Source organism: Callithrix jacchus, chromosome X (genome assembly GCF_049354715.1).
Source record: "Callithrix jacchus isolate 240 chromosome X, calJac240_pri, whole genome shotgun sequence".
Classification (NCBI taxonomy): domain Eukaryota; kingdom Metazoa; phylum Chordata; class Mammalia; order Primates; family Cebidae; genus Callithrix; species Callithrix jacchus.
Genome location: NC_133524.1, coordinates 97,083,869 through 97,228,047, shown reverse-complemented (window position 1 = coordinate 97,228,047; position 144,179 = coordinate 97,083,869). Strand labels below are relative to the sequence as shown.

Sequence of the window (144,179 nt, the reverse complement as noted above, 5' to 3'; positions counted from 1 at the left end):
AAATGTTAGGATTACAAGTATGAGCCACCGTGCCTGGCACTTTGGGAAATTGTTTAACTTGTGCTTTGTCCCCTTTATTTCCTATGGACCAATATCAAGAACTAGAGATTTGGTTAGAGTCAGTGTAAATTTTTAGACAAGGATAACTGACAGTGCTATGTACTTCCTACTGCATCACATTATGAGGTACATTAAGTCTGCATATCTTGTTTAGATTGATGCTAATGTTGACCAGTGGATTCAGGTGATGCCAGCCTATCCCCTCATTACAAAGATCTTTCTCAACTTTTTACCTACTAATCATTGTCTAGATCTATGATTTCATTAAGGAATTGCAAAATGGGTGATTTTTCTTTTTTTTTTTTTTTTGCCAATCAGTTTGAGCTAATGAGGTTGCTCAGGTTAGCCTTGAACTGATGACCTCGCCTTCGCGAGCGCCATGAGCTCCGGCGGGAGCCACTTTGGACCCCCAAAATGGGTGATTTTTCTAATGTTAACATTTCCTCTGCATTTATCACTTGTAATTCTTCTGTAAATAGGAACTTTTCCTCATCAGTTATTTGCTTACTCTGAGTCACAATGTATACAGAAAAGGCAGGGTAAATGTTTCATTTTTTTCTCTATATTAGTTTTGTGAGTAACAAATTGATTCCTTAGCAACATTCAATGGTGATAGACAAAGGTATGTTATCGTTAGCATCACTGTGAATGTGCTTCAATCCAATGCAGTCACTACTTTTGTTTAATAAATTTAATTTTAGAATAGGTTTAGATTTACATAAAAGTTGCAAAGATGACAGAGTCTCTAATATGCCCTTCACTCAGTTTCCCCTATTCTTAATGTCTTACATTACTAATATGTTTGTCACAACTAAGATATAGTTGTGACAATTATGTTATTAATAGTTATCATTAATAATTATTGTTATTAACTAAATTCCATAGCTTATTCACATTTCGCTAATCTTTTTTAAGTTACATTCTGTGCAGGATGTGCAGGTCTGTTGCATAGACGCATGCCATGGTGATTTGCTGCACCTGTCAACCCATCACCTAGGTATTAAGCCCAGCATGCATTAGCTATTTTTCCTGATGCACTCCCTCCTCCCACCCCCCCCATACCCACCTCCCCGACAGATCCCAGTGCATTTCACTATTTTTTATTTACCTAATACCCTTTTTCTGTCCCAGGATCCTATTCAAGATACCATATTACATTTAATTGTGATATGTCTTCTTATCCTTTTCTGGTCTGTGATTGTTTCTCAGACTTCCTTTTTTTTTAATGACCTAAACAGTTCTGAGGCGTACTGGTTTGGTATTTTGTAGACTGTCCCTCAAATAGGGTTTGTATAATATATTTTTTTCATGACTAGAATGGGGTTATGTCTTTTGGGAATGAAGACCACAGATATGAAGCGCCATTCTCATGACATTGTGTCAAGTCTACATGCTATCTATGTGAGTTATCACTGATGATGTTAACCTTTATCACAAGGCTAAGGAAGTGTTTGCCAGATTTCTTTGTTGTAAAGTTCTTTCCCCACTAATATGGTTTGGCTGTGTCCCCACCCAAATCTCATCTTGAACTGTAGTTCCCATAATCCCCATGTGTGGTGAGAGGGACCCAAGGGAGATCATTGAATCATGGGGGTGATTACCTCCATGCTATTCTCATGATAATGAGTGAGTTCTCAGGGGATCTGATTGTTTTATGAGGGCCTTTTCTCCCACTTCTCTATGCACTTCTCCTTGCTGCCACCATGTGAAGAAGGATGTGTTTGCTTCCACTTCTGCCACAATTCTAAGTTTCCTGACACCTCCCTAGTCCTGCAGAACTGTGAGTCAATTAAACCTCTTTCCTTATAAATTACTCAGTCTCAGATAAGTCCTTATAGCAGCATGAGAACAGACTAATATGCCCACCTTTCCACATTCTTGGCAAACAAAGCAGTAAGGGCAGCTCACACTCAACTCCTCAAGGGATGGGGAATTAAGTTCCACCTCCTTGAAGAGGCAGTATCTACATAAGTTATTTGGAATTCTTCTGTGTGGGAGATTAATGTGCTCTTCCCTGTTTGTTTGTTTATTCATTCATTTATTTATTTGTATCAATATGGGCTCATGGATATTTATTTTATACTTTGGGTTGTAAATACAAATTAACTAATTCATATTGCGTTATACAAATGATAGATTGGATTGACTGTATTGAATTATGCAACTGATGGTAGAGGTTTAGGTTCCCCACTCAGTTTTTGCTGGCATGATGGAGTTGGGCCGCACATTTTTTTCTGTGGTGTTTGGCTGGAATAGAGCAGTTATTGCCTAAAAGTTTTCCATCTTGCTAGAGTGCCCCTTTCCTGATCCATTGGCTAGAGAGAGCAGGAATTTGTTGGGGCTTTTTGTTTGTCCACACCCATTGGCATTTCTGGGTTGCCAACTCCTTTAGCTCCAAGTTTAGGATATTTGAGGCAAAAAGAAAACCCAAAAAGCCAACTGTCATGTAGTTCCTTGGGTACTGAGATCTCTACCCTGACTGCCTTCTTATCTTCACCATTCAGAGTCTTCTTATGTTTGTTGTGTCCAGAGTTTTTAGTTGTACTTAGTGGGAAGAACAGGGAACAGGACATCTACTCCGTTTACCCAGAAGCAGAATTCCAGCAATTGATTTTTATATATTGACCTTGTATCGTATGACCTCGTTGATGTCACTTACTAGTTCTTGGAGTTTTTTGCAGCTCCTTTGAGGTTGTCTACACACATTTATTTATTCTACTCCAATCTGTCTGCTTTAAACAAATTGTTATGAATCTTTATATATTCTAATAAGGTTGTCTACATAGATTTCTTTATTCTATTTCAATCTGTATGCTTTAAACAAATTTTTATGGATCTTTATATATTCTAATTCTTTAAATGCCAATCAGTGCAAATTTCTTCCCTTTCATTCATTTGTCCTTTTAACTTTGTCTATGAGGTTTTTACTCAATGACTAAAATGTTTCATTTTTTAAAAAGTAACAAACTTTATCTTTTCGAGCAGTTTCAGGTTCACAGCAAAATTATTTTGTAGTGGTATCTCACTGTTGTTTTAATTTGCAATTTCCTAATGACATGTGATGTTGAACATCTTTTCTTATGCTTATTTTTCATCTGTGTATCTTCTTTGATGAGGTATCAGTTTAGGTCTTTTGTTTGTTTATTAATTGGATTAGTTTTCTTTTCTTCTTTTTTTTTTTGAGACAGAGTCTGGCTTTGTTGCCCAGGCTAGAGTGCAGTGATATGCGATCTCAGCTCACTGCAACCTCCACCTCCTGGTTTCAAGCGATTCTCTTGTCTCAGAATTTTTGTATTTTTGGTAGAGATGGGGTATCACCATATTAGCCAGACTGGTCTTGAACTCCTGACCTCAGGTGATCCACCTACCTCAGCCTCCCAAAATGCTAGGATTACAGGTGTGAGCCACCTCACCCAACCAGGATTTGTTTGCTTATTGTGGAATTTTAGGAGCTTGTTGTATATTATAGATAACAGTCCTTTATCAGAAATGTATTTTGCAAATATTTTCTCCCAGTTCATGGATTGTCTTTTCATTCTTTTGGCATTGTCTTTTGTAGAATAGTTTCTTATTTTAACGAAGTTCAGCTTATCAATTATTCCATGGATCATGCCTATGCCTTTGCTGTTCTATCTAAAAGGTCATCATCATATCCAATGTCATCTAGATTTTCTCCTATGTTATCTTCTAGGAGTTTTATGATTTTGTGTTTTACATTTTGATCCATTTTGAGTTAATTTTTTAATGAAATTTTTTTGGATGTTCATTTTTTTTTTGGCATGCGTATGTCTGGTTATTCCAGTACTATTTGTTGAAAAGATCGTCTTTGCTCCATGGTATTGCATTTTCTCCTTTGCCAAACATCAATTGACTATTTACATGAGTCTATTTCTGGGCTGTCTCTACTGTCCCATTGATCTATTTGTCTACCCTTTCACCAATACCACACTGTCTTGATTACTGTAGTTTCACAGTAAGTCTTGAAATTGGGTAGTGTCAACCTCTTTGTCCTTCCTGTTCAATATCAAGTTGGCTATTCTGGGTCTTTTGCCTCCCCATAAATACTTTAGAATCAGTTTATCGATATCCATGAAATAATTTGCTGAAATTTTGATTGGGGTTGCATTCAAGCTATAGAAGAAGTTGGAAAGAACTGACAGCTTGACAATATGATTCTTCCTGTCCATGAACATGAAGTATTTCTTCATTGATTTAGTTCTTATTTGATTTATTTCATCCAAGTTTTGTAGTTTTCTTTATATAGAACTTGTACATATTTTGTTAAATTTATATTTAAGTATTTTATTTTTCGAGGTGCTAATGTAATATTGCACATGAAAAGATATGTAACATCATATGTCATTAAGGAATTGCAAATAAAAACTACTACACACCTGTTTGAATGCCTAAAATCCAAAACACTGATAATACCAAATGCTGGTGAGGGTGTAGAGCAACAGGAACTCTAATTCATTGAAGGTGGGAATAAAAATGGTACAGCCAGTTTGGAAAACAGTTTTGGTAGTTTCTTACAAAACTAAATATACTCTTACCATACAATCCAGCAATCATGCTCCTTGATAATGTGTTTTAAATTTCAAATTCCATTTGTTCATTGCTGGTATAGAGGAAAACAGTTGACTTTTGTATGTTAATCTTGTATCCTGCACCCCTGCTATAATTGTTTATTAGTTCCAGTTCCAGTAGGATTTTTTGTCAATTATTTAAAATTTTCTACATAGACAATTACGTTCACTACAAAGACACTTTTATTTCTTTCTTCCCAATCCATATGCATTTTATATGCTTTTCTTGCTTTATTGCATTAGTTAGGACCACCAATAAGTTAGAATGCAGTGCTGAAATGAAACATTCTTGCCTTTTGTTGTTGTTTGTTTTTTTGTTTTTTGTCTTGTTTCTGATCTTAGCAGAAAGCTCCAAGTTTCTCACCGTGAAGTATGATGTTAGTTGTAGGTTTTAATTTTTTTTAAATAGATATTCTTTATCAAGTTGAGGAAATTCTCCTCTTTTCCTAGTTTGTCAAGCATTTTTGTCATGAATGGATGTTAGATTTTGATTTTGTCAGTTTTTTTCTGTATCTATTAATAGGATCATATGGTTTCTATATAGTTTGTTAATATGATTAATTACATTAATTGATTTATAAATGATGGAACAGACTTTCATTCTTGGGATAAATCCCACTTGTTCTTGATATATTATCTTTTTTATATGTTGTTGGATTAAATTTGCTAATATTTTGTTAAGAGTTTTTGCATCTATGTTCATGAGAGGTATTGGTCTGTTTTTTTCTTGTAATGTTTTTGTCTGGTCTTGGTATTACGGTAATGCTGGCCTCACAAAATAAGTTAGGAATTGTTTCATTTTTTTCCACTTTCTGGGAAGGGTTAGAGGGAGTTGGTATCATTTTCCCCCAAATGTTTGGTAGAATTATTTTAATTATCAAAAGTATGGGCATAGAGTTGTTTCCTAAACTGGAACTTAGGTTATTGATTTTAGGTCTTTCCTCATTTCTAACATATGCATTTAATGCCATAATTTTACCCCATTCCACAAATTTTGAGATGTATTTTAATTTTCATTTAGTTCAAAATATGATTTAATTTCTAGACTTATTCTTTGACCTGTGAGTTATTTAGAACCGTATTGTTTAATTTCCAAATATCTGGGAACTTTTCAGCTATCTTTCTGTTACTGATTTTTAGCTTAATTTCTTTTTGGTCTGAGAATGCATTTGGTATGATTTTCTATTGTTTTAAATGTGTTGAGTGTATTTTGTCATCCAAAATGTGCTATCTTTTTTTTTCCCCCGATGGAGCTTCGCTCTTGGTATTGCCAAAGCTGTAATGCAATGGCACAGTCTTGGCTCACCGCAACCTCCACCTCCCGGGTTCAAACAATTCTACTGTTTCAGCCTCCCAAGTTACTGGGATTACAGCCATGTGCCACCACACCCAGCTAATTTTGTATTTTTAGTAGAGACAGGGTTTCACCATGTTGGTCAGGCAGGTCTTGAACTTCCATAATGTCAGATAATTGGAATTCTCCTTCACTTTTGAAGGATATTTTTCTCTGGATGTAGAATTCTAGGTTGGCAGTTATTTTCTTTCAACACTTTAAATAATTCAGTTCACCATTTTCTTGTTTATATGGTTTCTTTTTCCCCCTTGTTTTCTTTCTTTCTTTCTTTTTTTTATTTCAGCAGGTGTTTGGGGAACAGGTGGTATTTTCTTTACATGGTTTCTGATGTAATTCTTATTTCGTTTCTCTGTAGGTAAGGTGTTTTTTTATTTTCTCTACTGCCTGAAGATTTTCTCTTTGTTTTTAGTTTTCTACTGTTTGAATATGATATGCCTTGTATGTGGCTTTTTGGTATTTATCATCCTTGGTGGTCTCTGAGCTTCCTAGACCCATTGTATTACTTCTGTTTTTCCAGAAAAACAGAACCAATAAAAAAAATTATATATGGAAAAGGATTTAATATAAGGTATTAACTCATGTGATTATGTAGGCTGGCAAATTCCAACATCCACAGGGTCAGTAGGCAAGCTAGAGACCTGGGAGAGCCAATGGTTTAGTTCCAGCATGAGTCTGAAGGCCTGAGAACCAGAAGAACCAATAAATTCCTTCCAGTCTGAAGACCAACAGGCTTGAGGGACCCAGGAAGAGCCAGTGTTTCTCTTTGAATCCAAAGGCAGGAAAAGGCCAATACCCCAATACAAAGGCATTTAGGCAGGCAGAGAAATTCTCTTTTACTTGAGTGAGGGCCAGGCTTTTTGTTTCATTCAGGCTTTAAACTGATCAGATGTTGCATTAGGAAGGGCAGTCCACTTTACTCAGTCTATTTATTTAAAGCTTCATTTCATCCCCCTGAAAAAAGCCCTCCCAAGAACACCAGAATCATATTTGACCAAATATCTGGGCATCCCATGGCCCAGTCAAGTTGACACATGAAATTAACTGTCACACCTATGGAGTACATGATGGGCCAATGTCTCTGGGGTATGGCCTTTCATAAGTGTTTCTGTCTCTTTCAGGTGTTGAGCTTCCCCTCATTCCTTGTATTTCCTTCCCTGGCTGATACATTGCACATCTATGTCTTTGAAGCCCTCTACCCAGTAGTTTGAGACTTTTCTCTCTTTATCTTTCTCTGTCTCTTTCTTTTTCCTTAGGTGAGATATGAAGACTGGAGTGGGGCTGGAGTAGGGGGAGGAGTAGGAAGAGGGAGTTCTCTTCTCCTATCTGGTATGGAATTTCGCTGTTGCCCCCTTCCTGAGATTAAGGGAGAAGGGCCTGGGCAGTTTACTCAATGGTTTTCTCTTCACCTCCCCGTGCCAGTTCATAGTATGGAGTGAAGAGAAAGGGGATGAACTTTTTCTGAATTTACCCCAGTGTTCCCTGTAAGGGTCTGGTGGGGTTCCTAGAGAAAAAGCTTGCAGAATGTGGGAAATCCCTATGACTGTGACCTGCAGAAACTTCTTAATCCTGTGCTAGCTTAATCTTGACCCTAGCAATTCACCAAAATTTCTGGTCTTAATATTTTTTCCTGCTTATGGTAACTTGCTGATGGTTTCTGCTCCAGGCAAACAAATCTCAGGCCCTTTATCTCCCTGGGAGCACTAGTCTCTCTAGATTTCAAACTGGTGGTTTGCCCTAAGATCTGAGTTCTCTAATTGGTCCAAGAAAAGACATTGGTCTTGTTTTTCAGCTTTTTAATTTTTATTATTTTTTATTAAGGTAAAATGCACATAACAAAATTCATCATTTTAACCATTTTAAAATGTACAATTTAGTGGCTTTTAGTACACTAAAAATATTGTGCAACTATCACCTCTATCTTGTTCCAGAATACTTTTGCAAGGAAAGAAAACACCATATTCATTAAATACTCACTATCCATCTTCCTCTTCCACCAGCCAGTGGTAATCTGTAATATTCTCTCATTGAATTAGCCTAATATGGACACTTCACATAAATGGAATCATACAACATGTGACTTTTCGTACCTGACTTCTTTCACATAGCATGTTTTCAAGGCCCATCCATGTTGTAGCATGTATCAGTACTTCATTCTTTGTTATGGTTGAATAATATTACATTGTATGGATATAGTATAACATTGTGTTTATTCATCAGTTAGTGGACATAAGGGTTTTTTCACTATTTTGGCTACTATTGAAGCAGTGCCCTTGTCTGGGCTAAATAAATACTCGAAGTTTGTCATCTCACACTAAGGAAATCCAGTACACAGACACACAAGAAATGGGTTTAGGAGCAGCAGTTTAATAAGCAAAAGAAAGAGAAAGGAGAATAGCTCCCTCCTGTGAGACAGAAGGGCATCCCAGTGGGACATCCCAGTGGGACTTCTGGGCGGAGTTACAGGGTTTTATATACAGGCTTGAGGAGGCGGTGTCTGATTTACATAGGGCTCAAAGATTGGTTGCACCAGGTGTGACATTTACATAGCACGTCAAGAAGCTGCCCATTCTACCCTAATCTTTTTATTGTTCAAATGGGTTTTCTACTTGTCCAGCACCATGTTGTCTGCTCCCTACTACACACATGGTTGGCAAGGAGAAGGGAAGATGAAGCCACCACGTTGAGCATGCCTAGCCCCCAGGTAGCAATTTCCTATTGAAACAGCTGCCAGCATTCACCCGTGAAAACTTCCAACTTGCTTGTCTAGTCTACAGCTCGATTTTACAGGCTGCTTTTTGTTAGAAAAGAAATTATTTGGGGGCTGCTTTTTATTAAAAGGGAAACTTTACTGAGAACTTCCTTACCCTCACTATCTGCCTAAATAAATTTTCTTTAACTCCTGTATCACTATGAATAATGTTACTATGAACATTTATGTACAAGGTCTTGTGTGAATATTTCATTTCATTTTTCTTGGGTACGTACCTAGAAGTGGAATTGCAGGGTCATACGCCAAGTCTATATTTAGCTTTTGAGGAACTGCCAGACTGTTTTCCAAAGCAGCTGTATTACTTTACATTCTCACCAGCAATGTAAGAGGGTTTCATTTCTCCACATCCTCTGCTAACACTTTCTAATTTTATGACTTAAAAAATTATAAAAATCCTAGCTTGTGTGAAATGGTATCTCATTCTGATTTTGATTTGCATTTCCCTAATGCCTAATGATGTTGAGCATCTTTTCATGTGCTTTTTTGGCCATTTGTGTATCTTCTTAGGAAAATGTCTATTCAAGTCTTTTTTCCATTTTTAAAATCGAGCTCTTTGTCATTTTGTTGTTTAGTTGTAAGAGTTTTTTAAATATTCTGGATGCTAGAAGCTTATCAGATATATGATTTGCAAAGATTTTTTCTAATCCAGTAGGTTGTCTTTTGATTTTCTTTATTGTATTCTTTGAGGCATTAAAGTTTTTTATTTTGATGAAGTCCAATTTTTACATTGTTTTCTTTTTTTGCTTATGCTTTTGTTCACCAGGTCCAGGGTCATGAAAATTTACCCCTTCTAAGAGTTATTTCTTTTTTTTTTTTTTTGGGGTGGGGGGAGGAAGGCAGGAAGGAAGGGAATAAGGACGGTAGGGAGGAAGGAAGAGAGGAAGGAAGGAAGGGAGGGAGGAAGCGGGGAGGGAGGGAGGGAGGGAGGGAGGGAAGGGAAGAAAGGAAATCAAGCAATGAAAGATGCCGACCTGGATCTAGAGGTTTACAAGTTGATTTCTTTTTTTTTGAGAGAAGGAAAGAAAAAAAAATAAGTAAAGGAGAGGAAGAAAGAGGAAGAGAAAGAGGGAGAGTAAATGGAAATATTGCTTTATTTTGAAAAAAATTGGGTATTAATGATGGCCAATCAATGTTTCATTTAAACTAATGGGTAGGTGTGATGTGGTATTGACAAGAATGTATATTTTGTGTATTTGAAGTGGAGAGCTCTATAAATATTTATTAAGTTTACTTCTTTGGATCTGAGTTCGAGTCCTTGATATCCTTATTAATTTTCTGTCTCATTGAATCTAAGTCTCCTATCTGGGTGTTAGGATCGTTAGCTCTTGTTGTTGCATTGATCCTTTTACCACTATATCTTTGTTGCTTTAAAATCTATTTTATCCGATACAAGAATTGCAACTCCTGCTTTTTATTTATTTATTATTTATTTTTGCTCTCCATTTGGTTGGTAAATCTTTCTCCATCCCTTTGTTTTGAGTCTTTGTGTATCCTTGCATGTGAAACAGGTCTGGATGTAACATGCCGTTGGGTTTTGGCTGTGTCTTTTGATTGGGAATTCAGTCAATTTAAATTTAGGGTTACTGCCATTTGATGTTGACTGGCTGTTTTATCCATTCGTTGGTGTAAATTCTTCTTTATGTTGGTGCTCTTTACTTTTTGGTGTATTTTTAGAAAGGCTAATACTGGTTGTTTCTTTCTGTGTGTAATGCTTCTTTCAGAAGCTCTTGTAAAGCAGGCCTGGTGGTAATAAAATCCCTGAGTTCTTGCTTGTTCATAAAAGATTTTATTTTTCCTTCAGTTGTGAAGCTTAGTTTGGCTGGATATGAAATTCTGGGCTGAAGGTTCTGTTCTTTGAGGATGTTGAATATTGGCCCCCACTCTCTTCTGGCCTGTAGAGTTTCTGCCGAGAGATCTGCTGTAAGTCTGATAGGCTTGCCTTTGTGGGTAATCTGACCTTTCTCTCTGGCTGCCCTTAGTATCCTCTCCTTCGTTTCAACCCTGGTGAATCTAACGATTATGTGCCTTGGGGTTGCTCTTCTTGAGGAATATCTTTGTGGTGTTCTCTGTATTACCTGGGGTTGAATGTTGACCTGCTTTGCTAGTTTAGGAAAATTTTCCTGAATAATATCCTGAAGGGTATTTTCCAGCTTGGATTCATTCTCTCCGTCGCATTCAGGTACACCTATCAAACGTAAATTTGGTCTTTTCACATAGTCCCACATTTCTTGGAGACTTTGCTCATTCCTTTTTATCCTTTTTTCTCTAATCTTTTCTTCACGTTTTATTTCATTAAGTTGGACTTTGACCTCTGATATCCCTTCTTCTGCTTGAACAATTCGAGTGTTTAAACCTGTGCATACTTCTCGGAGTTCCTGTATTGTATTCTTCAGTTCCATTAATTCACTCATACTCCTCTCTAAGTTGTCTATTCTCAATAGGATTTCATCAAACCTTTTTTCAAAGTTCCTAGTTTCTTTACGTTGGGCTACAACATGTTCTTTTAACTCACCGAAGTTTGTTATTATCCATTCCTTGAAGAGTGATTCTGTCATCAGGAGGCGCTCGTTCTCCATCAAGCCTTGTTCCATTGTTGATGTGGAACTGTGATCATCTTTAGAGGGAGAGGCATTCTGATTTTGAGTATTCTCAGCTTTTTTACGCTGGTTTCTTCCCGTCATTGTAAATTTATCCTCCTGTCGTCTTTGAAATTACCAACTTTCAGATTAGGTCTCTTGAGTGGGCGTCCAGGTTGTTAGTTCCCAGGGCCAGAGCAGCGGCGTTAAAACTGATGGTGCTTTTCTGCCCAGGATTCTCCTGTCGGGCTTCCTTCTTGTGTCCGTAGTAGGCGACTCTGCCTTCCCGGGGCTCCAAACCTCGGTCAGAAGGGGAACCGGTCCTGTTTACTCTGCACCGAGCGCTGCCGCGTCGAGGTGCCGGCGGAACCGCTGTGCCGACCACGAGAGTCGCGCTGGCGACTCGTGTGTTTCCACCACTGGGGGATCTTCTGCTCCGTGAGCGACCAGACTTTGTCTGAAAGTGTGGCGTCCTCTAGTTCTCCACGCCTTCCCTGAGAGCTGCAATCCCGGGATGTTAGCGATCGGCCATCTTGGATCGTTTTTCTAAGAGTTATTTCTTAAGAGTTTTATGGTTTTAGCTTTCACATTTAGATCTTTGATTCATTTTGAGTTAATTTTTCTGTGTGGTATGAGAAAGGGTTCCAACTTCATTCTTTTGCATGTGGATGTGTAGTTGTTCTAGTAACATGTGTTGAGCAGACTATTTTTTACTCATTGAACAGTCTTGGCAACCTTGGCAAAAATCAATTGATCATGGCCTTGCTCTACAAAAATGCTAACGGGGGTCCATCAGGTTGAACTGCATGTTGCATAACATTGTGAAGGTACTAAATGTAGTGGAATTGTACACTTTAAAATTGATACTTTTGTGTTGTATAAATTTCACTTTAGTAAATAAATCATTTGACCATATATGGGTTTATTTCTGGACTCTCAATTCTATTCCAGTGATCTCCATGTCTACCCTTACACCAGTACCACACTGGTTTTATTACTCTAGCTTTGTAATGTGTAAGTCTTTTGGGTTTTTTCTTTTTCTTTTTTTTTTTTTGAGATGGAGTCTCTCTCTGCTGCCCAGGCTAGAGTGCAGTGGTGTGATCTCAGCTCACTGCAACCTCCATCTCCCGGGTTCAAATGATTCTTCTGCCTTAGCCTTCCAAGTAGCTGGGATTACAGGCATGTGCCACACCTGGCTAATTTTTGTGTTTTTAGTAGAAATGATGTTTCACCATATGGGCCAGCTTAGTCTCAAACTCCTGACCTCAGGTGGTCCACCCATCTTGGCCTCCCAAAGTTCTGGGATTACAGGCATAAGCCACCATGCCCGGCCAAATCCTTCAGTTTTATTTTTCTTCTCCAAGATTATTTTGTCTATTTAGAGTCTTTTTTTTTTTTTTTTTTTTTTTTTTTTTAAGATGGAGTTTTGCTCTTGTTACCCAGGCTAGAGTGCAATGGCGCGATCTCGACTCACCGCAACCTCCGCCTCCTGGGTTCAGGCAATTCTCCTGCCTCAGCCTCCTGAGTAGCTGGGATTACAGGCAGGCGCCACTGTGCCCAGCTATTTTTTTTTTTTTTTTTTTTTGTATTTTTAGTAGAGACGGGGTTTCACCATGTTGACCAGGATGGTCTCGATCTCTTGACCTCGTGATCCACCCGCCTCGGCCTCCCAAAGTGCTGGGATTACAGGCGTGAGCCACCGCGCCCAACTTATTTAGACTCTTTTGCAATTCCATTTAAAATTTGCAATCATCTTTTCCATTTCTGCAAAAATGATGGCTAAGATTTTGACAGGGATTGCATTGAATCTATATATCACTTTGAGTAGTATTGTCATCTTAAAACAATATTAAATCTTCCAATTAATAAACATGGGATGGCCGGGCGTGGTGGCTCACGCCTATAATCCCACCACTTTGGGAGGCCGAGACGGGTGGATCACGAGGTCAAGAGATCGAGACCATCCTGGTCAACAAGGTGAAACCCCAACTCTACTAAAGATACAAAAATTAGCTGGGCATGGTGGTGCGCGCCTGTAGTCCCAGCTACTCGGGAGGCTGAGGCAGGAGAATTGCTTGAACCCAGAAGGCGGAGGTTGCGGTGAGCCGAGATAGTGCCATTGCACTCCAGTCTGGGTAACAAGAGCAAAACTCCGTCTCAAAAAAATAAAATAAAATAAGCATGGGATATTTTTCAATTGATTTAGGTCTTCTTTAATTTCTTTCCACAATGTTTTGTAATTTGCATTGTACAAGTCTTGCCCTTCCTTGGTTTAATTTACTCCTATGTATTTATTATTTTTGATGCTATCAGAAATGAAACTGTTTTCTTTACTTTTAAATTGCTTCTAATGCATAGAAACACAACTGAATTTTTGTGCTGATCTTGTAACCTGTAACTATTTAATTTGTTTATTAGCTGTAATTATTTTTGTGGATTCTTTAGGAGTTTCCATATATAAGATCAAGTCATCTGTGAATAATTTTACTTTTGCTTTTCAAGTTGGATGGGCTTTCTCAATTTCTCTCTCTCTTTTTTGAGACAAGGTCTCACTCTGACACCCAGGCTAGAGTGCAGTGGCACAATCTCAGCTCACCGTATCCTCTGCCTCCCAGGCTCCAGGGATCCTCCTGCATTAGCCTCTTGAGTAGCTGGTACTAGAGGCATGAGCCACCATGCCCAGCTAATTTTTGTATTTTTAGTAGAGATGGGGTTTCACCATATTGGCCAGGCTGATCTGGAACTAACCTCAAGTGATCCGCCTGCCTTGGCCTCCCAAACTGCTGGGATTATAGGCAAGAGCCACCGTTCCTGGCCTGTTCTTAGTATTCTCTTAAGGCAGTTTATTTAAAATCTTTTGCTAGTAATTCCACTGCCTGTGCTTCCACGGGAGCAGTTTCATTCATTTCTTTATTCTTGTGTATGTATGGGCCATGCTTTCTTATTTCTTTGCATGCTTCATAATTTTTTTTCTTGCAAACTGGATATTTTGAGTATTAAAAGTTGGAACTCTGGAACTCAGATTCTTCTCTATGGCAGGATTTTGTTTCTGCTTGTTGTGGATTGTTGTTTGTTTGTTCAGTGACTTTTCTAAACTACTTGTTAAAGTCTGATTTCTTTGCTACATGTGACCATGAAGTCTGTGTTCCATTAGCCTAGTGGTCAGCAAGTGTTTTGATGAAGTTTTCTTCTTAGTTCCAGGAGCCAAAAAAAAAAAGAGAAAAAGAAGATAATGCTCTTCTAGGCCCTTGTTGATTGGCTCTTTTTTGGGGGGTAGTCCTTCAATGCTTTGCCAACATATTTGCAACAGTGCCTCAGGCTTCATGTCCTGCTTGTGTGGAGTCTGACGGTTAGCCACCAGTGAAAGCTTAAGGTTCTCTCCAACCTTTACAGAGCATGTGTTCAGCCCTGGGCATGTGCATGGCCTTCTCGCTTTTTTGGTTTAGGAGGAAGCTTTTGAAATCCCTTATTCCCCTAGATATCTCCTTTCCCAGCCTCCTCCTTCCTGTGCTTTTCAGTCTGTCTATTGCTTGTCCCAACTGCCATCTCTTGCCAAGGCTGCTGTGATCAGTACCTTTGACTTGAAATGCTTTTGGCAAATCCTCAAAGTAAGCTGCCCCGGACCTTGAAACATTTCAAGCCAGTTGAAAAAAAAAAGGCAAGCACTTGGACCCTTCCTTCAGGGAGCCACCAAACAGGTCAAAATACACATCCATAATTCTTTGAGAATAGGTCTGTGTTGTTTCCCCTAGCAAAAGCTACTTGCACCAAGAATGTAGGCTGCCATTTCATAGCTGCCACTGATCTGGGGAGTAAGGGATAGCAGACAGGCAATTTTAAATGCTAAAGTCTTCAGTTATTACAACGTAGCAGCTTCTTTCCTTATTAAGCTTTCCCGTCATTGGTGTAAATTTTTGACTAGATTCCAGAGTATTGTGAAAGTTGTTTCTGACAGTTGGACAGCTTATTAGTTACCTTTATGGAGGACAGAACCCTGGAACTATCTACACTGCCATTTTTAGTCACCTTGGCTTTTAATTTTTTGTAAGGATGACAATGCCATTCTTAACATGCCTGAGTGAAAACAAGATGTCCCTTCATTATTTTTATGCACAAATTGTCTTATCATTGGCCAGCAGAATCCCCTCCAAGTTGGTTCCTTGTTTTTTTGGCAGAATGCCAGTAATCTTTGATAGCTTCCTTACTTTCTGCTGCAAGATGTCCTGGGCTCATCTCATACATTTACTGACCCCGACCTGGATAGCAATTTCTCCAAAGGACTCTGTCTCCTTTCAGTGGGAAATGGTACTGAAAGACCAAAGCCTGGGTGCTAAAGGTATTTTTTGCTCTTGAGTTGTCATTGCTTCCAGGCTTTTCAGTGGAAAGAGCTAGGAGAAACATATATATATACACACACATATATTCATATATATGTTTTTATATATATATGTGGGGTTTTTTTGAGACTGAGTCTTTTTTTTTTTTTTTTTGAGTTGGAGTCTTGCTCTGTTGCCAGGTTGGAGTACAGTGGTGCGATCTCAGCTCACTGCACCTTCTATCTCCTAGGTTCAAGTGAGTCTTCTGCCTCAGCCTCCTGAGTAGCTGGGACTACAGGTGTGCGCCACAACACCCAGCTAATTTTTATATTTTTAGTAGAGATGGGGTTTCACCATGTTGGCCAGGATGGTCTCAATCTCTTGACCTCGTGATCCACCTGCCTTGGCCTCGCAAAGTGCTGGGATTACAAAGACAGTCTTGCTCTGTCACTGCCACCCAGGCTGCAGTGCAGTACTGTGATCTCAGCTCACTGCAACCTCCATCTCCTGGGTTCAAGTGATTCTCTTGCCTCAGCCTCCCGAGTAGCTGGGACTACAGGCACATGCCACTACACCTGGCTAATTTTTGTGTTTTTTGGTAGAAACAAGGTTTCACCATGTTGGGCAGGCTAGTCTCGAACTCCTGACCTCATGTGGTCCACCTGCCTCAGCCTCCCAAAGTGCTGGGATTACAGGAGTGAGCCACCATATTCAGCTGAAAAAGTTATTTTTAAACATGAAAAATATAATGAGTTTATAAAGCTATTTCCAATTCAAATTTAATGATACAGGGTTTTACCTAATTTTTAAAATCTTGTGCTTGTGTCTTTTATCTTTTACCCTGACAATCTTTGTTTCTAAGTATATTCACCTCATACTTATTTCTTAATTCTAAACGAACCGATAATAATTTTAACATAACACTACCAATATTACTATTAACATTAAGACCATAGAAAGCAGTTTAAGATTTCTTTGTGGTTCATTTTGTCCTTAGATCATATATCATTAAGGATGTATGGTCAAAATACTGTTGTAAGTAATTTAAAGGTATTCTATTTGTATGATTATGCCACCAACCTGATATACAGTGAAGTTTATTTGTTTCAGTTTTTTTTTAATTGTACTTTAGGTTCTAGGGTACATGTGCAGATCTTGCAGGATTGTTGCATAGGTACATTAGTTGATTTTAATTTTCCTTTTGAGTGATTATTATTTAAAAATTAAAAAAAAATTTTATATAGTGTGTCACTCCCAGGCTGGAGTGCAGTCGTGCAATCATGGCTCACTGCAGCCTCAAACTCCTGGGCTCAAGCAATTTTCCTGCCCTAGCCTCCCAGAATGCTGGGACTACAGGCATAAACCACTGTGCCTGGCCGATTAATTTTATTTTTAATTATGCTTCCAAAGATGAACCTAGATAACAAGATACATTCAGAGAAATTTAGCTTCCATTCCTACTACTTCATCCTGTTCCCTCTTTCCCCCAGTTTTGTAAGATTTTGGTTCATACTTTTAATGTTTCTTAGTTAAAAATGTAAGTAAGTATATGTATAACCACACATATATGTGTGTATTTCCCTTTTTGAACACAAAAGATGATACATGAAAAAAACTGTTCTTTACCTTTATTTTTTTCACTTCATATATCCAGAGATCATTCCATGTGAATATATGAAGATTATCTTCATTCTTTTTTATAACTGTGTATTACTCCATTATGTGGTTATATTGGGATTTTTTCAGTCTTTTAATATTATAAATAATGCCAGTAAATAGCACTGGGCATATGTCATTCTGTATTTTTTTTACAGTATGTCTTTGGAATAGATTCCAGGAAGTGAGATTGCTCTATGTATTGACAAGTTCCCCTCCATAGGGGCCATATCATTTTGCATTCCCAGCAGCAATGTGTGAGAGAATCCAGGCCTCTTTACATCTTTCCACAGAGCCAGTGTGGATCAAATTGGTAACTCTGAGTTTTATAGCCTGGGAGAGACTACACCTCCTCACCACTCATCCCACAGAAATATACCACGGTTCACATCCTATTATTTTCCCTATTACATACCTTGTGCTAAAAACAAATGGGTTGCCTAGCAGGAAGTAGCAACCCTTTCTGGCAAGCCTTGTCTTGTTATGAGCCACTTCTCAAGTTTGCCTGGCTGCCTGTGGCTGAGGAAGGTTCTGAAACATGTTAAACAGCCCTGACAGCCTGATTGCTAATGAGTCGACATTGTCAGCTGCCTACACTAAGTGATCTTGCCCATGAACCTGTGTCTGGAGGGTATACCCCAGTATATACAAGGCAGAATGGAACATCAAATGTGCATCTTTCTGCTTCATTAAAGTACTTGCTTTCTGTTCATTATTACCAACATTGAAATAGACCCAGTGGAAGCCCCACAAGACAAACCCGTCATTATTTTTTTGTTGTTGATCTTTCATTTGTGGTGGGGGCCTTCACTTCCACTCGCTACCTCTCCGTGTGTCTCCTTGGAGCTCTCGCCATCTTGTGGCAGGTCAGCAGGTTTGAGAACAGAGTTTTCGACTTATCCTAAGTGTGAAGAAAATCAAATCCAAACTCCTTACCATGCTATACTGTGTATGTGCAATATATACTGTTTATAATTTGCTTCAAAATACTTCAGTATCAGCTGTGTGATATGCCTTATTTTATTTATTCTAAAATGCATATCTTTTTCACTTTTAATCTCCTGTGAAATTAGGATGAATTTTCCCATTAATAATATGTCATAATTTAACTGACAGCAAATTTTCTTTCTGGGTGCAGAAAAGAATGATGAGTTTTACAACCTATGACATTTTGGATTCATGAATTAATTATTTAATGAAATATTGTATCTGTCTACAACATGATCTTTTGAAACACTGGCCTAGATTGGGGGCAGTGGAGGTAGGAAGAAGGGGTGGACTTAGTATCTACTTTGAAGTAGAGGAGAGGTAATGTTTATTCATACTGATAAACAATTTTTGCCTGGCGCTGTGGCTCACGCCTGTAATCCCAGCTCTTAGGGAGGCAGAGGCGGGAGGATAGCTTGAGCCCAGGAGTTCGAGACCTGCCTGGGCAATATAGTGAGACCCCATTCTCCACGAAAAGGGAAAAAACAAAAAGACAAAAAAAAAAAGCGTAACAATTTTTATAATTTATTGTTAATTAGTTTTAACCCACATTCTGGGGGTGGTTAGTTAATATTTGAATTCTTCTAATTAGGAATACATAGGAGTGATTAGTTAGCATTTGAAAGATCCTACTCAGGTGTTCACCTCCCAGAAGTAATTATACCCCAAGATGTTCACTTTTTCCTTTCTGAACCTGCACTAAGTCAGAAATTCTTATACCTTATTTTTGCCATGGTCCTCTTTGTCTAACTGGTGAACCCATTTCAGAGTCATGCTTTTAAAACCCAAAATAAAACACATAGGATTACAGTTAAAACCAATTGTGTAAGCGTGTAATTACAGCACTTTGGGAGGTTGAGGGGGCAGGATTGCTTGAGACTAGGAGTTTGAGACCAACCTAGGCAACATAGGAAGACCACCCCCAACCCTATCCCACTCCTCCCCGCTTTCTCTACACGATATTTTAAAATTAGCCAGTCGCGGTGCTGTGCACCTGTGGTCACAGCTACTTGGGAGGCTGAGGACTCCCTTGCCATCGTTTGAGCCCTGGTGGTGGAGGCTGCAATGAGCTATGGTTACATCACTGCAATTCAGCCTGGGCAACAGGCTGAAAAAAAAATACAAATGCATTCATATGCCGTTATCAACATATTAAAGATACAATTTATGACATTAACATGTACTTCTTCACACTCAGCTTTCTCAAGGTATGATTGACAAAATTATATATATTTTTGGTGTACAGGATGATGTTTTGATATCTGTATGTATTGTAAAATCACTAAGTCAAACTAATTTACATATAATTATCTCACATATTTAAAAAAATTATTTTAGATTCAGGTAGTACATGTGCATGTTTGTTACATGGGAATTAACTGTGTAATAGTGAGATTGGGCTTCTAGTATACATATCACCCACATATTGAACATTGTACCTAGTAGGTAATTTTTCACCCCTTCCTTCTCTCCCCGCTCCCTCCTTTGGAGTCCCCAGAGTCTGTTTTCCCCATGTTTATGTCCATGTGTGCCATTTGTTTAGCTTCCACTTATAAGTGAGAACATGTGATATTTGGTATTCTGCCGCTTGTTGGTTCACTTAGGATAATGGCCTTCAGCTGCATCCATATTGCTGCAAATGACATTATTTTGGTCTTTTTTTTTTTTTTTTTTGAGATGGAGTTTCGCTCTTGTTACCCAGGCTGGTATGCAATGGCGCGATCTCCGCTCACCGCAACCTCTGCCTCCTGGGTTCAGGCAATTCTCCTGCCTCGGCCTCCTGAGTAGCTGGGATTACAGGCACGTGCCACCATGCCCAGCTAATTTTTTGTATTTTTAATAGAGATGGGGTTTCACCACGTTGACTAGGATGGTCTCGATCTCTTGACTTCGTGATCCACCTGCCTCGGCCTCCCAAAGTGCTGGGATTACAGGCTTGAGCCACCGTGCCCGGCCCTTATTTTGGTCTTTTTTTGTGACCGCATAGTATTCCATGGTGTACCACATTTTCTTGGATAGATATATAGTAGTGGGATATCTAGATTGAATGGTAGTTCCCTTCTTAGTTCTTGGAAATATCTCCATATTGTTTTTTCTAGAGGTTATACTAATTTACATCCCCACCAACAGTGACATACTTATCATTTTTGTGTGGTGAGAACATTTAAGATCTACTCTGTTAGCAATTTTCAAGTATATAGTACATTATTATTTACTGTAGTCACCTTGCTATACAATAGATCTCCAGGACTGATTCATCCTCACTGAAACTTTGTGCACTTTAACCAACATCTTTCCATTTCTCCCACCCCAGTTCCTGGTAATCACCATTCTACTACTCTCTGCTTCTACTGATTCAAACTTTTAAGATTCCACACATAAGTGAGACCATGCAGTATTTGTCTTTCTGTGACTGGCTTATTTCACTTAGTGTAATATCCTTGGTGGCCATGTTGTCACAAATGAAAGGATTTCCTTCTTTTTTTTTTTTTTAAACCTGAATAGTGTTCTGTTGTGTGTGTATACTACATTTTCTTTATCCATTTATCCATTGGTGGACACTTAGTTGATTCCATATCTTGGTTAAGGTGAAGAATGCTGCAATGAATGTGAGAGTGCAGGTATGCCTTCAATGTATTGATTTCAATTGCTTTGGATATATACCTGGAATTAGGATTGCTAGATCTCATGGTAATTCTGTTTTTAATTTTTTGAGGAACAACTATACTGTTTTTCATAATGGCTATACTAATTTACATTCCCGCTAACAGTATGCAAGGGTTCCCTGTCTCTATACCCTCACCAACACTTGTTACCTTTCCTCTTTTTGAAAATACCCATCCTAACAAGTACGAGGTGATATCTCATTGTGGTTTTGATTTTCCTTTCCCTGATGTTTAGCGATGTTGGACATTATTTTTTTATATCCCTGTTGAACACTTGTCATCTTTTGAAAGTATTTATTCAGATCCTTTGCTCATTTTTGTTTTTTTACATTTATTTTTAATATTCATGGGTACATAGTAGGTGTGTATGTGTGTGTGTATATATATATATGTATATATATATTTGTGAGGCACATGAGATGTTTTGATACAAGCCTTCAAATGTGTAATAATCACATCATAGCAAATGGGGTATCCATCCCCTCAAGCATTAAACCTTTGTGTTACAAATAATCCAAATATACCCGTTTAGTTATTTTTAAATGTACAATTAAATTATTACTGACTATAGTCACCCTGTTGTGCTATCAAATACTAGGTATTATTCATTCATTCAAACTATTTTAATTATTTGTTTTCTTTCTAGTGAGTTGTTTGAGTTCCTTACATAGTTTGGATATTAACCCCTTATCAGATAAATGGTTTGCAAATATTTTCTCGCATTCTGTAGATTGTCTCTCTTTGTTTATTATTTCCTTTGCTGTGCAGAAGCATTTTAATTTAGTGCAATTCTATTTGTCTACTTTTGGTCATGCTTTTGGGGTCATAGCCAGAAATTTATTGTCTAGACCAATGTCAAGAAGCTTTTACATTATGTTTTCTTCTAGTAGTTTTGCAGTTTCGGGCCTTATGTTTAAGCCTTTAATCCATTTCAAGGTTTTTTTTTTTTTATTTTTTTTTTTAGTATAGTGTAAGATAGGGACCTAATTTCATTCTTCCACATGTGGATATCCAGTTTTCCCAACATCGTTAATTCTTTAAATTCTTTTCTTTTTTCTCCTTCCTTCCTTCCTTCCCTCCTTCCTTCCTTCCTTCTTTCCCTCCTTCCTTCCTTCCTTCTCTCTTTCTTTCTTTTATAAATACAGACAGGGTCTCACTATATTGTCAAGGCTGGTCTCAAACTTCTGGGCTCAAGTAATCCACCTTCCTCAGCCTCCCAAAGTGCTGGGATTACCGGCATGAGTCACCGCACCTGGCCCCCAACATTATTTATTGAAGAGACTGTCATTTCCCCATTGGTACCTTTGTTAAAGATCAATTGATCATAAATGTATAGATTTATTTCTGGGCTCTTATTCTCTTCCCTTAGTCTATATGTCTGTTTTTATGCCATTACCATGCTGTTTTGGTTACTATATCTCTATAGTATAATTTGAAGTCAGATAACGTAATTCCTCCAGTTTTGTTCTTTTTGCTCAGGATGGCTTTGGCTATTCTTTGCCTTTTGTGGTTCCATGTGTATGTTAGTATTTTTTTAAAATTATTTCTATGAAAAATGTCCTTGGAATTTTGATAGGAATTGCATTGGCTCTGTAGATCACCTTGGGTAGCATGGACATTTTAACAATATTGTATGTTCTTTTTTTTTGAGATAGAGTTTCGCTGTTGTTACCCAGACTGGAGTGCAATGGCACAATCTCGGCTCACCGCAACCTCCGCCTCCTGGGTTCAAGCAATTCTCCTGCCTCAGCCTCCCAAGTAGCTGGGACTACAGGCATGCACCACCATGCCCAGCTAATTTTTGTATTTTTAGTAGAGACGGGGTTTCACCTTGTTGACCAAGATGGTTTCGATCTCTTGACCTCATGATCCACCTGCCTCAGCCTCCCAAAGTGCTGGGATTATAGGTGTGAGCCACCGCGCCCGGCCAATAAATGTTGTTTTTAGCCATTACACATTGCAGAAATTTGTAACACAGCGATAAACAAGTACAATTTAAAAAAATAGTATCACTATTTTTTCTGTTCTGACCAGAAGATAAGTTGATCCTGTTACCATAATATTAGGCCATCTGCTTCATGTGGACTTTTTATGCAAAGAACTTGCTGGAGTTCCTAAAGATCAGAGAGCATGTATAGGTTGGTGCAAAAGTAATTGAGGTTTTGTGATTGCTTTTAATGGCAATGACACTTTACAAGGAGAGACCATATGACTGTTTTGGTCCCTTACTGATAATAATTATATGTGTCATAAAATTCAGTCTGACAATTACCTTCATTATAATATTTGACCCAGTAAGGAGGTTGTAGAAGAGGTGACCTATGGCCCTTGCCTACCTCTAATTTTCAGAGGCTTCCCAATTCTACGAAAAACAATGAGTTTAGTTCCATTTGCAAAGCCCTAGGTAATCTGACTTTTATCTACCTCTCTGAACTCACCTCTCCCCACCTACTCTCACTTCTCTCCAGAGATACTGGATTGCCATAGCAATGTATCACAAATTAAGTGGTTTAAATACCAGAAATGTGTTGCCTCATACTTCTGAAGGCAGGGTTTGTTTCTCATCAGGGTCTCACTCTGTCGCCCAGGCTGGAGTGCAGTGGTACAATCACAGCTCACTGCAGTCTTGACCTCCTGGGATCAGGTGATCCTCCCACCTCAGCCTCCCAGGTAGGTGGGACCACAGGCATATGTCACCACCCCTGGCTAATTTTTGTATTTTTTGTAGAGATGGGGTTTCACCATGTTGCCCAGGCTGATCCCAAACTCCTGGGCTTAAGATATTCACTCACATCAGACTCTCAAATTGCTGGAATTATAGGTATGAGCCACCACACCTGCCTGGGTTTGTTCTTTTAGGGGCTGTGAGGAAGAATCTGTTCCATGCCTGTCTCCTATCTTCTGGTGGTTTGATGGCTGTCTTTGGCATTCCTTGGCTTATAGAAGCATCACCCTGATCTCTGCTTTCATCTTTACATGGTGTTCTCCCCATGTGCATGTCTGCATTCAAACATTCCCCCTTTTTATAGCCAGACACAGTGCCTCACACCTTTAGTCATGGCTACTTGTAAGGCTGATGCAGGAAGATTGCTTGAACCTAGGAGTTCAAGGCCAGTCTGGATGATATAGGAAGACCCTGTCTCTAAAAAAATTTTTTTCAATAAATAAGTAAAAAACATTCCCCCTTTTTATAAGAACACAGTCATATTGGATTAGGAGCCTACCCTACTCCAGTATGATCTCATCCTAATTGCATATATGAGGTACCTATTTTCTTTCTTCCTTTTTTTTTGTTTTTTTCTGTGATGGAGTCTCAGTCTGTCACCCAGACTGGAGTGCAGTGGTGCAATCTTGGCACACTGTGGCCTCTGCCTCCCAGGTTCAAGCAATTCTCATTCTTCAGCCTCTCGAGTAGCTGGAACTACAGGCATGCCCCACCATGCCCAGCTAATTTTTGTATTTTTAGTAGAGATGGGGTTTCACCATTTTGGCCATGGCTGGTCTCGAACTCCTGACCTCACGTGATCAGCCCACCTCGGCCTCCCATAGTGTTAGGATTACAGGCATGAGCCACTGTGCCTAGCCAGTTCCCTGTTTTCAAATAAGGTCATATTCTAGGGCACTAGAGGTTATACCTTCAACATATGAATTTTTGGGAGGCACGATTCAACTCATAACTCTTGCTTTCTTCCTGTTCCTCTAGCATACTAAGCTGATTTTCATTTCAGGTCCTTTGTACATGGCAAGTCTTTCTGTCTAGAACCCTGAAGAAGCCTGGCTGTTCCCTTCTCAGCATACATATCTTATCTTCATATGCCATCTTCTCAAAAAGGCCTTCCCTGATCACTCTATTTAAAATAGCCTCTCTACCACACACACATCATCCCCTACTCCCTTTCCTGTTTCAGTGTTCTTCATAGCACTAGTTACTACCTGAAATATGTTTATTTTTTGTTGTTTTTATCTGTCTCTCCCGCCAGAATATAAGTTTCTTGAGGACAAGAAACTTGTTCATCTTACTTACTTCTGCATCATTAGCTCCCAACATAATGCCTGTTCAAAAGTAAATATATAATAAATGTTGAATGAACATTGAATGAATGAACACTCACTTTGTTCTCCAATTAAGTCTTAAAAAATCTGGTAGAATCAAGTTTCTACTGAGAAAATAGAGCTTATTTCAAACTCCTAAAGACATTCATTTTCCCGCTTTGAAATAAACTACACCTATCTAAGAGAACAATTATAAAACAGTAAAATAATGTTTCTCCTCTCTCCCATAGTTAACTTTTTTATCTCTTCTTGTACTTATTACTTAATGGTATCAAAAATTAGAGTGAAGAGAGGTGAGTTCCAAGATGGTGACACATTGTAAATCTTTACTCAAAGAATGTTCATCACCTGCTCTCTCTCCAGCTTGGCTAGCTCTTTTCAGGCTGGATAGGCACACATTAATGGGCCAGGCTGGACCACCTATTAGAGAGAAAAGGGTTATCGCTTCCATTAGATTAACTGGCTCAGAAAAGCTAAAGAAGTAAGCAGACTTTTTTTTTTTTTTTTTGAGATGGATCCTCACTCTGTCTCCCAGGCTGGAGTGCAGTGGTGTGATCTAAGCTCACTGCAACCTCCGCCTCCCAGGTGCAAGCAATTCTCCAGCCTCAGCCTCCCGAGTAGCTGGGACTACATACAGCTGCACAAGTGTGATATAGCTGGCCTAGAGTTAGAACCTGAACAATGCCATTTTATAAAAGACAAAACTGTTTTTAAAATAAGTTGTAAAGGCTGACTGCGGGGCTTGGCTTCTGTAAATAAGACTGCTAGTTTACTTTGCAGAATGCAAAGAGGTAAAGCTGCTTACCTTCTCTTATCAGTAACTGCCAGAGTTGCTAGCCTTTGCTTACCGGTAATAACCAAAATAAGCAGCCCAAGATAATTCCATCCTGGCTCCTGCAACCTGTAATAAGTAACTAAAATTTGTAACCTTACCCAGATAATGTATAAAGTAATGTTTATCTTGACTTCTGTAAACCACTTAAGTAACAATCAGAATGACAAAAGTCCCCTGGCCCTTGGAATGTCTGGAGCCTCCACCCCACCAATGTCTGAAGCCTTTCATCCCCATCCCCGCTCCTCACCCCCACTCCCAAGGTGGTTTTGCGGGTATAAAAAGGTCTTGTCACCCTTCTTTCTCTGCCACGGGTTGGAGAGATGTGAGTCCTCCATGGTCGCCAGCAATAAACCCTGCAATTTTGCATACTTTTTTCTTGGTGTTGACTTTCTATGCTTGGTCCGGTATAACACAAGCTTACTTTCTTTATTACAGGAAAAGCCTGAATTTACTTGGATAAACATCAAAGGTTCCTGTCAGAGTCCTCTTTTGATCGTTAAGAAGATACAAAAGCAAACAATTAACAAAGAATCCCCAAGAGATTTTGCTTAGATATCAGTTTGTCTGAGTAATTGCCAGAAGTCATACAAGAGCTGGGTGGCAGTCATACAAGAGCAGGAAGTCATTAGGTTCACCACCCTATTTGCGAACATGTGCAACTAATTTTTGTATTTTTAGTAGAGACAGGGTTTCATCATGTTAGCCAGGCTGGTCACCAACTTCTGACCTCAGGAGATCCACCTGCCTCGGCCTCCCAAAGTGCTGAAATTACAGGCATGAGCCACTGCACCTGGCCTAAGCTGACTTCCAACAGATTTCTAAATGTAAGAGCTTTAAGTCAGAGCAATGACTATGTTTTGTTCCTCAGAGGTTTTTTTAAAAAAGGATTGTCCACTTCGAGTTCTGACCTGCCTGCAAATAGGGTGGTGAACCTAATGACCTCCTGCTCTGGTGTGACTGCCACCCAGCTCTTGTATGACTTCTGGCAATTACTCATACAAGACTAAGTCATACAAGACTAAGACAAACTGATATCTAAATAAAATCTCTTGGGGATTTTTTGTTATTGTTTGCTTTTGTATCTTCTGAACGATCAAAAGAGGACTCTGACAGGAACCTTTGATGTTTATCCAAGTAAGTTCAGGCTTTTCCTGCAATAAAGAAAGTAAGCTTGTTTGTGGTTTGTGAAGATTTAAGCAAGAGAGGAGAGGAAAGTTGATTTTAAAAACACATTTAAAAACTTTCTTAAAAGACAAATCTTTAAATGAACAGAGGAAAGAATTTAATTGAACAATTTTCTGAGATCAGGTTCCAACTTTTTTCTATTTAATCTTTTTCTAAACCTGCTTAAGTCAGTAGTTTTTAAGCCCTTGTGGGTTGCAGACACCTTAGGGCGATGCATCTCAAATTTAATATGGGTATGAATCCACCTGGTGGTCCTACTAAAATGAAAATTCTGATTCATTAAGTCAGGGGAGGGCATTGTTGGATCGTTCAAATGGGTCTTCAAGCTTCCCCATTTAGGCACCCACTTTGGCCTCAGCCCACCTCCAAATGCCCTGTTTTTCAATGTCCACTGCTGCAGTAGCCCATTCTAACTACCTATTCTTGTCAGATGCCCCTGTTACAAATCTTTCTGATTTTACCTCACCTTCAAGTTTACCTCTCTTAGGTTCGTTTCTCTCTGGACCCTACCCTCTGTGAAAATATAATGAGTAACAGGTGATCATGGGTTGATGCGTTATTTCTCTTTCTCCATTGGACAGAAGATCAAGCCCACTCATCCCTCCCCCACCACAAGGTAACAATGGAATTTAACTATGGCTTTCAGGAACAAGGCTTTTCTCAAAGGAAAAATTCCAAATGGTAAAATTGTTCTGCCTTATAACACACTAATGAAAAGGCTATTTTTTTAGTGGGATGGAGAGGAGGAATAGAATTTCTAACTTCTCAGAAAAAAAAAATATACAACCTAGGTAACTGCCAGCCTGACCTGCTTACACTCTTTGCCTCTCATCTGCTCTGGTCTCATTGAAAGCAACATTATCTTATTTTAGAAATGGAACCATAAAACTGTCAGATGACCAGTTATTTTATGGTTATTTCCAAAGGAGTTGAAATTACAAAGCAAGAGAAGCAAACAATTTATCTTTTTCTTTTCTTTCTCTTTTCTTTTTTTCATGAGAGACCTGGATGACCCATGGTGAAGTGCTTCAAAGCAGCATTCAAAATCTTAACCATGAAAATCTTTTTCTTAACTGAGAAGAGGGCTCAGTCTTCAAAATTCAGATTGTCTTATCTTGTACTCTCTGGAAGGGAGGGCAAATACTTGCATTCTATTCTGGGAGAGCTCCCTTCCGCGAAGAATGTGATAAGTGCTCCTAATACAACAAAGGAAAAGGGTTTCTTGGTTTTTGTTTTTTAAAGCAGTTGCATTTCCTTATTTTAAAGGCCAATCATTAACATACTGCTTCACTTCCAACCAAAATAGTTCTAACTCATTTATCCACAGCACATTATGTTGATGGAGGGACTGTACATTGTCAGTCTTTAGCTCTGAATACTTGTGACTTTATCTTCTTTTTTTTTTGAGACAGAGTCTTACTTTGTGGCACAGGATGGAGTGCAGTGGTGTGATCTCCACTCACTGCAACCTCTGCCTCCAGGGCTCAAGCAATTCCCCTGCCTCAGCCTCCCAGGTAGCTGGGATTACAGGTGCCTTCCACTGTACCTGGCTAATTTTTTTGTATTTTTAGTAGAGATGGAGTTTCACCATGATGTCCAGGCTGGTCTCGAACTCCTGAGCTCAAATGACCAGCCCACCTTGGCCTCCCAAAGTGCTGGGATTATAGGCGTGAGCCACCGCGCCCGGCCAGGATGTGGACATCTTTAGGGGGCTATTATTCTGCCTTCCACACCACCACATGAAAAATGTTTATTGAACATCTACTGTGCATAGAGAGCTTTGTGCTTTGTCTTAAGGGACAATCTGGATAAGATAGGACTTGTTCAGAAAAGGGTAAATAACAATGGGAGGTTGCACAGGCTATGAGAGAGGTAAGATGAGGAACTCATGCTATGTCATGCTACAAAAATGTAGAAGACAGTGTGGTGTGATGACTGACGTGGTCAGAGAAGGCTTCCTGGAAGAAGCAGAACTTAATCAGTCTTAAACAAAAGGCAAGACTCGAATATTGTTTCTGAGCTGAATAACTCTCACATATACACTTACGATGGCAGACTTCCAAAGTAGCAGATGTAACATGAAAGTACTCACTGCATTCTAGTGATGTCTCCGTGACACTTACCAGCCTATTGTTATATCGGACGGAGCACAGAAAGTCAACACCAAGACAAAAGTATGCCAAATTGCAGGGTTTATTGCCAGCGACCATGGAGATCTCATGTCTCTCCAACCCGTGGCAGAGAAAGAAGGGTGACAAGACCTTTTTATACCCGCAAAACCACCTTGGGAGTGGGGGTGAGGAGCGGGGATGGGGATGAAAGGCTTCAGACATTTTGAGGGCTAGTGGATTCTGTAAATCACCTCCTGGGCCAAGACGAGGGTGAGGGGCTCTGGACATTCCAAGGGCCAGGGGACTTTTGTCATTCTGATTGTTACTTAAGTGGTTTACAGAAGTCAAGATAAACATTAGTTTATACATTATCTGGGCAGGTGTGGGGTCCACAGATTTTTTAGTTGCCTGGCGCCAGAATGGAATTATCTGGGGGTGCTTATTCTGGTTATTACCAGTAAACAAAGGCCAGCAATTCTGGCAGTTACAGATAAGAGAAGGTATGCAGCTTTACTTCTTTGCATTCTACAAAGTAAACTAGCAGTTTACAGAAGCCAAGGTTAGCAGTCATTGTGAGGAGAATGGAAACAGTTTTGTCATTTTATAAAATGGCATTGTACAGGTTCTAACTCTAGGCCAGCTATATCACACCTATAAATCACTGTTAAACGTACCAGCTCATTTGATGCACACCACAGCGCTGTGATGGAAGTAGTGAGAACAGGAAACTACATAAACCTTTCCATCATCCCCAGGCCCCTTTCCAGGCCTAGGGCCACCCCAGTGTTCTTTCTTCCTTGCGGCCATGAGGAAACTGCCTGTTTTCCCCTTTTGGTAATTATCTCCCCAAGCCTATCTGCAGAATGGGACACAAACTCTGCACCTTCTAAGTTTCTTGCTACTACTGAAGCCAAGCGCAAAGGCTCATTTAAAGTTTGCTAAACCCTGGAGAAAACAGGATAAACCCAACACACATAAGGCAGTAACAAAAGTTTCATAATCTTTTTTATTTTGAGACGGAGTTTCACTGTTGTTACCCAGACTGGAGTGCAATGGTCCGATCTCTGCTCACCGCAACCTCCGTCTTCTGGGTTCAAGCAATTCTCCTGCCTCAGCCTCCCGAGTAGCTGGGACTACAGGTGCGCACCACCATGCCCAGCTAATTTTTTGTATTTTTAGTAGAGACGGGGTTTCACATTGTTGACCAGGATGGTCTCGATCTCTTGACCTCATGATCCACCCACCTCGGCCTCCCAAAGTGCTGGGATTATAGGCGTGAGCCACTGCGCCCGGCCTAAGTTTCATAATCTGATAGTTTATATAATAATGGTCTCTGATTTATAGTTTCTGCTTCCCTTTTCAATGGCAAAAGAAAGTACCACTGAGTTTAGGTCCTCTGCTCATATTTTCTTAGGGCTCATCATCCTCATTATCATTTTCATTGTAGCAAGCAACTATGGAGATTTTTTTATATGTCAGGCAGTGTTCTCATTGCTTTCCATTTTTTAACTCATTTAATTCTTACAACAACCCATTTTATGGATAATGAGGCAGGCTTCAAACCTAGGTAGACTGGCTCTGGAATCTTGTTTCTAACCATTACACCACACTGCTCTACCATCTCTTCCGTACCACCACTTTGCCTTCTGCCTGACAATATAGGCTACAATTTGGACACTTTCTCCATGAGGGACCAGTATGCTACGTTACAGGTGAAGAAACTGAGGCTGAGCAAAATTAGACTTTTCCAAGGCAACATTAATAGTGAGTGGGGAGCTGGGGGTCAAATCCAGCTCCATCATACCATGTTGCCTTAAAGAGGTGCTACTTTAGTGAGGTCTGGTTCTGCTCCAACATAGTAAAAAGAATTGATTTCAAATAATTCCACATGTATCAGTCCATCTTATTATTATGGGATGTTTCATTTTTGGACACTGCAATCAAGACCAGGTTTTAATCTAAAGGCTCTAAGGTCTAAAAAGGAACTAATGTCCTCCCAACACCATCCCCTATGGAGTCAAATTAAAAGTAATTATAAACAATAAAATAAGTAAAACACACTACCATTTTCTCCCATAACTACTTAAATTTTTGTTTTTGAAATACCAACCATCAAATTCTTTTAAATTCTTAAAAGAATTTTTAAAACACTTTTTTCTTGTGTCCTAAGCACATGTTTAAACTGTTAAGTAATTCAACACTCTCTGTTACATATTAATTCCTGGAAGAGGAGTATAAAAGTTTTAACTATAAAGGCAAATTTGGGACAAATGAGGACAGACACAAGTGATCAGGAAGAAGACAGAACATGCAAGTCAGGGAAGGGCTCTGTGTTTACAATTTGCAAGAATCCGCCTACCATGGGTGGGATCAACTGTCTACAGGAAATTTTTCCAAAAGCTGCAGTCTATGGTGAGACTGTGAATAAGTTACTGATGACATTTAACTACTCCCTAGAGATCTCCAGGAAGCAACCTCAAATTTAATCAATGCCGCATAATCCATAAGCCTGGGAAATGCAAACATTAAGGTAAGTGAAACAATACAGGGTGGAGGGGACTGTTACAATGTCTAGAGCCAACAGAAAGAAAGCAATCCTTGGAGAATTTACAAAAAAAGGAAGGTTGATGGTGAGAAGTTTTATTTATTTATTTTAACTTATTTTTGTTTTACTTTAAGTTCTGGGATACATGTGCTGAATGTGCAGGTTTGTTACATAGGTATGCACGTGCCATGGTGGCTTGCTGCATCATCTAAGTTTTACACCCTGCATGCATTAGGTATTTGTCCTAATGCTCTCCCTCCCCTTGCCCTCCACCCCCTGACAGGCCCTGGGGGGTGCAATGGCCCCCCTCCCTGTGTCCATGTGTTCTCATTGTTCAACTCCCACTTATGAGTGAGGACATGTGGTGTTTGGTGTTCTGTTCCTTTGTTAGTTTGCTGAGAATGATGGTTTTCAGCTTCATCCATGTCTCTGTAAAGGACATGAACTCAATTCTTTTTATGGCTGCATAGTATTCTGTGGTATATACATGCCACATTTCTTGATCTGGGCTATCATTGATGGACATTTGGGTTGGCTCCAAGTCTTTGCTATTGTAAATAATGCTGCAATAAACATATGTGTGCTTGTGTCTTTATAGTAGAATGATTATTATCCTTTGGGTATATACCCAGTAAAGGGATTGCAGGATTACTGGGTCAAATGGTATTTCTGGTTCTAGATCCTTGAGGAATTGCCACACTGTCTTCCACAATGGTTGAACTAATTTACACTCCCACCAACAGTATAAAAGCGTTCCTATTTCTTCACATCCTCGCCAGCATCTGTTATTTCCAGACTTTTTAATGATTGCCACTGTAACTGGCGTGAGATGGTATCTCATTGTGGTTTTGATTTGTGTTTCTCTAATGACCAGTGATGATGAGCTTTTGTTCATGTTTGTTGGCTGAATAAATGTCTTGATGGTGAGAAGTTTTTAGTGTGTCCAGCATTGCCCAGGAGAGGGAGGTTTCAGATTTGGGGCATGAATATGTTAGTTGAATTTGCTGGTGTAATCTTATTTTGAAAAAGGCCTACTGAGCTTGCTGCTGCAGCTTAACAGTAAAATTCCATTAATACATCTGACTATCTTAGCTCAGATTCTGTGATCACCAACTTATCAACGGACTTCCTGGTACTCTGATACTGGGAACGGGGGTCTTACCTCACAGACACAAGATTCCAATCAGCATGGCATGTATAATTATTTAGGTAATACATAAATTGTCATCCAGATTATAGATCATTCTTTTATGAATCACAAGATCTCTTTTTTTCAAATTTACTTTTTTATTTTTATTTTTTAAAGACAGGGTTTCACCATGTTGGTCAGGCTAGTCTTGAACTCCTGACCTCAGGTGATCCGCCAGCCTTGGCCTCCAAAGTGCTTGGATTATAGGTGTGAGCCACCACACCCGGCCGAATCATAGGATCTCAATGTTGGAGTATACTTAAGGGACATTTAGTTAACCACCCGCATGCTGCTGGTATTCCCTTTGTAAAAAGCTGACAAGGGGTTGTCCATTTTTACTTGAGACTCTCAAGGAATAGGAAACTCATTACCTCTTCTCTGAACACCTGTGTTGGAAAATTCTGCTTTATATTGGACAAAAATAACATGTGATTTTATTTTTATTTTTTGATACAGTGTCTTGTTCTGTCACCCAGGCTGGATTGCAGTGGCGCGACCTTGGCTCATCTCAACCCCCGCCTCCTGGGTTAAAGAGATTCAAGTGTCTCAGCCTACTGAGTAGCTGGGACTAGAGGCATGCACCACCATGTCCAGCTAATTTTTGTATTTTTAGTAGAGATGGGGTCTTGCCATGTTGGCCAGGTTGGTTTCAAACTCCTGACCTCAGGCGATCTGCCCACCTTGGCCTCCCAAAGTGGTCGGATTACAGGTGTGAGCCACCATGCCTGACCAAAAGAGTGTTACTTTAGAGCCTCCATTCCTTGGTTGACTCCTTGGGTCACATACAAAACAATCTAAATTTTCTTTAAAAAAATGTAGATAAACTCATGTCCCTGATAAACCTTTTTCCAGGCCAAATTCCCTACACTCTTTAAATGCTCCTAATACAGGGTGCTTTCAAATCATTATATTGTCCTGGTCACCCGTCCATGGAGAGGCTTTAGTTTTTCTTTTACTTTTTCTTTTTCTTTTTTTAGTTTTTCTTTTAAGGTGTGGTCTTGGTCACGGGCAAGTGTTTTTGTAAAATTTACAAGTGTAAAATATTTCCTGGAGTGTTTCTTACCACTCCAACTTCCCTCTGTCACACTTCCGCTCAGGTCAAGCAATGCTGGAGTGGCCATGAGCACTTCTGGAATACAGCTAAGAGGTTGTTGTGTTGGTTGTATAGTTGGTTTGGATTTAGGAGAATATATATTATGTGATTCACTGACACTTCTATATCTAGTTAACTGATGGATAGCTGCCTTAGTGTAGAAATGGTTTCCAAGAAAACTCCCACCACCCACTATGCCAATTTCACTTGGCATTGTGATACTAAATTGCAAGTGTGTTCGGCACCTAATTAAAATGTTATTTTTATGGGTTTTGTGATGTTGAAGAAATTTTTTAGCTTTTAACAATGAATATAAAATGTGCTCTGCATTGAACTATACTCTTATAATGGGAACGGTTTATGGCCTATAAATTATACCTCAATAAATCTGTTAAAAATGTGCTATGATTTCTTTTGTATTTTAATAAATATTTGCTTTTGTGCCTAAAGTAAAATAGAAATATGTAGCAGGATATCTGAAACACCTACACAAAACATTCTATTTAAGGGTGAAATGGAAGAATCCCCTTTGAGATTGGGAATTATGCAAAGGGATCCCTATTACTACCTTTGTTCAACATTGTACTAGAAGTTCTAGTGAGTTCAGTAAGTGAAGAAAAAGAAATAAAAGTTATATAAGAATTAGAAAGAAGGCAGGATGCAGTGGCTCATGCCTGTAATTCCAGCACTTTGTGAGGCCAAGGCGGGTGGATCACTTAAGTTCAGGAGTTCAAGACCAGCCTGGCCAAGAAGGTGAAACCCCGTCTCTACTAAAAATACAAAAATTAGCTGGGCATGGGCAGGCGCCTGGAGTCCCAGCTGCTCAGGAGTCTGAGGCAGGAGAATAACGTGAACCTGGGAGGCAGAGGTTGCAGTGAGCCAAGATTACGCCATTGCACTCCAGCCTGGGCAACAACAGTGAAACTCTGTCTCAAAATAAATAAATAGAAACAAAACTGTGTTTAGAGCAAAAAATATGAACATGTTTATAGACAATCTAAGACAAAACTACAGAAATATTATTACAATTAATAAGTGAGTTTAGCAATGTTGCTGGGTATAAAAATCAGTAAGTAAAAACAAATTGTATCTTTAACAGCCATCATTAAAAATAAAAATAAAAATATATGATTTACAATCTCATGAAAACATATAAAGTTCTTAGAAGTAAATATAATAAAGGAGATGTCAGAATTTTATTATAAAATTTACATGAAAATGAAAAAGGCCAAGAATAAAAACAAAACGCAGAACCACCCCCAAACAAACAAAAAGCCAAGAATGGCACTTTGGAGGCCAAGGAGGGTGGATCACCTGAGGTCGGGAGTTCAAGACCAGCCTGACCAACCTGGTGAAACCCCGTCTTAATTAAAAAAAAAAAAAAAAAAAAAAAGCCAAGAATAGCCAAAGAAGAACAAGGTGGCAAAAGTTGTCTTACCAGATGTCAAGACTTAGTCATTAGGGCAGTAGCATGGAATAACTGAATGGAGAGCTCCAGAACAAAATGATGTGTATATAGACATTTCATATATAATATAACTGACATTTTAGATAATCAAAGAAAGTATATTTTTGAAACTAGTTTTCAAAAATGGCTGGGCCCAGTGACTGATTCCTGTAATCCCAGCACTTTGGGAGGCCTATGTGGGTGGATCACATGAGGCCAGGAGTTGAAGACCAGCCTGGCCAACATGGTGAAAACCCATCTCTACTAAAAATACAAAAATTAGCCAGGCACGATGGCGCATGGCTGTAGAATCGCTTGAACCTGGGAGAATCGCTTGAACCCGGGAGGCGAAGGTTTCAGTGAATGGAGATCATACCACTGTACTCCAGCCTGGGTGACAGAATGAGACCCTGTCTCAAAAAAAAAGTGCTTTTCAAAAGTGATGCGGGAGCAATTCGTTTTCCATATGGAATACTATGCAGCCATAAAAAACGATGAGTTTGTGTCCTTTGTAGGGACATGGTTGAATCTGGAAACCATCATTCTCAGCAAACTGACACAAGAACAGAAAACCAAACACCACATGTTCTCACTCATAGGTGGGTGTTGAACAATGAGAACACATGGATACAGGGAAAGGAGCGTTACACACTGGGGTCAGTGGGGGGGCTAAGGGAGGGACAGCAGGGGGAGGGGAGGCTGGGAGCGATAATGGAGAGAAATGCCAGTTGCAGGTGACGGGGGCTGGTGGAGAGGATGTTGGAAGCAAACCACCTGGCCAAGTGTGTACCTATGCAACAATCCTGCATGATCAGCACATGTACCCCAGAACCTAGAGTACAATAAAAAAATTATTCTTTAAGTTACATATATATGTTTTACATACTCTTCCATGTGTATTTCACTGTTTTAGAAAAGGAAAAAAAAAAAAATCAGTGCCCAGAGCTGAACATACAACTCTGGTTAATCTATCATACTAGAAGACAATTGTCTCCATTCTTTTGATGATTTCATTCTTTTGACGATTCATACTAGAAGACAATTGTCTCCATTCTTCTGCCTCTGTTTATTTTGAACCAAAGTGTACATTTATACTTGTTAAATTTTCTCTTATTCTATTTGGCCCTTCTTTTTACTTGTCCTTCCAGCCAGTCACGCTTTCCCCAAAGCCATCATCATATATATCAACCATGGATCATCCTCCAGGGGAACTGGTATACTAAAGTTTCTGAGCTAGCCAGACTGAGGTCCAAATGGCAGCTGACAGATGTAGCAACACTTTGGAAAGTCCATCTTGAAACAGCTTCCTTACCACACACGCTTCCCTCCCTACTTCTCCTGCAGTAATCTGTTTATAGGCCCAGACTAATTATCTTTTTTTTATGAGAGACTTTAGCAAATCTCTTATCTAGGAAGGCAGTGCTTCACATTAGGTCATGTTGATAAGATGATAAGAGAATATTTTCACCCAAGAAGATTGCTGTTTCCTGAAGGGGTAAAAACCCCACAGGGAAAACCCCAGTAGTTCTCGTAAGTAGGGCTGGTCTATCTAAGCTGGTAGCACAGTTCTGTTCAGAAAAGGAAAGCAGAATAAACTTATTCATTCCCGGGAGCTCTTGGGGTAGGTGTGCGTTTTTCACATCTTAAAGACTCAGACCCTAAGCTGGACAAAGGTCCCATTCCTGAAGGACCTCTCCAGAATCCGGATTGCTGAATCTTCCCTGCTGCCTTAGAGGGGCTCCAAACCACCTCTTGACAATGGGAAACTGGGTGGTTAACCACTGTTTTTCAGTTTTGTTTCTGGTAAGTGATTTTTGACTTCCTACTAATTAGGAAGGATTACAGAGACATCATGTTTGTTAATATTTGTTAATTTATTTGAAAGGGAAAGATTCCATGCCAATTATTGTGTTCATCAAGACCAGTTAGTTTAAAAATGCAACTCTAGGTCAGATGAGAGGACAGAGACAAATAATATGCAATTGTTCATATTGTCAAATCATGAGTATTTGGAATTTCAATCTGTTTTTATTTTCTGTCGTCTCTTTTTCTCTTCCATCTCACTTCTAACTAATACCATGAGTGCTGATTTCTCTGTATCTTTCCTATACTGCTCCCATCAAGATTTCATAAAATCACTGAATGTTTGAGATGAAAGTGATCTTAGAGATCATATGGCCCCGCACTACCCACTAGAAATATAGCAAACCACATAATAATGTAATTCCTGAATTTTCTTTTCCTTTTTTTCCCCTGTGGTATTTCAGGAATTCCTGAATTTTCTAATACCTCCACTGAAAAGGTAAAAAGAAACAGGTGAAGTTAATGTTTAGCAATATAATTCATTTAACCCAACATATCAACAAATCTTTTCAGTATGTATTCAATATTGAAAATATTAATAAGATAATTTCTATATTTTTATTTTTAGTGAGTCTTTGAAATCTGATGTGCATTTATACGCACAACACATCTCAGTGAGGACTAACCACATTTCAAGTGCTCAGAAGCCACATGTGGGTAGTGGCTGTGGCATTGCATAGTGCAGATGTAAACCAACTTATTGATTGTAGAAAGGAGAATAAGACCTAGATGTCATACAATGCATTGATTGAAGAAGCATCACTCAAACCCAGCTCCTCAATGACATTCAGACCAGAACCCTTCACCACCCTATGTATGTACAATCTCTTTCTCCTAACACTTGAACACTTCTCTCCACTATCATTCTTCCATTTCTGAGCCACAATTGAGCCTGAGGCTCCCTCTGTCCTTTCTCACTTTCCTAGATCTTCATTCATTACTCTCTTTTCTCCTGTTTAGCTTTTGGGTTCCATATGCAAAACAGGAGAAAAGAGAAGATGTGATTCTTCTTTTTTCTCCTGGTTCCCTGCCGCACCCCCCTCTCCACGTCCCCCCGCCAGGTGCTCCAGGAAAAATATGTGGAGTTTCCTTGGAGGAGTGTTTGTTTTACATTGAACAAGGATGCTTATTTTGTCAGGTTATCCCATGGATTGCTCAAAATGCTTTATATTGAGTTCCTTTTGCACTATAATGGAAATAACACTAGTTTAGGAGAAAGGGAACCTGGCAAGTACCTTGAATTCTGCTACTAACTGGGTGATCTTGTTCAAATTATTTATACTCTCCAGACTTCAGGTCTTGTGTGGGGGGGGGGTTGGGGGACTGGGCAGGGGAGGGGAGTAGGGGATTAATACAGTGACTAGATTAGATGCAAATATAAGGTGTTTCTAGCTCTAAAATATATGTGTACCTGCATTTTTTCCCCTGTCTTATTTTTTGCTGGGACAGTTTACCAGCCGTGATGGTGACTCACATTTAATTCTCTAGGTTTGAATTTTCATATCCCACCAATCCAGCTGGCAAGCTTAGACTTCTCATTATCTCTGACATATACTCCCATGCACTGACTTCTTAAATAAAAAACAAATTACTTAAAAATAATTTTATTCCTCCTTCTTCCCACGTCTTATAGTTTACCTTCTTTTTCGTTCACAGTGGAGGAAATCACAGCCAAGATGGGGAATGGAATTCCTTACTCCTAGATATCACTGTATTTCATCATTTGCCTTGCCTACAATTGATGATGGGCTGACAGAGTTATTTGCCTGTGTCTCTTTGTGATCCAGAAATATTTCTGCTCCCTCTAAATAAGCTTCTCTCTTCTGTCTTCCAGACTCTTGAGGTATCTGTGGCTGTTGACTTTCTTTTCTTTCAAAGGCGTTTCTGTGGAAGACACTCAGCTCTGGAAAAGGGTATTTGAGCAAAGGAGGCAGGAAGAAATTGATTGGTAAAGCCAGTTCAGTAGTGACACAACTCTGTAGCTGGCATTTATTGATCTCTTACTAAGCATCAAGCATTGCAATAATCACTTTACACGCATTATCTGATGTAAGCCTCATAGCATTACCATAAAGTAGGTCCTGTTATTATCCTCATTTTACAGGTGAAGAAACTGAGGTTTAGAAAAGTTAAATCACATGTCTGTCTAAGATTACGGAGCTATTAACTGGTAATGCTACAACTTGACTCCAGTATCACACTTTAAATTACTATGCTATAGTACTAAAGGTGTGTGAGTGGTCTAGATCTAGGGAATGTGAATAGGCCATGCCCTGGGCTAAAGGCTCTTTGCCTGTTGTGCTGAGATGGTTCTGACTCATCATGGGTGGAGGGATATATACTAGAGGCATCCCAGTGCCCTGGAGACCTGTCGAATTACAGACTAGCATCCCCAAACTTGGGCTAGAGACCAGTTGGTTGGTCCCCAAGGCAATGGGAAGTGAGTTCCAAATTTCACCTTTAGCCAATACAGAGATAGAACTTGGAAAAGGCAAAAGCAGTCTTAAGAGCTCAAATGACTCCAAAGGAACAATAGATTAATCTGAAAAAATACTCACAATCTGAAAACAAGAAAATGTGTGTCAGGGTGTGATTAAAAAGGCAGGCCCATCTGGAATTGTTTAGTTATTTTCAGAGGAGTGTTGTTATACATGCTAAATTTGTTCTTTGTTTCTTCAGATATCCATTTATTCACTTATTGCTATCTTTTAGGTGCAGCAGATTCAATGGTCTAGTCCAATAATTATTGGCAAATGTTTCTGTAAAAAACGAGATAGTACATATTTTAGGCTTTGCAAGCCATATGGTCTCTGTCCCAACTACTCTACTCCGTCATTGTATCACAAAAACAGCCATAAACAATACAGAAATGAGTAGGAGTGGCTAAGTTCCAATACCACTTTATTTATGGTCACTGAAATTTGAATTTCATATAACTTTCACATGCCACAAAATATTCTTCTTCTCTTCATTTTCTTAACCATTAGAAAATGTGAAAATATAAAATATAAAAACCATTCTGAACTTGCAGGCTGTTGCAAAACAGGTAATGGGCCACGGGCCTCAGTTTGCTGATTCTGCTCTGGTCGAATGCTTGTCTCAAAGTGCTAACTCACTCTGAAAGTCAGTTAGGTACTGGCAGGATTGTACTCATTTAAAATGAAAACAGGTAAACACAAAATAGCCAAAATGGCGACACTATTCCTATTCCTACTATTCCTATCCCTATCCCATGTTTACTCCTTCCCATACCCAAATTTCACTGTATTCTTTGCATGTTTTATTCTTCCTCTAGGCTGTTTGGTTGGGGCTGAATGTTTTCCTGTTTGTGGATGCTTTCCTGAAATATGAGAAGGCCGACAAGTACTACTACACAAGAAAAATCCTTGGGGTGAGTATCACTATGGTATGGATAAAATCTCTATTTTTTTCTTATCTCTGATTCCAGCTTCTTTGTGACCCAATGCCCTGATATCTTCCAGGGCTAAGGTTGCCAGAAAAAGTACAGAATGCCCAACTGACTTTGAGTTTCAGATAAATGACAAATTATTTTTTGATATAAGTATGTTGCAAATATTGCATGGAATACAGGTATACTAAAATATTGATTTAAAAAAATCTGAAGTTCACATTTAGCTTAGCATCCTGTATTTTTTTTATTTCCATTATTACATCGTAATATATAAGCATCCTGTATTTTTATTTAATAAATCTGATAACCCCATTTAAGGCACACTCCCAAGACCTAATAAAGGAAACGTTCAATAAAAAAAACTATTAGGCAGTGGTTTTCAAACTGGTTTCCAGAAACTCAGGTGTTCCTACAGGGCATGAGGAGAAGGCTAACTGGGTAGTGCTTTTTCTCCTGCTCGTTTCAACGAAAGCAGCCTGTATCTATCTAATGAACACCTGCTCACACTTTTAAGAAGAGTTTGCTTTTTTAAAAAGAAGGAAAGCAAAAAAGAAAAAACAAACACAAGATGAAAGCCACTGCTGTCATGGAAACATACCTCTCTATCAAATAGGAGGGATACTTAAGAGAGTTTCATGGGTGCTACAGAATTCAAAGCCTGCAGAAAGGAGGGCTCAGGTCAAGGTTGCAGAATGGACAAGCTTGGGGAAGTGGCAGATCGAAAACAGAAGAGGGCAGGAGGGAGTGGGTAGGGCACATGGGTGTGGAGGTGACTAGAAGGAAGCATGGAGTTGAGGACAGTTCTCTCACAGGGTGAGGAACCCTGACACTGTCTGGTTAGAAGAGCATATTTGACTACGACTTCTAGTCTATTATGCAATAACAGGTAGGAGATTTTAAATCACTTTCATCTTGACAGTCTTTTTTTTTTCAGTAGCTTTCAGTATCCTCCCAATATACATGTTTAAAGACAGCTTGTCCTTTAAAAAAATCTCTTTTTTCTCTCCGTTATCAAAGAATCCATGTTGAGATCACAACTAATTTGAATGTTCTGTTTGTGGTTTATTTCACCCTGCTGTTTTCCATTTTAAATGTTCATCCTTGATCCTTCTTTAGAAACTATAACTCCGAAGGAGGTATTAATTTGTTTTAAAAATAGCTTTTTACTAAGAGAATGATGCAACAAATGTGACTAGTTATTAACTGATTACTTCACGACCCAAATGTCAGCAGCAGAAAAATAAATTATGCTGATGTCCCGTGGACATTTCATTTTTTAAAAAATTATTTAAAAATTGTTTATATATGTAGGGGGTATAAGTGCAGATCTCTTTCTTTCCTTCTTTCCTTTCTTTCTTTCTTTCTCCCCTCCCTTCCTCCCCACTCCCTCCTTCTCCCCTCTCTTCCTCCCTCTCTCTCTCCCTCCCTTCCTCCCTCTCTTCCTTCCTTCCTCCTTCCTTCCTTCCTTCTTTCTTTTCATTCTCTTTCTTTTGAGACAAGGTCTTTCTCTGTTACCCAGGCTGGTGTGCAGTGGCATGATCATGGCTCACTGCAGCCTTGACTCTCCCAGGCTTAAGCCATCCTCCCACCTCAGTGTCCTGATTAGCTGGGATCACAGGTGTGCGCCACCAAGCCTGGCTAGTTAAAAATTTTTTGTTGTTGTTGAGATAGGGTCTCCCTGTGTTGCTTAGGCTGGTCTCAAAACTCCTGGGCTCAAGTGATATTCCCACCTCGGCCTCCCAAAGGCAGAGTATTACAGGTATGAGCACCATGCCCAGCCACAAGTGCAGGCTTCTTACATGCAGATATTGTGTAATGATGAAGTCTGGGTTTTTAGTGTACCTAGCACCTGAATAGTGAACATTGTACCCAATGGGTAATTTTTCAACCCTCACTCCCCGCTGCCCTCCTACTTTTGTAGTCTCTGATGTCCATTATTCCACTCTGTAGGACATTTTATTTTTTAAAGCCCTATTTTAAAAAATTAATTATCAATAATGCTGCTTTCAATGAGATCAAACCATATATTAGGTTGGTGCAAAAGTTATTGCAATTTTTGCTATTGACACTATTTGCAAAAACCGCAATTACTTTTGCACCAACCTAATAGAAGTGTATAACTAAAATGTGAAAATCACCCTCTCATCCCACTCCCCAGAGATACACACACACACACACACACACACACACACACACACTCTGACATATGTTCACAAATGTATCAGACACATAGGTTTTGTTTTTGAGGTGGGTACTGTAAGGGTTATTGCCGAGTTTAAAATGAGGAAACTGAGGCCAGTATAAGAAAATTACATGCCAATTTATTCAGCTCCCGGGTGAGGTTCTCTGGTCCGGGGAAAGGGGGCCAGAGAAGTCGCGCTGACTTCCTGGGGTGGAGGTGGGGGGTTATGGCTATGAGGAACGAGCAACAGCTGGGTGCTCTGATTGGTTCCAGGGGAGCGGGATTGGGACGGAGTGGGCCGCCATTGGTTGGCTGGTTGTTGGGCGGGTTTTCCGGTGAGAGTGCCGGCCAGGGTTGCACCAGCCGGAGTCTTCCAGGGGAGCCATGCGGCAGAGCTAGGTGCTGAGTACAGAGCCTGGTGCTGGGTGCAGAGGCAAGTGCTGAGTGCAGAGGTGGGTGTGTCCGGCCTCCAGGCGAGGCAGCTGGCCTTAAATTCTGACCCTTTTGATGATATAGGATGCCGCTTTTTTTCTGGCTACTTCCTGCTGAATAGGGGCAGAGTGAGGGAGAAGGGTCAGGGGTGAAGTAGCATCTGGTTTATGGCCACCCTGGAAATTTCTCTCATGTGGGCCTGTAAAAACCTGAGGAAAAAAGGGGCTAGCATTAACAGAAGACAAACTACGATGATGGGAGTGATAATAGGGGTTAGACAGGTTAGCATGGGGGATTGCCACCAGTTAAGAGGCGAGACTGATGCATTCTGCTTCTTGCCGAGGTCCTCTTGGAGGCGATAGAGAGCGTTAACATTTTCTTCTACAAGGCCTGTTTCATTGATTAATAACATCACTTTTCCTGAAGAAACAGACAGGTACCTCCCTTTTCTGCTGTCAGCAGATCAAGGGCCCGTCGGTTCTGGAGAGTTACCTGGGCCAGTGATGTGATTTGTCGCTGGAGGGAGGCCAGGGAGGTGGCTGATGCTTCGATAGCCACGCAAAGCTTGTCCTTTAGTTGAGCGGCTGAAGTGACACTGTAGCCTAGGGCGCCGCTACCCAGCCCGGCTGCCACCAGAGAGGATGCTAGAGAGAGACCAATGACCATTGGGAGGAAGACTGCTCGTCTGTCTCGGTGATTAGGGGAGGGTGGAAGGAGGGATAGAAGTTCGGCCTGTCCGTATACCTCCAACTGCGGGACCAAGGTGACAGGCACACAAGGGAAAGGGAAGGAGGCATTAATAACTTTAGTTAAGGTTCCATTACACCAGAAATATCCTCCTGGTGGCACGTAGCGGGAGGATTTTACCTTTACTGGGGTGTTACAGCTGGGACTGGAGCTGCTGGCTGTCTCATAGCAGAGGGAGAAATTTTGAGGCTATACTTGGAACAAGGGGATATCTGTTAAGATGGTGCCAGGTCCTGTAGGTGATTGTGACAGATTGAACCCAGACCTGAGGGGAACTGCAGCTAAGTGGGGGTTGCTGAGAGAGGCACATAAAAAGCAGTTGGTGATATTCATGGCTTTAGCTAATTTTTAACATGTTGGCTCCCTGCTGTACTAGAGTCAACCAAGAGAAAGGTTTAGAGGTGTTATCTGAGGGTTTGAATTGGTTAGTTAGGATGGCTTCATTTTGCAGGATTGTATGGCTTACAGAACTGAGCTGTTCTATTGTTTCAGAGATGATGCGGGTATAGGACCGAAATGTTAGCCATGTTCCCTGAGGGTGGCTCCAGGTATAATCTTCATAGACTTTACGGGACACTCCTGCATCCCAACGGCTGTGCCAGGAGTCGCAGATGTTGAGGGCTAAGGAACCATTGCTGAAGCGAGTGAGCATGTGGTTGGGATGGCTTGGAGGCTGTGGCTTGTGAATGACACAAAAGCTGTATGGGCACCCCCCATAGGTGGTGTTCCACCAATGACAGTAGTCCTTGGTTTGGTCATATAGAAAACACAGCCTGTGCCGAAAGTGAAACCCATGATCGCGACAGAGTACGACGCTTTTACCGTGTGGGATGAGGATGGAGACAGTAGACTGACATCTGCCTGTTTGGCAGTTTGCCTGTGCAAGATAGTGGGTCCTGGTGGTGGGGCCCTCAGTCCAGGATTCCTGGATGTAGAAGCGCCAAACATATGAGTTGGCCTCAAGAGGAGATATCAGAAGGACTATCAGGAGAAGGCTCTGAAAGGTTAGGGGGTGATGGGTCAGGGCCACGGGTGAGGCGGAGGCGAGGGGGCCCAGGGGTTCGGATTTCCACTGATCACTTTGGGGGGCCAGTTTGAGGTGGGACACATGGTACCACAGAGTGTGACCCAGGAGTTTGGCTGCTGTGGGGGTGGTTAGGATAACAATGTGGGGTCCTGAGAACACTGTCACCCAGTTGGAGAGGTGTCGCTGGGTGGGAGTCCTCTGGTCCTGGAACAACAGGGAGGGAGCAGTCTGTGTGTTTCCTTAACAGGTGGCGGAGGAGGGAGAGGAAGGGAAGTTAGGAAGCCAGTGGAGAGGGGTTTACAGGGAGGTTGTGAGAAACCAGGAAAGGCCGGCCGTACAGCAATTCGAAGGGGCTAAGGCCCGTTGGCCCCCATGGGGTGGCCTGGACCCCAGCCAGGGCAAGAGGTAGGAGTGGGCCAAGAGAGTTTTACCTCAATAGCAAGTTTGGCCAAATGGTCTTTGAGTCAGTATAGGTATTTGCTCGCTTTCCCTGTGCTAGTGTGAGAGCTTGGGTTAGGGCAATGAGCTCCGCCTTTTGTGACGTGGTTCCGTCAGGGAGGCGACGTGCCTCAAGGGTGGCTGAATCTGTGACTACCGCATAGGCTGCCTTTTGCCTCCCGTTGACTGTTATTAATGAACTTCCATCCACATAGAAAGTAAGGTCTGGGTTAGGCAGGAGAAGGTCGGATAGGCCTTCCTGAGGTTTGGCAAGTGCATCCATTAGTTCAGGGCAGGAGTGGGCTGGGAAAGTGGGGAGGGATGGAAGAGGAAGCAGGGTAGCCGAGTTGAGTGGGGAAATAGGGTGAAGGCTGACTGAGGGATTCTCAATGAAGAGCAGGTGGAACTCCTTTAGACGAGAGGGCCCTATATGAGCGAGGGATTTGTGGGAGAGGAGGTCACTAAGCCGGTGAGGAGAGAACACTGAGATGGGTTGGCCCAGGGTAAGTTTTAGGGATTCCTTGTAAGTTCTGTTGCTGCTCCCAGGGCCTGCAGGCAAGGCTGCCATCCCCTGACCATGGGGTCAAGTTGCTTCGATAAGGAGGCTACAGGGCGGAACACAGGACCCAGGGGTTGGGTTAGAACCCATACAGCAATGCCCTGTTTTTCATCAGTGAACAGATAAAAGGGGCGATTGAGGTCTGGCAGATGAAGTGGGGGTGTGGTGGACAGAGCAGTTAGGAGGGTTTTAAAAGCCCATCTTACAACCTCAGGATGGGAGAGAGGTCCTATGGGGGTGTCCTTAGCCGCCACATACAGAGGTTTAGCTAGAGAGGCAAAGTTAGGTATCCAGTGGCGGAAGAATCCTACAAATCCTAAAAAGGAGAGAATCTGGTCTGCAGTCTCCGGGGGCTGCAGTGAAAGAAATGCCTTCCAGCAATCAGTTGTTAGGCTTTTAGTTTTGGGGGTGAGGCAAATGCCCAAGTAGACCACCGAGGTGACTGATAACTGTGCTTTGGAGGGAGATACTCGGTATCCACGAGATCTGAGAAAGTTAAGGAGAGTGGCAGTATGCTGCTGGGATAGGGAGAGGGAGGGGCTACAAAGTAACAACAGGTCATCTACATACTGGAGGAGACTGGGTTGAAGGGGGCAGGAGCCAAGGTCAGCTGCCAAGGCTTGTCCAAAAATGTGAGGGCTGTCTCGGAACCCCTGAGGCAGGACCATCCAGGTATGCTGTTGTGACAGGTTGGTGTCAGGATCAGTTCTGGTGAAAGCAAAGAGAAAGTAGGATTCAGGGTGAAGGGGAATGGTAAAGAAGGCATCCTTGAGGTCAAGAACTGTAAAATGAGAGGTAATGGAGGGAATGTTTGATAATAGGGTGTATGGGGTGGGGACTACAGAGTGGAGGGTTACCACCGCCTGGTTAATAAGGTGCAGGTCCTGAACCAGGTGGTAGCCACCGGACGGCTTTCAGACCGGCAAGATAGGAGTGTTACAAGTGGAACTGGTGGGAATAAGTAGTTCCTGGGCTAGCAGGCGGGTGATGATAGGCTTCAGGCCTTGACGGTGGGCCTTCGAGATGGGGAACTGAGGACATGAAGGAAAGTGGGTAGGATTTTTGAGAAGTATCTTAACTGGGGGATGATGTTTGGCCACTACAGGCTTGGAGGTATCCCATACCAGGGGATTAACTATGTCAGGAGGGATAGGGGGTTGGGGTGAGGAGTTAAGACAGGGCGTGGTGTTGGTTAGGAGTGGCAGTAGGAGGTGGGCGGATGATGGGCTTGAGTGTGGGGGGCCAGTGAGTTGGAGAGTGGCCCCCACAGTCTGGAGAATGTCTTGTCCTAAAATGGGGACTGGGCATGAGGGTATAATTCAAAAAGAATGGGAAAAGGGATGTCACTCGAGGACATAGGCTAAAGGATGGGCTTGATAGGACAGGAAGGCTTTCCATCAATTCCCATGACTGAAACCTGGGAAGGTTATGCTAGGTCCTGAGTAGGAAGGCAATACAGAATAGGTAGCTTCCATGTCCACTAAGAAGGAAATGGACTTACCTGCTGCTTGCAGTGTTACCCTGGGCTCGGCAAGGGTGATGGGGGGTCTTTGAGTCTGGGCTGCATCAGTCGTCCAGAAGGCCGAGAAGTTCAAGTGATGGGATTGCTTCCTGTGAACTGGCCTGCCCTCCACATAAAGGTGCAGGGGGTGGGCCTGTAGTCTGGGACGGGCAATCACTGTGCCAATGTCCAAGCTGCTTGCAGTCCAGGCAGGGCTTGGTAGGTGGTCGGGGACATGGACACTGATGTGCCCGATGTCCCTCCTGACTGCACTTGAAACAGGGCCCCGGCGGAATGCCTCCGGAGTTCTTGACGGGTTTTGATGGACCCCCTCCACCAAGCCCCTGGTGGGCTGCTGGCCTCAGGGCTGCCACAAGAGCTTGGGTTTGGAGGCTTACCTTTTGCTGTAGATGGGCCTGGCGGGTGGCCTCAGCCTTTTCCTCTTGGCCATTAAAAACTTTAAATGCCATGTTTACCAGGTCTTGTATGGGAGTTTGGGGGCCCTCCTCAGCCTTTTTAAGTTTCTTTCTAATGTCAGCCGCTGACTGAGAGATGAAATGGGTGGCTAGGACTGTAGCCCCCAGTAAAGAGGCCGGGTCCAGCCGGGTAAAGGATCATAGCATTAGTTAATCGGTTGAGGAAGGTGGCAGGGTTTTCAGTAGAACCCTGAGTTATTTCCCTTAACTTATATTAATTAACTACCTTTTGGGCTGCGCTTTGCATGCCCACTAGGAGGCACTGTAGCATTTGGTCTCGGCGGTGGTGGCCATCTTGACCAGTTTGATAGTTCCAATTAGGGTTGGCCTTGGGGACCGCTGCCGCACCTACTGGCATTTGATTGTCTGTGAGATGTACCTGATCAGCGTGCGCCTGGGCCGCCGTAACAATGCGGTCACGCTCATATAGAGTGAGGGTAGAGGACAGAATTACATAGGTATCATGCCAGGTGAGGTCGTAAGCCTGGGTGAGGTAGCAGAATTCTTTGGTGTAAGCAGTAGGATTGGTGGAAAATGACCCTAGGCATTTTTCAATGGCTGATAGATCGGAGAGGGAGAAGGGAACATGTACGCAAACAACGCCTTCCTCTCCGGTGACCTCACAAAGGGGCCAAAGGAGAGAGGTTTCATCGTTAGCAGCACAGCGCAAGTGGGTATGAGCACTGACAGGAGAGGCTAGGTTGGGACTAGGAAGAGGAGGAGCTGGAGGGGGTTGAGGTTCTGCATATGGTAGAGGGTTTGTGGGTCGGGCGGGTGGAAAGGAGAGTTCTTCGGGTGGGTCAGGGTCAGAAAAGGAGGAGGATGGTGGAGGGGCTGAGGGCGGTGAGGGAGTTTATTTGGCCAGGAGCACCTGAGCGGTGGTGCAAGAGGAACAGAGGGTGGGGCGGGAGCGAAGATACCAGAAGGCCTGAATGTAGGGGACCTCCAACCATTTGCCATTTCTTTGACAGAAATTGTCTAAATCGGTTAGAATGCCAAGATGAAAGTTCCCTCCGGTGGCCACTTGGACTGGTTGTCCAGAGGATACTGGGGCCAGGCCACGGTGGAGAGGAAAAGCAGCCTTTTCTTTTTTATGGAGAGACCCAGCTTGGGTAAATTTTGGACTAGACATCCCAATGGCGACTTGGGGTCTAGGCAGGACTCCTGATTACCCATAGTCCACTCTCTGTCGCAGAGTAGTCAGGAGTGAGGAATGGCGTCCCGGACCTCAACACCTAAGTACTGGAGACTATGGGGAAGGACAGGAGTATAGGGACGTCTCCACAATATTTCTGTCTTCCGGGACAAGCGAGCAGGGGCACCAGGATGTCTCCGCGAGACCCACAGCTGGAGACAGAAAGGAGTCCCTGACACGGCTGCAATTACGGACAGGGTACCCCAAGTTTTGGAGCAAACAGAGGATGGGGTTATGGGCAATAGGAGTCTCACTGAGTGATGGCTGCAGACAATCGGAGGGGTGGCAGCTCCCTGGTTCAGCTTATGGTAAAGGAGTCAGTTTCCCCCAGGAGGGGTCTTGAACTCCTCCTGGGTTTTGGCACCATTTGTAAGGGTTATTGCTGAGTTTAAAATGAGGAAACTGAGGCCAGTATAAGAAAATTAAATGCCAATTTATTTAGCTCCCGGGAGAGGTTCTGTGGTCTGGGGAAAGGGGGTCAGAGAAGTCGTGCTGACTTCCTGGGGCAGGGGGAGGGCGGTTTTATGGCTATGAGGAACAAGCAACAGCTGGGTGCTCTGATTGGCTCCAGAGGAGCGGGATTGGGATGGGGCAGGCCGCCATTAGTTGGCAGGTTGTTGGGCAGGTTTTCCGGTGCGAGAGCCGGCCAGTATTGCGTTAGCCCGAGCCTTCCAGGGGAGCCATGCGGCAGAGCTAGGTGCTGAGTGCAGAGCCTGGTGCCGGGTGCAGAGGCAGGTGCTGAGTGCAGAGGTGAGTGTGTCCAGCCTCCCGGCAAGGCAACTGGCCTTACAGGTACGATTGTTTATTCACTTTTTAATTTTCATATAGTAAAATTTGCTGTTTTTTGGTATACAGTTCTATGAGTTTTGGTAAACACATATAATAGGACACACAGTTTTTTTGTTTTAAGCAAAAAAGGGATCACTTTGTAGATATTGGCTGGAAATTTCTTATGTTACCATATCTCAGATATCTTTCTTTTTCTTCTTTTTTTTTTTTTTTTTTGAGATGGAGTCTCACTCTCTTGCCCAGCCTGGAGTGCAGTGGTGTAATCTCAGCACACTGCAACCTCCGCCTCCTGGGATCAAGTGATTTTCCTGCCTCAGCCTCCTGCGTAGCTGGGATTACAGGTGCGTACCACAGGGCCTGGCTAATTTTTTGTATTTTTAGTAGAGACAGGGTTTCACCATGTTGGCCAGGCTGGTCTCAAATGCCTGACCTCAAGTGATCCATCTGCTTTGGTCTCCCAAAGTGTTGGGATTATAGGCATAAGACACTGTGCCCGGCCTCAGATATCTTTTCATGTGAGTACCTAACCAGTGGTATGCTGAAACCAGCTCATATCAGCTTGCAATGCCAGTTGTGTGCATCTCTTCCCAACTCTGCATTTAGTGGTGTTCAATGACATCAAGTTAGTATCTTGAAATCTGCCATGTTGGGAGTAGTTACATCATCAAAATTTGCGAATGCTGGAAATCAGGAATTTCCTCTCCCCTCAAAAATCAACAAGAGGGAAACTCCGTCTCAAAAAAAAAAAAAAAAAATTACTACCACTGCATCGCTGCATAGAGCTTTTATTCTTTTAAGAGAATAACAATTCAGGCCTGGCGCAGTTGTTCACGCCTATAATCCCAGCACTTTGGGAGGCCGAGGCAGGTGGATAACCTGAGGTCAGGAAGTTCGAGACCAGTCTGACCAACATGGAAAAACCCCATCTCTAGTAAAAATACAAAATTAGCCAGGCGTGGTGGCACATGCCTGTAATCCCAGCTGAGGCTGAGGCAGGAGAATTGCTTGATCCCGCAAGCTGGAGGTTGTGGTGAGCCGAGATCGCCATTGTACTCCAGCCTGGGCAACAAGAGCGAAACAACATCTCGAAAAATAAAAAGAAAAAAGAGAATAACAATTAATTGCATTGATGTACCATAATTTATTTAAACACTCCACAGGTTATTTCTTAAATTCATCCTCACCTTGGGAAAATACAGAGAGCAATTTGATTCCCTATGAAGTAGAGCAGATAAACAGCAGAGGAAGAAGTTTAAATCCACAGTCAATGATGCATTAATGACAGCAGGAGTTCAATTATAACACCAGTGAGTGTGGATCTAGAGAAATGAACATACATTGGTGTATTTAAATGTGCTGCAATGAGGAAAAAATGTTTTCTCTAAAAAGAGTCCATCCTATACAGATAGCCACCACAGAATATGGAACTGTGAAATTATAGTCCTGTATTTTCAATTCACTTGCCAATTTTAGCTTTAAGAAATCTCTGTGATTCAAATAAGCAAGTAGTGGGAACCAATGTGGATATGCAGGATCTCTGAGATGAGCAGAGGAAAGTTACTCAGAAATGGAACAGGCTGTCTGTACCAAAAAACAGTCGGAGCATGACTCAGCAGAGGGAGAAAACACAGGTCATGTGGAAAAGCCAGAAATGGAAAACAGTAGGGCAGCTTTTGTTCACCACAGTGCCTGACATTCTTAGCCATTGTGGATGCTAGACAGACCTTGTCCTGGCTTATTAAGTTAATGTCAGGCTGTCCTGGGTTTACGATGTAAGAAAAATCAATTTTATGCTTCATAGATAATTAGAAAAAGGCTAAGAAATGCTAACCTTAACCTATACCCCTCCTTTTAGAAAGTCTTTGACAGGCACACAGTGTAGGGCTGGCCAGTCAGCTGAAGTGCAAGAAAAATTGCCTGGTTGTTGCTGCCAGCTCCTCTGCTACTACATTGTCACACACCATAGCAGTCCCAAGTTCATGTAGTAGACTCAGGCCAGTTGTACGGAGTTGAGAAGTCAGATTTAGCTGCCATAGAGTTAAGCTGCCATGGGGTTAATATTCTGTCCAGCTTATACCTAGTAAGGCCTGTTTTTCTGGGCTAAATACTTCTTTGAAGCATTGACTCCTTGTCTCCTTTGCTAGCAGCTTCTACTGCTGGAGCAAGTTGTTCTTGATTTATGCTGCCTGGCCACACAAGGAAATCAGCTTAAAATTGTGCTTCTCTGAAGTTGTCCCTTCTCAAATATCTACCTGTTTAAAAATTTTACTCTAAGAGGTTTCCTAGTCTTGACTAACTTTGTTCAATTTTTAAAAACATCTTAAATAGAAGTGGTTAAAAATTGTAAGTGCTTTTATTATACAACTATTATATGCTTATAACTGCAATATTAGAAAATATAGAAAAGAATAAAATACCATCTGCGATTATACCTCTAAATATGAGCTTTACTTAAAATGCAAATAAAGGTATATATAATCCTTGGTGTCTCACGTCTGTAATCCCAGCACTTTGGGAGGCCAAGTCAGGTAGATCACTTGAGCTCAGGAGTTCCAGACCAGCCTAGGCAACATGGCAAAACCCTGTCTCTGCCAAAAATACAAAAATTCACTGGGTATGGTGGTACGTACCTGTAATACCAGCTACTCAGGAGGCTGAGGAGGGAGGATGGCTTGAGCCCAGGAAGCAGAGGATGCAGTGTGCCGAGATCTTCCCACTGCACTCCAGCCTGGGCAATAGAGCCAGATCCTTAAGACTCTTTCAAAAGTGACAAATAATAAAATTATAATTAAGAGTATTAAACAAAATGTTACATCCATAGAATGTATTTGCTAACATGTAATCATTAAATCCTATTCTCTTTCATGTTAATAAATGTAGTCAAACATTTCCTAACTACTGTAATGGGAATTTCTCAATTCAATATTAAATTCAGCATATCTTATGCATTTTGCAAATAGAGTCTGGCCTTATCATGCTAGCTACTGAGAGGGGAGGCAGCTGGAGCCCTGTTCATTTGCAGGCCTCGGATGAATGACTGGGTCAGTGGCTCACATGCTAGATGGTGAGATGAAGCAGCTGATGGTCTCTTTTTCTCTTCTACTCTAGTCAACATTGGCCTGTGCCCGAGCCTCTGCTCTCTGCTTGAATTTTAACAGCATGTTGATCCTGCTTCCCGTGTGTCGCAATCTGCTGTCCTTCCTGAGGGGCACCTGCTCAGTGAGTCCCCACCACTCCTAAGTCAACATTCACATTAGAGAAGGAGACCTGGACTCCTCAGTAGGACAGCCCAACATCATGCTCCTAGGAAGGGAAGCCAGAGGTCTCCTTTGGTAGCTAAGGGGGTGGGTAAGGGTGGGTGAGTATTGGCATGCTATGTGCAAGACGTGTTGGTTATGGGTTAATGAATTTAATAAAGCTGGCTGGAGACATCTGATCATGATCACTTTACATTTGTAGTTTTGCAGCCGCACACTGAGAAAGCAATTGGATCACAACCTCACCTTCCACAAGCTGGTGGCCTATATGATCTGCCTACATACAGGTAACTCAGGCAATCCCTGAATCCTCAGACTCCAGGGCATTCAGAATCTTGCTTCATTCATCCATCCATATGCACATTCAAAAAATATTTATTGAGCACTGGGTACTATTTGTTAGGCACTGTTCCTGGCCTATTTTCATGGAGCTTATGTTCTATTCTTTTGGGAACAGAGTAAGTATAAAAAAGATCTTGGATTGCTCTGCAATCAAGAGTTTATTGGGCACCTTCTTTGCACTCAGCATTCTGCTAAGCACTATAATGTAGGATTCTTCTAGTCTAGTGGGGCACACCTGCCATGATGTTGCTGAGATGCCTCTTAACATTTCTTTTCATCTTTCCATTTAGCTATTCACATCATTGCACACCTGTTTAACTTTGACTGCTATAGCAGAAGCCGACAGGCCACAGATGGCTCCCTTGCCTCCATTCTCTCTGGCCTATCTCATGATGAGAAAAAGGGGGGTTCTTGGCTAAATCCCATCCAGTCCCCAAACATGGTGAGTTGACTTACTAGCAAAGCACCTGAGATATGATCATAAGCAGGCAGTGCACAGGTGGACATTGTGCCAGGCTGACATTTTTCCTTTCACAGACAGTGGAGTATGTGACATTCACCAGCATTGCTGGTCTCACCGGAGTGATCATGACAATAGCCTTGATTCTCATGGTAACTTCAGCTACTGAGTTCATCCGAAGGAGTTATTTTGAGGTTTTCTGGTATACTCACCACCTTTTTATCTTCTATATCCTTGCCTTAGGGATTCACGGCATTGGGTAAGATCTTCAAAGCCTCATTCTCATGCCCCAGCCCCCGACCTTGCATACTTCTTTGTTCCAAACCATGCTTCTTTGTCTATTTTAGTGGAATTGTCCGGGGTCAAACAGAGAAGAGCATGAATGAGAGTCATCCTTGCAAGTGTGCAGAGTCTTTTGAGATGTGGGATGATCATGACTCCCACTGTAGGCGCCCTGAGTTTGAAGGGCACCCTGCTGAGGTAAGAGCCCTATGGGCAAGGATAGACTCTTGGTAGGAGCTGTTACTGTTATTATTACTTTTATTGTTGTTTTCATCATTATTATTAGCTCAGTCCTGTGCTGGGTCTTATGAAGGCTATCCATGGGGTTCCTACCTTTAAGAAACTTCCAGCATCATTGGCAACAGGCAATTAGAAGGGGATCTTGAAGAGAAAAAACTAATAATTCTTGAATGTTGTGAGACCTGCTGCAAAGGTAATAATGATAACACACATTGTTAATTGTGTTTATCATCTTCCAGCCTTGCTGCATAATATGGATTATTTAATTTATATATAGCAATAACCTATGAGATATGTACTTCTTTTTTGCTTAAATTTTGAAACAGAAGGACAGGATTCCAAGAGATTAAGAAAACTGACAAGCTATTACAGTAAGTAAGTAGTGGAGCTTAAATACAAGCCCAGGCCTTTTGGATTCCGCTCAGCTGTGATATTCCAGTCAAATTCTAGGAAGAGATAAAGCATTCTTGAAGTGGGCTTTCTTTGGTGTTCTAAGAATATGCTTGGAAATTTTTGTTAGATACTGGGCGATTATGAAACTGGGTTCTAGGGAACTCAAGGTGTGCCCCAGGGCAATTATTGTGGGTGTTATGATTTACCTTTGCTTGCTTACAAAATAGGTTATATTCAGGAGTAAATGGAAGGGGAGGCTGATTTGTAGTGCCTCAAAGTGCTCTGAGAATGTTTAAGGTCTTTAAATCAGATTCAGGATTAAAAGCAATAGCTTAGTCCTCATCTGGAACAGGAAATATATATAAAACAAAAAGCCTTCTAAAGTTGGCATTTTAATTCATCAAGAAAATGATAGATTGGTAATTTTTGATACAATAAGATCATCATCTGGGAAAAAAGCTGTATCTTCATTTCATGCCTTGCACTCAACTATGGATCAAGGATACATGGAGCAGCAATTTAAGTGTAAAATAAACCCATAAAAACACCTTAAGAGGCCAGGTGCGGTGGCTCAAGCCTGTAATCCCAGCACTTTGGGAGGCCGAGGCAGGTGGATCATGAGGTCAAGAGATCGAGACAATCCTGGTCAACATGGTGAAACCCCATCTCTACTAAAGATACAAAAAATTAGCTGGGCATGGTGGCGCATGCCTGTAATCCCAGCTACTCGGGAGGCTGAGGCAGGAGAATTGCCTAAACCCAGGAGGCAGAGGTTGCGGTGAGCTGAGATCGCGCCACTGCACTCTAGCCTGGGTAACACGAGCGAAACTCTGTATCAAAAAAAAAAAACAAAAAAAAAAACACCTTAAGACCACATGGGAGATTTTTTCCTAATACTGAAGTTGGGGAACATGTTTATAAATAAGATAAACCACCCTGAAGCCATAAAAGAAGAGCTAATTTTGCATGGCACAAGAAATCCCTGTTAGGCTGGGCACAGTGGCTCATACCTGTAATCCCAGCAATTTGAGAGGCTGAGGTGGGTGGATTGCTTGAGCCCAGGGGTTTGAGACCAGCCTGGGCAACATGGCAAAACCCTCATCTCTACAAAAAATGCAAAAATTACTACATGGTGGCATGCACCTGTAGTCCCAGATACTCAGGAGGGTGAGGTGAAAGGATTACTTGAGCCTGGGGGGTTGAGGCTACAGTGAGCTATAATCATGCCACTGCTCTGCAACCTGGGTGATGGTGAGATCCTGTCTCAAAACAAACTAACAAAAATCTCCATTATAAATAAAGACAGACTGCAAATTACCAAGTAGGAAAAGTATTTACAACTCACAGGCCATGGACTAATTTTTTAATATATAAATAACTCCTAGAGGCCGGGCGCGGTGGCTCAAGCCTGTAATCCCAGCACTTTGGGAGGCCGAGGCGGGTGGATCACGAGGTCAAGAGATCGAGATCATCCTGGTCAACATGGTGAAACGCTGTCTCTACTAAAGATACAAAAAATTAGCTGGGCATGGTGGCGCGTGCCTGTAATCCCAGCTACTCAGGAGGCTGAGGCAGGAGAATTGCCTGAACCCAGGAGGCGGAGGTTGCGGTGAGCCGAGATCACGCCATTGCACTCCAGCCTGGGTAACAAGAGCGAAACTCTGTCTCAAAAAATAAATAAAAGTAAATAAATAAATAACTCATAGAAATCAATAAAAAAAGTCTAACAACATGATAAAAGGAGATGTAGAAGATGTGAACAGAATGATCTCAGAAATGGAGATATATCTTGATGTTAAATATATGAAATGATGCTTAATTTTATAATGGAAACAATGCCAAATAAAACGACGAGAATCTGTTAACCTAACAGATTAGCAAAGATTTAAAAACCTGCTAATGTATGGTATTGGCAAGAGTATAGAGAAATGCTCTTATGCATTGCTGGTTAGATGTAAACCTATACAACTGCTTGTAGAGAGTGATTTGGCAGTAGCAATTAAGCTTTAAAACTTGACTTCCAATTTATTCCACAAATACACTTGTATATATGTTAAATTACATGCCTTAGGTTATTCATTACAGCAGTGTTTAATAGAAATAAAGTTTGGAAACAAGTGTCCATCAATGGGACACTAGTTACATTTTGTGACTTTTATGCAATGGAATAGTCTACAATGAGGAAAATGAAAGAGACAGAACCATAGACACTAATAGGGACCAGTCCCTAAGATGTTAAATGTAAAAAGCAGGGCAGTGTGTATGGTCCCCTACCGTTTACATTGAAAAGATCACTTAAATGGATGTTCTCCAGAAGAATTCACAAAATAATAATATTGCTTCTGGGGATCTGGAGGGGCCAGAGGATTTGCTTTTTACTGTATATCCTGTTGTACTTTCAGATTTTGTACCATACACATGTATTACCTATTTAGAAAGTAATTTTATAATAAGATAGATAGACTGCTAGCTACACAAATAAAGAATAGATCACTGGCTATACTAATAAAGAAGAAAAAAGAGAAGATCTAAATACACACAATCAGAAATGACAAATATGATATTGCCACTGACCCCACAGAAATAAATACATTTAAAAAAACCCTCAGAGACTACTATGAACACCTCTAGGCAAATAAACTTAAAAAAAAAAAATAGGGGAAATGGATAAATTCCTGGACACATACAACGTCCCGAGACAAGACAACGAAGAAATTTAATCCCTGAGCAGACCAATATTGAGTTTCACAACTGAATCAGTATAAAAAGCCTAAAACTAAAAAAAGGCCCTGGACCAGATAGGTTCACAGCCAATTTATTCCAGATGTATAAACCTGGTACGATTCCTACTGAAACTATTGCAAAAAATTGAAAAGGGGGGTCTCTTCCCTAACTCATTCTATGAGGCCAGCATCATCCTGATACCAAAATGTGGCAGAGATACCACAAAAAAAGAAAACTTCAGTCCAATATCCTTGATGATCATCGATGAAAAAATCCTCAACAAAATACTGTCAAATGGAATCCAGCAGCATATCAAAAAGCTAATCCACCACGACCAAGTAGGCTTTATCCCTGGGATGCAAGTAGGGTTCAACATATGCAAGTCAATAAATGTGATTCATCACATAAAGAGAACTAAAGACAAAAACTGTATGATCATCTCAGTAGATGTACAAAAGGCTTTCCATAAAATTCAACATTCCTTCATATGAAAAACTCTTAGCAAACCAGGCATTGCAGGAATATATTTCAAAATAGTAAGAGTCATCTATGGGCAAACCCACAGCCAACGTTATACTGAATGGGCGAAAGCTGGATGCATTCCCCTTGAAAACTGGAAAAAGACAAGGTTTCACTCTGTTACCACTCCTATTCAACATAGTGCTAGAAGTTTTGGCCAGAGCAATCAGGCAGGTGAAAGAAATAAAAGGCATCCGAATAGGAAGACAAAAAGTCAAACTATCTCTGTTGGCAGACAATATGATTCTATACCTAGAAAACCCCAAAGTCTATGTCCAAAAGCTCCTAGATCTGATAAACAGTTTCAGCAAAGTTTCAGGATACAAAATCAATATACAAAAATCAGTAGCATCGCTATACCCCAAGAATACCCATGCTGAGAGCCAAATCAAGAATGCAATCCCATTCACAATAGTCAAAAAAAGAATTAAATACCTAGGAATACAGCAAACCAGGAAGGTGAGAGATCTCTACAATGAGAGCTACAAAACACTGCTTAAAGAAATTAGAGATGACACAAACAAATGGAAAAACATTCCACACTAATGAATAGGAAGAATCAATATTATTAAAATGGGCATACTGCCCAAAGCAATTTACAGATTCAATACTATTAGTACCAAACTACCAATGACATTCTTCACATAATTAGAAAAAAATATTTAAAAATTCACATTGAACCAAAAAAAAAAAAAGAGCCCAAATAGCCAAGGCAATCCTAAGCAAAAAGAACAAAGCTGGAGACATCATATTACCCAATTTCAAACTATACTACAAGGCTACAGCAACCAAAACAGCATGGTACTGGTATAAAAACAGACACACAGACCTATGGAACAGAATAGAGAGCCCAGAAATAATGTTACATACCCATGACCATCTGATCTTTAACAAAGTCAACAAAAGTAAGCAATGGGGAAAGGACTCCCTATTCAATAGATGGTGCTGAGATAACCAGCTAGCCACATGAAGAAGGTTGAAACTGGACTCCTTCCTTACACCATATACAAAAAACCAACTCAAAATGGATTAAAGACTGTAAAACGTAAACCCCAAACTATAAAAACCCTGGAATACAACATAGGCAATACCATTCAGGACATAGGCCCTGGCAAAGATTTCATGATGAAGATGCCAAAAGCAAATGCAACAAAAATGAAAATTGATTAATGGGATCTAATTAAACTAAAGTGCTTCTGCACAGCAAAAGCAACTACCAACAGAGTAAACAACCTACAGAATGGGAGAAAATGTTTACAAACTACACATCTGACAAAGGTCTAATATCTAGCATCTATAAGGAACCTAAACAAATTAACAAACTAAAACCAAACGATCCCATAACAAAGTGGGTAAAGTCTCCAAAAAAAGTGGGCAAAAGTCATAAAGAAACAGCTTTCAAAAGAAGACACACACAGCCAACAAACATGAAAAAATGTTCAATGTCACCATCATTAGAGACATGCAAATCCAAACCACAATGAGACACCACCTCACACCAGTCAGAATGACTATTGTTAAAAAGTCAAAAAATAACAGATGCTGGTGAGGTTGCAGGGAAAATGGAATGCTTATATAGTGCTAGTGGAAATGTAAATTGTTTCAGCCATTGTGGAAAGCAGTGTGATAATTCCTCAAAGAACTGAAAACAGATTACCATTTGACCCAGCAATCCCATTACTGAGTATATACCCAAAGGAATATAATCATTCTATGACAAAGACACGTGCACTTGTGTGTTTGTTGCAGCACTATTCACAATTGCAAAGACATGGAGTCCACCTAAATGCTCATCATTGGTAGACTGGATAAAGAAAATGTGAAACATATACACCATGGAATACAATGCAGTCATAAAAAAGAACGAGATCACGTCCTTTGCAGCAAAATAGATGGAGCCAGAGGCCATTATCCTAAGCAAACTAATGTAGAAACAGAAAACCAAATACCACTTGTTCTCATTTATAAGTGAGAGCTAAACATTGAGTATATGTGGACACAAAGAAGGAAATAACACACACCAGGGCCTACTTGAGAGTAGAGAAAGGGAGGAGTGAGAGGATCAAAAAACTATCTAATGGGTACTATGCTTATTACCTGGGTGATGAAATAATCTGTTCACCAAACCCCCATGACATGTAATTTACCTCTATAACAAACCTGCGCATGTACCTCTGAACCTAAAACAGAAGTTAAAAAAAAAAAGTAATTTTGTGCGAGGCACAGTGTCTCATGCCTGTAGTCTCAGCACTTTGGGAGGATGAGGCAGGAGGACTGCTTGAGTCTAATAGTTCAAGACCAATCTGGGCAACATAGGAAGACCTTGTCTCTACAGAATAGTAAAAAGTTAGCTGGGCATGGTGGTGCATGCCTGTGGTTCCAGCTATTTGGGAGGCTGAGATGGGAGGATCATTTGAGCCCAGGAGGTTGAGGCTGCAGTGAGCTGTGATGGCACCATTGCACTCCAGCCTGGTTGACAGAAAAAGACCCTGTCTCAAAAAAAAAAAAAAGTAATTTTGAAAGGACTTACCTGGAATATGTTAATAGCACATTTCATTGCTAAAGTCAGAGGAAATTGTAAGATCATAACCAGGGACCTGTATTAGGATAGGGAGCTATTTAAGGCTGATTAGCAAAGCTTTCTAGCTAAGATGGTTAATACCTTGTCTTACCTGGCATATCAGCTTCTGTCTTTTTCTCATCTATAACCTGAGTTAAGTTATATTTGGCCTATTTGGTATCCTTAAAATTTAGGGTTTGCTTTGGTTGGTCATGTAATAATCTAAGAGAGAGAACACCTGTTTTGCCACCTGAATGTATTGCTTTGATTCTTCCATAAACATATATTTATTTATTTGAGACAGTCTTGCTCTGTCACCCAGGCTGGAGTGCAGTAGTGTAATCTGTGCTCAACACAACCTACACCTCCTGGATTCCAGTGATTCTCCTGCCTCAGCCTCCAGAGTAGCTGGGATTATAGGCACGCACCACCACGCCCAGCTAATTTTTTGTAGAGATGGGGTTTCACCGTGTTGGCCAGGCTGGTCTTGAACTCGTGACCTCGTGATCCACCCACCTTGGCCTCCCAAAGTGCTGGGATTACAGGCATGAGCCATCACGCCTGGCCCCATAAACATTTAAAAAATACTCTCTCCATATTCACCCCATTTAAAAATTAGAAAAATAATACACATTTATTGTAGAAAGTTTGGAATATACAAAAATATTTTAGAAGTAAATAAAAAATTTCATAGAGTTCTACCACCTAGAGGAAATGATATTTTTCCTTGATTGATATCATGGATGTTTTCCTCTGTTGTCAAATATTCTTTTTTTTTTTTTTTTTGAGACGGAGTTTCACTCCTGTTACCCAGGCTGGAGTGCAATGGCGCGATCTCGGCTCACCGCAACCTCCGCCCCCTGGGTTCAGGCAATTCTCCTGCCTCAGCCTCCCGAGTAGCTGGGATTACAGGCACGCGCTACCGTGCCCAGCTAATTTTTTGTAATTTTTAGTAGAGACGGGGTTTCACCATGTTGACCAGGATGGTCTCGATCTGTTGACCTCGTGATCCACCCGCCTCGGCCTCCCAAAGTGCTGGGATTATAGGCTTGAGCCACCGCGCCCGGCTCAAATATTCTTTTGAAACATTTTTTTTTTTTGGCAGAATCTCACTCTGCTACCCATGCTGGAGTGCAGTGGCATGATCTTGGCTCACTACAACCTCCGCCTCCCAGGTTCAAGTGATTCTCCTGCCTCATCTTCCTGAGTAGCTGCGACTACAGGCATGCGCCACGACACCCAGCTAATTTTTGGATTTTTAGTAGAGACAGGGTTTTGCCATGTTGGCCAGACTGGTCTCCAACTCCTGACCTCAGGTGATCTGGCTGCCTCAGCCTCCCAAAATGCTAGGATTACAGGCGTGAGCCACCCCGCCCAGCCTTGAAACATTTGTTTTAAAATAGTTGGCCAGGCATGGTGGTTCATGCCTGTAATTCCAGCACTTTGGGAGGCTGAGACAGGTGGTTCACTTGAGGCCAGCAGTTCCAGACCGGCCTGGCCAGCAAGGTGAAACCCCATCTCTACTGAAAATAGAAAAATTAGTTGGGTGTGGTGGTGCATGCCTGTAGATTTAGCTCTTTGGGAGGCTGAGGCAGGAGAATTGCCTGAACCCAGGAGGCGGATTTTGCAGTGAGCCGAGATTACATTACTGCATGGAGTGAGACACGTCTCAAAACAAAAACAAAAAACCTGTATGATATACACCATTTTAATCATGTTTTAAAGTAAACATTGTGGCCATTACTTTACTCATGTATAATACTTTTTCACACCTTAATTATTTATCTTCATTTCCTAGAAGTGAAGTTCCAGAGTTAAAGAGAAGGAATGCATTTGTGGGTATTGAGATGTACTGCTAAATTGCTCTCTGGGAAGATGTTGCCAATTTGCATTTTCACCCATGTGAAATGCATGTTCAATTTTCGTGTTCAATTTGCATGCCCATGTGAACATGCCCATTTCTCTGAATCCCAGTTAATGCTGGACATTATTACTTAAAATTGTTTTTCAATTTGAGAGACTAAAATGCTATCTTGTTTTAATATTTATTACTCTGACTACTTCTGAAGCCAATTTTTTTTCACATTGTTATTACCCGTTTCTTAAATATGTTTTTCCCCAGATTCAGCTGGGGAATTTTTTTTTTTCAAATAAGAAATAGCACTGAATTGCATAATGTTCACTCTGTTTCACTTGTCCCATCTCTGCCTTTTCCTTCCCTAGAGATGCTCAAGGAAGTTATTTGCCTGCACCAACTTAAGAAACCTCACTTCACACAGTCCCAAGGTTATCACACTTGAGCAACTGTGCAAGAAAGGACACGGTGTAGTATTGCTAGGAAGTACATTTTTAGTAGCTCCTGTGCATGTAGAAGCAAACTGCTGCTTTGCAAAGATCTCAGGGATAGAAAGGCTGCTTAAAAAAAAAATTGTTCTTTGAGACAGAGTCTCACTCTGTCACCCAGACTGGGGAACAGTGGCATGACCTTGACTCACTGCAACCTGCTGGGTTCAAGTGATTCTCCTTCCTCAGTCTCCTGAGTAGCCGGGACTACAGGCGCCCACCACCACGCCCAGATAATTTTTGTATTTTTAGTAGAGATGGTGTTTCAACATATTGGCCAGGCTGGTCTTGAACTCCTGATCTCAAGTGATCCAGCTGCCTCTGCCTCCCAAACTGCTGGGATTACAGGTATGAGCCACCATACCTGGCCGAAAAGCTGCATTTAAAAAAAATGTAGACAAGGTAAAAAAATATTACTAGATTAAATGTTTAAGCACTTGAGAAAGGAGGTGAAGGATACGAACTGAGTTTTACGTACCCAATAGCATCAGCTTTCCCTTTTTTTGTGTGTGTTTTTTTTTTTTATTATTATGATCTGTTTCTATTTTCACATCTACTTTCTCTGTTGGTGTTTTAGATTGGACAAGTTGTCCTTGAAGATGGTCTTAGATTTTTAAATTAAATCTTATTTTATTTTATTTTTTTTGCAGACAGTCTTGCTCTTTTGCCCAGGCTGGAGTGCAGTGGTGTGATCTCAGTTCACTGCAACTTCTACTGCCTCCTGGGTTCAAGCGATTCTTATGCCTCAGCCTCCCATGTAGCTGGAATTACAGGCACGCACCACCATGCCCAGCTAAGTTTTTGTATTTTTAGTATTTTGCTATGTTGCCCTGGCTGGGTCTCCAAGAGATCAGGCAATCTGCCCGCCTCAGCCTCCTAACGTGCTAGGATGAGCCACTGTGCCGGGCCTTAAAATTAAATTTTATATGTAATTTGAGAACATGTGTATTTACCATGTGTCCTATTTCTGTGCTTTTCTCTTGCTTCTTGGTCAGACTTGTAAATTTTCAGGAAATGATCTGTTTTATGAATAACAGATTAACAAACAAAACCATTGTCGTTTATTTTTTCTATTTCCATCTTCCAGATTTGGTGAAATTAGTGGCTTAAAAATGATACACATTGGAGAACTAAGTAAATATTGAATGAAGGATGAACTGCTACACAAATAAATCCTAAACAAGAAATTAAAATGTAATCTCATTATTTACCCTGTCTCTGCAGTCTTGGAAGTGGATCCTTGCACCGGTCATTCTTTATATCTGTGAAAGAATCCTCCGGTTTTATCGCTCCCAGCAGAAGGTTGTGATTACCAAGGTAAAGAATATGCGCCTTCCAGGCCGGCACGGTGGCTCATGCCTGTCATCCCAGCACTTTGGGAGGCCGAGGCGGGTGAATCACGAGGTCAAGAGATTAAAACCATCCTGACCAACATGGCACAAACCCGTCTCTACTAAAGATGCAAACATTAGCTGGGCGTGGTGGCACGCGCCTGTAGTCCCAGCTACTCAGGAGGCTGAGGCAGGAGAATCGCTTGAACCTGGGAGGCAGAGGTTGCAGTGAACCGAGATCACGCCATTGCACTCCAGCCTGGCAACAGAGCGAGACTCTGTCTCAAAAAAAAAAAAAAAAAAAAAAAAAAAAGAGTATGCACTTTCCTCTTGCTGTGATAAGAGTTTTTTTCTATTAGACTATAGAACTAAATTTTTATGTTGTCATCCTGAAGGGGATAAAGAGGAACTTGGAGGCCGGGCCTGCTGGGTGGTAATTCCAGCACTTTGGGAGGCCGAGGAGGGCAGATCTCCTGAGGTCAGGAGTTCAAGACCAGCCTGGCCAACATGGTGAAACCCTGTCTCTACTAAAAATACGGAAAATATTAGCTGGGCGTGGTGGCACCCACCTGTAATTCCAGCTACTTGGGAGGCTGAGGCAGGAGAATGGCTTAAATCTGGGAGGTGGAGGAAGTTGCAGTGAATTGAGATTGTGCCACTGTACTCCAGCCTGGGGGTGACAGAGAGAGACTCTCTCAAAAAAAAAAAAAAAAAAAAAGAACTTGGGTTTGACATACCTTAGTTCTTCCAGTGCAGTACAGAACTGGGAAAGACAGGTTTCGCAGAAATCATCAGGATAAGTCTATGTCAGGGGTTGCAAACGGGCAGCCTGGGCCAGATCTAGTCAGATACATTTTGTTTGGTGTACACAATGTTTGTTTTAAAGTTGAATTGGTTGCCAGCATTGAAAAATCTGGATGGAAGCTTCTGTTTGAGTTTTTAAAAGCAATTTCTTGCTTCTTTTGAAGAATCAGAAAACCTGATAACACTGCCATGGTTCCATTTGCAACCATTGTCTGGAGCTAAGTAGCTGCAGCCCTCTTTAGTGAGGACTTGTGTTTGTAGTTCACCATCGTCACCAGCCCTCCAGCTTCACTCATTTGCTTTATCTGTCTGGCCCTGTTGCCATTAGAGTTTGCCTTCTTTGGTCTATGTGCTTAATTCACAGGTTGTCATGCACCCATCCAAAGTTTTAGAATTGCAGATGAACAAGCGTGGCTTCAGCATGGAAGTGGGACAGTATATCTTTATTAATTGCCCCTCAATCTCTCTCTTGGAATGGCATCCTTTTACATTGACCTCTGCTCCAGAGGAAGATTTCTTCTCCATTCATATCCGAGTAGCAGGGGACTGGACAGAAAATCTCATAAGGGCTTTTGAACAACAATATTCAACAATTCCCAGGTAGGTCCTTGATACAAGGAGAGTCTCAGACCAGGATGCAGACCAGCAGAAAAGAGAAAGCAATTCTTTGTTGAACCTTAAGTTTAGTACAATAGACTAAGATTAAAATAAATAGGCAGAAGCCAGTCATGGGAACAACTATATCTCTGGGAAGATGTTTGAGGTTGGAGGTGGAGGGGAGTCTTCAGTTGCCCGTTGTCGTCTATATTCTGCCAGGATTGAAGTGGATGGTCCCTTTGGCACAGCCAGTGAGGATGTTTTCCAGTATGAAGTGGCTGTGCTGGTTGGAGCAGGAATTGGGGTCACCCCCTTTGCTTCTATCTTGAAATCCATCTGGTACAAATTCCAGTGTGCAGACCACAACCTCAAAACAAAAAAGGTATAATCCTGTATATCACTTTTCACCTGATCTGGGTCTGACAAGTCTATTGCCTTTCTGGGCTTAGCTCTTTACAATTGATAGGGGAGCAAACTCTCCCTGGAGTTATGAGAATAAGTGATCACTTATCTTGGCCAGGACATCCACTTCTACAGATTTATCATAAGAGCAGGGTGTTCTTTTCAATTTGCAGTTTAAAATCACCCTGACCCAAAGATGTTGAAAGGCTCTTTCATAAGGAAAATTGTCAGAACTCTGAACATTCCTGCTCCCTAAAGTTGGCTGCTTTGTAAACGTGATATTTAAGGTCAGTTAGTAAGGCTATGCTCTCTCTTGCTGATTTCAGATCTATTTCTACTGGATCTGCAGGGAGACAGGTGCCTTTTCCTGGTTTAACGACCTGTTGACTTCCCTGGAACAGGAGATGGAAGAATTAGGCAAAGTGGATTTTCTAAACTACCGTCTCTTCCTCACTGGATGGGACAGCAATATTGTGAGTTTAAATAACACACCAATTCCGCTGCTAAACATAAGATGAATATCAGACAAAGTGCATATGGATTAGAAATTATTTCTTATGATTTCCTACCTGCTCTTGCACTCACACCCAAGTTTGAAGGTGGAGGAAAGAAGAGGCAGCTATCAGGACTTGGTTTTTCTAACTTTTATTCCTCTGAATCCAGGTTGGTCATGCAGCATTAAACTTTGACAAGGCCACTGACATTCTGACAGGTCTGAAACAGAAAACCTCCTTTGGGAGACCAATGTGGGACAATGAGTTTTCTAAAATAGCTACCTCCCACCCCAAGTAAGTATATTTTCCTCTAGTAAATTGAGTTTGCGGAGTTAGGGATTAGGAAAGGTATTACAGAATGTTGAACACTCTTAGGAAAAGATCTCTGGGGCAGAAACTCTTTGTGCCATTCTTAGATTCTCAGTGAAGACTATGGAAATTTCATCTGGGGTTTTAGAAAGATCGGGTCATGATCTTGTAATTGAGGAAAAGAGGTTTTTTGCCCCAGGAAACTCCATTCAAACAGTGAGGCAAATGGACCCATTTCTGATGTAAACTACCAAACAAACTAGAGAACTGGAGCAATTCAAATGCATTTTTGCCGGGAGGGGACTCAATAATCTTTACTTAAAGTAACAAGGGTATTATCTAGTTTACCAGCCACCTGAGCTCAATCTTTCTAGAGGGTTTTGAGACATATTAGAGCACAAAAAACCCTGGTGCTATGAAATCAGCCATTCCAATGGGAAGGAGATTAAGCCGAGATTTCCACAACAAGTAGGCAGGTGATGATCAATTTAGTGCTACAAACATTCTTGGTTACCTTTTTTTTTGAGATGGAGTTTCGCTCTTGTTGCCCAGGCTGGAGTGCAATGGTGCAACTCCGCCCCCTGGGTTCAAGCGATTCTCCTCCCTCAGCCTCCCAAGTAGCTGGGATCCACCCGCCTCAGCCTCCAAAAGTGCTGGGATTACAGGCATGAGCCACCGAGCTCAGCCTTGGTTACCTTTTATAAGCTCAGCTCTCACGATTCTAGAAGCTTTGGAGGTTGAAAGAGAAATAGGATATGGTTTGAATAAGAGATGCACATAGTCCACCTCAAGGCATATTAATGCATTCTGTGAAACGGGTTCATGGATGCTAGAGGGAAGAACAGGCTATGGCCACATGGGGTGATTAGGAAAGGCTTCAGGAAAGCATTGGCCAGAGCCCTTACTGACTTGATTCAGATGATCCTGGGTCCTCATGCTGTTTCTTTCTTTATTTTGAGACATAGTCTTGCTTTGTTGCCCGGGCTGGAGTGCAATGGTGTGATCTTGGCTCACTGTAACCTCTGCCTCCTGGATTCAAGCAATTCTGCTGCCTTACCCTCCTGAGTAGCTGGGAGTACGGGCACTTGCCACCATGCCCAGCTAATTTTTTGTATTTTTAGTAGAGAATGGTTTTCGCCCTGTTGACCAGGCTGGTCTTGAACTCCTGACCTCAGGTGATCCATCCACCTCGGCCTCCCAGAGTGCTGGGATTACAGGCATGAGCCACTGTGCCTGGCCCTCATGCTGGTTCTGACACTTTCTATTTCTGAGACCTTGAGCTTCTGAACCGTCTGATCTTGATTCTTCTTCATCTGTAAGACAAGGGTCATATTAGTGAATGCCTGCTCTACTCACTTGCAGGGTTGTTGTGATGATTAAGTGAGACAATATATTAAAAAAATGCTTTGTAAATTGTAAAGCAGCATATAAGCATAAGAGATGCTAATTATTGTGTTGACTGTAACTGAAGTTGTGAGAGAGTGTGAGATTCTCAGGGACAGAGAGAAGGAGAGAGAGACTAGCAAAGGATAGAGCACTACAGAATGCTGTCTAGGTTATATGGGAAGAGAAAAAGACAAACCAGGGAAGAAATAGGAGTACACAGAGAAGTGGTGTCATGGAAACCAAGGGAGCAAATGTTAGAGAAGTGTAGTCAATAGTGTTGGGAGAGTAGCAGGGTCAGGAAATGTTCCTTTAGCTTAAGGGTATTTATAGACAGAACAGGGGCCAGTACACAGAATAAAATAGACAAAAGGGGAGACGACTAAGATGGCCATAATCAAAAGATGGACAATAGTGTTAACAAGGAAGTGGAGAAGTTGGAATCCTACTATATTGCTTGTAGCAATGTGAAATGGTACCACACTTGGAGAAAACCCTTTGGCAGTTCCTAAAGTGTTAAACATAATTTCCATATGACCCAGCAATTCCACTCCTTGTTATACACCCAAGAGAAATGAAAATATATGTCTACACAAAACTTGTACATGATGTATACAGCAGCATTATTCCTAATAACCCCAAAGTGAAAACAACCCAAGTGTCCATCAAAAGATGAATGGATAAAGCAAATGTAGTACATTCACCTACTGGAATACTATTCAGCTATAAAAAGAAAGTCCTGATACATGCTACAGCATGGATTAACCTTGACGACATCATGCTGAAAGACACCAGAAACCAAAGGCCATGTATTTTATGATTCCACTTGTGAAACATTCAGAATAGGCATACCTACAGAGTCAGAAAGTAGATTAGTGATCGTCTTGGGTAGGACAGGGTAGTTGGGAGGAAATGAGGACTGCTAATATAGATGGGGCTTCTTTTGGGGATGATGAAAATGTTCTGGAATTAGATAGCGGTGATAGTTGCATAACTTTGTGGCTATACTAAAAAGCACAAATTGTATACTTCAAATGGGTGAATGTTATGATATAAAAACTATACCATAATTAGATTTTTAAAAAAGAGAGAGAGAGAAAGGTATGAGAGAAGGGAGAAGAGCACCCTCTTCTCCAGATCCAGAGCATTGTTGGAAAGATTAACCATGGCAAGAAAGAACACTACCTCTCCAGAAGAATTTTTGAGGTGGGGATAAGCTCACAGTGGATGGCTTTAACGGGAGCTAAAACATATGTATTCACCACGTGCCAGGTATTTTTCTAATTTCTTTACATGTTCTCATTTAATCCTTAAAACAACCCTATGTGGTGAGTACTATTTTTATCCCCATTTTACAGGTGGGAAAGCTGAAAGACAGAGAGGCTAAGAAAATTCCCCTTGTCAGGCACCATGGCTCATGCCTGCAATCCCAGCAATTTGGGAGGCCAAGGCGGGTGGACCACTTGAGGTCAAGAGTTTGAGACCAGCCTGGCCAGCATGGTGAAACCCCGTCTCTACTACAAATACAAAAATTAGCTGGGCGTGGTAGTGCTCGCCTATAGTCCCAGCTACTTGGGAGGCTGAGGCAGGAAAACCACTTGAACCAGGAAGGAGTAGGTTGCAGTGAGCCGAGATCATGCCACTGCACTCCAGCCTGGGTGACAGAGTGAGACTCCATCTCAAAAAAAAAAAAAAGAAAAAAGAAAAAAAAGAAATTTGGCCAAATTCCCACAGATGGGATAAATGTCAGAGCTGAGATTTGAACCCAGACAAACTGGCTCCATAGTCTGGCCCTTAGCCACTGTACTGTCCTATGTCTCTTATCTGTGTTCTCAATAAAACAGAGTAGGCTGAGTGCTGAGAGTGATAAGGGCTTAGAGCATATTTGGGATTTGTGCGCAGAGAAGGTTAAAAAATTACCATGAAGAATGTGGGAGTTAACAACCAAATTTTTATTCAAGGTTTTTCAAAGTAGTAGAGGCCTAACAGAGGCAGTTTCTCCATTCTATCATTGTTGCATTCTAGTCCTTACTATTGTTCTGTTCCTACAGGTCTGTAGTGGGAGTTTTCTTATGTGGCCCTCAGACTTTGGCAAAGAGCCTGCGCAAATGCTGTCACCGATATTCCAGTCTAGATCCTAGGAAGGTTCAATTCTACTTCAACAAAGAAAATTTTTGAATTATAGGTATAAGGATGGTAATCTGCATTGTCTCTCCTTTGTATCTTCAATAACTTACTTGATCTGGTCAGGTTTGAGCAGTCACTTTAAGAATGTGCCTCTCAAGCCTTGACTCCCTGGCATTCTTTTTTTTTGACTGCATTCAACTTTGTTACTTAAGCTTCAGCAAGTTAGAAACTTCTGAAGTTCTTAAAGCCCATGGATCGATCCTTTCTTGGGAAAATAGCTGTACTTCTGGACAGCCATGACTGTAGCAAGGCTCGATAGCAGAGCTTTGGTGGTTGAGAGTTATACAATCAATCCCAGGCAATTCTATCAATTCCAAATGTTACTACCTCCTGAATTTTGGTTTGTAATCCCTTGCCCCTCCCACCCTCACAGAAGATTTCTAAGTTGGGTGACTTTTTAAATAAAAATTTATTGAATAATTAATGATAAAACATAACAATAAACATAAATAATAAAATTACCAAGAACCCCTTCCCCATATAACACCAACAGTGTACATTTTTACTGTTACTTTCGATATGGTATTATCCAGTGTGAACAGCAATTTATTCTTATTTTTGCTTGTCAAAAAATAAAGGATTTTCTTCTTTGCTTGATGAATGAGTCTTTTGTTACTTCTTTTTGGGTTCTCCATTTGGAAAAGAAAATCTAGAAAGTATGCTATTGTAATTGAAACTGTATTATAATTGCAAGTCAGTTACATTATCATCTTGTATTATTCTGTTAAAAGCAATTGTGAAAACTTGACCCTCCATGTTAGGATGACTTTTTAGTCAAGAGGAGCTCTTTATCACTGTTTTTATTAAGGGAGTTTATTAATGTCTACTTCAAAAAAATAACAATTTATAACTTTAATAGATTTTTGTGGACTCCTACCTATTCACTAAGGAATCATTCAGCTATGACATAATCAAAATGCCTTCTTTCTCTATCAGAATGCCTTTTATTTCTCCCATCTACTCAACCTTGGCCTACAAGGACCACACTGGCTCTGGGATGTTAGTAGTCACAGTGAATCACTAGGAGAGAAGCTCAGGGCTCTTAAAGAGAGAAACCTCACACTTCATTGTGCCCAGACAATTCAACTCATTATATAGATTTATAAGAATGGTTCCACTGAATTAGCATTATATAATCTATTTTTTCTACCATTAAGTGACCAAGAATGAACAAATGGTTGTTTCTAATATTTTAGGAACCTCTGTTGCTTGAGGGATAAAACGTTTTTTTTGTCACTAGTCTGAGCACAATAAAGGTAAGTCATGAACTCATGGTAGCTGATTGTGTTTCATCTATTACAACAGTAAAAAAATACTGATGGGTGTTTATGTAGGGAGGAATACCTCTGCTGTTGCCAATTTGTTCGCCCAGATTTCAGCTATTTAATTCAGGTTTACTAAGGCATTCAGAAAATGATAATTTTCCAAATGATAATTTCATCTTCAATGACCTTGATTTGGAATCTTAGTGTTCCTTGAAACTTACAAGTTCCTAACGAGAAAGGTGTCACTCTTGGCCTCCATGTCTAAATATATTGACACACTCACTTCAAGATACAACTATTACCAAAATCAACATTCTAGGTCTTGAATATTTATGGAAGTAGGCATAAATCCTATGCATAACCAACATCCAAGTTGAACTGGGGATGAACAGGATACACAGGAAGCTCCTCACCTTTTATGAGCAAGTTTTTCTTGCGATGTTGTAATATGAAATACCTTAATCAGCAAATTGCTTATGTTTATATATGAGTAGAAAATCCCTCAATTTCATTGTCACTCATAAAGTTGATTATCTTTGCATTCTTTTGCTTGACATGTAAGCAATATGCTATTACATTCTCTAAGCCTATGCCAGGCTTTTAATTCACCTGACCATGATCCTAATCCAGGGGATAGGATTCCAAGAATATAAATTGGCTTAAAAGTAGTTCCAGTAGAACTTTACTGATTATTAAGGCAACTCTTAACCTCTTGAGGTTGGCCTGATGGAGAGAAACCATGTTCCTCCTTAATGCCACTATGAGAGAGAGTGTATGAGTGAGAGAAAGAGTGAGGGGGGAGAGAGAGGAGAGAGAGAGAGAAAGAGAGAGAGAGAGAGAGAGAGAGAATGAGTATTAGGCAAGAAGACCCATAGATTAGAGCGAATGGCACTAATTATGTTCATACCTATCTGCAAGGAAGCAAGCAGGAGCAGACCTAATGGGCAATCTGACTGTGCTCTACATTTGGTCCACTTAAAATAACTGAGAGGAATGTAAAAGTTTTAGGATTTTCTATATTTTAAGTTCCCAGAGTAAATTTAGTTACCGGGTAGGGCTGCCTAGGGATTGCCTGGAAGATAAGATGAAATGTATTTTGTTCATTGGATTTGTTTTTATTTCATCTTGAACATGTGAAAACTCAGTGGCTTTTTAAACTTTCAAAGTTGACCGCCTAGACTGATAAGTTTAAGAACACACAAGTAAATGTCCACAGTCTATGTTGCTGACACACTCAAACCAGTGCTAAAACAATTTTTGTCTTAACTGTGAATTATACACGTTCAGACCTGCTATTGAAACAAATGCATTTTGATATTTGGATTTTTCTAAACTAAACACATGGTTGTGCTAGGCTCTGTGTTCTATTAGCCTTCTGACCATTTTATAGCTCTAAGCACGTGCTATTTTCTCCCCAAAGACTCAGAAGACCTAGAAAGTTTTCAGAGGGCAAAGCCTTATAATAATTCTTACTGGAAGCAAACTAAACAAAAACCAAGTTCCAGAAAACATTGCTTCTGAGAAACTCTCAAAAATCATCAAGAAGAATAAATGGTTAACTTAAAGTAAAAACAAAACTATGGCAATATGTTAAAGTACAATACTGCAGTAAGGGGAGAAAACACATCTAAGGTTTCACCCTTAGTGTTCAGCTTTTTAAAAGCAAAAAGGTCATGTATATCAATTTGAAGTGTACTAAAATTGTGTTTAAAGTTTATTTCAAGTCACAGAAAATATACAAACTAAGACAATAAAATCAATTGCTTTTGTTCTGAGAGAAGGTGATGGGAGTCCTCCACCTGGCACTGATTTGAGTTATTCAAGGGTTAGGATGCACGTCATCTTTTTCAATATTTCAACATAATTATAGAATTAGCTTCCAGATTTCTTGCCAGGTATTTTTGAAAACCTGTAGGAAAAAGTTAGGAGAAACCCATTAGAAGTGAAGAACGAGCTCTCTTCAGGAAAAACATCAGGAAAAATATAAAAAGGCTAGGGGAGGGAGGACAGGCATACAATCAAATCACCACATTTCCAAGGTGTCTGTCTCCTGAGTCCTGCCTCCTCAAAGCAATCATCCCTTGCAGCAGGGTTTCTCAAACTCAGCACTACTGACATTTTGGGCTGGAGCACTAGCTGCTACTGGGAAGTTGGTGACAGGGACCATCCTGTGCATTATGGGATGTTTCAGTGGCCTCTACCCACTGAATGCCAGTAGCATGCCATACTCCTTAAAATTGTGATGACCAAAAATGTCTCGGGACATTGCCAAATGTCCCCTAGGGAACAAAACTGCCCCTGTTTGAGAACTATTCATCTCTAATGATAATAGTATAGAAGCCTGTCAGTGATGGCAGACATGAATCACAACTAGCTAGGGATAGGATGGAGGGAAAGCCAACACATCAGCCATAGTACGCACAAACACCAGTAGACACACAGTAAAATCTTGCCCCCATAAAAGTGCATAAAACCACACATACATACATACATACAAACTATGGTAGGTTTTTTAAAATGGTGAAAACTGAGCTTGTAGTCAAGTTAACAGTAATGTACCAATGTCAATTTCTTGGTTTTGTACTATGCTGGGTAAAGGGTACATGAGACTCCTTGTACTATTTTTCCAACTTTCCTTTAGTCTATAATTATTTAAAAATAAAAGGTAAAAAAAAAATAGACAAAAACCTTGCCCTGTGGTTAATATGCAAAGCCTTAAATTAAACATCTTATAAGCAAGAATATATATATAATGAAAGAGCTTTCAGAAACATTTCTACCTCCACTATCCAGAAACAGTAAACAGTAATTTTCTCATGTTGTAGGAAATGCCTTCTCTCGCATAAGTAAATTAGTAAGAGAAATATTTTTTATCTATTCCTCTGAATATAATAGATAGTCTATACTTTTACCAAAAAGAGTAGAATATGTGGGGTTTGTGGAATAAAACATTAAGGTACCAAAAGTCTACAGAGCCCTCCATCTATGATAGCTTCTCATTAATTCACTTAAAATCTAAATACAGATATGATGCATAGTTGTAGTTTCAAGATATTACAAATATGGATTAAAATGATTTATTAAGAGTGGTAATTATTAATAGTATGAGTTCACTATTACATAACATAAGGATAGGAATTATAATATTAATGGAGTAAAAAGTAGAAATTTAAATTGTGATGTCCTACCTGATAGTGGGACAATGTTAATTTTAAACTGCTTTTAAAAAAAAGAATTGTTATATGTAAGCAAGTTGTCACATGATTATTTATGAGGCAGGTTACTTGGATCCTTTTTGAGACAGGGTCTCACTCCGTTACTCAGGCTGGAGTGCAGTGGCATTACCATGGCTCACTACAGGCTTGACCTCCTGGACTTGAGCAATCCTCCCAGCTAAGCCTCACAAGTAGCTGAAACTATAGGTGCATCTCACCATGCCTGGCTAATTTTCCAAAAAATTTTGTAAAGATGGAGTCTCACTATGTTGCTTAGGCTGGTCTTGAACTCCTGGGCTCAAGCAATCCTTACACCTAGGCCTGCCAAAGCTGAGATTACAGGGATAAGCCACTGTGCCCAGTCCCTAAAGTCTTTCTGCCTAAATAATGAGCAAGAAAAATAAGGGTATAGCAATCTCCAAAATACATAGAAAGTGATGGTGATGGTGACATTTACTACCTTAAATTATACGCTGTAATAGTTTAACATCAAAATATTCACTATAAAACACAGGAAACTTTGTACATTTTATTGAAATGCTTTGTATGTTTTCCATTTTGACAGGACAGTTTGGAATACGATAATACAACTGACTGTAGAAGGATATACACCAAATTATATTCAGAGGTTTTGTCTGGGGAATGATATTGAGGAAACAGGGCTTTTTATCTTTCATTTTCTACATTTCTATATATCATTACTTTTGTTAAACTGATCATACATTACCTTTGTCATTAGGAAAGACTGTAAGCAATTCAACAACTGTACAAATATTCTATAGCCTTACTCTATCCCTATAGGAGCTGACCTACTGAAGAGTAAAGAAGACTCTAGCTAAGTGGTTTGAGGGCCTGTGAGAGAACAATCTTGTTGGTTAAAGTTAAAAGTATATACCCAGAATAGACAAGGAGCTAGTCCTACTCAGATGGGATTAAGTTTGCTCACCTGTCAAGGTGCTCCAGTGGATTTCTGTATTTGTTCCTTTAAAATCAGGATACTCTGCCTTTGCTCAGGAGGCAACATGGCAATCTGGTCTGCAGTCAGTTGTAGAACCTGCATAATCAAAGCAGCCTGTGCAGAGGAAAAAAAAGGTAGTGAGTTTTAATGATGACAACTTAAAAAACAAAACAAAAAACCCACCACTAGCTTCTGTCCAAAAAGCTACTGTAGTGGGATATAAAACAAAATGGAAAAAGGAAGAACATTTCATACAGAAAACAAACAACAGACCAAAAAAAAAAAAAAAAAAAGGCTGGTGAGAAAAAGTACAAAAAAAAAAGAACAAGTATAAATTAAAACACCTAAGGTTAGATGATTTAAAACAGACAACTTCATGAACTCAAAGCTCCTGGAGACTAAGGTGGTATCTTTGAACCCTGGAAACCCTTCAGGTTTTAATCCTATTTTAAAAGTCTCTCTTTTTCACAAATTTTAGCCTTTCCATCAGACATAAGTTCCCCAGAATGGTCAAATATAAAAACAGAAATATATAATCATGGGGAATCTACTATCGTTTTTAGGGATAAAGTAGAAAGGGAAGGAAAAAGGGTGTGGGTTTTCTGGTCTAAGTGGCCTGAAGAAAAACCAGCTCTTGGCAGATGAGTCTGAAATATAAAATAAGCTGCCATTTACATCCATTTAAGAACTTTACATCCATTAGAAAGTTTAGGACCAGACTCACAAATTTTTAGGTGACAAGATCATAAAAGAGTTCTAAGTTAGAATAAACATCACCTCCAAAGGGACTTTGAAGACCCAGGATCACCACATGGTAACTGTGAAAAGAGGAATCAAAAAGGCTAGAATTGTGCATAAGGAGGCAGTCAGACAGTGTTGCTTACCTTCTCATGATCTTGTGGAGTGACTTGGTTCTGCCCAGGACTAAAGCCACCAGGCTGGCTTCCACCCTGTATACTCGCTCCTTGCATGCCTGTTCCCTGCATGACTGGGACCTATGTGCACAAAGAGAAAAGAGAGATTTTTGGCATTTTTAATGTATAGGTAACCTGAATTCAGTAATAATGTGAAAACTTATGATCTCTATACAGATATGAGTAAAGAAAGTAAATCAATGACTCTGAAGTTCATTTCTACTGTTAGCAATAGCAGAAGGCAGGGTTTAGCCAGAGATCAACTAGCAAGTTCGATATATTTGCTTACAACAGCTCCAGCAACATCAACAAATATCACACAGCACAACTGGATACCACTGAATTAATAAAAATTCAGCCAAATAAGCACAGGGAAAACTGACAGCACCCTGGAAACTAGTGCTCACTGGAAACACGAATGAAAGCAGAGTCTAGAGAAAATATATGCTGGTCTACTGGGGAAGAGTTACATTCACAGGGCCACCCGCTACCCTAGTTCAATCAGACACAGGTAGTTTGTCCCAAAGGGCCCTATCCCCTAAGTGAGGCAGAGTTGTTCATAATGTCAGAGAAGCAGAAAGGCAATGGGAAGGATTCCAGTAAAAGACTGCTATTAGCCCAACATTTGCTGTTTATAGCTTTCCATAGAGAACATATGGCAAGATGCTCTCTGCAAAATGCAGACCAAGAAATATGACTGACTCAAGTGAAAGAACAAAGTACAGTAATATCATCCTTATTGGTATTTAAGATCTTCAATGAGTTTGACCCTTTGCAAGACTACCAGAACCCAAGGAAAAGATCTCTTGAGTACCAAGTGTAACTGTTAGAATGTCCCTATATAAGCATTATGTTCACACTCAGGCATTCACCCAGGGCTTAGGTACTCTCTTAATAAACACATTATTGTTAACAAACTTGTTACCTGCTTACCCAGCAGATTAGAAGCAGCAAAACATAAAAGAAATATGGATAAACAACTGTTAGCAGCAGATACCACTTCAGCAATATGAAGAGCCAGGTGACAGCCTGACAGTGAAGGAGACCAGAAACCAAACAGGAGATAACTATGTTTTATATTACAGCATAGAATAATGAATCTATTTAATGACGACCTTGAGTAGTCAAAAGTGATTAAACTATTTTTTTGTATCTTGTTTAAGAAGAAAGGAAATATCAAAAACATCTTATAATTTTTCATTAAAGTTAGAAAACTTGGTAGAATAGTTCCAGTATCTGGAACATTCACTTACATGCATTAACTCATTTCCCAAAGACACTGGATAGATGAAACACGAGTACAGATTTGTACAGACTGCTAGAATACTATCACTATTCTGTTTCTTATCAATACGGAATCCAGAAACAAGTTTCCAGAGACCAGTCTGAACATTAACAAGCTATTATGGATCTGAAACACCTATGGGTATAATCATTTTAAAAAACTTTTTTATTTCCATAGGTTATTGGGGAACAGGTGGTGTTTGGTTACATGAGTTTATAGCAGCACAATTTGCAATTGAGTATAATCTTTTTGAAGCTTTAATTTAAGGTATTGTAATTGTGATCTAACCACTCAATAATGGCCATTTTAAATTTCTAGGTATGCTTGTTTTAGGCAGATAAGTACCAGCAAGAGCGACCATACATCTTGGTTTCCCTAAGACACTCCCAGTTTCTCCTTTTCCCTCCAAGTAAAGTAACAGCACTTTCTTTCATGTTCTTCTTTAGATGATAAATTATATAATCATCTGAGTAATAATAAGCCTTTTGCCCACAAGTTTCTAACTAGGTGGACTAGAGTTAATTTTAAAATCTAATTTAAAAGTATGAATTAAGGACATGTTGTTAAGGAAAAAAAAAGGTACAGAACAGTGAAACGGGAAAAATAAAGAATATGTATTTGCATTTTCTGCAAAGCGACATTAAAAATATAATAAAAGTGATTATCTACAGGAGCTAGCGGGCCACAGGGGACACAGGCATAGGAGAGGAAGCAAGGTTAAGATGTGGTCTCACTATGTTTTGTAGGCTGGCCTCCAACTCTTGGGCTCTACTGATCCTCTTGCCTCAGCCTCCAGAGTAGCTGGGACTACAGGATTCTACCCTGGCTTTTTTTTTTTTTTTTTTTTTAAGATGGGAGTCTAATATGTTGCCCAGGCTGGAGTGCAGAGGCTAGTCACAGATGCGAACAGAAAGCACTACAGCCTCAAGCTCCTGGGCTCAAATGATCTTCCTGCCCCAGCCTCCAGAGTGCTGGGACTACAGGTACGTGCCACCACATTTGGCTTGAAGTTAAGTTCTTTATATATCTTTTATAGATGAACAAATGTATATATTTATAAGTTAATATATTAATTTAAACTTTTTTTCAAGGTTTGAAGATAAAATTTGTATTTCCTCTTGCCTCAGATCTAATTGGCTTTATGGGATTTACTAATGAAAATGATATAAACCTAGTATTAGGGTAATAAATTCAAGCACTAGCAGAGAGAAAGGAGCAAAATATTATCCAGAAATGTTCTTCCAACCCTCACTTGCAATGTCTTTCACCACAGAACTACTGGTAAAATTACATAAGTGCATTTTGTAGTTATTTGTTTGTTATCTGTCTCCCTAACTAGACTGTAAGCCCACCGGGAAAGGAGCTTTGTTCTGTTCACACTGCAATATCCCCAGTACCTAGATCTATGTTTGGTACATAGTGGGTGTTCAATAAATATTTGCTGAATGACAGAATGAATGCATACAAAACATTTCTGTTACCATTTCTGTACCGACCATGGCGGGTACAATAAGAATCAAGGCTCATGAACACTTCCAACACAATAGAGAACAGTTTTATCCTACACATACCAAAAAAACCTTTATTTGTATTTCATATTAAAGAGGAGGGGGCAGACACATAGCCACACATATACACACATACAAATGTGCAGATAACAGGACAGAGTAGTAGAGTGGAAAAAGTAGCAGGTTCCATTCCCTGCTCTGCCACTTTTTAGTTATGTGAATTTGGTCAAGTCACCTGAATTCTTGAACCTTAATTTCCAAACCTATAAACTGAGGGAATTAGACGATTGATATGTTCCATTCCAGCTCTACCATTATCTTTCTCTCTCTCATACACACACACATGGGGAGGAAGACACATAAACAAATAGAAGAGAGAAGCACACAGAGGAAGGGGAAAAAAGGAACGTAGAGCAGCTAGAGGGAAATGAAGGTACCAGCGTACAAAAACTCAGGGAAGAAACACACATACCACCTCTCCACAACCAAGTGGAGATGAAGAGGGAGGCGATAACAATCACAGACCAGCATATACACACAGGCAGAGAGAGCCAAATAAAAGACAGGAGACAAGACTTCAATTTCACACCTTTTAAGGTGATCATTAATAAATTGACTTTCATATTCCACTGTTGACTTAGGCTATGTGATGACAGTAAATTAACACAGGTCTCTGTAAACCTAAGATTATCTAAATGGCCACTAACAGCTCTTCATATAATCTAACCCAGTGATTCCCAGTCAGGGTTCACATTAGAATCATTTGGGGGAAGTTTTTCAAACTATCCGTGCTCAGAGCCTACTGATAAGAGATTCTGAGTTATACCTGGGATGAGATCTGGGCAAGCATATTTTGAAAAAAACTATGTACATCATGTTGGTTTGTACCCCTAATGAAGACTACTTTCTAACCCCTAAATTTTCAGGGGCTCTTCTCTGAATGAATAGCTACTTATTGTGGGATAAAGTTTTTTTTTTTTTTTGAACTACAATCCTGATAGCCAGAAAATCACCACTGTAAAGGACAGAGAAGCTACAGGGAGATCCGAGTCTTCCCTCTATTACAAGCTGAGAAACAGCCCAAGTCAGAAGGCAGTAATAATCAGGCTCAATAATCAATTTCTGAATAGATCAAGATTTCACTTGGATGCCAGAAGTCAGTGTTACACATACCTGTCTGGATCCCTGGGGGACAACTGCCCCCATGTTAATTGGACTGGGACCCTGCATTCCACTAGGTATAGGTCCTCTAGGGCCAGGCACTGGGCCTCTGGTATCCATGCCTCTGGCCTCCATCCCTCGGACTTCCATCGCACGGGCCTCCATCGCTCGGGCCTCCATCGCACGAGCTTCCATTGCACGGGCCTCCATTGCACGGGCCTCCAATCCTCTGGCATCTAACCCTCTTGCCTCCATGGCTCGGGCTTCCATCCCTCGTGCATCTATTCCTCGGGGATCCCTTCCACCTAAAAGAAAATTATAAGAAAACCATTGTGTAGCTACTTGCATGTACTGCAAGAATGATGATTAATCCAAGAAAGATAGAAATCTAGTCACATTTGCCCCCTCAGCTATTAATATATGAGACTATTATCTCCTCCCAAATTTCTCAGATTTGTGGATAAATCTTAAAGATGCTTGCAAACCTACTGCTCCAGTATTCTTTATCCCAGATTAGAGTGTAAGACAGCAGGGTTCATTATCACATTTGCAATGTGGTCTCTGCTTACCTCTGCCATCCAAGGGTGGACCCCTCTGATCTAACATGGGTCCTCTTGGTTCTGCCATTAGAGGTCTGGGCTCAGGTAATGGCCCTGCCCTCAGCTCATGTGGGGGTGGTCCTCGGCTCTCATGGCCAGGAACATGGTGCATGGGTGGACCCTGATGAGGTGGTCCCAAGTAACCTCTGGAGAGGGAGAAAAAGTTATATTTTAAAATAGAACAAGAAAAACAACAAAGTATCAACCAGAAGATCAGTAAGAAAACATCTAACAAAGAACTGATGTAAACAGTCTATGAATACTAACAAGAAATAACACCAAATAGATGGAAGAAAAGCTACAGAGATATAAATCCACATATTCTAGATTTCATATTTGGCTCATAATTAGGGAGGAATCAATGAATATTCCTTATATGTACGAGTTTGCAGTACAATGCATAAGAATATGAGCTCTTGGCCGGGCGCGGTGGCTCACGCCTGTAATCCCAGCACTTTGGGCGGCCGAGGCGGGTGGATCACGCGGTCAAGAGATCGAGAGCATCCTGGTCAACATGGTGAAACCCCGTCTCTACTAAAAATACAAAAAATTAGCTGGGCATGGTGGCGCGTGCCTGTAATCCCAGCTACTCGGGAGGCTGAGGCGGGAGAATTGCCTGAACCCAGGAGGCCGAGGTTGCGGTGAGCCGAGATCGCGCCATTGCACTCCAGCCTGGGTAACAAGAGCGAAACTCCGTCTCGGAAAAAAAAAAAAAAGAATATGAGCTTTGGATTCAGACGGTATGTGTTCAAATCTCGGTTCTATCACTTATTAGCTGTGTAATATTGGACATATTTAACTTTTCCACACATCAGTTTCATCTATAAAATGGTACTTATAATGGTATCCATCTCAAAGGGTCTTGATGATTTAATAAGACAGTAAGTAAAGTACTCAGAGCAGAGTCAGAGGCATGATTCCCAATTAATGTCAATTATTATTATTGCTATTATATTTATTTATTTAAAGTTTCACTCTTGTCTCCCGGGCTGGAGTGCAGTGGCATGATCTCAGCTTACTGCAACCTCCGCCTATTCAAGTGATTCTCCTGCCTCAGCCTCCTGAGTAGCTGGAATTACAGGAGTGCACCACCACACCTGGCTAATTTTTCTATTTTTAGTAGAGACGGGATTTTGCCACGTTGACCAGGCAGGTCTCAAACTCCTGACCTCAGGTGATCCACCCGCCTTGGCCTCCCAAAGTACTGGGATTACAGGCACGAGCCACCACACTCAGCCTATTACTGCTATTATTAATATTTCCACTACTACAAATTTCCCTGTTCAAGTATTTATACTAAAATCTCCAATTTCTGAAAATACAGTAGCTCGAAATGACATACTCAACTACACAGTTCTGCGTTAGGAGAAGTGCAGCCTTGGACAGTGGCCACGGATATTTACCTATCTTCTGAAGTACACAAACAGGTACAACTGGTACATAAAGACTGTTCTCAGGGAAGGAGGGACAATTGATTTCTTCAACTGTTTCCTTCTATGTTAGTGCTTACCTAGGCTCTACCTCTCCAGTTACAGAAAGTAAAGTGCCTCCCCGTGGATCATTCGGAGCATCTCCTAACAAGCCTCGAGGGGTTGGGACGTTGGCAGGCAAGGATCCCCGCTGCATAGCTGCTCTGGGGTCTTGCATCGGCACTGACAGGGAAACAAACAGGGAGTTACTGCTGTGAAAGACACATAAGAAAACAAGAAATGACTCTATATACCACTGACAACATAATTCAGACACCTTAGAGTGGGTGAAACCTCACCACAGCAGAATCCTCTTGCAGCTCAAGAACAGAAGCAGGGTGTAGGCAGAATCTGTGCCATGTCAGAGGTATGGATGGAATTATATAAAGAGCCAACTGGGGAGCAACCTGCCAAGGACTAGCACTGCAACCTGAAGAAACTTATGCTCCTGGTTTTCCTCCTAATCAATCTTAGTTCAAGGACCAGAGTCACAAAAGAGAGGTAGAGTCTTGGCATATGTGAACACTGCCATGGCTCTGCAAGAACCCGCTGTCTCCTTACAGACTGCTATTCCATCCAGGCCTCCTGACACCAGTAGGGAGGGAGTACAGCCTCGGACAGATGCCCATATCATCCATGTTCTCTGCCCTGTGTGAAGAGGTCAATCTTAGGCTTGTGGCCTCAATAGAAAAAAAATTAAAAAACAAAAACCCAAAAACACTACCCTTTTGGGTTCTGAACGCGAGGATGACTGCCAAGCAGCTCTTTTCCTCTCAGCGTCCCACCCTGAACACCACAAGCAAAAGGAAACCCACAGATACAATGGGTACCTTGAACTCGCTCAATTGATGCAGGCCCGGCGGGTCCCACGGGCGAGTGCTGTAGGGTTCCTAGGTAAGCAGTAAGTTCAAAAGGAGAAAGAACAGACACTTAAAATAGCTTGCACACACATGCAGAAACACATACACACAGAGACTCAGATTTACATATATAAGTTAAAAAGCCAAGAGTTCATTGGCTTGCTCGAGGCTATAAAATCTCCTTAAACTACACTAGCTCCTGTAGGTCTCTGAAACAGTTCCATTTTGACCAGATAGCTTCTGAAAGTGAATCCCATTGGGCACTGGTTTGATCTAGGCAGGAATAAGCAGACATTTCCATTTTCCCCTCTGCTACTATGTTTTCCCTTAGGTCTCCTTATGATAGCATTAGAGGAAAAAAAAATATATAAAAACGACAGTTTTGAATCTTCTAGTTATGCAAAGAACATAGTTTCAGAAGACAAACATGAAAGACACTACACTATATCTGGAAGGCAAGATTCATTCTGAAGTGGCCGTAAGTGAAGTACAGTAATTCTATTTTTGTTATATTTTAAAGCACAAAAATTTCTGCTGTCACAAAAGTATCAGATGGGGAAATGCCATGAACGAACTTTACATGATGAAAGAGAGTATCACTCCACAAGAAATACTGTCACAGCAAGACTTTGATAATAAACATCATGACAACAGCAAAAACTAATGAGATGACATGAGCACCAACACTAAACAAACATGGTGAGGCAGCAAGAAGTATCTTTGGAAACATCTTTGTCTCCTTTCACCATTACAAATGTGCAAAAGCAGCATGGATTCCAGGAAAAGTAAGACAAACTAGGCACACGTGAAAAGACTCTTGCTTCTTCTGCTGGGTACTAAAGGAAACTATAAAAGGAAACTCATCTTACTTTGTCTCTTCATGAAGACATCCTGGAAATACCCTCAAAACATGAGTCATTTCCCTTTGTAAATTTCTGACAGAAAGGTGAAGAGTACTGTAACAGGAAGGAAGATGTCTTGTGCAAGTATGCATTAAACAGCTAAAACCTGACGGATTGAGTGATGGGCCTATGACGGATAGAAGTATGACTGAAACCCTAATACCTTCTCATTACTGCAAAAACTCTGGAGAACATACATGATCTACTGACAGTGGTGGGGTGGGGATAGGGGGGCATACAATAGCACAAAAGCATGGGATGCTTAGAGAAAATAGGAGATATTTGGCCAGGGAGTTTGTCCTGCTGTCAGACATCTAAAAGAAAAAATTCTGTCACTTCAGCAACCAACCCCACTGTACAAACCACAGGTTTGTATATTTGTGTGTGTGTGTGTGTATTTTTTTGACACAGGGTCTTGCTCTGTCACCCAGGCTAGAGAGCAGGGGTATGATTATGGCTCACTGCAGCCTCAACCTGTTGGTTTCAATTGATCCTTCCACTTCAGCCTCCCAAGTAGCTGGGACCACAAGTACACACCACCATTGCCCATCTAGTTTTTGTATTCTTTATAGAGATGGGGTTTTGCCATCTTGCCCAGGCTGGTCTCAAACCTCTGAGCTCAAGCGATCCACCCACCTTGGCCTCCCAAAGTGCTGGGATTACAGGTATGAGCCACTGTGCCTGGCCAATATTTTGCTTTTTAAATGGGTTCCACTTATAGGCCATATGCTACAGAGGAAAAAACCTTAAGCTTTTCTATGCTTGTCCAAAGCAGTCTTTCCTATCATCTTATTCCCCAGGAAAAAGAGTAGAAGACACTGAATAACATATTTGGAAGTTAACAGAGGCAGTGTGGAGTGACAGAAAGAGGAGAGATTTTGGACTCAAAGACTTCTGAATCTTAGCTCTGCCACTTAGGAGTTGAAAGAGAGAATAAGAGCATCAAATCCAGTCCAATTACTCATATATTACTATTTACTTACCCTGTCCCCTTGAGTAAGTAACTTATTCTGAGCTTCCAATTCTTTGCCTGTAAAACTAAGGTGCTGCCACCGAACCCACAAGATTATTTATGAAAATTAAAGTGCTTGGCATACAATATGCACTCAGTTCCTTCTCTTTTCTCACCATCTCTCCTCCTAACGTTGTTTCCAACTGAACTACTACACTTTCTTGTCCTTCAAATTCCAGTAACATGAAGAAATAATGTGGAGATTTTGGAGCGGCAGCTATTGTTGTAGATAGCAGTACAGCCACAGCACAACAGATGTTTATAAAGTAGGCTTTTAAATCTAGTCTTCTACATACTCAGCCACACAGTTACATGCTCATTATTAAAATTCCTTACTCAGTCAACAGATAACCATACAGGGAGAGAGAACATGTCAGTGGAGTTATTAGACTATCAGGAAACAAAGGATCCACTTGCTTCATTATCAATTCTTGTAGAGCTGGGTTCTGAATCACCAGGTGGAAAGTCTAGACCAGCACTGTCCAAGAGATCTTTTTACAATGATAGAAATGTTCTGTATCTGCAATGTCCTGTGTGGTATCCACTGGTCACATGTGGCCATTGAGTACTTGGAATGTGGCTATTGTGACTGAGGAACTAAGTTTTAAATATTACTTAATTTTAGTTAACCTAATATTGAAATAGCCATGGGTGGTTAGTGGCTGCTGTATTAGACACTTGGATGTGGAACACTTCCAAGACCAATTCATATTAGTCAGATATTAATATTTATTTACCTTGTCCCCGTTCCATGGACACTGGTCCAGTTCCTGGCATTCCAACCTGAGTCTGCATTCCTCCTAGAAGAAAAAGAGCAGACAAGAAAAAACACCAATCAGAACAGTGGCTGAGTTTACAAATTTCTTCATTCTGTTCCACAAGCAGAAACCTACAAAGGAAGATATTCAACAATGCAATGAGATAGAAGATGGGGTGTGTTAGTATATTTACAATGTATATTATGTTTCAGTGACAGAATAGTGAGTTCAAGAAGAATAATTAATCCCATTGGTTACCAAACTCTTGGCAGGAAGCTCCTCTATAATACAGGAAAACAATGTCACTTACCCATGGACCTCCTCTCATGAGAGGCAGTACCGTTTCTAGAATATTTTGTAATTCTGCGGGTATACTGTTTTGGTTGTGACAAGATTTGTGGGGCCATGGCTAGTTTTGAATGAGAAAGTGCCAGGGATACTAGATGTTCTGCAATGTATAAGTTCCACAAAATCAAGAATTACCCTGTATCCTGAACTTTCAAATGTCTCATGAACATTCACACAAATGAAAACTAACTTACAGTCTTCTGAACTTGGAACCTAAGTCTGTTGTATTTGTAAACACAAAGGTTCCTTGTACTGTTTATTTATATACACACACACTAAATTTTCCAGAAATGCAATTACTGAGTAATTATGAGTACTGCAGTTTAATAACTTTAACATGAGATTTTACCATTTCAGAAAATCACATAGCTGATGTCGAAGTCCTTGTGGTATTTGAGTTGCCAAAACAATATGCCTGTAATCTGTTCTGCATTTCCAGTTTTTACATTCATGAAGTAGGTATAAACATCTGACTATTACATTTGTTTCCTGGTGTAGTGGTGCCTAATCACTTGCTTATTAAATTTTTGTATTACAAATTAATGTCCTTTTACTTCTTTATAATTAGGACATCATACTGATTTTTTGAAATCATGTTACATAGGTTATATCCTTTGTGCATTTCATTTTGGCAGTCATTGCAAAATATCTGTTATGAAAGGGGGTCACTATGTCTAACGAGGCTGAGAACCACCAGTCTAACGAGCTGGGGAATGATAACTGCTATACAAGGAATAATCATGCACTACAAGTCCTTGTCTGGTCCTTTCCATAGAGCCGCAATTCTCTTTTCCTCAAAGGAGCAATATATGGTGTGAGTGGGGAGAAAAGACAAGCTGATCTATTGTTTGTTCATTAATACTTCCCTCAAATAGCAAGTACATGTCACATTCCCCTATTTCATTTAATATGCCAACTACCAAAGAGCTATGAATTAAGAAGCCAAAGTACTGAGTGCTAGCCCTAACCTTACTACTAAGTAATTTTAATTCCGAATAAATGATTTGATAAAATCAATACATTCCCAGGCTTCCTCATCTGTAAAGAAAATGAGTTGTCTGAACTAGCAGCCTCAGCACCATCAGGGAATTTGTTAGAATTACAAATTCTCGGGGCCCCACCTTAACCTACTGAATTAGAGTCTGGGGGTGGGGACCAGCAGTCTTTGTTTTATAAGCCCTTCAGGTGATTCTAACACATACCAAAGTTTGAGAACCACTAGTCGAACTGTCTCATGAACATTCATGCAAATGAAAGCTAGGTCTAAATTATTTCAAAGCTCTCTTCTAGACTTAACATTCTATTCACTCTATTTAGACCAATCACCGAAACAATACAAAAATTAAGGATTCAAGGAAAGAAATGGCCGAAGGCATTGCGGGCATACTTTCTAATATTATACATTATCACATAATGGCATTTTTATTTATATGAGCTAGATTCTCAGAGTGGAATTCTCCGGTCAAAATGTATACAAATTTTTAATGTTAGATTACTTTCTTAAAAGGCTGAAAAACTCCACATTTCCACCAGCCATATATGAGTATCATTTTTTTCTACCAACATTAAGTGTCATCTCTCTTTGAAACCTTTTCTAGTCTGATAGATTTAAGTAAAGTCTCACTGTTAGGGCCGGGCGCGGTGGCTCAAGCCTGTAATCCCAGCACTTTGGGAGGCCGAGGCGGGTGGATCACGAGGTCAAGAGATCGAGACCATCCTGGTCAAAATGGTGAAACCCCGTCTCTACTAAAAATACAAAAAATGAGCTGGGCATGGTGGCGCATGCCTGTAATCCCAGCTACTTGGGAGGCTGAGGTAGGAGAATTGCCTGAACCCAGGAGGCGGAGGTTGCGGTGAGCCGAGATCGCGCCATTGCACTCCAGCCTGGGTAACAAGAGCGAAACTCTGTCTCGGAAAAAAAAAAAAAAAAAAAGTCTCACTGTTATTTAATTTGTAACCCAGACTGTAAATGCCTTTGTTTTGTTGGCAATTTGGATGTATTCTTCTATGAAGTGCCTACTCATTTTTCTTTGCCCATTTTTCTACTAGGTTCTTTCTTTCCTCTATTTTCTTCACTGTCAGAGCATTTCCCGCACCCCCCAGAAACGAGGTCTCACTATGTTGCCCAGGCTGGTCTCTAACTCCTGGGCTTAAGTGATCCTCCTGCCTCAACCACCCAAAGTGCTTGGATTACAGGCATGAGCCACTGTGCTCAGCCTCAAAGAGCATTTTAACTAAAAAATCTTAGTGAGATTTTAAGTTTTAATAACTTCCTAAGTATAAATGCTATAAACTCACAAAAATATCACTTGAAATTTTAATTATTTGAATTTCTTTTATGCTTACTTTCAACTTTTATTAATTCCCTCTTCTTGGTATCCTCTGGCTTACTGTCTTTTTAAAATTCTTTACAACTAGTACTTAGTTCCTTTATTTTTTAATATAGGTATTTAAGGATATTCATTTTCCTTTAAGCACTGCCTTCACTGTTTCCCATACTTTTTCTGTATGAAATATACATGCATTTTGTCCTTTATACATTTCTTTTTATTTCCTCTTTAATTCAAGGATTAGAGTATGTTCCTTAATTTCACAAGTAAAGTTTTTTTTTTCAGTTGGCTTTTAATTATTTATTTCTAATCTTTCTGGCTTATAAACAAAGAATATGCTCTGTAAAATCTTCCTATCTTTGAATTTGTTAATTTTATGGCTAAGTACTGTAAATTTTTTTTTAAACTGTTCCTTGGTTAGTGAAGGTGGGGAGTACATTCTCTAGTCAAAAGATATAAGGCTCCCTCTATATATTAAGTGAAGTTTATTAATCCTATTATTTAATTCCTCAGTGTTCTTACTTGTTTGTCCATTAGCAAAATGCTAATTGAAGTGATAATCTAGAAACTACAAAATTAACCGGGTGTGGTGGTGCGTGCCTGTAATCCCAGCTACTCGGGAGGTCGAGGCAGGAGAACTGCTTGAACCCGGGAGGCGGAGGTTGCGGTGAGCAGAGATCACGCCACTGCACTCCAGCCTGGGCAACAAGAGTGAAACTCCATCTCAAAAAAAAAAAAAGAAAGAAAGAAAGATAATTCAAATCTAAGTGTAACTCTATTATAAAGTAGATACACAAAAATCCTGAGTAATCTAACCTACCCTAGAACAGATCAATTAATAAGAAGCAAGTTTGTTGCATTAAAAACTTTAAATATTGATAATACATTATGGGTTTATACAGATGTTTCATATGGGAAATCATTATTTCACTCAATCTTCTTAGTTACAATTGTTGAACAAGGAACAAGTATATGAGCAATACTCTTATTAATTGCCTATCTATACACTTTCAATAAATGTATATAGCTTTTAAATTTCTTTTTTTCCTTTTGTTGTTTGGTCTAATTATGTTTGTTAAAATACAATTTTATGTCAGTTTAACATGATATAACACATGGGACCTTGTATTTTTTTGTCTGTTTTCTTCATGAGCTTTTGAACTTAATCTAATAGTTCATTCATATTTAGCAGAATAACAACATTAGTTTTTATTCCTTCCATCTTACTCTACACTTATTATTACTTATTTTACATTGTCCCTTCCTTTTTTCCTTTTCTCTATTTTTGCTGGCTTGATTTAGTTTCCACTCATTCCATTTTCCCACTTGTTAACTTGGAAGTTTTACTATGTTATTCCGCTTTATTGTCCCTCTCCCTCTTCTTATAATTAGACATATAGGATTTAACATAAGAACTCTATTTCCTCCACCTAGGATATATGCTTTCTAGCTGTGTATTAATTTTACTTAAGGATCCCATTATCATAGTTGGCTGTACTGAAACAGTGGCTATGACAAAACTTTAGCAAGTACTGAAATGGTGAAGACTAAATGAAACTTACCTCCAGGAGCTAAGGAACCAGGGCCAGGTCCTGTGACAGATGCTGGTAATTGCCCTGGTGCTGGAACTCCACCCTGTATAGAAGCTTGCATCAGAGGAGGTGCGCCATTGACATGCATTCCACCCTGACCAAGAAAAAAAACAGAGTATGTACATGCCTCTGTGGATACGCAATATACTAAGTCTATGACCTTAAAAGTCCTCTTCAAATGAACAGCCCCGAATAGTCTACCAAACATCCTTTTTGTATAGCATGTCTTACGCAGCATTAGATTTGTCACACACTTTGAACTCCACAGAAGCAAGTTGCAATACACATCATGAACCTGGTTATATGGAACACGGTTAAGATGGAACATATTCTTAATGTAGAGATTGACAAGTCTTATCTGTGTGGCAAGACAGCACATAGCACCTATTGTTAACTTCATGATTGGGGTCTGGCAATAACAGTTTAAAAAAAAAAATGCCCTAAAGCCAAGAAAGAAAAAAGGAGACTAGGACTCTTAAAAAGAAAAATACTGCTGGTAGTCCACATTTTTAAAATTAATTTTTAAAAAAATTTAACCAATGTTTTCTCATTCCTGTCCTTAGATATAATTCTGGTTTTGGGGGAATGTAAATTTTTTTTAATGCTACATTAAAACTCTTTGAGAGAAAGAGAATGTCATCTTTTCATCTGTGCATTCCCCAAAAAACTGAGTAGTCCCTTGAAATAGAAAGAGCTCAATAAATAAAGAATAAAAGCCACGTTATATTAAAAAAATTGCATACACGTTTAAGGAACACAAAACTCTACAAAAGAAACGGAAGAGCTGTATAGGAAGGTAGTTAAGAGAAAACTGGCTATGAGGTCAGATAATACCAGGCTCAGAACTAGATTTGCCACTTATAATTGTGCTAAGTTTTGGACCAGCTAACCTCTCTGGGCCTTGGTTTTTTTTTTCTATCTCTGAAAATGTATTTATTTATTTATTTAGAGCAGGGGTTGGCAAACTATGGCTCATGGGCCCAATCAGGCTCACCGCCTGATTTTATAAATAAACTTGTATTGCAACACAACCACACACACACTTGTTTACATATTGCCTATGGCTAATTTCATATTACCATGGCAGAGTAGCTGTGGCAGATCCTGTGGCCTGCAAAGCCAAAAATATTTACCATCTGATCTACGGAAAAATGTTTGCTGACCCCTGCCCTGTATCTCTGCCAATCTGAGAGATGAAAAATGGTAGCTTATTGTAGTTTCTATTTACATTATCTTATTTTTTAACATTATGCATATTAATGATAATTTATTACATTATCTTGAGGTTTAATACATTTTCATATATTTACATTTCTGCTTTTGTGAACTATTTATGTCCATTTCCCATTTTTCTACTGGGTTATTGGTAATTTTCTTACTAATTTATAGGAGGCCTTTTAAAGTTTAGTATGAAAAATTACAGATATACAAATCATATAGAAAATAGCCACCCAGCTTAGGAAATAAATAATAAAATAAATCAATCTCCTGTATGGTCTTCCCCAACTGCATCCTGTGCTCTCTTCTCCTTAGCTGACCACTAAGACTCTTTTTAATGTTTTAAAATTTTATATGAATCATTACATACTCAATATATTCTTTTGCAACTCACTCAACATATTTTGGGGATTTATGCAGATACATATATCCTACATTTCGGGAATATGTCCACATTCACTTAGTTTCACATCCGTATGGTATTGTTTTGGAGTTATTTGTGTTGATGTCATGTATCCTAGTTCATCTTAACTACTGTATGGAATTTTGTTTTTCAAAGTCATTCATGTTGATACGTGTAGTTTAGTTAATTGTTGTAGAGTATTTCACTGGATGAATGTACCACACATTCTCTCCATTCTTCCATTGATGTACATTTAGGACATTTCCAATTTTTCACTACAATATGGCAATAAACATTCCTGTGCATGACTATGGGCTCTTTATTAGTCTGTTGTCCTCACGTGTGTGGCAAACACTTTTTCCCAATTTGTCATGTCTTTGATATTTATTTCTTTTTCTTTACATGGAAATTTTTTAGTTTTCAAATGTATCAATTTGTTGTGACTTTAGGGTTTTGTATCACGCTTTGAAAGCAAGCTTTACTTTTTTCATTGGTAAGAATGGAGATAATAAGAGTGCCAACCTCATATAGTTGCTTTGAGGATTAAATGAGATAATGCGTATGGAATAACGAAGTGCCAACCACAGTGCCAGGCATGCACATACACACAAAGTTAGCTTATAAGAAAAGGGCATACAGGAAGGATCTCTTTGTTTTACAAACTTGGAATCGAATCTATATTCATTCAGATGCCATGTGCTCTGCAACCTGGAAATTGCTTTTATGCCTGGAAATTGAAATTATCATCTCTGGTTCCTGACCATTCTTCTTTCAATATATTCTCCTAAAAAGAAAATGATATTCTAAGACTGATAAAATAAATGTTAAGGGATAAAGCCCTACCAAAGACTGGGCCTGAGGGGCCTGAGGATTCTGCTGGTTCATTGACACATTGGATCCTGAGCCAGGCCCAGCACCATGGACTGGCTGAGGGTTGCCTGCAATCAGCGTTGGGATATTTGTCTGGCGATGTAGAATTTTCTAAAAAGTGAAAAGACAAACCTATGAGCTATCTGTTTAACAAAGCAATCAGGTAGTTCCTATCCCACTCAAGGTTTACCCTACCATTTCCATAAAAGAACCAGAAGCACTCACCAGGGCAATTTCCGGATCCACAATTCTCATCACTACCTGTGCTTGCAGCAAAGCGTAAGCCAGTTGAGGGTTCTGAAGCAACATGTTCCGTGCCTCCTGGGGACTATTCTGGACACAGAGCTAAGAAGATAAGCAGATTCAGGTTTAATACTTATGACTTAGAAACTGATAGTGATTTAAAGCCATTCCCCTCTGAGAAATGTAATATTCAAGAGGCTCTTTATCAACAGTTTTTGCATGGCACACACACAAAAAAAACAATCCTTGGTCATGGCAGGCAAGAGAAGAAAGAGGCATTTCAAATACTGTGATACGGTCATTTAGGAAAAAGGCCAAATTTTAATATCTTCAATCTGATATCTATGGGCCACAAAACCCGGCTAGATTGTTTGGATAGCTGTGTCTCTGTACAAAAATAGAAAGCTCTTTGTACAAAATGTAAAATACATTGTGTACATATAGGATATTGAAGGTGCAAGAAATGGTCTACAGACAATTTCTATTTGAGCTCAGGGAACTAATTCAATTAACTCCTTGAAAACCTGATGTGATTTGCTTTATTCATAACCTAATGCCTCCTCCCACCTTCATTTGTTTCATCAGCTCAAACATCTGCTCTGGTGGAAGGCTGGCAACTGCTTTGCTAATGGACTCAGGGGCATCCTCAGGACTGATGGTCTCTCCATAAGGTGACTCAATGACAGGGGCACCAGTGCCAAGGCCTAATCAAGAAGAAAGTACAAGAAAGTTAGGGATGCAAAACAAAAAGCTAAATCATTTCAAGTATCTAATTTTCCGGGCTGCTGTAAGAACCAGCTGATAATTTTAGATTCTCCAGAGCTGAGAAATAAATGATTTGAAAGCCTCTTGTTTCTGGGGAGGAAAGTGAGAGTGTATTTTCTGTTCTCAGAGGAAAGCTGGGGATCATGATCACATGGATGGATAATGTTAACCTAAGTTAGAGAACTGGGCACACTGACTTCTTTGGACAAGTCATTACAGAAACAAAAGGTTAAAACAGAAAAACATGCTAATTTCAAAAATTCCTGGAAACAGTGACAGAAAAAACTAATGCCATAGTTAGTACTACTAATGGTTTAATAAATTTGAATTCATCTTTAACTGGAAATCAACTGCTTAGCAACAGAAAAATTTGTTTTCTTTTTTTCTGTGACAGTCTTGCTCTGTCGCCCAGGCTGGAGCAACTGAATTATTTCTAATATCGACTTTACCTGTTTCTTAAAGATATACTTATTAGCAAGACTCCAGCATGCTTGGGTGTGCAGTGACCCTATGCATTCCTACAGTGCTTGCCAGAGCAGTTTTGAAATGCTTTGAGGCCTTGCCCTGTTCTATCCAGAGCAAGGATATAGAAATTTCAGAGAATTACTTCAAAAAAAAATTTATAAAAAAAGTTTTAAAAGATATATGTAATACTTGCCTAACTCAGGCACAACACGTCAGTCAAGTAATAAACAAGCTATGTGGCTAACCATTTCAGCATATTCTAAAATGTATCAGAAATGGAAAATCTTCATTGTTACATCTTTACTAACTCATACTACATACAAGTTGGATTTGTACTTACTCTTCAGCTCTTCTTTGTTCTTTTCACTGGCAGCATTATCTACTCGAAGTGCTCTCCCACTGAATTCTCGCCCATTCAGGTTCCGCATGGCACTAAGTGCTGTCTCTTGGTCTTGGTATTCACAGAAGCCATAACCCTTTGGCTTTCCTGTCTCTCTATCATATACCAATCTGGAGAGCAGAACCAAGTATCAGGAACAAATGTTACACACATTTGTTACAGGGTTCCTGCTAACACTGCCGTGCTTTAATTGGGCCCACTGTAACATAAATAACCTTATAGCTCTGACTGCCTCACAGAAATATTTTAAGATACATTTTTAATGAAAAACACATTTTAGATAACAGTAAATGTCAATTGTATTGCATATACATTATATCTCAATAAAGCTGTTCCAAGAACACAATGTATGTGAAAAGTCATCAGTAAAGAAAACCTGCCATTATTACCACTAGCCAAATTGGTGGTGATTTTTAAGAAGCTCCCACCATGAAGTAAAAAGGGATCTCACCTGAAACTAACAACAGGTCCAACCTCAGAAAAGATGTCCTTCAACTGCTCTTCAGTAGCTTCATAAGGAATGTTCCCCACTAAGGAAGGAAATAAGTAACAATAAATTCTGGGTTTATAACCTAGATGTTTAGTGAGAAAGTAAACAGATTATCTGTCTACTTATATCATCAAATAGGTAACAACTGGCTCAAAATAATGTTCTCCAATTCCAATTCCATTGTATTTCTTCAGACCTCTTTACAAAGGAAATACACCACTGAGACTAAATACAAAATGTGTAGATACTCCTAAATGTTAGTTGTCAGACTGATCTGACAAGCGTTAGATTTTCCTTAACTTTGGTGAAAATAAATACTTAGGCACTGGTATTTACCTAAAGTCTGCAAGTCTCATCAGTGACTACAAAATATAACAATGTTATTTAATATAATTTTTAAAACAGGTTCATATGTATTTCCACATATACAACATTTAAGGGAGAATGACCATGAATGCAGTGGAGGATGTTTAAAAATTATTCTAAATCACTTTGTTATATCCCTTTCAAAAGGTTCTTTAAAACAATCACATTAAAAAAATAAATAAATAACAACTTATTTCAGCCAAAAAGATAACTCAGAATAGTTTCAATTCTTTTTAAAATTCCTCTGAGGAGGTCTTAATAGTTCATTCATTCATTCACTTACAATTCATCTAAGGACACCAGGTGGCCGCTACCACTACTGGTGAACTAAAATGTTACAGATACAAAGCAAAGCATGAAAGTACTTAGGAGAGGGCAGGAAGTGAACAGTAGGATCTATAGCCTGGGCATATAGTCTGTATTCTGGGACAGAAGGAGAGAAGTAGTACGGGACAGTGAGGAGCCGTTGCCATGCACCTTCTCTTCTAGAGAATAATTAAAGCTCATGAAAGGAGAAACGCACAGAAGCTGAACGCTAGTCTAACTTCCCCAGTGATACTGCGGAAAGGCTACGAGACCTCGGCAGAATGGGAACATCTCTTTGCTCACGAGTCCACCAGGTTGGACGCCCTACAGGATAGGCAGGGAGAACTGCATGTCCGAACCATCATCGGCTACTGTAGCGATTCGTGAGATGAGAAGTGCAGAGGGGCGTCCCTCCCCGTTGCTTGGCTGCAACGAATTCCTCTCACCGAACACAGAACGTAGAGAACGATCCACCGCTGGGTCTCTCACAGTCAAACCCGCCATAGCTCTCTTGAGTCGGCTTCCGGGGCATCAAAGGACACTTCCGTACGGAGCAGAAGCTCAGCGCTGACCACGCTTCCGTACGGGGCGTGAGCCGGAAGTGCCTGGCCGTAACGGACTCAGAGCCGGTCCCCTAACGACATTCTATTAGCGGCTGGCGCGTGTTGCGTCCACCGGAGGACTAAACCCCCACCCCTGAGATAACTTCGTTTCGAGCCAAATTCAGCTGAGTCCAGGCTAATTTGAAGGCTTTCAGCCTGCAGACCTCCTTGTTATTTTCTCTTAGGTTGCTGCAAGTACTCGTCAACCACAATAAAGATGGCAACAGCGGCTTTACCATGGTAACAGGGAAGTCCTTTGCTGACCGCTGCGGCGCTTGCATTTTAGGCCCGCCCTATCAGGGGAGGGAAATGCTTGAGCCCGTCCCAGAAGCGTGCATATTATTTGCTAAAGCTGTGCCGGTATGGAGTGAGATGAGGAAAGGGCATGCCAACCGAGAGAAACATAGCTGAAGAAATGGGAGAAGTACAGACCTTTGTTCTCGGGTAGCCCGTGGGCTCCATGTGGTTCGTGGTGGGGCGGTGGGGCGGTGCGGCGGGGGATTCTGGCAGGTAGAGTATTGGAAACAGAACAGAAAACATCATTGATCTGCCTTTCCACACTTTGGTGCCCGCGCTCCTGGGATATGGCATGCAGGACAGGTCGTTGTATCAACCCGAAAAGGCAGACCCTGCCGAGGTTGGAGTAAAGCCAGAGGTCACCTAAGGAAGACAGGGTTAGTGGAGGGGCAACGGAAGGAGCCAAGAGCGCCACCTTTTAGGGACTTGTCCGAAAAAGGAAGACAGTAAAATAACCACGGAATTGGAGGCAGGGACGTTTTTATTAATTCCACATGTATTAAAAGTATACGAAATAGGATAAATAGAAAAAAACTAAGAAGTGCTACTTTACACCATGGAGCATATCACTTCAAGAAGTAAGTCTGGTAAGGATGGAAAGTTTCAGGAGAGTATCCCCATTTCTATGACTGTGGAGTCCCACTTGCAATCATTGTGTGACCAAGAGGATACATTGTATAATGGAATAGTCCAAAACGAGATGTCCAGCTCTGTAGAAGGCACAGTTTCAAAGAGTTTTGGTGTGAGTCATTGTTCCATTGTGGTGAACTTTTGCTAAATGCATGTATGGTCGAGTATATTTCTAACCCAGTGTTTCGCAAACTTACATGAACAAAAGATTCACCTGGGGTCTTTAAGTAACAGTATAGATTCCTGGGGCTCCACCCAGTCCTATGGAGTGGGACTCCAGGGAAAGAACTTGGGAATCGTTATTTTTAAACACGTGCCGCTGGTGATACTTAGTGTTAGGTAATTTGAGTAACATTGTAGTTATTGAGGTAATTTTATGGCAACATTAAGACACCCACGCTTGCTTTCTTTTCTTTTTTTTTTTTTGAGACAGAGTCTTGTTTCATCGCCAGGCGCCAGGCTGGGGTGCAGTGGCGTGATCTTGGCTCACTGCAACCTCCGCCTCCCTGGTTCAAGCAATTCTCCTGCCTCAGCCTCCCGAGTAGCTGGCACTACAGGCGCGCACCACCAGGACCCGCTAATTTTTGTTTTTGTTTTTTTTTTGTTTTTTAGTAGAGACGGGGTTTCACCATGCTGGCCAGGATGGTCTCTATCTCTTGACCTCATGATTGCCCGCCTCAGCCTCCCAAAGTGTTGGGATTACAGGCGTGAGCCACCGCGCCCGGCGGCACCCATGCTTTCTTATGAAATTTCCCTTAGAGTAGTTCTCAACCCTTACGGACAAGCATGTTTGGAAATGTACAGGGGCATTTTCAGTTGTTGCAATGACTACTACTAGGGGAAGAGGAGCCAGAGATGATAAATGGATTGCCATGTCCAGGTCAGTTCTGCACAATGAACCCCTCCCCCCATTGAATGCCAGTAATGTCTCTCCCCTTGAGAAATACTTAATATCAGCCATATTAGACCAAATGGACCCTGGATCTGAAGGCTATGTTGCACTGCCAGCCTTGCATAAATAATTTGTTCTTTAGCCTTCTTACAACTGTGTAGCTGATACCAATGAGTTAGTAATAATAAAAGCTAACATTTATTAAGCACTTGCTCTGTCCTCATTGTATTAGTTTTCTATTGCTGTGTAACAAATTTCCACAAACTTAGTGGCTTACAACACTCATTTATTAGCTCACAGTTCTGTAGGTCAGAAGTTTGCGTGGACACGAGTGAGTTCTTTGCTTAGGCTCTCACAAGGCTGAAATCAAGGTATTGGGCTCTTATCCCAAACTCATTTTCTTCTTCTTTTTTTTTTTTATTATGCTTTTTAAGTTCTGTACATGTGCAGATCATGCAGGTTTGTTACATAGGTATACATGTGCCATGGTGGTTTGCTACATCCATCCCCTTGTCATCTCATTAGGTATTTCTCCTAATGTTATCCAGGCTCATTTTTCTTGTTGGCAGAATTTGGTACTTTGTGGTTGTAGGACCGAGGTCCTTGTTTCTTTGCTGGCTGTTGGGAGGAGGGCTGTAGCTCTTAGCTCCTAGGGGCTTCTTTTTGGTCTTTACATGTGGGTTTCCACATCTCAGAGCCAGTGATGGCACTTTGAAGCCTTCTTTTGCTTTGAATCTCTGCCTTCCTCTCTTTTGACCAGCTGGGGAGAACTCTGCTTTTAAAGGGCTCTTGTGCTTAGGCAAGGCCCATTAGATAATTTCCCTGTATTAAAGTCAACTGTGCTATGTAACAACCTAATCATGAGAGTAAAATCCATTATAATCATAGTCTTAGGAATTATGTAGGACAAATACATCAAAGGGTCAAGGAATCTTGGAGCCAGGCAACTCTACCCATTTTATTGATAAACATGTCTAAAGAACTTTCAGTAACTTTCCTTAGGTCCCACAACAAGTGGATAAGGCATGGTTTGAGCCAAGGTTGCTCTGGCTCCACAGACTGCTTAATTGTTAGGTCTCCTGCCTCAATATAACTGAGGAAATATGGATGGCTCAGCATATTTTGTCACTGTTTTTGGGAAAGAGTATAGAATATGTGACCTGGTATTGGTGGGTCCGTGGCTCATAACAATGAGCTACTCAAGAAAAGGGTGGGGGACTTAGCCAGGGCATTTTCTGCTATCATCAGCCATCTGTGGAAAATATACTATTGGTTCTATGACTTCAGCAACCAACTTCACTCTACTGGTTATAAAAGAGGAGGTATGTGCAAGGGATGTATCCTAGGTGCTTGCTTTTTTGTCTTTAGATTTCACTTATAGTCTCTGTCCTAGTGACTCTTACCTTGTTGCCTGTCTCTGAGAGTCTTTCCCTTCATTGAGACACTACCTGAGTGACAGCATTTCTTTTGCCTCCAGTTAATAGCAAAATGAAGATAGAAGGTGGGATGTTTCATGCTGTTGTTGGTGTTATGACTGAGCCTCAGCTAACAATATAAGTATGGTATGAAAAGGTAGGGGGAACACAAGCAAAGAATTATTTCTACAGAAAACGGGACTAAATTTAAAGTATAAATGTTATTTGGGACTTTGAATGGAAGAGAAAGGGTACCTAGTGGAGAATCAAAGAATTTGCGAGACCATAGTCATGATTTGTGGAGCACTGGCAGAAGACTTTGTAGAAAAGTCCTGAGTTCTTATCCAGTCTTGTTGATGACACTAAGAATCTTGAGTGAGGTAAACATAAGTGAAACAAGTATTCAAGACTGTGAGGGCACAGAGACTTGGGTTCTTTATTCCAGTCATAGAAGGTTAAATTTCTAAGACTGGGGTAGATACTACCTCATGTTTGATCCATGTTTAAATCTCTTCAAAGAGTCATGGAATAAAATCCCTCATTGGTGTCACAGGGGTTATCTGGAAAGGCAGCAACTTCTAGATAGTCGTCATTGCATGAAAACGGTGTCAGATGAGACCGATAGTATTACCTGTGTGGAGAAATCTTCAATGAGCAGTGCCTGCAAGAGCTAAGGAAACTTGTATCTAGAGAGCACCTGAATGCTGACACAGATCCTGATCAATATCAGGATGAAGATATCAGCTGGTCTGCTTTCTAGAAAGAAATGTCATTCTTAAGTTCTGCACTGCTGCATTATCAGTCTGGTTCTACAGAATGTCTCTACTTTCTGGGAATATTTGAGGGTTCAGCCCTGAGACTACAGAGAGTTGTCTAGTCCATCAAAGCTGGTCATGTTTTAGCATTTTCATTCTTTATTTCTTAACTAATTAATTTTATTCTCAGTGCATACTGTGTATATTTATTTTATTCCTTTCCCAGAATCCCATTCCTTCAAAGAAGGTTCAGAGTTGTTCACCTGTTCAAAGGATGTGTTGTGAGATATGTCGTTTGGTAGAAGGCCAGGGCATTCAACTGAATTGGAGGAAGATTTGCCCTATCCTGGCCATGGCATGGTAACCTTTTATTACTGAATGAGGACTGCTTCCAAGCCAATCATTGGGAAAAACTGGGTAAGAGGAGGAAGTCTTTTGAGTTTTTGTTTTGTTTAAGAATTAGAACGATAGGATATTGTTGGCTCGTACATGGCATCCAGGGTTTAGCAAAATGAAGATGGATATTCACTAGATAGCACTCAGACTCATATAGTATGCTGTTGGGTAAGTGTGGCTGGGTCAAGCATGTGGATAATGGTGTCAGACTGGGGACAATGGAGTGTTAATGACTAAGAAGAGATAACATTTGTGAAGGGCTGTATAGATTACAAGGCTTTTCTACCTGGATCTCATGTGATTCTCACAAAACCCATTAGATTGTTTTCATATGTTACCTTTTTTTAGTAGTAAAATGTATATAACTTAAAATATACCATTTTAGCCATTTTTAAGTGTACAGTTCAGGGTCATTAAGTATATTCATATTGTTGTGCGCCAGTCTCCACCATCCATCTCCAGAAATTTTTTATTTTCCCAAAATGAAACTCTATACCCATTAAATGCTAACTGCCCATCCCCTCCTCCCAGCCCATAGCAACCACTGTTCTACTTTCTGTCTCTATGAATTTGACTATTTTGGGTACTTCATATAAGTAGAATCATACAATATTTGTCCTTCTGTGGTTGGCTTATTTCACTTAGCATAATGTCTTTAAGGTTCATCTATGTTGTAGCATGCATCAGAATTTCTTTACTTTTTAAGACTGAATATTTTATTTAAGACTGAATATACACACACATCACATCACATTTTGTTTATTCATCTGTTAATGGACACTTGGGTTGCTTTCACCTTTTTTGACTATTGTGAATGACACTGCTATGAACGTGGGTATACAAGTATCTCTTTGAGTCCCTGCTTTCGATTTTGTTTGTGCCCAGAGTGGAATTGCTGGATCACATGCTGTGGTGATTAGTTTTAAGTGTCAACTTGATTGAATTAAGGAATAACTAGAGAACAGGTGAAGCATTATTTTTTGGTGTTTCTGTGAGTGTGTTTCCAGAGGATATTGGCATGTGAGTGTGAGTGGACTAAGTAGGGAAGATTTGCCCCTCATTGTGGGCAGGCACCATCTAATCAGCTGGGAGCCAGAATTGAACAAAAACAGAGGAAAGGTCTTTCTCTCTCCTGCAGCTGGGATATACTCTTCTCCTGCCCTTGGACATCAGCACTCCAGGCTCTTTAGCCTTTGGACTCCAGCAGCCCCCTAGGTTCTCATGTCTTCAGACTTGAATGAGGCCATGCTACTGGCATTCCAAGGTCTCCACTTTGCAGACAGCCTGTTGTGGGACTTATCAGCTTCCATAATCACATGAGCCAATTCCCCTAATAAATCCCCTCTTGTCTCTGTCTCTCTATATATAGCCTATTGGTTCTGTCTCTGTGGAGAACCCTGACTAATATACATGGTAATTCTATATTTGATTTGTTGAGAAACTGTCATATTCTTTTTGACAGTGGTCACTCCATTTTACGTTCTACATCAATGCATAAGAGTTCCAATTTCTCCACATTCTTGCCAACATTTTTATAATAGCCATCCTAAGGGGTGTGAAATGGTATTTCATTGTAGTTTTGATTTGTATTTCTCTAATGGTTAATGATGTTGAACATCTTTTCATAATGTTTACTGGTCATTTGTATAAATTATTTGAAGAAATGTCTGTTCAAGTCCTTTGCCCATTTTTAAATCAGATTGGTTTTTTGTTGTTGCTGTTGTTGTTGAGCCATAGCAGTTCTTTATATATTCTGGATATTAATCCCTTATCACATATATGATTTGCAAATATTTTCTCCCATTCTCTGGGTTGCTTTTTTACTCTGTTGATAGTATCCTTTGATATACAAAAGTTTTAAATTTTGATGGAGTTGAACTCATATATTTTTAAACTGTTGCCTGTATTTTTAGTATCAGATGCAAGAAATCTTTGCTAAATCTCACTATGAAATTATTCCCCCTTTGTTTTCTTCTAAGAATTTTATAGTTTTAGCTCTTACATTTAGGTCTTTGATCTAATTTGAGTTAATTTTTGTATGGGGCAAGATGAGGGTCCAACTTCATTTTTTTGCATGTGGACATACATACAGTTTTCCCAGCACCATTAGTTGAAAGACTTTTTGTCTCCATTGGATGGTCTTGGCAGCCTTGTTGAAAATCATTTGACCATATATGTGTGAGAGTTTATTTCTGGGCTCTTTATTACTCCATTAGTCTATATGTCTGTCTTTATGCCACATTGTTTTGATTACTGTAGCTTATAGTAAGTCTTGAAATCAGAAAGTGAGAGACCGCCAAGTTTTTTTTTTTTTTAATTGTTTTGGCTCTTTGCAGTTCCTTGAATTTCCATATGAATTTTAGGGTCGATTTTTCTATTTCTGCAAAAACATAGTTGGGATTTTATTTAATAATAGGTATTGCATTGAATGTGTAGACCACTTTGGGTAGTTTGACACCTTAACAATTTTAAGTCTTCCAACCCATTAATATGGGATGTATTTCCATCTATTTGAGTCTTCTTTAGTTCCTCAGCAACATTTTGTAGTTTTCTGTGTATAAATCTTTCACCTCTTTGGTTAAGTTTATTTCTAAGAATACTATTCTTTTCAATGCTACTATAAATGGAATTGTTTTCTTTTCTTTTTTTTTTTAATTGAGATGGAGTCTCACTCTATCACCCAGGGTGCAGTGGCATAATTTCGGCTCACTGCAACCTCTGCCTGCCAGGTTCAAGTGATTCTCTTGCCTCAGCCTCTCCAGTAGCTGGGACTATAGGTGCGCACCACCACACCCAGCTAATTTTTATATTTTTAGTAGAGACAGGGTTTAATTATGTTGGCCAAGATGGTCTAGATCTCTTGACATTGTGATCTGTCTGTCTTGGCCTGTCAAAGTGCTGGGATTACAGGCGTGAGCCACCGTGTCTGGCTTGAATTGTTTTCTTCATTTCCTCTTCAGATTGTTCAGTGTCAATATAGATACATAACTCTTTTTTGTGTGTTTATTTTGTATTCTGCAACTTTGCTGAATTCATTTGCTAGTTTTAACAGTTTTTTGGGGGAAATATTTACAGTATTCTACCTGTAAGATCATATACTCTGCAAACAGAGATAATATTATTTCTTCCTTTCTAATTTGGATGCCTTTTGTTTCTTTCTTTTGCCTAATTGTTCTGGCTAAAAATTCCCATGCAATGTTCAGTATTATTTATCTGGGGATGTCTTAATTTGTCCCTCATTTCTGAATGGCAGTTTTGTGAGATGTAGAATTCTCTGTTGACATTAAAAAAATTTTCCTTTAGTATCATGGCAGATGGGAGACAGGACTTGATGTGCAGCTATGGACAGAGCAGCATTCAGAGGCTTGCATTGTGAATTTTAGCTCCACATTGACTGTAGGAACAAACCAGCAATCCTGAGATGACCCACAGATCCTCTGAAAGAACCAGAGTGCTCCTGCAGAATAGAGGCAATACCCCAAATACTGTGTATACTCTAACTACAGAAGTGGAAAAGTTAGACCCTTTTCTCCCGAAGACACCCCCACTGGAGAGGCTGAAAGTCTGTTTGCTGGAGAAGTTTCCAACTTTACCTGGAGCCGAGTCAAGTTAGAGAGCCAAGTGATATACAGAGGTAGAGGAAGCAGCAGAAAGGACCTGGGAGCTTGCTGGGACCCACACAACCCATTCCTGCCTGGCACCACAGGGATCCATTGGGAGGGTAGCCTGGGGAACAGGGGGGAAAACTCCACAGGGAGAAGGAATTCTCTAGCTGAACTTTGTAACAATTTGAATGGGGTGAGTAGTCTCCTGGCCAGAACTCATAGAGGGTGCAAATTGGGCATGCAGACTTCACAGGCAGGGAGAGGAACTAAAGCCCTTTTCTCTCATAGCTGGGAGGTGGATAGCCTTGAGCAGGTTTTCAAGCCTGTCTCACCCTCTCCCTGGAAACAGACTCAGGGCTATTGGTTGGGGCACAGTGGGAATGAGACCTGCCCTTCAATTAGTGTGGGAGCTGGGTGTGGCCTTTGACTGCTGGCTTTTCCCCACTTTGCTGACAACCTGTATGACTCAGCAGAGACAGCCATAATCCTCCTAGGTACACAACTCCAGTGACCAGAGAATCTCACCCCTGTTCCCTACAGTGGCCGCAGCAAGACCCGCCCAAGGAGAGTCTGAGCTCAGACATGCCTAACCCCACCCCCATCTGATGGTCCTTTCCTATACATCCTGGCAGTGGAAGACAGAGGGCATACACTCTTGGGAGTTCTAGGGCCCTGCACACCACCAGTCCCTCTCCACACTACTACAGCTGATGCTTTCTGGAAAGCACCACCTCCTGGCAGGAGGCCAACCAGCACAAAAATAGAGCATTAAACCACCAAAGCTAAGGACCTTCACAGAGTCCATTGCACCCTCTGCCACCTCCACCAGAACAGGTGCTGGTATCCACTTCTGAGAGACCCATAGACAGTTCACGTCACAGGACTCTGCAGACAACCCCCAGTACCAGCCTGAAGCCAGGTAGACTAGCTGGGTGGCTAGACCGAGAAGAGAGACAACAATCACTGCAGTTTAGCTCACAGGAAGCCATATCCATAGGAAAAGGGGGAGACTACTATATCGAGGGAACACCCCATGGGACAAAACAATCTGAACAATACCCTTCAGCCCTAGACCTTCCCTCTGACAGAGCCTACCCAAATGAGAAGGAACCAGAAAACCAATTCTGGTAATATGACTACACAAGGCTCTTCAACACCCCCCAAAAATCATACTAGTTCACCAGCAATGGATTTAAACCAAGAAGAAGTACCTAATTTACCTGAAAAATAATTCAGGAGGTTCATTATTAAGCTAATCAGGGAGGGACCAGAGAAAGGTGAAGCCCGATGCAAGGAAGTCCAAAAAATGATACAAGAAGTGAAGGGAGAAATATTCATGGAAATAAATGTCTTAAAGAAAACATAATCAAAAACTCAGGAAACTTTGGACACACTTTTAGAAATGTGAAATGCTCTGGAAAGTCTCAGCAATAGAATGGAACAAGTAGAAGAAAGAAATCCAGAGCTTGAAGACAAGGTCTGTGAATTAACCCAATCTAGCAAAGACAAAGAAAAAAGAATAAGGAAATATGAACAAAGCCTCCAAGAAGTCTGGGATTATGTTAAGTGACTAAACTTTAATAATAATCGGTGTACCTGAAGAAGAAGAGAATTCTAAAAGCCTGGAAAACATAGTTGGGGGAATAATTGAGGAAAACTTCCCTGGCTTGCTAGAGACCTAGACAGCCAAATGCAAGAAGCACAAAGAACGCCTGGGAAATTCATCTTAAAATGATCTTCACCTAGGCACATTGTCATCAGCTTATCTAAAGTCAAGATCAAGGAGAGAACCTTAAGAGCTGTGAGACAGAATCTGGAAACCATAATTCTCAGCAAACTGACACAAGAACAGAAAACCAAACACTGCATGTTCTCACTCATAAGTGGGTGTTGAACGATGAGAACACATGGACACAGGGAAGGAAACATCACACACTGGGGTCTGTTGAGGGTGCGGGGCTAGGAGAGGGATAGCAAGGGGTGGGGAGATTGGGGAGGGATAACATTAGGAGAAATAGCTAATGTAGGTGTCGGGGGAGGGAGGCAGCAAACCACCATGGCATGTTATGTAACAATACTGCAAGATCTGCACATGTACCCCAGAACTTAAAATAAAAAAATTAAAAAATAACCTGGTCCTGAATGAGCATTGTCTCAAAAATGAAATCAAGATGGAAATTTAAAAATTCTTAAAACTGAATGACAGTAATGCGACAACCTATCAAAACCTCTGGGATTCAGCAAAGGCAGTGCTAAGAGGAAAGTTTATAGCCCTAAACACCTACATCACAAAGCCTGAAAGAGCACAAACAGACAATCTAAGGTCACATCTCAAGGAACTAGAGAAACGAGAACAAACCAAACCCAAACCCAGCAGAAGAAAGGAAATAACCAAGATCAGAGCAGAACTAAATGAAATTGAAACAAAAAAATACAAAATATAAATGAAACAAAAAGCTGGTTCTTTGAAAAGATAAATAAAATTGATAGACCATTAGCAAGATTAATCATGAAAAGAGAAAATTCAAATAAGCTCAATAAGAAATGAAGCAGGAAATATTACTGACACCACAGAAATATAAAAGATCATTCAAGGCTACCATAAATACCTTTATGCACATAAACTAGAAAACCTAGAAGAGATGGATAAATTTCTGGAAAAATAAAACTCTCCTGGCTTAAATCAGGAAGAATGAGATACCCCGAACAGACCAAAAACAAGCAATGAGATTGAAATGGTAATTAAAAAAATTACCAACAAAAATGTCCAGGACCAGATGGATTCACAACAGACTTCTACCAGACATTCAAATAATTGGCATCAATCCTTTTGACACTATTCCATAAGACATAGAAGGAACCCTCCCTATTTCATTCTATGAAGCCAGCATAACCCTAATACCAAAACCAGGAAAGCATGTAATGAAAAAAGAAAACTACAGACCAATAGCCTTATTGAATGTATATGCTAAAATCCTTAACAAAATACTAGCTAACTGATTCCAACAACACATCAAAAAGATAATCCATCATGACCAACTGGGTTTCATATGAGGGATGCAGGGATGGTTTTAAAATAGAAGTCAATGTGATACACCACATAAACAGAATTAAAAACAAATATCACATGATCATCACAATAGATGCAGAAATGGCATTTGACAAAACCCAGCATCTCTATATGATTAAAACTCTCAGCCAAATTGGCATACAAGGGGTATATCTTAATTTAATAAAATCCATCTATGACAAACTCACAGCCAACATAATACTGAATGGGAGGCTGGGCACAGTGGTGCATGCCTGTAATCCCAGCACTTTGGGAGACCGAGGTGGGGGTGGATCACAACGTCAAGAGATAGAGACCGTCCTGGACAACATGTTGAAACCCCGTCTCTACTAAAAATACAAAAATTAGCTGGGCATGGTTGCACACGCCTGTAGTCCCAGCTATTTGGCAAGCTAAGGCAGGAAAATCGCTTGAACTCGAGAGGTGGAGGTTGCAGTGAGCCGAGATCACGCCACTGCACTCCAGCCTGGTGACAGAGGGAGACTCCATCTCAAAAAATAAATAAATAGGCCAGGCGCCGTGGCGCACGCTGTAATCCCAGCACTTTGGGAGGCCGAGATGGATAGATCACAAGGTCAGGAGGTTGATACTGTCTTGGCTAACGTGGTGAAACCTCCTCTCTACTAAAAATACAAAAAAATTAGCCATGTGTGGTGGCATGTGCCTGTAGTCCCAGCTACTCCAGAGGCTGAGGCAGGAGAATCGCTTGAACCTGGGAGGCAGAGGTTGCAGTGAGCTGAGATCGCACCACTGCACTGCAGCCTGCGGGACAGGGCAAGACTCCGGTTGAAAAAAATAAAAAAATAATACTGAATGGGGAAAAGTTGAAAGCATTCCCTCTGAGAACTGGAACAAGACAAGGATGCCCACTCTTACCACTCCTCTTTAACATAGTACTGGAAGTCCTAGCCAGAGCAATCAGACAAGAGAAAGACAAAAAGAGCATCCAGATCGGTAAAGAGGAAGTCAAACTGTCACTGTTTGCTGATGATATGTTTGTTTGCCTTGAAACCCCTAATGACTCCTCCAGAAAGCTCCTAGATCTGATAAAAGAATTCAGCAAAGTTTCTGCATATAAGATTAATGTACACAAATAAGTAACTCTTCTACTTATTTGTAGATGAGATTCTACACCAACAGCAACCAAGTGGAGAATCAAATCAAGAACTCAACCCCTTTTATAATAGCTGCAATAAATAAATGAACAGATGAATAAATAAATAAAATGCTTAGGAATATACCTAGCGAATGAGTCAAAAGACCTCTACAAGGAGAACTACAAACACTGTCAAAAGAAATCATATATGACACAAACAAATGGAAACACATCGAATGCTCATGGATAGGTAGAATTAATATTGTGAAAATGACCATACTGCCAAAGCCATCCACAAATTCAATGTAATCCCCATCAGAATACCACCGTCATTCTTATCAGAATTAGAAAAAACAATTCTAAAATCATGTGGAACCAAAAAAGAGCCTGCATAGCCAAAGCAAGACTAAGCAAAAAGGACAAATGTGGAGGCATCACACTAGTTGATTTCAAACTTTACTATAAGGGCATAGTCCCCAAAACAGCATGGTTCTGGTATAAAAATAGGCATGTAGGTCCAGGCGTGGTTGCTCACGCTTGTAATCCCAGCACTTTGGGAGGTTGAGGTGGGTGGATCATGAGGTCAGGAATTCAAGACCAAGATGGTGAAACCCATCTCTACTAAAAATATAAAAAATAGCTGGCCATGGTGGTGGGCACCTGTAATCCCAGCTACTCGGGAGGCTGAGGCAAGGAATTGCTTGAACCCGGGAGGTGGAGATTGCAGTGAGCCAAGATTGTGCCACCACATTCCAGCCTGGGTGACAGAGTAAGACTCTGTCTCAAAAAAAAAAAAAAAAAAAAAAAAAGGCATGTAGACCATTGGAACAGAATAGAGAACCCAGAAATAACCCAAATACTTGAAGCCAACTGATCTTCAACAAAGCAAACAGAAACATAAAGTGGGGAAAGGACACCTTTTTCAACAAACGGTGCTGGGGTAATTGGCTAGTCACATGTAGGAGAATGACATTGGATCCTCATCTTTCACGGTATACAAAAATCAACTCAAGACAGATTAAGGACTTAAACCTAAGACCTGAAACTATAAAAATCCTACAGGATAACATTGGAATAACCCTTCTAGACATTGGCTTAGGCAAGGATTTCATGACCACCAAGAATCCAAAAGCAAATGCAATAAAAAGATAAATAGCTGGGACCTAATTAAACTAAAAGAGCTTTTCAACAGCAAAAGTAACAGCAAAGTTATCAGACAACCCACAGAGTGGGAGAACAGCTTCATAATCTATACATCTGACAAAGGACTAATATTCAGAATCTACAATGAATGAACTCAAATTGTTGCATTGAACTGAGCACAGAAAGTCAACACCAGAAGTATGCCAAATTGCAGGGTTTATTGCCGGCGACCACGGAGGACTCACGTCTCTCCAACCCGTGGCCCCGAAAGAAAAGAGACAAGACCTTTTTATACCCACAAAACCACCTTGGGAGTGGGGGTAAAGAGTGGAGATGGGAATGAAAGCTGTCAATCACTTCCCAGGCTGAGACGAGGGTGAAGGGGCTGCAGACATTCCAAGAACCAGGGGACTTTTGTCATTCCGATTGTCATTTAAGTGGTTTACAGAAGTCAAGATAAACATTAGTTTATACATTATTTGGGCAGGTGTGGGCTCCACAGATTTTTTTTTAGTTGCTTGGCGCCAGGATGGAATTATCTGGGGTGTTTACTCTGGCCATTACCGATGATCAAAGGCCAGCAATTCTGGCAGTTACAGATAAGGGGAAGTATGCAGCTTTACCTTTTTGCAAAGTAAATTAGCAGTTTACAGAAACTCAGGTTAGCGGTCCTTGTGAGGAGAATAGAAACAGTTTTGTCCAATTTATGGCAGTGTACAAATTCTAACTCTAGGCTAGCTATATCACAAAATCAATAAGAAAAAAACAATCTTATCAAAAAGTGGACTAAGGACATGAATAGACAATTCTCGAAAGAAGATATACAAATGGCCAACAAACATGAAAAAATGCTCCACATCACTAATGATCAGGGAAATGCAAATGAAAACCACAGTGCGATACTTCCTTACTCCTGCAATAATGGACATAATAAAAAAATAAAAAAAAAAAAAACCAGTAGATGTTGTTGTTGGATGCAGTGAACAGGGAACACTTCTACACTGCTGGTGGGAATGTAAACTAGTACAGCCACTATGGAAAACAGTGTGGAGATTCCTTAAAGAACTAAAAGTAGAACTACCATTTGATCCAGCAATCCCACTACTGGATATCTAACCAGAGGAAAAGAAGTCCTTATTCGAAAAAGATAACTTGCATATGCATGCTTATAGCAGCACAATTCACAACTGTTAAATTGTGGAACCAATCCAAATGCCCATCAATCAACAAGTGGATAAAGAAACTTCACTAATTAGCAGGGCATGCTGTCAGCTTTGGGATCAGCCCCATGTGAGGTCTTAAGGTCTTCTTAGTTCTGTTCTGACTATACATTTTGCCTTGGCCCGGGGTTGTTTTTTTTTTCTTCCAATTCCCTTGAATGCATGACTGCTTACAAATGTCTGAATTTCCTAAAGAGCCTCACCCCTGCTTCTCTGAGGTTGGGCTTAGACGTTCTATTGTATTCCTCTACCTTTGATCTCTTGCTCCAGGTGTCTGTGAGTTTGTAGACCCCTTGCAGTGTTCATGAGTAGTGCCCACCATTTCCTGTGGCTTTTCCTGAGCCTGAGGATCCAGCCATGCTCCTTTTCCCTGTCTGAGCTCTGAATTAGGTAAAACAAAGACCAGTGCCTCATGCAGCCCCTTGACAGGTTAGAATGTTGCAAGTAAAGTCCACTCTCCTCTCTCTGGGGTTCCAGGGAGGGAATTAGCAGCAGGGCTGCTGCTTCCTCAGGTGTGCCAGGAAGGAAGGATGGGCTACAGTTGAGTAAAAATGGCACAAAATTTCTTACCATCTGATTGTGCCTTTTTCTTGATTGGGTGTTTGCTTGGTTGCCGTAGAACTTTGACTATTTTCAGACTTCGTATAAAGTTATTGTAGCCAGTCTGTAATAGTTTTTTTTTTACAGCTTATAACACAACTTTTATTGGAAAAGTTATACATAAAATAGCATCAACTATTTTCAAGAACAGTATTTAACCCAAAAGCAACAAAAACCAGACTAACAAAATGTGTAACAAGAAACTAATGACCTTTCTAAAATAAAACATTCAATTATCTACATTGTCTTTTTACAAATGAGGAAAACTCCATGGTTTACAGGCACATCATATTGAAAATAAAGCTGCAATAGCAATTTTTTTACAATTAAACTCTCAGGAAACTGAATCATTAAAACAGTAACTATGAGTTTACAAATATAAAACATTTCACATAATTTTAAATTATGGGGTATACACTGAAGTCTGAGTTTCAAGTGATTTTTTTCCCTACAAGTGTCAACATTTAAGCTAGAACTTTCAGTGTCAATTTTGCCCTAAAAAGTTAAGACATACTCTGATAATCATAATAGTCACATGATTTCTGATGCTATCTGGTCAGTTAATATAGACCTTTATTTGGATGTGTTTTTCTTCAGTTAAATTACAGTAAACTGGATATAGGATTTCATTGCAAAGCTATTAAAGTTTCAAACACAGGAGTGTGCAGCACTGGAAAAGGAGATCAGTACTAAAACTTATAAAAAATATCAGAGAAGTCATTAGTTTTTACAGCATTGTCTGCTTAAACGTTAAGTTGACCTGGTATATAATTTCCCATCAGTCTGTCCTTGTAGTAGGCAGGGCACTTTCTGTCTTTATGATCTGAATACTCAAATATATCCAAACATCTTTTTAAAACCTTGATTTATAGCTTCTAGAAAGTTATGTCTTTTGATAGTTGCTCTACTCTAATCAGGCCTATTTCTGCTCATTTTGGAGCCTCAGTAAAATGACAGATTTTGGGGATAGCCAAGTTCATCAGAAAGACTCAAATGGAATGATTTACAAAATAGAACACTTTAAACCAAGTCAGTCCTATCTATTTGTAGCTGAAGGCTATCAGTCACAATACAATTTCACGTACATCTTTGCTCATCAGGGTATTACACTTAAAACAAATCTCAAGAGGATGACTTGTTATTTCAGGTACCATCCATAAGGAGAGTGGTTAACAAGAAGATTGCCAGTGTTACTGATGGAAAGGCTTTTTTTTTCTTGTCAAAGACTCATACCATAGTTTTAAATTAAACTGTCAGGCATTTTCCCAGACAGGTTTTCCTGTTTAATGCAGTAATGAACTAAGATAAAAATGTCTTTCAACTGCCACTCAACACTATTACATGCACCAATATTGCACACATCTGTTCTGAACTGTTAAAATAATCTTCTGAGTCCTTGGGGTGCTGTTTTCTCCATCAGAACACAAACAACCTATCTAATCAGTTTCCCTCAAAGATGTAATTGACAAATTTAACATACTAGGAAAAAAGGAAGAAAGAAAAAGGCAAATATTTTGTATAGACAAAAATCTTGTTTTCTCAAAGGGTTCTCTGTACCCTACACATGGGAGCAATTTATAAGCACTAATGAAATGAACACTAGGTATAATGCTTCTAGCTCCTCATAAAATACGGAACTTTGGTCCAGGTGTTGGGATGATGTCACTGTATGGTTCTTCATGTGTCAGCTCAATAGCTTGCTGCTTTCTAAGAACTAAGAAGCTGTCGAACTTTGCGGCAGCTTGTTTTCTGTTTGTGTTTTGACATAACTCAAGCAAACTGATAGATTCAGCTCCTGTTTTAGCAAGAGCTCACTGAAGACCATGAAGCATCTGCTGAGTCCTTTTCTTCCATCTTCTTTCTTCCTGATCTTGATTACCCCCTGAAGTATCTTCATCCATTTCCTCTTCATCATCTTTTTTTTTTCCTTTTCTTTCTCCTTCTCTTTTTCTGGCAGAAGTTCTAACTCTGGTGTTAGCTGACAGATATTTGGAGGTTCTTCTAGGGGAAGTTCTACAGGCAATATTTCCTCTTCTCTACCTGCTGAGGAGGCATCATAGGCTCTGGGTCAATTTGTCCAGCTTTTTGCTTAACTCCCTGAGGTGGTGATGGAGGCATAGTTGACATGTCCAGGTTTGTTCTGCTGGCTTCCATTACTGACTCCTGGAGGCGGCTTGGCTCTTCCAAAATGGGGTCATCGATAACATCATGCAGCTGGTGTAACTGTTACCGGTCCTCTCTAGGAACCTCTGGATTTTCAAGTTTTTTGAGGAACTCATCCAAATTATCTGCCTCTTCTTTCCTCCTTTTTCTAAGGTCTTCTGGTACAAGTGGTGTGAGACAGCATGTAAAGAACTTTAGTAGTATGTTATTCCACAAAGGCTGAGCAGGTAAAGAAAACAGTTTTTTTACTCCTCCTGTCTCTTTCCACATCACCTATTTCTTGGTAGGTGGTGCCAGACCCAAAGTAGTAACAATATCAGAAGAATCACTAAGTTGGGCTCTGATTGTCTTGCTATTCGAGTCTTTGATACTGTCAACAATTAGCTTCCTCTTCATCTTGGCTTTTGTTTCTTCAACAGTTATAGCAATAGGTTCCAATGCAAATGCTTCTTCCTCATTGTAACAGGTGTTGTTTGATCATAGTTGGCTGGTTCAACAGGATCCTGAATCAGGACTCTCAGGCCCACCCGTTAATACATTATCATCCTCATCCATATCATCATGTGCAGGCTGCTCTGGCAACATCACCCCTGCCTCAGAGAGGGCAGGGGATCATCAAAGATACCACCATCATTATTACTAAGTTTGTCATCTAATATTCCACCATCATTTCCTTCTCCAAAATTGTTGTCTTTATATTGGTCTTTATATTCTAAATGGTTAATTTTCTCATTCAGATTGCTGGTGCTCTGTTCAGATGCTAATCTGAGGTTAGAAGCAGCAGTGCTTGCTAACGTTCACAAAAGCACTGCCTTCTTTCATTGTCTCACGATCATCCATTCCAAAATCACCAAAATAATTTTCTTGTAACATACTGATATTCCCAACTTCTTCTCTCATGGTTATCTCTTCCACTCTACTCTGATCCAAGCTGAACTCCTGGGCCTCATCAATGTCATCTAAGTCAGGCAACGGCTGATCAAAGTCATGAAATTCTTCAAGTAAAGTAATGGTGTTATAAGCTGCTCCCCGATTTTTCTCAGGTCAACAACACCTGGCCAAAAAGCCATCTTTATCTTAATGAATGCTTCATTACAGTCTGAAAGAAGGTATTTGGCCTTCCTGTTCAAACTAGTCCCAGAAAAAGATGTACTCATGTCTGTAATGCCATCTTCATCTTTGGTGAGATGATATTCTCCACACTGCTCTCTAAATTACACTGAAACACATGAGCTTTGGTTAGCTTCTTATCCCAATGGGCCACTAGCCAAATTTTGGCCAGAGGCCCTCTTACTGAGGGCAAAATGTGCATAGAACATTGTTCTGGTTGGCTATAAAAATAGAAGGAAACTTTGCTCTCCACTGGGTGTGGAACAGTCTAGGTCCAGTCTGTATTTTTTTTTAATGTTTTATCAATTGAGAAAAATGATGAGATAAGTCCCAATAATTTTAGGAGGTTTATTTGTCAAAGTTAGAGACATGCCTGGGAGACAGGTCTGTGCCTTTCTGTGAAGATGATTTTGAGGACTCCAAATTTAAAGGGGAAAGGGTGGGATGTTGAGAAGTATACAATAATGTATGAGGGGAATAGGGGAAAATAGTCATTCATGCCTTTGTTTGGTTTAGTGAATCTGCATTTTTTATATAGGATGACATAACTAGCCGCTTTGTAGATGCTGCCATTGCCAGGAGCCCTATATTATCAGCCATGGTCAACCCCACCGTGTTTTTCAACATCACCATCAACAGCGAGCCCTTGGGCTGCATCTCCTCCAAGCTATTTGGAGACAAGCTTCCAAAGACAGCAGAAAACTTTTGTGCTCTGTGCACTGGAGAGAAAGGATTTGGTTGTAAGTGTTCCTGCTTTCACAGAATTATTCCAGGGTTTATGTGTCAGGGTGGTGACTTCACACACTGTAATGGCATGGGGGCAAGTCCATCTGCAGGGGGAAATTTGATGACAAGAACTTCATTGTAAAGCATACAGGTCCTGGCATCTTGTCCATGGCAATTGCTGGACCCAACACAAACGGTTCCCAGTTTTTCATCTGCACTGCCAAGACTGAGTGGTTGGATGACAAGCATGTGGTCTTTGGCAGGGTGAAAGAAGGCATGAGTATTGTGGAGGCCATGGAGCGCTTTGGGTCCAGGAATGGCAAGACTAGCACGAAGATCACCATTGCCGACTGCGGACAACTTATTAAAGTTTGACTTGTGTTTTATTTTAACAGACCATTCCTTCTGTAGGTCAGGAGAGCACCCTCCATCCCATTTGCTTGCAGTGTCCTAGAATCTTTGTACTCTCACTGCAGTTCCTTTGGGGTTCCATGTTTTCCTTGTTCCCTTCCATGCCTAGCTGGATTGCAGAGTTCAGTTTATGATATGAAATAAAACTAAATAACAAACAACAACATAAAGGTGACATAAACAGAAGGAGCAGAGGAAAAATGTAGGGAATCTGCATTTTACGTAAGATAACATAGACACAGTGGGGCATGGGTACAGTCAGATATGCATTTATGTCTGGTGGGTTAGGGGGTGGGGGAGTAACTGCACCTGTAAAGATAAGCTATCTATTTGCATTGCCATGGTGAAACTTTAACAACTCACTAGGAATTTCTCTGTGGGTAAAATATGGGGGAGGTGTGTAGCTTTTCATCTTGTAGCCCTTGTTGAGAAACCAAAAAGGAAGGCAGGTTTGCATGACCCAGTTCCCAGTTTGACTTTTCCCTTTGGCTACATGAGTTTGGAGGTCCCAAAATTTAATTTCCTTTCACATTTCCCCTCTTTAAAATATTTTGGAGAAAGCATTTTAAAAGGAATATGGGTTCCTGGCTTCAGGTTGCTTTTTTCTCCCTTTTTTGAGCTGGTTTCTTGTTGCTGGGATAGTTTATTTCTAGAAGTTTAGGTCCCACGTTGCCAGGAAGGCTCAGTCCTAGGAAGTCATGTCCCACATCAGTATGAAGGCTCATTCCTAGGAAGTCATGCCAATCGTTGTTAGGAAGGCTAATTCCTAGGAAGTCGTGTCCCACGAAGATTAAAAAAAAATAGAGAGGAAAGAAGGAAAAAAGAAAGAGAAAAAAATATGTATATATACACAGGGACCTAGGCCAGATTTATAGCAACAAAAGGAAAGGAAACCTGGAAGCTGGGTTAGGCTATATTACCGCCTCTTCAATTAGAGCAATTCTCTGGGCAATTATTACTCCAGCCCTTTCAGTTGTGCATTAATTTATTTGCAAGCACATACTGTAAAACCAAAACTTACAAAACAGAAACAGGACAGAACACAATTATTATTATTCCTATTATAAGCAATATCTTCTGCCACCAAGTTACCCAGGATCCAAACCAACTACTCAACCAATCGATTAGTGAGTTTTGGATCTGATAGGTTGGTTATCTGGGTTTTCATGTCAGTCGTAAGTTGAGTTATGTTCTTTGATTCATCTGGAATATATATACAACATTCAGGTTTTTTTTTTGTGTTTTTTTTTTTTTTTTTTTGGCACAGAGTTTCACTCTTGTTGTCCAAGCTGGATTGCAATGGCATGTTCTCGGCTCACTACAACCTTCACCTTCTGGGTTCAAGCGATCCGCCTGCCTCGGCCTGCCAAAGTGCTGGGATTACAGGCATGAGCCACCACACCTGGCTGAGAGTAAACTTTTTGTGCCACTGTGACGGATGGTTTCCAGTAATATTATTTACACCAGGATATCTTTTTATCTGGATTCCAGTGAGTTAGATTATGAACATATTTCATAAGGGGCACCTGATCCACTGGAATAATGGGTTTATTGGAATGGAATAATTAGGTCCACACCATATATGTTTCAGGAGACAAGTATCTCCTCCCTGTTTCCAAGTAGATTTCCCTTTTGTAGGAGCTATGTTCTGGGTTTCTTTCAACATGTTTTTAAGTGTTTTGGGTTTTATGGCCATTATCCAACTTGGGGCTGATGGCTTGAATACTGCTCTTTTAGCTGTGGCATCAGCGAATTGGTTACCCCGACTTTCTGTGGTGTCTAATTTTGAGTGACGTGGGATTTTTTTTTTTTGGGGGGGGGAGGAAGGCAGGAAGGGAGGGAAGAAGGACGGTAGGGAGGAAGGAAGGGATGAAGGAAGGAAGGAAGGAAGGGAGGAAGCGGGGAGGGAGGGAGGGAAGGGAAGGAAGGAAATCAAGCAATGAGAGAGACATTGCCGACCTGGATCTAGAGGTTTACAAGTTGATTTCTTTTTTTTTGAGAGAAGGAAAGAAAAGAAAAATAAGTAAAGGAGAGGAAGAAAGAGGAAGAGAAAGAGGGAGAGTAAATGGAAATATTGCTTTATTTTGAAAAAAACTGAGTATTAATAATGGCCAATCAATGTTTCATTTAAACTTATGGGTAGGTGTGATGTGGTATTGACAAGAATGTATATTTTGTGTATTTGAAGTGGAGAGCTCTATGAATATTTATTAAGTTTACTTGTTCCGGATCTGAGTTCGAGTCCTTGATATCCTTATTAATTTTCTGTCTCATTGAATCTAAGTCTCCTATCTGGGTGTTAGGATCGTTAGCTCTTGTTGTTGCATTGATCCTTTTACCACTATATCTTTGTTGCTTTAAAATCTATTTTCTCCGATACGAGAATTGCAACTCCTGCTTTTTATTTATTTATTATTTATTTTTGCTCTCCATTTGGTTGGTAAATCTTTCTCCATCCCTTTGTTTTGAGTCTTTGTGTATCCTTGCATGTGAAACAGGTCTGGATGTAACATGCCATTGGGTTTTGGCTGTGTCTTTTGATTGGGGGATTTAGTCAATTTAAATTTAGGGTTACTGCCATTTGATGTTGACTGGCTGTTTTATCCATTCGTTGGTGTAAATTCTTCTTTATGTTGGTGCTCTTTACTTTTTGGTGTATTTTTAGAAAGGCTAATACTGGTTGTTTCTTTCTGTGTGTAATGCTTCTTTCAGAAGCTCTTGTAAAGCAGGCCTGGTGGTAATAAAATCCCTGAGTTCTTGCTTGTTCATAAAAGATTTTATTTTTCCTTCAGTTGTGAAGCTTAGTTTGGCTGGATATGAAATTCTGGGCTGAAGGTTCTGTTCTTTGAGAATGTTGAATATTGGCCCCCACTCTCTTCTGGCTTGTAGAGTTTCTGCTGAGAGATCTGCTGTAAGTCTGATAAGCTTGCCTTTGTGGGTAACATGACCTTTCTCACTGGCTGCCCTTAGTATTTTCTCCTTCGTTTCAACCCTGGTGAATCTAACGATTATGTACCTTGGGGTTGCTCTTCTTGAGGAATATCTTTGTGGTGTTCTCTGTATTACCTGGGGTTGAATTTTGACCTGCTTTGCTAGTTTAGGAAAATTTTCCTGAATAATATCCTGAAGGGTATTTTCCAGCTTGGATTCATTCTCTCCCTCGCATTCAGGTACACCTATCAAATGTAAATTTGGTCTTTTCACATAGTCCCACATTTCTTGGAGACTTTGCTCATTCCTTTTTATCCTTTTTTCTCTAATCTTTTCTTCACGTTTTATTTCATCAAGTTGGACTTTGACCCCTGATATCCCTTCTTCTGCTTGAACAATTCGCGTGTTTAAACCTGTGCATACTTCTCGGAGTTCCTGTATTGTATTCTTCAGTTCCATTAATTCACTCATACTCCTCTCTAAGTTGTCTATTCTCAATAGGATTTCATCAAACCTTTTTTCAAAGTTCCTAGTTTCTTTATGTTGGGCTACAACATGGTCTTTTAACTCACCGAAGTTTCTTATTATCCATTCCTTGAAGAGTGATTCTGTCATCTGGATGCGCTCGTTCTCCATCAAGCCTTGTTCCATTGTTGATGTGGAACTGTGATCATCTTTAGAGGGAGAGGCATTCTGATTTTGAGTATTCTCAGCTTTTTTACGCTGGTTTCTTCCCGTCATTGTAAATTTATCCTCCTGTCTCTTTGAAATTACCAACTTTCCGATTAGGTCTCTTGAGTGGGCGTCCAGGTTGTTAGTTCCCAGGGCCAGAGCAGCGGCGTTAAAACTGATGGTGCTTTTCTGCCCAGGATTCTCCTGTCTGGCTTCCTTCTTGTGTCCGTAGTAGGCGACTCTGCCTTCCTGGGGCTCCAAACCTCGGTCAGAAGGGAAACCGGTCCTGTTTACTCTGCGCTGAGCGCTCCCGCGCTGAGGTGCCGTCACAGCGGCTGCGCCGGGCTCTGGTGTCCTGCTGGGGACCCGTGCAGGTCCTCCGAACCTGTTTACTTTGCTCCGAGAGGCGGAACCGCTGCACCGGCCATGAGAGTCGCGCTGGCCACCTGTGTGTTTCCTCCACTGGGAGATCTCGTGCTCCGTGAGCGACCAGAATTTGTCTGAAAGTGTGGCGTCCTCTAGTTCTCCGCGCCTTCCCTGAGAGCTGCAATCCCGGGATGTTAGCAATCGGCCATCTTGGATCGTTTCCGACGTGGGATTTTTATAATTGCCAAATGTTTGGTTTTAGAACAGCTTCTAACAGCTCTGATAGTTGTCAATTTTTTATTTGTTGTTCTGAAGGGGTTAAATATCTTCTCTCTTTCCATAGCATTCCAGTCTTGAGCAACCCCAAAAGGCACATAGTGGCTGTCAGTGTAAATGTTTGCAGCCTTGTCTTTTGCCAATTGACAAGCTCGGCTCAGGGCAACCAATTCGGTCATTTGAACTGATCTGGCTTTGGGGAGAGGACTGGATTCAATTACCACGAGTAAGCAAACCACAGCCTATCCTGCTTTAAAATTTCCATTGTCTCCTCTTAAATAAGACCCATCTGTATACCATTCTATCTCAGCATTATCCAGTGGCATCTCTTGAGGTCTGTCCTGGGGGTGAGAAGTCGGTCAGTCATCAGAACACAATCATGAGGGGTTTTGTCAGAAGGGCCCGGCAAGAGAGTGGCCAGATTAAGATTATTACAGCAGAAAATGGTAATATTGGGAGATGATAAAAGCAAAATTTTATAAGAGGCTAACTGGTTGACAGACAGATGTTGTATATGATGAGGGTTTAAAAGGGCCTCGAGAGTGTGGCACAAAAATGGTAAGGGAGAATCCATAATTATTTCTTCAACAGCCTTGTACAGAAGGGCCCTATTGCTCTCACACAGGAGGCAGCCCTCGAGCCACAGGGTCCAGCTGTACTCTATAATAGCCTATAGGTCTCTGATGATCACCACATTTCTGGTCAGTAACCCAGATGCAGTAGCTCCAATTTTGTGTATGAAAAGGGAGAAAGACAATTTGTAGTTTGGGTGCCCTAAGGCTGGGGCATTAGTCAGAATTTCCTTTATTCGTTGTACAGCTTATTGTCCCTCTGGAGACCACATGATGGGATAGACTCAACCTCTGTGTGTATACTTTAAAAAAGGAGCTAGGTATACACACAGAGGTTGAGCCATAAGGGAGCAATTTGGTATCCAGTTTCTACAATAGCCTGCCAGGCCCCAAAATCCTCTAAGTTGTTTCTTAGTGACAGGCATTGGGAAAGCTAAAATTCCTCTCACTCTGTCAGGGTTAACACTCAGTCCTTCGAATGAGATAATATGCCCCAAATACTTAACTTGAGGTAAGCATAGCTGAAGTTTGTCTTTAGCCACTGTGTGTCCATTGGTGGCTGTTTGAGTAAATGTAGACTATCTTCCTGAGAAGAAGAGAGTGTGTCTGAACAAAGAAGAGTGGATGAGTGTTGAGCCCTGGGAAAATATTTAATCCTCGAAATCAGCTTCTAATATTTGGGAACAGTAAGTGGGACTTTCTGTATACCTTTGGGAGTACTACAGTCCATGTATATTGCCATTCTTTCCAAGTAAAGACAAACAAATATTGGCTGTCTGGACCTACAGGAATACTAAAGAAGGCACTGCAGAGATCCACAACTGAGAAATGCTGGCTAGTGGGTGTAGCTGATAGAAGGGTTTGTGGGTTGGGGACTACTGGGTGCCTAGGTATTATGATATTGTTTATTGCCCTAAAGTCCTGCACAAATTTCCATCCTCTCTTGCTTGGTTTCTTTTTTTTTTTTTTTGAACTCACAATGTTCTTTCATAACACTGACAGACTAATACATACTAGATAGGATGCTGAAATATTAATCATCTTCTTTGTCATTTCTTTCTAGGATAATACAATTAAATTATTATTATTTTTTATAATGGTATGATTTTTTGCTATATCGGATGATAATTTTTTTTTGAAAGAAAGAAAGAAAGAAAAAGAGAAAGAGGGAGAGAGAACAGCAGTCTTGTTCTATTGCCCAGGCTGGAATGCAATCTGAAAATAGGTATTAAAAACCTCTTTTATGCCGATAATTGTGCTTAACAGTGGAGACAGGAAGGAATAAGAGAAGAAAATAACAAACAGCCAACCAATATTTCATTTAAGTCTGCGAAATGCTATGCAAATGCTGAAGAGTGATTTACTTCCAATTATGTGGTCACTTTCAAAATAGGTGTAATGTGGTACTGAGAAAAATGTATGTTCTGTGGACCGGGGGTGAAGAATTCTATAAATATTCACTGAGCTTACTTGTTCCAGGTCTGAGTTCTAATCATAGATGTCCCTGTTAATTTTCTATCTCGTTGATCTGTCGAATATTAACAATGTGGTGTCGAAGTCTCCTGCTATTATTATGCGGGAGTCCAAGTCTCTTTATAAGTCATTAAGAACTTGTCTTATGTATCTGGGTGCTCCTATATAGAGTGCATATATATTTATAATCATTGACTCCTGTTGTTGCATTGATCCTTTTATCATTATGTAATGTCCTTCTTTGTTTCTTTTAGTCTTTGTGATTATTAAAGTCTATTTTGTCAGAGATGAAAGTTACAACTCCTGTTTTTTTTTCTCTCCATTTGATTGGTGAGTCTTCCTCCAATCCTTTGTTTTGAGTCTTTGTGTGTCCTTGCTTTTGAGATGGATCTGGATACAGCGTACCGATGGGTTTTGACTTTTTATTCAATTTGCCTGTCTGTTCTTTGATTGGAGCATTTAATCCATTTAAATTTAGGATTAATATTGATATTTGTGAGTTTAATATTGTCATTTAATGCTAGCTGGCTGTTTTCCCCATTAGTTGACATAGATTCTTCATTATGGAGATACTCTTTACCTTTTGGTAAGTTTTTGGGATGATTGATACTGGTTGTTCCTTTCTGTGTGTAATGCTGCTTTCAGAAGCTCTTGTAAAGCAGGTCTGGTGGTGATGAAATCTCTGAGTGCTTGCTTGTTCGTGAAAAATTTTATTTTTCCTTTATTTATGAAGCTTAGTTTGAGATTCTGGGTTGAAAATTCTTTTCTTTGAGGGTATTGAATGTTGACCCCCACTCTCTTCTAGTTTGTAGGGTTTCTGCTGAGAGATCTGCTGTGTGTCTGATAGGCTTCCCTTTATGGGTAACCTGACCTTTCTCTCTAGCTGCCCTTAGAATTTTCTTCTTTATTTTAACTCTGGTGAATCTAACGATTATGTGTCTTGAGGTTGCTCTACTTGAGGAATATCTTTGTGGTGTTCTCTGTATTACCTGGAGTTGAGTATTGTCCTGCCTTACTAGGTTAGGAAAGTTTTCCTGAATAATATCCTGAAGAATATTTTCCAGCTTGGATTCATTCTCTTGATGACATTCAGATACACCTACCTATCAAACGTAAATTAGGTCTTTTCACATAGTCCCATATTTCTTGGAGACTTTGCTCTTTGCTTTTTACTCTTTCTTCTCTAATCTTGTCTTCTTGTTTCATTTCACTAAGTTGGTCTTTGACCTCTGATATCCTTTCTTCTGCTTGATCAATTCAACTGTTAAAACCTGTGCATACTTCACGGAGTTCTCGTATTGTATTCTTCAGTTCCATTAATTCACTTATATTCCTCTCTAGATTGTCTATTCTCGTTAGGATTTCGTCAAACCTTTTTTCAAGGTTCTTAGTTTCTTTATGTTGGGCTAGAATATGTTCTTTTAACTCACAGAAATTTCTTATTATCCACTTTCTGAAGCCTAATTCTGTTAATGGAATGCACTCGTTCCCCATCAGGCATTATTCCCTTGTTGATGAGGAACTGTGATCCCCTGTAGAGGGAGAGGCATTCTTATTTTGGGTATTCTCAGCCTTTTTATGCTGATTTCTTCCCATCATTCTAAATGTATCCACCTGTCATCTTTGTAATTACCGACTTTCAAATTAGGTCTCTGAGTGGACGTCCAACTTGTTGATTCCCAGCGCCTGAATCTGAGCAACCCACTCTGCCGGCTAAAACAGCGGCATTAAGATTCACGATGCTGAGGCCGGGCGCGGTGGCTCAAGCCTGTAATCCCAGCACTTTGGGAGGCCGAGGCGGGTGGATCACGAGGTCAAGAGATCGAGACCATCCTGGTCAACATGGTGAAACCCCGTCTCTACTAAAAATACAAAAAATAGGCTGGGCATGGTGGCGCGTGCCTGTAATCCCAGCTACTCAGGAGGCTGAGGCAGGTAAATTGCCTGAACCCAGGAGGCGGAGGTTGCGGTGAGCCGAGATCGCGCCATTGCCCTCTAGCCTGGGTAACAAGAGTGAAACTCCGTCTAAGAAAAAAAAAAAAAAAAGATTCATGGTGCTTTTCTGCCTGGGAATCTCCAGTCTGGCTTCCCTCTTGAGTCCCTTTTTCAGTCAGCTGAATGGGCGACTCTGCCTTTCTGGAGCTCCAAACGTCGACCAAAAGGGGACCCAGTCCCGTTTACTCTGCACTGAGAACCGCTGCACCGAGGCACTGGCAAAACCGCCGTGCCTGACACAAGAGTCATGCTGGCGACCCATGGGGCTCCTCCACTGGGAATCTCCTGGTCCGTGAGCAACAAAAATTTGTCTGAAAGTGTGGTGTCCTCTCATTCTCTGCGCTTTCACTGGGAGCTGCTAGTAATTGGCCATCTTGGATCTCTCTCTCCTCTTGCTTGGTTTCTTTACAGGGAATATAGGGCTGTTGCAGGGAAAAATGAGCCCCTTTCTCAGATAATCTTGTCTGATAGGGGCAGTTCCATCTATGGCTTCATTTTGCAGAGGATAGTGTTTAAAGTTGGATAGGGGTTTCTTTGGGTTTATCTCTACTTTTATTGGAATGGCTGAGAATATTTTCCCTGTGTCTGTATTTGACTGAGACCATAAGTGGGAGGGGACATCCTTGAGCAAGTGCTCCACTTCTGGTGTTAACAAGAAGATTGGGGAAGCTGAAAGGAGTTTTACTGTTTCCTGCTCTGTATTCCAATGTTCTGTCTTTTTCCCTAATATTTTCTTCTCTGTCTCCATTTTATTTTCCTGGTCACAAGGTGATGTTTTAACATTGCTAGACTAAATTGTACATTGCCAGGACATTTTTAAATTTGGTATTTTTGATCTCCTGGCTCAAATTCTAAAAAAGGTTCACCTTTTGATGAAAAAGAGATATGGGCATTATGGATGTTGAGATCATGGCCCAAAAGATTGACAGGGGCCCCAGGGCATATTAGAAACATATGGGACCTACTGAGTGTGTCACACTTAGAGCCTGCGATGGGGTAGTGGAACCCGATGAACCCTAAGGTACAGCTTTGAACTTATGCATGAGATTATTTTATTAGATACACTCATGTTAATTCTTCATTACTCTGAGGAATGGAGTTTTCTAAATAAGGTGGTATTTATCAGAGATAGTCACACCTATATCAGTTAAGTCAGGTATAAACTCATGGTTTATTGCTGTATTAATCTCTCCCAGTTTGTTTGTCAGGGTAGAATATTTGGAGAGGTCAAACCCCTGTATTTCCTTGGAGCATCCCTTGTCTTCTAGAGTTGCATTCTGCCTTTTCTTTCATTTCAGCCTAAGGCAATCCCTCTTAAGGTGGATTTAGAGTAACATAACAGACTGAGAGGGAAGAGTCCTCAGACCTAGGAAGCTTAAAATCTTTCTGGGGCTTAGAGGTATGAGAAGTTAATTGCTTTAGCTAAGTGCATAACTTGGGCCATCTTCCGTTTTTCCTTTTTTATCATAGTCCAGGATAATTGGTCAGCTAACTTAACTAGTTCATTAGTTCTGACTGTGGTTCAACTTACATTTTACAAGAGTGACTAAATCATCATCTAGTTCATTTAAGAAATTTGCATTTAATAATATATTATATTTATTGTCTTGAAAGCAATCAGCTAACATCCTGCGATATTGTCTTAAAGTTTTATCAAAATGTGTGAAATAATCTAAAACTGATTCATTGGGTTTTGGTGGCAGTGTTGGATTTTATTCCAATCCACAATCCTTTGGAACACTGTAGGAACGATATTTAATAGAGTAGTTGCTCATTCCCGAGCGTCTTTGTGCCTGTCTTCTGGATTTTTGGGGGCTGGTTGTTGTGGCTCTATTGGGCCTTCAGGGATCAAATCTGTTATAGGGTCTGACCACTGTGCTTTTTCTAGCCATTCCTTAGCTGCTGAGACCAACATGCGGACTAGCTGATAAAAGTCTGCATGTTCTGGGTTATAGGTTCTGATAATGAGCTCAAATTCTCAAACCCAATTAGATCTTTATGGGGATCAGGAAATTTTTTATGCCTCAGAATTCAACCTTTGACCAGAGTTGGTAAACAATCACCAGGGTACCCCACCTGTTAGCAGTTGTTCCCAAAATGGGGTGATCATGAGAGATGTCCCTGCAGGGTCCCTCTTTTCCACATTTTCCAGATGAGATGTTGCCATTGGGGCTGTCAGGGAATCATCAGGGGGTGAGGTCTTTGCAGTCAGACTCCCAACTCCCTTGTGTTGAATAAGTGTTAGACATGCAGGAGAAAGGGGACAGATCTGGTCCAGGAAGTTCAGAGAGGTCAGGGTAGAGTGGGGGTGTAGGTGGAGGTGGGGGGGTGCCAAGGAGGAAGTAAGGAATTCTGAGGATTTCTTTAAGAAAGACACAAGATTACAGAGTTCTTGATTAGTATTTCTAAGTTGCTTGTTGCCCTCCCACAGGTGGTCTTTCCCCTTTTGCTACTTTCCACCTACCACTGAAAATAGCACTCCCCTTCTGGTTGTTTAGTTTTTGTGTCTGTGTTTTCCATCCTGGTTCGCAGGTTCACTAATCAAAAGATCCCCCATTTAGGTCATTGTAACAGAGTCTGCTTTAGTTATAGTGGTCCACTTGGTTAAATATTTGCATGATGATTTGCCAGAAGTATTTTGCATATACTCTGCTAGGGTTTCTAAAGGGGAAACTTATGTTCTGTAGCTTCTGGGGTCTTAGAGGTTTTGTTCTCCATAATTTAGAGTTCCCCTTTGGGTTTGACTAAGTTGGAATGTGTGTCAGACCCAAAATCTGTTGCTTGCAGACCTAGATTTTCAGGGCCATTCCACCCTGACCTGGTTTGTGGTTTTGGCTACCTCACGCAATATATCAGAGGCTCAAGGTTTGGGAGGGGTCAGTTCTTTATATGCACCTGCTTGCTGAGATTAGAAGCTAAGTATGTTCTTCTGAGGGGTAAACCTATTTAGAGCTGCTGCACATCTTAGGGAGCATTTCTCCCAGACACCCCCATGTCGTTGATTCTCAGTTGCCTGAGAATGCCTCAAAAGGCTGAGGGGAAAGATTTCACAGTCATCAGCTCGAGGGTTCAGAGTTGGTCACATCTAATAGGGGAAAGCACCAAAACTTACACATAAACGCACACACACACACACACACACACACACACACACAGAAACAAACAAAACAAGCTAAACTAACAATGATCAGCAAATTATATGATTTCTGAGCACTCTAAGTGTAAGCAGGAAATTAACACCAGCTGGTTGTTAATGCTAATTTCAGTCATTTAAATAATTGCTACATAGAATCCCAAACCAGTTTCCTACCTAGTGATGGAGGCCCAAGCTGAAGACTGCTCTCCACAGATGCTGAAGTAAACAAGGTCGCCTTCCTTGATGGAAGTGAGTGGAAACTCCCACAAAAAAGGAGTGTTTTGTTTTTCAGCAAATAAACCTCAGACCTCCCAACTGGAAAACGCTGGAAGATCAGAGATCCCTGGAGTAAAGAGGTCCTGGACTTTGGCAAATTGTCCTCTCAGTTTTGGGTTAAAAGGTGCCTAAGCCACTGCCAAGCACTGAGAGGGGAGCTACTTCAGGCCGGGTCACTTTCACTCAGGATCCCTCCATGCTTACCGGCTATCAATTGAGAAAATGACAAGTCTCAATTATTTGAGGAGATTTATTTGCCAAAATTAAGAACGCACCCCAGAGACCATTCTCTGAAGATGCGTTTTGAGGGCTTCAAATTTAAAGGGGAAAGGGTGGGCTATTGATTGAGAATTATACAATTTTCATGTAAGGGGAGGGTAGGGAAAAATAGTCATGCCTTTGTCTGGCTCAGGGAATCTGCATTAATAAGATGACATAAAAGGGACAGAGGAAAAATGTGGGGAATCTGCATTTTACATAAGATAATAGAAAAAAATGGGGCAGGGGAACACTCAGATATGCATTTATGTCTAGTGGGCCAGGGGTGACTGTGCCTGTAAAGATAAGCTATCAGTTTGCATTACCATTGTGAAATTTTAACAACTCCCTAGGAATTTCTTGTGGGCAAAATATAGTGGAGGCATGTAGCTTTTCATCTTGTAGCCAACTTATTGAGGAATCAAAAGTGGGAGGCAGGTTTGCATGACCCTGTTCCCAGTTTGACTTTTTCCTTTGGCTAAATGCGTTTGGTGTCCCAAAAATTTAATTTCCTTTCACAGTTTCCTTGGGGAAAGGAGGGCCTGGAGCTTCCTACTCTGCTCTTTCAGATGTCACTCAAAAACAGTATTCTATCACTTTTGTAAACAGGGACACCAAAGCTCAGAGAGTGAGTTGTACAAGATTGCACAATTAGTAAGGAATATAACTGGGATTTTACTTTTTTAAGCATTTAAAAATTTTTAAAAATAAAATTTTCCAGGTTTTGTGATTTTTTTTTGAACTTAGTATCTTGGAGTAATTTTAGATTGGCCAAAAAGTTGCACAGGTAGTGCAGAGAGTTTCCGTATCAGCCTACTTCCCCTCCTTTGGTCCTACACAGAGTTAATGTTTTTAGATTATCTTCTTAGATTAGTATGGCACATTTGTTACAAGTAATGAACCAATATTGATACATTATTATTACTAAAGTCTATACTTCATTCAGATTTTCTTCATTTTTATCTATTGTCTTTTTCTGTTCTAGAAGCCTGTCCATGATACCACATTATATTTAGTTGCCGTTTCTCCTTAGTCTCTTCTTGACTGTGACAGTTTCTCAGACTTGTTTTGATGACCTATTGAGGACTACTGCTCAGGTATTTTGTAGAATGTCCCTCAACTGGAATTTGTCTTATGCCTTCCTTGTGATTACAATGGAGTTATAAGTGTTTGAGAGGAAGATCACAAAGATAGTATTCCATTCCAATCACACCATATCAAGGCTTTGCTCAGCTAACCAATGTAGTGTTTGCCAGGTTTCTCCACTGTAAAGTTACTTCACCCCTTTTCCATACTCTATTTTTTGGAAGGAAGTTACTGAGTTCAGCCCACACTTATGAGGGCTTGAGGGGGATTAAGTGCCACTTTCTGGAAGGTAAGTATATACATAAATTATTTTGAATTATTCTGTAAGGAATAATAACTTATTTTGTTGCTCAAATTGTTACAACTTTGTCCATTGGAAGTTCTTTCAGGCTGGCTTCTGTGTCCATTTGGCATGCCCCCATAATTTTGGTTTTTGACTACTTTCTTAAGTTGCCTCTAAATTTCATTCTAGACACCTATCTACCTCAGTTCAGTTCCTTTTATCTAGTACATTATGCCTGGCTTTCAACAAAAAAATTATAAGACATGCTAAAAAGAAAAAAAACCCCATTGTCTTGTAGAAACAAAGTAAGCACTAGAACCAGACTCAGATGTGGCAGATATTTTGGAATTCTGTGACCAGAGATTTAAAGTAACTATGATTAATATGCTAGGGTTCTGTCTCAGTCTGCTTGGGCTACTAAAACTTATACTGTAGGTTGTGTGGCTTAAAGAGCAGAAATTTATTTTTTACAGTTTCGAAAGCTGGAAATTTTAAGATCAAGGTGCCAGTAATTTGATTTCTGGTGAGGGCCCACTTCTTGACTTGTAGATAGACCTCATATGGTAAAGAGAGAGAAAACTGGTGTCTCTTCCTCTTATAAGGGCACTAGCCTTATTCAACCAGGGCCCTATTCTTTGACCTCATTTAACCTCTGTTACCTTCTCACAGGCCCTATAAATGTAAAACAGGAAACTACAAAGCTTCTAGAAGATAACAAAGGAGAACATAGAGGTGACCCTGTGTTTGGCAATGAGTCTTTAGATAAGACACATGAAGCACAAGACATGAAAGAAAAAATTGATGTTAGGCTTCATCAAAGTTAAAACCTTCTGTTTTATGAAAGACACTGTTAAGTAAATGAAATGACATGACAAAGACTGGGAGAAAATATTTGCAAAAGACATATCTGATAAAGGACTGTTATCAAAAAAATATAAATAACTCTTAAAACTCAATAAGAAAATGAACAATCCAATGAAAAGACATGCAAAAGACCTGAATGGACACCTGCCCAAAGAAGATATACAGATTAAATATGCATATGAAAAGATGCTCAACATATATGTAATTACGGCATTGCAAAATTAAAACAGCGATGAGATACCACTCTATACCAATTAGAATGGCTAAAATCCAAAACACTGATAAGTCCAATGTTTATGAAGATGTAGAACAACAGAAACTCATTCATAGCTGGTGGGAACGCAAAATGGTACAGATACTTTGGAAGACAGTTTGGCAGTTTCTTACAAAACTAAATATACCTTATGCTCCTAGGCATTTACTGCAATGAGTTGAAAACATATGTCCACACGAAACCCTTCAAAAAATTTTTATATCAACTTTATTCATTATTGCCAGAAATTAGAATAGGTTGAGGGACGCTGAGAAAAAAGGAAATAAATATGCACCAGAGTATGCAGTATCACAGACAGACACTAGGTGGCGCTCCGGTTCCAGGTCTTACGAAACCACAAGAGAGCCTGCAATACTAAAGATAGCCACCAGGTGGCACTCCTGAGTAGAAGCCAGTAAACTTCAATTGGTCGCTTACATACAAAATTCCAGGCAGGAAGGATCCTCAGAAAGCTTTACATGCCTCCAGAACTCTACTTGCTCTGATTGGAGGAAATCCTCCCTGTATGAGACCAGACTGCAAAGACTGCAAGAGGTGGCTGTTTCATAAATGCTGAAGTCCCAACAGATGATACCAAGCAAGGCATACAAAGAAAAAAGGAAACATGATCCAACAAAAGAACAAGTTAATATTCAGAACTGACCCTAAAGAAGTAAATACAAGTAAATTATCAGAGGAAGAATTTAAAAATAACCATCATATGGATGTTCAGTGTGAAATAAAAGAGAGCACAGACAACTAAATAAAACCAGGAAAATGAGCAAAATGAGAATATCAGCAGATATAAAAACCATGAAGAAGAACCAAACAGAAATTCTGAAACTGAAGAATACAATAACTGAATTGAAAAGCTCACTACAGAGGTCCAACAGCAGATTTGACTAGGCAGAACAAATCAGTGAACTTGGAGACAAGAAATTGAAATTATCTAGGCAAAGGAACCAAAAGAAAAAAAGAATGAATAAAACTGAACAGAGCCTAAGGGACTTATGGGACACTATCAGATCTAACAATATGTGCATTATGAGAGTCCTTGAGGGGGGAAAAAAGAGAAAGGAGCAGAGAGCCTATTTGAAGAACGAATGGCTGAAAACCACCTATATCAGAGGAGAGGAAGACATATATATTCAAGAAGTTCAGAGAAATTCAACTAGGATAAATCTAGAGACCTATACTGAGGCACATTATAATCAAATTATAAAAAGTCACGGACAAAGAGAGAATCTTGTAAGCAGCAAAATAAAAACAAATTGTCATTTAAAAGCGCACTTCTAATAGATTGTCAGCAGATTTTTCAGCAGAAACCTTGCAAGATAGAAAAGAGTAGAATGACGTATTCAACGTTCTGAAATAAAAAACTGCTACTCAATAATACTATATGTGACAAAACTGTCCTTTAAAAATGGAGGAGAAATTAAGAATTTCTGAGATAAACAAAAGCTGAAGGAATTAATCACATGAAACCTGTCCTATAAGAAATGCTGAAGGAAGTCTGTCAAGTTGAAGAAAAAAGACAATAAACAGCAGTGTGAAGCCATATGAAAATATAAAATTCCTTGGTAAAGCTAGTATATAGATAAATGTAGAATTCTGTAGGTAGTATTTTAATATAGGTACATAATCACTTTAAAAATCTTATCTAGCATTTAAAAACAAGAGCAGAAAAAGTATTTTTAAATCTATGTTAATTGATTTGCAATATTAAAGAGATATTTTGTGTCATGAAATTGTTTTCGTAAGTTCAAAATAGATTGTTATAACTTTAAGCTGTTTTATGTAATTACAACGGCAACCACAAAGAAAATACCTATAGAGATCAGAGGAGGGAGATGGAGCAAGATGGAAGAATAGAAGGCTCCACCAATCATTCCCCCTGCAAGGACACCGGTTTAACAACTATCTATACAAAAGAGCACCTTGATAAGAACCAAATATCAGGTGAGCACTCACAGTACCTGGTTTTAACTTCATATTGCTGAAAGAGGCACTGAAGAGATAGGAGAAACAGTTTTGAATTACCAATGCCTCTCCTCCCCCAATCCCTGGCAGCAGATATGTGGTGAAGGAGCATCTCTGGGTGCTGGGGGAGGAAGAACACAGCAATTGTGAGGCTTTGAACTCAGTGCTATCCTTTTACAGCAGAAAGGAAAACCAGACCAAACTGAGTTTGATGTGTGCCCACAGAAGGAGCATTTAAACCAGCCCTAGCCAGAGGGTAATTGCTGATCCCAGCAGTTGGAACTTGAGTCTCCACAAGCCTCACCACTATGGGCTAAAGTGCTCTGGGTCTCTAAATAAATTTGAAAGGCAGTCTGGGCCACAAGGACTGTAACTCATAGGAAAGCCCTAGTGCTTAACTAGGCCCAGAGACAGTGGACTGCAGGGGATCATGTAACCTGCTGAGACACCACTCAGGGTGGCTAAAGGAATACTGGCATCACTCCTCTCCTAACCCGAGGCTGCACGGCTTGTGTCTCCAAAAGAGACCCCTTCCTTCCACTTGAGGAAAGGAAAAGGAAGAGTCCAGGGAAGACTTTGTCTTGCATCTTGGGTACCAGCTCAGCCACAGCAGGATAGGGCATGAGTCAGAGCAATGAGCCTCTTTTTTCAGACCCTAGCTCCCAGATAACATTTCTATACAGACATATGCTGGGCCAGAAGGGAACCTACTGCCTTAAAGGGAAGGACCCACTCCTGGCAGCCTTTATCACCTGCTAACTGAAGAGCTCTTGGGCCCTGAATGACCAGCAACAATACAGAACTTAAAATAATAAATAAATAAATAAGTTACTGAGGGCCTTTGCTGAGACTCTGAGATTTGCCGGCTTCAGGTGAGACTCAGCACATTCCCCGGTGTGATGGCTATGGGATGAGATTGCTTTTTGAGACTCCTTGAGAAAATCAGAGGAAAAGTAAAGGGTACTTTGTCTCACACCTTAGGTACCAGCTCAGCCTCAGGGGAGTAGAGCACCAAGTGGGCTTTTAGGGTCCCTGATTCCAGGACTTGGCTCTTGGATGGGATTTCTGGACCTGTCCTCGACCATAGGAGAGCCCACTGCCCTGAAGGGTGAGTCCTAGGCCAGGCAGCATTCACCACGAGCTGACTGAAGAGCCCTTTGGCCTTAAGTAAACATCAGTGGTAGTCTGGCAATACTCCCCATAGGCCTGTGTTGGTGGTGGCAATGGAGTAGGAACCTCTGCCTTTGGAAAGGGGAGGGAAGAGTTGGAAGGATTTTATCTTGTGGTTCGAGTGCCAGCTTAGCCGCAGTATGGTAGAACACCAAATAGATGTCTGCAGTTTTTGACTCTAGTTCCTAACTCTGAGACAGTACCTCTGGATGTGCCCGGGGTCTGGGGGAACTCGTGGGCCTAAAAAGAAGGACACAAGCCTGGCTAGCTTTGCCACCTGCTGACTGTAGAGCTTAGGGCCTTGAGAAAACATAGGTGGTAACCAGAGGGTGGTTATAGTAGGCCTTGGGTGAGATCCAGTGCTGTGCTGGCTTCAGGTCTGACTCAATGCAGTCATAGTGGTAGTGGCCACAGGAGTGCTTGTGTCACTCAACCTCCAGCTTCAGGTGGCTCAGGACAGAGAGAGAGAGAGAGTCAGACTCTGTTTGGGAGAAAGTAAGGGAGGAGAACAAGGGTATCTGTCTGGTAATCCAGAGAATTCTCCCAGATCTTGTCCAAGACCATCAAGGTAGTACCTCTAAGAGTCTGCAAAAACCACATCGTTACTGAGCTTGGGGTGTCCCTTAAAGTAGATATAGCTTAGATCACAACACCCAGGTTGTTTTGAATATCTGGAAATCTGTCCCAAGAAGGACGGGTACAAACAAGCCTAAGCTGTGAAGACTATAATAAATATCAAACCCTTTAATGCCCAGACACATAGAAACATCTAGAAGTATCAAGACAATCCAGGAAAACCTGACATCATCAAATGAACTAAATAAGACACCAGAGACCCATCCTGGAGAAACAGAGATACTTGAACTTTCAGATAGAGAATTCAAAATAGCTGTTTTGAGGAAACTCAAAGAAATTCAAGGTAATACAGAGAAGGAATTCACAATTCTATCAGGGAAATTTAACAGAGATTGAAATAGTTACAAAAAATCAAGCAGAAATTATGGAGCTGAAAAGTGAGATTGGGATACTAAAGAGTGCATCAGAGTTTATTAATGGCAAAATTAATCAAGCAAAAGAAAGAATTAGTGAGTCTAAAGGCAGGTTATTTGAAAATACACAGAGGAGACAAAACAAAAAAGAATGAAAAAATGAAGCACACCTATAGGATCCAGAAAATAGCCTTGAAAGGGCAAATCTAAGAGTTATTGAACTTAAAGAAGGTGTAGAGATAGAGATAGGGATAGAAAGTTTATTCAAAGGGATAATAACAGAGAACTTCCTAAACCTAGAGAAAGGTGTCAATATCCAAGTAAATATATCAGTATCCAAGCACAAGATGTCAGTATCCTAGAGGAAGATATCAATATGCAAATTGTAGAACACCAAGCAGATTTAACCCAAATAAGATTATCTTAAGGCATTTAATAATCAAACTCCCAAAGCTCAAGTATAAAGAAAGAATCCTAAAAGCAGCAAGAGAAAAGAAACAAATAACGTCAAATGAAGCTCCAGTGCATCTAGCAGCAGACTTTTCAGTGGAAACCTTACAGACCAGGAGAGAGTGGCATGACATATTTAAAGTGCTAAAGGAAGAAAACTTTTATGCTAGAACAGTATATCTGGTGAAAATACCTTTCAAATATGAAGGAAAAATAAAGGTTTTCCCAGACAAACAAAAGCTGAGGGATTTCAACATCAGACCTGTCCTGAAAAAAAAAAATGCTAAGGGGAGTATATAAATCAGAAATAAAGGGGCATTACTAAGCAATAACCTAAAAATACAAAACTCACTCATAATAGGAAGTACACAGAAAAACACTAGAATAGTATAACACTGTAACTGTGCTGTGTAAACTCTAAACTCTTATCTTTTTTTTTTTTTGAGATGAAGTCTCACTCTGTCACCTAGTCTGGAGTGCAGTGGTGCAATCTCAGCTCACTGCAACCTCCTCCTCCTGGATTCAAGCAATTCCTCTGCCTTAGCCTTCTAAGTAGCTGAGACTATAGGCACACACCACTATGCCCAGCTAGTTTTTGTGTTTTTAGTAGACATGAAGTTTCACCATGTTGGTCAGGCTGGTCTTGAACTCCTGTCCTTAGGTGATCTACCTGCCTCGGTCTCCCAAAGTGCTGGGATTACAGGTGTGAGCCACCATGCTCAGCCAACCACTCTTAAGTAGAAAGACTAAACAATGAACCAATAAAAAATAATAACTACAACATTTAAAGACATAGGCGGTACAGATATCAATAGAAACAATAAAAAGTTAAGTTTGGGGAGAAAGTTTAGGCATAAAGTTTTATTAATTTTCTTTTTGCTTGTTTATGCAAACATTGTTAAGTTATTAACATAAAATAATGGGTTATAAGATAGTATTTGCAAGCCTCATGTTAAGCTCAAACTGAAAACCATACAATGGATACATGAAAGATAAAAAGCAAGAAACTAAATTACATCACCAGAGAAAATCACCTTCACTAAAAAAAGACAGGAAGAAATGAAAGAAGGGAAAGAAGACCACAAAATAACCAGAAAGCAAATAAAATTGTAGGAGTAAGTCCTCACTTATGAATAGTAACATTGAATGTAAATGGACTAAATACTTCAATCAAAAGACATAGAGCGAATAGGAAAAAACAAGACTCACTGATCTGCTGCCAACAAGAAACATACTTCACCTGTAAGCCACATATAGACTAAAAATAAAGGTATGAAAAAGCTATTTCATGCCAGTGGAAACCAAAAAAGAGCAGTAGTAGCTATATTTACATAGCACAAAATGCACAAACTAGATCTCAAGACAAAAGCTGTAAGAGGCAAAGAAGGTCACTGTATAATGATAGAGGGGTCAGCTTAGCAAGAGGATATAACAATTTATATGTGTATATATATATGCACTGAACACTGGAACACCCATATATATAAAAAGAATATTATACAGCTAAAAAGAGAGATAGGACTGGGTGTGGTGGCTCATGCCTGTAATCCTAGTACTTTGAGAAATGAGGTGGGTGGATTATGAGGTTCAGAGTTCAAAACCAGCCTGGCCAGTATGGTGAAGCCCCATCTCTGCTAAACATCCAAAAAAAATTAACCAGGCATGGTGGTGGGTGCCTCTAATCTCAGCTATTCAGGAGGCTGAGGCAGAGAATTTTTTTGAACCCAGGAGGTGGAGGTTGCAGTGAAGTGAGATCACACCACTGCACTCCAGCCTGGGCAACAGAGCAAGACTCCTTCTCAACGAGAGAGACAGAGAGAGAGAGAGAGAGAGAGAGAGAGAGAGAGAGAGAGACACCAATACAATAATAGCTGTAGAGTTCAACACCCCACTTTGAGCAGTGGACAGATCTTCCAAACAGAAAACAAAGAAAATTAATCTGCACTATAGACCAAATGGATCTAACAGATATTTATAGAAAATTTTATCCAGTGGCTGCAGAATACACATTTTTGTTTTTTGCTCAACACATGGATTGCTCTCAAGGATAGAGATCATATGTTAGGTTGCAAGACAAGTCTGAACATATTCAAAAAATTGAAATGTCAAGCATCTTCTCTGACCATAATGGACTAAAATTAGAAATCAACAATAAGGAATATTGGAAAACATACAAATATATGGAAATTGAACAATATGCTCCTGAATGACCAGCAGGTCAATGAAGAAATTAAGAAGGAAATTGAAAAATCTCTTAAAACAAATGATAATCCAAGCACAACACACCAACTTTGCTTTACCGGTACTAAGAAGGAATGTTATAAGTGCCTATATCAAAAAAGAAGAAAATAGCTTCAAATAAACAACCTAATAACGCATCTTAAAGAACTAGAAAAGCAAGAGCAAACCAAACACAAAATTATTAGAAGAAAGTAAATAATAAAGATCAGAGCACTGGCTGGGCACAGTGGCTCACATCTGTGATCCCAGCACCTTGGAAGGCTGAGGCAGCCACTTGAGGCCAGGAGTTCAAGACTAGCTGGGACAACATGGAGAAACCCCATCTCTAATGAAAAATACAAAAATTAGCCAGGCGTGATAGCGCACACCTGTAATCCCAGCTTTTCAGATGGCTGAGGCATGAGAATCACTTGAACCTTGGTGGTAGAAGTTGCAGTCAGCTGAGATTGTGCCACTGCACTCCAGGCTGGGTGACTGAATAAGACTCTGTCTCAAAAAAAGATCAGAGCATAAATAAATGAAATTGAAATGAAGAAAACAATACAAAAGATCAATGAAACCAAAAGCTGGTCAGGCTGAGGTTGACCTGGGATGATCGACCTTGGTAGGCTGAGAAACATCCACTTTTGCTGAGGCTTGAGTAGGCAGCTTTCCCCTAACAGTGTAAACAAAGCCACCAGGAAGTTCAAACTGGATGGAGTGCACCACAGCTCAGCAAGATCTCTGCAGCCAGACTGTCTGTCTAGACTCCTCTTTTCTGGGCAAGTCATCTCTGAAAAAAAGGCAGCAGCCCCAGTCAGGGACTTAAAGATAAACCCTCAGTCTCCCTGGGCCAGAGCACGTAGGGGAAGCAGTAGCTGTGGGCACAGCTTCAGCAGATTTAAATGTCCTTACCTGACAGCTCTGAAGGGAGCAGCAGATCTCTCAGCACAGCATTTGACCACTGATAAGGGACAGAGTACTTCCTCAAGTTGGTCCCTGATCCCTGTGTATCCTGACTGGGAGACACCTCCGAGTAGGGGCTGACAGATGCCTCATACAGTAGAGCTCTGGCTGGCATCTAGCAGGTGCACTGCTGAGTATCAGCTTGGTCGGGAGACCCCCACCCAGGCAGTGCTGAAGGTAATAAGAGGCAGACACTGAGATAGAACAGCAGAGTGGATTGATCTGGGGGGCCAGCAGCCTATTGAGCTGAGAGCCTCAGGGGCTGACAGCCTTCCAGGCTGAAGGCGCTGAGCATATTCTGATCCACATATTTATTCTCTTTTAAACAGGTGATTCTTATTAATAAATAGGTGTTCTATATTTACTCACAACTCAAAAACATACAAAGTGGGCAACTGTTACACACCTACCACTAACCACAAACTAAAAGGTATTCTCCACAAGGGAGCTACAGGGGCAGGGTAAACTTAATGTTTCTCAACAGTGCACCTCTGGGATGAAGCTTCCAGAGGAAGGCATAGGCAGCAATCATTGCTGTTCTGCAGCCTCTGCTGAGCATATCCAAGCAAACAGACTGGAGTGGACCTCCAACAAACTCCTGCAGACCTGCAGCAGAGGGATGTGACTGTTAGAAAGAAAACTAACAGAAAGGAATAATATCCACATCAACAAAAAGGACTGTCCACTCAGAGACCCCCATCTGAAGGTCAGCAACATCAGAGACCAAAGATAGATAAATCCATGAAGATGGGGAGAAACCAGTGCAAAAGGCTGAAAATTCCAAAAACCAGAACACCTCTTCTCCTCCAAAGGATCACAACTCCTTGCTAGCAAGGGACCAAAACTAGACAGAGAATGAGTTTGATGAACTGACAGAATTAGGCTTCAGAAGGTGGGTAATAACAAACTTCTCCAAGCTAAAGGCACATGTTCTAATCCAATGCAAGGAAGGTAAGAACCTTCAAAATAGGTTAGATGAATTGCTACCTAAAATAACCAGTGTAGAGTAGAACATAAATGACCTGAAGGAGTGGAAAAACACAGCAAAAGAACTTCGTGAAGCTTACACAAGTATCAATATCTGAATCAATCGAGTCAAAGAAAGGATATCAGAGATTGAAGATCAACTCAATGAAACAAAGTGAGAAGACAAGATTTGAGAGAAAAGAGTAAAAAAAAAAAAATGAACAAAGCCTCCAAGAAATATGGGACTATGTGAAAAGACCAAATCTACGTTTGATTGGTGTACCTGAAAGTGACAGGGAGAATGGAAACAAGTTGGAAAACACTCTTCAGGATATGCAGGAGAACTTCCCCAACCTAGCAAGGCTGGCCAACATCCAAATTCAGGAACTACAGAGAACACCACAAAGATACTCCTTGAGAAGAGCAACCCCATGACACATAATCCTCAGATTCACTAAGGTTGAAATGAAGAAAAAAATGTTAAGGGCAGCCAGAGAGAAAGGTCGAGTTACTCATAAAGGGAAGCCCATCAAACTAACAGTGGATCTCTTGGCAGAAACCCTACAAGCCAGAAGAAAGTGAGGGCCAATATTCAACATTCTTAAAGAAAATAATTTTCAACCCAGAATTTTTTATCCTGACAAACAAAACTTCATAAGTGAAAGAGAAATAAAATCCTTTACAGACAAGCAAATGCTGATTTTGTCACCATCAAGCCTGCCTTACAAGAGCTCCTGAAGGAAGGACTAAACATGGAAAGGAACAACCAGTACCAGCCACTGCAAAAACATACCAAATTGTAAAAGCCACCAATGCTATGAAGAAACTGCACCAATTAATGGGCAAAATAACTAGCTAGCATCATAATGACAGGATCAAATTCACACATAACAATATTAACCTTAAATGTAAATGGGCTAAATGCCCCAATTAAAAGACACAGACTAGTAAATTGGATAAAGTGTCAAGACCCATTGGTGTGCTGTAGTCAGGAGACCCATGTCATGTGCAAAGACACACATATGCTCAAAATAAAGGGATGGAGGGATAGTTGCCAAGCAAATGAAAAGCAAAAACAAGCAAACAATACAAAACAAAACAAAACAAAACAAAAACTGCCATTGCAATCCTAGTCTCTGATAAAACAGACTTTAAACCAGCAAAGATCAAAAGAGACAAAGAAGGACATTCCATAATGGTAAAGGGATCAATGCAACAAGAAGAGCTAACTATCCTAAATATATATGCCCCCAAAACAGAAGCACTCAGATTCATAAAGCAAGTTCTTAGAGACCTACAAAGAGACTTAGACTCCTACACAATAATAGTGGGAGACTTTAACAACCCACTGTCAACATTAGACAGATGAATGAGACATAAAATTAACAAGGGTGTTCAGGACTTGAACTCAGCTCTGGACCAAGTGGACCTAACAGACATCTACAGAACTCTCCATCCCAAATCCACAGAATGTACATTCTTCTCAGCACCACATCGCACTTATTCTAAAATTGATCACATAATTGGAAGTAAAACACTTCTCAGCAAATGCAAAAGAATGGAAATCATAACAGTCTTTCAGACCACAGTGCAGTCAAATTAGAATTAAGGATTAAGAAACTCACTCAAAACTGCACAACTGCATGGAAACTGAACAACCTGCTCCTGAATGGCTACTGGGTAAACAACAAAATTGAGACAGAAATAAAAATGTTCTTTGAAACCAATGAGAACAAAGACACAATGTACTGGAATCTCTGGGACACATTTAAAGCAGTGTGTAGAGGGAAATTTATAGCACTAAATGCTGACAAGAGAAAGCAGGAAAGATCTAAAACCAACAGCCTAACATCACAATTAAAAGAACTAGAGAAGCAAGAGCAAACAAATTCAAAAGCTAGCAGAAGACAAGAAATAACTGAGATCAGACTAGAACTGAAGGAGATTAAAAAAAAAACCCTTCAAAAAAACAATGAATCCAAGACTGTTTTTTGAAAAGGTCAACAAAATTGATAGACCACTAGCCAGACTAATAAAAGAGAGAAGAATTAAACAGACACAGTAAAAGTGATAAAGGGGATATCACCACCAATCCCACAGAAATACAAACTACAATCAGAGAGTACTATAAACCCCTCTACACAAATAAACTAGAAAATCTAGACGAAATGAAAAAAATTCCTGGACATATATGCCCTCCCAAGACTGAACCAGGAAGAAGTTGAATCCCTGAATAGACCAAAAACAAGTTCTGAAATTAAGGCAGCAATTAACAGCCTACCAACAAAACAAAGTTCAGGATGAGATGGATTCACAGCTGAAGGCTACCAGAGGTACAAAGAGGAGCTGGTACCATTTCTTCTGAAACTATTTCAAACAAAAGAGAAAGAAGAAATCCTCCCTAACTCATTTTATGAGGCCAGCATCATTCTGATACCAAAACCTGGCAGAGACAAAACAAAAAATAAAATTTCAGGCCAATATTGCTAATGAATATCAATGCAAAAATCATCAATAGAATACTGGTAAACTGAATCCAGCAGCACATCAAAAAGCTTATCCACCACAATCAATTCAGCTGCATCTCTGGAATGCAAGTCTGGTTTAATATATGCAGATCAATAAATGTAATCCATCACATAAACAGAACCAATGGGAAAAAAACACATAATTATCTCAATAGATGCAGAAAAGGTCTTCAACAAAATTCAACAGCCCTTCATGCTAAAAACTCTCAGTAAACTAGGTATTGATGGAACATATCTCAAAATAGTTAGAGCTATTTATGACAATCCCACAGCCAACATCGTACTGAATGGACAAAAACTGGAAGCATTCCCTTTGAAAACTGGTGCAAGGCAAGGATGCCCTCTCTCGTGACTCCTATTCAACATAGTATTGGAAGTTCTGGTCAGGGAAATCAGGCAAGAGAAAGAAATAAAGGGTACTCAATCTGGAAAAGAGGAAGTCAAATTTTCTCTGTTTGCAGATGACATAATTGTATATTTAGAAAACCCCATTGTCTCAGCCCCAAATCACCCTAAGCTGATAAACAACTTCAGCAAACTCAGGATACAAAATCGATGTGCAAAAATCACAAGCATTCCTATACACCAATAACAGACAGAGAGCCAAATCATGAGCAAACTCCCATTCACAATTGCTACAAAGAGAATAAAATACCTAGGAATAAAACGTGCGAGGGATGTGAAGGACCTCTTCATGGAGAACTACAAATCACTTCTCAAGGAAATAAGAAAGGACACAAACGGAAAAACATTCTATACTCAGGGACAAGAAGAATCAATATCTTGAAAATGGCCATACTGCCCAAAGTAATTTACAGATTCAATGCAATCCCTACCAAGCAACCATTGACTGTCTTCACATAATTGGAAAAAACTACTTTAAATTTCATATGGAACCATAAAAGAGCCCACATAGCCAAGACAATCCTAAGCAAAAATAATAAAGCTGAAGGCATTACACTACCTGTCTTCAAACTGTACTGCAAGGCTACAGTAATAAAATTGTCATGGTACTGGTACCAAAACAGATTTATAGACCAATGAAACAGAAAAAGGCCTCAGAAATAGCATCACACATATAAATCCATCTGATCTTTGGCAAACCTGACAAAAACAAGCAATGGGGAAAGGATTTTCTATTCAATAAATGGTGTTGGGAAAACTGGCTAGCTGAAACTAAATCCCTTCCATACATCTTATACAAAAATTAACTCAAGGTGGATCAAGGACTTAAATGTAAGACCTAAAACTATAAAAACCCCAGAAGAAAACTTAAGCAATACCATTCAGGACATAGGTATGGGCAAAGACTTCATGACTAAAACACCAAAAGCAATGGCAACAAAAGCCACAATTGACAAATGGGATCTAATTAAACTAAAGACCTTCTGCACAGCAAAAGAAACTATCATCAGAGTGAACAGGCAACCTCCAGAACGGGAGAAATTTTTTGCAATCTACCGATCTGACCAAGGTCTAATATCTAGAATCTACAAAGAACTTAAATAAATTTACAAGAAAAAAATGAACAACTCCATTAAAAAGTGGGTAAAATATATGATTAGACACTTTCAAAAGAATACATTTATGGTAACAAACATTATGCCAACAAACATGCAAAAAAGCTCATCATCACTGGTCATTAGAGAAATGCAAATCAAAACCACATTGAGATACCATCTCATGCCAATTAGAATGGCGATCATTAAAAAGTCAGGAAACAACAGATGCTGGAGAGGATGTGGAGGAATAGGAATGCTTTTACATTGTTGGTGAGAGTGTAAATTAGTTCAACCATTGTAGAAGACAATGTGGCAATTCCTCAAGGATTTAGAACTAGAAATACCATTTGACCCAGCAATCCCACTACTGGGTATATACTCAAAGGATTATAAATCATTCTACTATAAAGACACATGCACACGTATATTTATTGTGTCACTGTTCACAATAACAAAG

The 144,179-nt window shown here is 40.4% G+C and overlaps 2 protein-coding genes, 1 non-coding gene and 2 pseudogenes across 14 annotated transcripts; 3 read left to right on the top strand and 2 right to left on the bottom strand.

Annotated features, from left to right (window-relative positions):
- The first annotated feature begins 31,557 nt into the window (after positions 1 to 31,557).
- On the top strand, positions 31,558 to 71,274 carry NOX1 (NADPH oxidase 1). Of its 4 annotated transcripts, none has more exons than XM_008989594.5 (13): positions 31,558 to 31,685; positions 40,588 to 40,683; positions 53,159 to 53,269; positions 53,510 to 53,594; positions 53,940 to 54,091; positions 54,187 to 54,368; positions 54,457 to 54,589; positions 64,395 to 64,487; positions 65,670 to 65,905; positions 66,122 to 66,284; positions 66,631 to 66,777; positions 66,968 to 67,092; positions 70,542 to 71,274. In XM_008989594.5, the coding sequence occupies exons 3-13, from the start codon at positions 53,210 to 53,212 to the stop codon at positions 70,666 to 70,668; spliced, it is 1,503 nt and encodes a 500-aa protein (XP_008987842.3). In that variant the 5' UTR covers positions 31,558 to 31,685; positions 40,588 to 40,683; positions 53,159 to 53,209; the 3' UTR covers positions 70,669 to 71,274. The 4 variants fall into 4 exon arrangements, with proteins under 4 accessions (XP_008987842.3, XP_035143811.3, XP_002763126.3 ...); XM_002763080.6 differs by lacking the exon at positions 31,558 to 31,685 and adding an exon at positions 36,953 to 37,232; XM_035287920.3 differs by lacking the exon at positions 53,159 to 53,269.
- CSTF2 (cleavage stimulation factor subunit 2) lies at positions 71,068 to 96,912 on the bottom strand. 9 transcript variants are annotated; one of them, XM_054251566.2, is made up of 17 exons: positions 96,652 to 96,912; positions 95,669 to 95,747; positions 95,158 to 95,327; positions 94,155 to 94,291; positions 93,570 to 93,689; positions 93,318 to 93,455; positions 90,824 to 90,947; positions 89,862 to 89,984; positions 86,563 to 86,625; positions 83,882 to 83,941; positions 83,613 to 83,699; positions 83,093 to 83,234; positions 81,553 to 81,728; positions 80,996 to 81,288; positions 77,000 to 77,110; positions 76,104 to 76,229; positions 71,068 to 73,851 (listed from the first exon to the last, which is right to left on the bottom strand). In XM_054251566.2, exons 1-16 carry the CDS (start codon positions 96,668 to 96,670, stop codon positions 76,107 to 76,109), a joined length of 1,965 nt encoding a protein of 654 aa, XP_054107541.1. In that variant the 5' UTR covers positions 96,671 to 96,912; the 3' UTR covers positions 71,068 to 73,851; positions 76,104 to 76,106. The 9 variants fall into 9 exon arrangements, with proteins under 9 accessions (XP_054107541.1, XP_054107540.1, XP_054107542.1 ...); XM_054251565.2 differs by having other exon boundaries at positions 96,826 to 96,912; XM_054251567.2 differs by lacking the exon at positions 83,613 to 83,699 and having other exon boundaries at positions 96,826 to 96,912.
- On the top strand, positions 94,825 to 94,957 carry LOC118150822 (small nucleolar RNA SNORA9). Its single transcript, XR_004738956.1, has one exon. It is a non-coding gene; the product is annotated as a small nucleolar RNA SNORA9 (small nucleolar RNA).
- A 16,810-nt stretch (positions 96,913 to 113,722) lies between the features above and the next one.
- LOC100402340 (double-strand-break repair protein rad21 homolog pseudogene) lies at positions 113,723 to 115,582 on the bottom strand (annotated as a pseudogene).
- Positions 115,583 to 115,916: 334 nt separating this feature from the next.
- On the top strand, positions 115,917 to 116,480 carry LOC128930620 (peptidyl-prolyl cis-trans isomerase A pseudogene; annotated as a pseudogene).
- The last annotated feature ends 27,699 nt before the right edge of the window (positions 116,481 to 144,179 follow it).

What these genes read in the sequence shown, in the direction of transcription:
- CSTF2 (XM_054251565.2), bottom strand. Translation starts at nt 96,883, where the DNA reads ATGGCGGGTTTGACTGTGAGAGACCCAGCGGTGGATCGTTCTCTACGT. An exon ending in GAACAAAGAAGAGCTGAAGA is followed by an intron (nt 94,292 to 95,157) that starts GTAAGTACAAAT and finishes CTTCTTGATTAG; the next exon opens with GCCTTGGCACTGGTGCCCCT. An exon ending in AGCTGATGAAACAAATGAAG is followed by an intron (nt 93,690 to 94,154) that starts GTGGGAGGAGGC and finishes TTATCTTCTTAG; the next exon opens with CTCTGTGTCCAGAATAGTCC.
- NOX1 (XM_002763080.6), top strand. Translation starts at nt 37,188, where the DNA reads ATGGGAAACTGGGTGGTTAACCACTGTTTTTCAGTTTTGTTTCTG. An exon ending in TCCTGAGGGGCACCTGCTCA is followed by an intron (nt 53,270 to 53,509) that starts GTGAGTCCCCAC and finishes TTACATTTGTAG; the next exon opens with TTTTGCAGCCGCACACTGAG. An exon ending in TTAGGGATTCACGGCATTGG is followed by an intron (nt 54,369 to 54,456) that starts GTAAGATCTTCA and finishes TGTCTATTTTAG; the next exon opens with TGGAATTGTCCGGGGTCAAA.